Genomic DNA, 127,873 nt, shown 5'->3' with positions numbered 1-127,873 from the left:
TTACATCATTATGCTTAACTTTTAGATTGTGAACAACCACATTAAACCATCCCATCCTTCCGTAACACCATTGAGCATATGCTCAGAATGTGCTCAAGTGTAGCAAGGTTGAGGCCTCCTCTGGACTCATTTTAACAGGTCCGTCCAGATGCTTTGAGGCTGGAGCACCTCTCCTGTGGAGACAGGCTGAGAGGGCTGGGCTTGTTCAGCCTGGAGAAGGGAAGGCTCCAGGGAGACCTGAGAGCAGCTTCCAGTGCATGAAAGGGGCCGACAGGAAAGATGGAGAGGGACTTTCAACAAGGGCAGGTAGGGACAGGTGAAGAGGGAATGGCTTTAAACTGACAGAGGGGAGACTTGCATTAGACATTGCGAAGAAGTTCTTCACTGTGAGGGTGGTCAGGCATTGTTTCATGGGTGGCTGCCCCATCCCTGGCAGTGTTCAAGGCCAGGCTGGACGGGGCTTTAAGCAACCTGGTCTAGTGGAAGGTGTCCCTCCCCTTGCCAGAAGGGCTGGAATTGTGTTGTATTTAAGGTCCTTTCCAACCAAAACTATTTGTGATTTTATGATATGATGTGTCACAACACATTCCCAAATTCAAGGTAAGTTATTCAAAGTAAGTTGTCTCCTTTCCTGAAAGCCAGTGTGTTCCCCACAGCGATGATGCTAACACGTCCTGCACACACTCAGCTTCTCTATGCCACTGGTTACAAGGCAGCAGCCTGACAGCCATGGGGTGGTTTACTTGCTGAAGGCTGCCGTGCTCAGGGCATCTTTGCCACAGCCAGGGTAATTCTGCAGCTGTTTCTGTCCATCCACCATCATTATGTTACTTTATAAAAAGACCCATGAAGTCACCAGTAGTTTAGTCTCCCATGGAATCATTTTCAAAGAAATGAGCTGGAAGTCTGCTCATTGAAATGAAAGCTATTTAACAAATAAAGCTTTCCTCCCCATTGCTCCCTTATTGTCAAGAACAAAATGCATCAAGAAGCTTAAGTCATTTTTGACAGATAAGTGAGACAATGTGGAAAGATGTATGCAAGAGGCTAAGTAAGACTGTACTTCATGTGCTTGGGGCGGGACTGGGAGACCTGAGGGGCAGCTACAACCCTTTTGTCATGGGGCTGAGTGGCAGGACCATGGCTTACCTGTACATAAAACTAGAGTTAAGGGCTTGTTTTGATCCTGATGGCATGACACCTAGAGCTGAAAATGCTGTGTAATGTAAGGGTGAAGAAAATAAATAATTTCCAGGGGGCTGAATTTCAGTTTTATATTTTTTTCTTTCCTGGTGGTTTCTTTTCCTCCTATCCTTAGTGCGAGTTACTCGGGTAAGATCGCCATTTATGTCACTGGGGGAGAGTCAGTGGGAGGACTTCAGTTTGCAGAAGTTTGTTGTGATTTCCTGCAGATTACACCATTGAGGGTGTTGCTCTTGGGATAGAGTGGCATAATGCCAAATGAGTTAAGGGATATTATTTGTGATGGTGTCGCTCCTTATGACAATTAAGTGTCACTTTATTGAGTTCAGTAATGAAGTAGTTATCTTACTGCCTAGTGCTGCTGCAGAGCCAAGCAATAGGAGCACCGGCAGATTCTTTAGGGCTGGTTAGTGCTGTTAATAATAGTCCAGAGAAGAATTTCTCATGGTGGCTGTTGTGTTAATGACCTTTGTGTTGTGTTAATGACCTTTCATGGAGCATTCTGCCACTGGGAACTGCTTCTGCAAAATATTACTGGCCGCAAGCAGTGAGTAGTCTTAATATTTTATGGACTACTGCAGATTGTATTTCAGGATATGAGAGATCATTTCAGCAATGTAAGTTAGGAATGTGAAGCATGTTGCAATCTTCCCCCCTCATTTTCCAGTTGGAGGTGTTAGTAACCTTTTGTATAAATGTCTTCCATTTAAATGAGCAGAGTAAAAGAAATTTTAAAAAATGGCTCTCGGACACAGGTTAGTTTGCTAAAACACTGAATTTAGACCTGTGTGCTTTAGTCCACTACTTAGTCAGCATTCTTCAGATCAAGAAGACTACAAAAATGTGAATTGTATATCGATGGGAAGATTTGGTCATTATGGTATTTCTCAAGTATACTCATTGAGCTTTGATCTAAATCTTGACCTTCTTTTATTCTTTTATACATATTCTTCTCTTATATATATTCTTCCCTTCTTGGAAGAAAATATGTCCTAGGTGGAAAAAAGGCATGGGGGCATAAGTAGTAAATATTGGATGTATCCTCTCTGTTCTCACATAGGGCATTAACATCTTTCAGTAATATGGGTGCAATTGTTGTTGAACTGAAAAAGCAACAGAGGTGATTTCAAAATTAAGGGACTGATCATGGGTTTTGCAGAAGGCAAAGAATGTGTTCAGCCCTGTTGCTTCTTCCCAAGTGATTTGTGACAGAGAATGCTTTTAAGTTATAGCTGTGTTTATCTTCCCATTTATTGGTGGCTGCTGGGGCGATGTGGAAAGTCGGCGATGCTGTTCCAAGCCACATGAAACTTTCCTGCTGCCAAGCTTTGTAAGAAATAATAGACTTACTTATGAAATGATCTGAATGTGGACTGGGATATAAATGAACCTGGACCTATGTTTTCTTAATAAATTGTTTTAGCTCAGTTCCATTAAAAACCACAACAACTGTGCCTCTAAATTCACTGTAAGGCTCTGCTGAGTTCAGTGAGAAGTTGGGAGAAGAATTCATGTACACTGAAACTGATAAGTAAATTTGAAAAGTCAAAGGGAAATTAAATTGGCATGTTGTAACAAAACTGGACCATGTCGTAACAGCCAGCAGCATTTTGACTTCTGCAGCAGGACAATTCTTTTGTCCCACCAAGAAGCAATTATATTTCTTCCTTCAGCATAAGTGCAACAATGACCCAGCTTAGGGATTGAAATGAAAAAGATCCATCAATGCTAACAAGCAGTAGACACTGAAGAGATGTGATGGAGTGTAGTCCTCATGCTGCCATTCTTGTCCCAGGTGCTTTAAATGGGAGAGGCATTACTTGCTGATCACGTACCTACGTAACTTCAGAGGATCTCTATCCCTGCAGAGTATACCTGTCTGCCACTGCACTATTTTCCCTCTGCAACTGTTCACTGTGTGTCTGTGGTTCTAAATTATAGATCAGTCTGCTTCTAAGATAACATCTGTAACGCCTCTTGTAGTTGCTGTAAGCTAATGATTTGCAATGGTAGTAATAATAATAAAAAAGTTTGTCAAAAGAGAACAGATCTGTGTTATCTTTATTACATAGTACTAAGGCAGAGGCCTGCCCAAAGGGTCAAGTGTTAGAGATAGGATGAGAACTGAAATTCTGGCTACCAGTCATGGCTTTTTGCTGGCATTTACAGCTGATATTTGTACATCTGTTCTAAAAATATGGAAGTTTATCTTACAAATAAAAGAAAGAAGAAAATATTTGAAAAGAACCTTTCCTTCCTTTCTTAGGTTATACTAACTTAAATTAATATTCAGAAATCTGATGAATAAAATCTGAGTTGGTTTTACATTCCTGAGGAACTATTCCTTTCGTGTATCTTCTTTCTGCTCAGTACCTATTTGAAAAGCCTTGTTGCTGTCTTGGGAACATTAGTAGGAGAGATAAATTAGGCTGTTTGACATCATCTTGTTGATAAATGTTTTCTTTTAAGACTCCTAAAGGACCTAAGTAAAGAACAGTGGAGGCTGTGACAGATACTGTTATGTCAAGAGATCTACCCTTCATGCCAATGACCAGAGTCAGCTGGGAAAAACAAAACCCAAACCAAGGTTGTTGCTGACTTTTAATTACATATAAACATCTTGTGGCAATGTACGGTATCTTTTACGCTGTGATGTTTGTCTCTTCAGTGTTGTATTTATTTTTTTAATATACTAATTTTGAAGTTTCTACAACTAGTTGGAGAGTTCAGTTGAGATGCATTTGTTCATCTAATTTCTCTTTGCTTCATGATATCTCATAATGAAAAAAATTAAGAAATATTTGGTGGCATCTTCATGTTCTTTTCAGTTTGGTTTTGTGGTTTGTTTTTGTTTTTTTTTGCTTTGAATCCTCTTTTGATTCAATGTTTTAAATATCCCCATGGGAGATTTCCATGATCAGGCAAAGAAAGTAAATGTTCTGTGTGAGAACAAAAGCTGATATATGATTTTGAGGAGATATATTTGCATCAAGCAAATACAATATCAGTGTATATATGTTTCCTTGTGAGCTCAAATAATAAGCTATCTGAAGACATATGGGTTGGTGATTTTGAATGCTGCTTGAATGTGTGTTACCTAAATGTAAGATGATGAGGGAAGAGAAGCACCTTGGTGGGTTTTTTTTCTAATGCTGTTCTATGCTAAAAACTTCAGTCTTATATCCAAAGAACATCAAGCACTGGGTTAACATTTATTTGGATTTTGTTTTGCAGCTTGGACATGTCAGAGAAAGCAGCGATTGCAATCTCACAAGGAGAGTGAGGAGGGATAGTAAACAGAACCTTGTCATGTAGACAGATCTCCTAACTAAACAATTTGGTCAGTGAGATGACAGTTTCTTCTCTGTCCAAAAACATCAGGAAGCACAAAATGAATTTCACACCAATATTCCTTTCTCTCCTCCTCTTCCAGCAAAGTCTTTTTGACTCGTGGCGGTGTACTAAGTGGTTGGTTTACGTACCATACAGTTATGGGCTTGTGCTGCTACTCACCCTGCATTAATCTGTCAGTATCAAAAAATAAACATGAAAACAAGACACTGTAGATGACTTGCTCATGGAGTTTTGATTGCATTGCCTCTAAGTATATTATTTGTTATGATCTAATGTTTTCTATCAATACTTTAAGAAAGAGGATAAGCGGCAGTAAAAGGTGAAGTTCATCTTGTTAGAACATGTGTCCTTTCCTAAAAAACCCCTCACATTTGTATGGTACTTCCATTCAAAAAGATAATGTTTGCAAATATTTGTCTCAGTGGTGTAAAAAAATGACCTTATTACTTTTACAAAGACATAAGCATTCATTCCAGCACTTTCGATTCCAGAGAACAGGATCAAGGGAAGGTGTTTTTTTCAGTTTGCAGTTTGCATCTTTTTTAATTTTTTTTTTTTTTTGATTTGCAGTGAGTTGATTATTCAGCTCTTAATGAACTAGGGGACCATTCATCATTAGATACTGACTTGCCTCCTGTGTTCAGGAATCCTCAGAAAACAGTGAGTCTGTGATACGGTCATACTCGGGTTCTTAAATGCAGCTTTGGGTCGTTGTGACATGGACACAGTGGCTCAGGCTCAGTGGATCATTGGAGCTGTAGATGCCTTTATAGCCTCTGCACAGCAACTAACAGTTCACTGTCTACCATGCATGGACTGTGGGCGTTACTCAATGTAACTTGACATTTCTGAGGATTAGCCACAATTTAAATAGTTAAATTCCCTGTCAGATGGACATTTTCATTCCTAAGCCAAGACGCAATCAGTGACAATGCATGTGCTCCTAGCCTGTCTTCATGCAGAAGAAAAAAGCTTGGCTCAATGTACTGTCATACTGTAGAAATCTGTCCTGGGGAAATACACACATATGTATATATAATTCTGAGGCAGTCAGTTGCATCTGTCAAACCAAACCCTTCATGTTTTTTGTTTAAAAAAATTTCCCCATTTGCCACAATGCTTCTATGCTTCAGCACAAAATTTTCCCACCCCCACTGCAGAGGTCCTGTGCAGCGGCTCCTCACAGTTGAGCCATCCTGTAGGTAAGCTGTTCCAATAGGTCAGCCTGGCTGACTCTTGCTGTGGATGCTCACTCTGCCCCAGATGAAGTCCTTCTAGAACAGCCTCTGTTCTCATAGGCACCTCTGTCAACAACACATCTAAATCATACTCATCTTGGAGGCCTTGATCAGATTTTGGTCAGGCTTCCACTCATGCTTCACACACCTCATGGCTTCATGTGCTAATAAATCTTCTTAGTTTCAAAACAAGAACACAAGAGAGATGTTTGCATGTGTCTGCAGCATAGACTGCACATGAATTTTTTAAAGCATAGAAATGCATTGTTACATACTCCACATTTCATATCATCATCTGTCAATTTTACACCTGCAGTTTATGAAGAGAAAGCTTAGTTGGACCATTAAAAATGCACAAGTTCAACTTCTGTAAGCTCTTCCTTGAATAGAGCTGAAGTTCTTGTGATATGGCTTTTGTGTACTTCTAAGATGATATGCCATTCTTACCACATGATTATTAGCAGCAAGAAAAATAAGGCAAATACTGAGAAATCAAGACCTTTAGGCCTAGGAAAGCATGCAGTTTCCTTTGCTTGCACACTCAAAACCAAGTCTTAGTTACTAGGCTGCATGACAGTTGCAGAATTTGCAGAGATGTATGGCAGGTGCAGATATTTCTTAGCTCAAATTCTCACCTATGTGCAAAATCTTCCCTGTGAGGGTGGTGAGGCCCTGGCACAGGTTGCTCAGAGATGCTGTGGCTGCTGCATCCCTGGCAGTGCTCAAGGCTAGGCTGGATGGGGCTTTGAGCAACCTGATCTAGTTGAAGTTGTCCCTGCCTATGGAAGGGGTGTTGGAACTGGAGGATCTTTAAGGTCCCTTCCAACCCAAACCATTCTAGCATTCTATGATTCAATCAACGTTGCCAACTTAAATGCCACACAGATTCAGTACTCAGCTCCTTACCCCAGATACTTTTAACACTTGCAAACCCACTGAGACTCCCTAAATTGGGAGAATGCCCCCTTAGCTATTTCAGTCCTGCTACTGATTGGTACCTTTGCACCTGACTTCATCATCAAGTCCGCTTGGGATCCATAAGCCAGGTATAGTCAAGCCTGTACAGGGTCTGAATATGATAAATGTTGGTTTTTTTTTAAATACAAGGTAATGGTCTGCTACAGTGTTCATGCAGGCATTAAACTGTGCTGGCATTGGTAGCACACATACTTGTGCCTTGATGTGATTACCACAGTTTGTAATAGGTGATGGTTCATCTCTACCTGCTTAGGAAGACACAATAAATACTGGATAACAACAAGCCCTTGCAAGAACAGCACAGTGAGGGAAAACCCTTACCTAACTCCCCTTTTCACTCCCTTTTTCATTATTAGTGGAGTTTTTATGACTCACATTTTCTACACCTGTTTCTCGTCATTTGGATCCCTGGAGTGCAAATACAAATATAGCTTGTGCGCCTCCTGACAGAGGCTGGTAAGAGCTTATCTAACAAGAAATACTTTATTTTTAGGGCTCTGAAGCTTGTGTTGTGCTCTTCAGTTAAAACTTTCCTCCCAGACTAAACAGCTTTCATGTTTAAGGCTTCTTGGTTGTTACCGCTTTTTTCTGTCTTGCAGGTTGTATATATACATTGTACATTTCACACCTTATAGTCTACAGTGCATTTTTAGATTTCTGATGGAGACTGCACTCTAAAGGGAAGTTTTGGACACACAATTAACTTCAGTGAGAGCCTCATTAATGCTCAAAAAAATACAAGATTGTTTTCTAATTTCTTATTTTCTTTTCCTGTGCAAAATCTTGTAGGCAGAAAGGAAATGGCAAAAACAATGAGATGTAACTTACTAATGGGAGCTAAAAAATGACACAATGACACAAATATGTATGAAAATGCCTTTTTTCAATTATACAATGCTTGTTAAGTGCGGGTGATCTATGATTACCTCAGGAGGTTAAATATAGTACCCATGGTGTCAGGAAGCTTATTCACCCAAAGGGCAAGACACAGAGAAGCCTGTGTAATTTTCAGTAAAACAGAGGCAAGGATGGATAAAAGTCTCTTGAATCTTGAAGTTGTCTTCAAGAGGTAATTGGAGGCTTGCAGTTCAGTGATATGTACTAGCTGGGTTTCATGATGTGGGATGTGGCCTTGGCTTATTAAAATTCTTCTAAATTCTACCTTGGGATCTAGAGAGGGATGCACTATAAAAGAAATGTAAGGGAAATAGTGACCAAGCCAATACACAAATGTCACTAGCTAGCAGGGAGGGTGGGGAAAGCTAGAATTTCTGTCTTTTGGGACAACTGGGTTACAGAGTGGCTGTCCAATGGTCCTTGCTCCTCTACTGATCAGGCTCAAGGATTAGTTTATGTATTTTTCATAGCTGAAAGACTCCTTCCCTAAACAAGCCAAAGGCAGTTCTAGAAAAACAACCAAAACAAAACCACATGAGTTTTTGTATGTGAATGCTGTGTGGGTTGGGAGAATGAGTATTTGTAGGCTGTTATTTTGTAGTTCTAGTATTATATACCTTCTAAACAAATCTAGAGAAGGTCATGCGTTATTTCCTTCCTTTCCCCCTGGCCCAAGTGGTTACTCTTTGGTAGAGTAGGACTGAGCATATTTAATATTTTAAAAAGTTAAGTACAGAAAAATATTTTCTCCTTTAAAATTTTGGGCCATTTGGATGCAAAACAACATCTTCCTCTACCTTAGTCACCTCGCAGCATTCTGTCTTTTTAGTTCAAAACCAGTGAGTGCATGCATATTTATGTATTGCGGATAAAACAGTCTGGTCTGGTGTGCTAACCTGTACCAGAACCAGGCTGTCGCCTACAGCAGAATTTTCCTAATGCCTTTAAAACATTTGTCTCCCAGAAAATCGAATTGGTATTCCTAGAGTATTCCATCAGAGTGACTTGAAATGCAAGTCACAGACACGAATTTTCATAATAAAGCAATTTTAAAAGATATGAAGGGAATATTAACCACTAGTACTCCATTCCTCATGCATATTCTACTTCAGCATGCAATACTTGCTGATTTTTTTATGAATATGTAACACTGACATCTTAATTGTCCAGATAAAGTGAATGATATGAAATGAGACAATGAGCATAATAGTTTATTTCCACAGTGAAGACCAGTGTATGTCTATACATATGTAAAGACTGGTGTGCATGTGTTTAGGTATTATATATAAATATACAAGTAACATATGTAGACAGCTGTGGTAAGGGTCCATTTATTGGTATGTGTTGCATGTATACAAAAGCACTTAAGGAGGTGAACACCAAAGTTTCACCAATAAAAATCAATTGTGGACTTGAGTAGAAATCACAGTATATGTAGTGGATTGTTTTGGTTTTGGGGGGTTTCTTTTTCAGTTTTAAACAAAACTGAAACTAGCAGTGGTAGTTTTGTGAGAGTTGCTCTCAGAGATTTGGAGCTGAAAGAGCATATGTAAGAACTGAAAGATTTGCTAGCAGCTGTAGGTGACCTAAGAGCACTCTCCTACCTTCTTCATGTTCTGATGTCAGGGCATAAATCTTATGTTTGTCCAACCTTTCATTTAGGCAATAATACCTTTGGTTCTTAAACCCCTTCTGTAATTTTGATGGTTTATTCCATGCTTCATTTCCAGCCCTGAACTGCAGCCCTGGCTGCTGCTAAAGATCTGCCATGTTTCACACCAAAGACATCTGCATTTCAATAGCAGAAAAAATGGTATTTGCATTTTGCATGTAATTTTGGCCTTCTTTAGTATCTTTCTAAATAAGATGTACCAAATGGCACTATAAAAGAGTCTAAAGGGGATGCTATAGTAACCTAGAAGTTGCGGAGTGTATCAGTAAGGGAGCGATTATTTTCAGAAACTTGCAAGAAAAACTTGTAGAGAAAATTGCATCCTGTTTGAAAATGCTTGCTGGTTTTGCCAGAATAACCATCAGGAGAGAGGAATACAAGCTTCTGTTGATAGAGTAATTTAAATCAGGTAGTTGGAATGAGGCATAACAACATTCAATACTGTAGCACTAACCATGGGGGAATGCCACTTATAGGAAGAGCAATGTAAAGTACAACTGTTGAGTCTGAAAAAGAGGCCATGAACCCAGAATCAAGGGGGATAGTGAGTCACTGGCCATGGCACTAACTTTGGCATTAACTGATATTTGAGCTGGAAATTATAATAATGAATTGCATTTTTAATAAAAAAAATGTGGCCATTCACTACATAAAGGTTTGTCATCACTTATGTAGATGTCACATTATGCATCTAATCAATTGAAAGCAGTACTTGGAGAAAAAATGACTTTGTTATTACTGGAATGCACACACATGAGATCTGGATCACAGAGCAGAAGGTTAAGCTGGCATTGCTCTTGTAAGACTCCATTAATATGCTATATTCACTTCTGAACATCTTCAGAAGAAGGTGCTACGAAACTGAAGGACTTTTAAATAAACAGAAATAAGTTTAAAAGGGAACGATTGCCTAGTGAAGCAAAATGTTAAGTAATTGCAAGCATATAGATTGCCTGAAAAGAAAAAGGGAAGGATCTACAGCTCTGTGTCTGTGCAAAGTATAAAATTCTTGGCAGTAGTGAATGAGATATGATATTTCATCTGGATATAAATATTAACTTGTAGAAAGTGTTTGGGAACAAGAAGATGTCTCTCAAGGTCTCCTCACAGTCATTTACTGAATTATGTGACATAGTACATGAAAAGAGATTATTGTTGATACTGGCTTTTAAATGGACCTTCTTGAAGAACTAAAGCCAATCCTATAATGTGAGACAACTAGATGGCCTAAGAGGTCACTTCTGTTATCATTACTGTGATTCTACTCCATCCATGATATAATTCTTGACCTTCTGAAATACTTTGTGCATTGGAGTTCCTCCCTTGTTACTTACTCTGTTTATCATGTATTCTTAGTCTTTCTTCACCAGGCATATTGAATGTTAATGGCGTTCCTTGAAAGTTTTTTCTTTGCAAGTAGTCAGTTTTCACATGTTCCTGCGTCCATGTGTTCAGCGATGTAACATTTCATAAGAAGCGATAACACTATTGACACACGATTTCAACTTCACTTCTAGTTAAGTTGATAAAGCACTTCAGGTATACTTAAGGGATGAAATTAAGGACAGACTGATACTAAAAATTTCATTTGAAGTCTAGACTCCTCTCTCTCTGAAGTTCAGAGATTCTTGAATTCAGGTATTTTTGATTCAGGTGCAATATATGAATGAAATTATCTCTGTTAATTCAAATTAATTATTATTATCAATGCTGAAAGAAGAAAATGTGCATGGTTTTCCATTACAGTGCTCCCTTGGATTTGCCTAGGGATCCATTTCAGAGGAGATGTGGGGAAGTGCAGTCAAGCTCTGGTGTGTTTTGGGTTTCCTCGGGAGCACAGAAGTGCCCAGCTCCTTTTTCCTTCATGTTGCTGAGAACAGGTGGCCTCCTCTGGGGTCACCAAGTATATTTAGGGCTGAAACTTGAGCAGACTGGAGCCAGATTGGCTGTGCTATTCACATACGTAATTAGGAGCTGATGCTCTATCAGGCTTGCTCTTGCCCAGTGCTGCTCAGGAGGGAGGACTGGAGAGGCTTTGCTCCTAAGGATATTTACTAGATGTTGCTGGTAAGAACATTTTAATCACACTTCACTTGTTTTCCTTAGAACAGGATCTTGAGCTGTTTACCAGTTCTGTAGTTTTTTGGGTATAGTCGTCGTGCCATGCCCATAGAAGTCAGATTTTCTGTCTGGATGTCTAGTAGCAAATTGCAGTAAGAGGAAAGGACCCAAAACTGTGTTTTGGAAGTATAACTGGAGGTTACAGTAGTGACTGTATAGATTGTATCCTTATATGCAATTCTGCTTCTTGGGTTTATTCATAAACTTTGGCCTACTTGTTCATACAACATACCACTTTCTGAGTTATTCTTCATGTATTTTAATAGTTAAGAATCTGGTTTAACTATTTTTTTTTTTTTGTTGGTAATTTTTCTCAACACATTGAAACTAAAAAGGGACAGTATTTTAGGTTCCTATATTTAACCTGATTACTAGACTTCACTTGCCCCAGAAGGAATTGCAGTTTAGCCAGCTAAACAAAACCACCCTGTCATTTGGTAGTATTAGCTTACACGGCAAATATCTTTGGACTCAGGAACAGCTGTTCCAAAGCCTCATCCCCTACCAGCATTAGAAACAGATCTGTACTCTCTGGTGGAAAATTGTAGCTTTGACTCACAGCAAAATCGCTGTGTTAATTAATTTGTTTAAAGGTTTTGACAGTCATCTGTACTTTGTAGTTTAGCCAACTGTATGGATTTCCACATTTTCCAGGTCTGAAGAAACAGAGAGAAAAAAGTCACAAGAGCTAAACAAAAGAATAACCCAGACCATCTATGTAGGATAATGCTGGGAAGACAAAAAATGTCTCATTAACCTATGGTCCCCTAAAATATTTACAAACTTTTTCCATATTATGCTTTTACTTATGAATTAATATAGTAGAATATATAGATAAAGCTCCCATTCAAACAGGAGCTTGAATAATGTCATGAAATAGTATAAAATAGTCACAGGAAAATTCTTCAAATAATCTTACTGTAATAAACCCAAACCAGACTTCAAGAATTCTCTTCCTCTGTTTTTTAATTTCTTTTATGGTTTAACTGAATTCCAATATTGGTGTTACAACTATTAGAATAAAGTATTTGTCCAAAAATTGTAACATATTAGTATATTTGCAATTTAATCCAATGCTTTCCCACAACAGTCAAAGTAATGCCAGATCTCAACTTTATCTCTGTTGTTCAAGTTCTTTCACTAAGTAGCCAACAACATTGTAATAATCTGACTAGTTCCTAACCATGACCTCAGGCATTTTATGAACTTTGCTAGTTCATCATATTTTCAGTCTTGGGCTAATGCTGTTTTCATACTTTCATTTGCTGCATGACTAGTGAGTGGGGGAGAGACAGAAGAATACCCTCAAAATGGAGGAAGAAGAATATGAGGAAGTTGTGGAGGTAAGAAGAAAATCTGAGAGTAGAAATATTTGTTTTCTGCCTTGTGAATGAATATATTAATCACTTTAATGAGACACTGCTCTGAGCATAGATGGTTGCTTGCTGTTTGCTCTCTGAAGAATAGGGTATGATTAGATATCTATTAAATGATTTAATAAGTAAACAACAACAGCAACAACAAAGTTGCTCTCAGTGGAGCAAAGTCTCCCTGGTTCCTGTCATAGCTGTTCTGTTTAAATAAGGATTGTGACCAACCCACACCTACATTGCAAGCTTTTGTAATTACTCTTCTATGTAATTATAGATGCAGTGGGCCATCTCTTTTCCCTTCTAGCTTGCCCTCTGTCAACCAATCCATGCTATAGAGGATGACTTTGGAAGCCACTTTCTAGCCTCACCTCTGCGCCCACTGAAATGAAGAAATGCAGCAGTTTTATGCCACCATTAACCAATATAACCTTGGAAGCCACAGAGATGGAGCTAGATTTAAACCTGTAGATGTCTGTGGAGTTGCATCAGGGACTGATTTGCCAATAGGGCATTTAAACTAACAGTTTCATGTATATAATGGACTGTTAATTTCAGGCCATGTGACAGCGTTGAGTCCTGACTGCAGATTTTGTACATTTCACGTACTGAATGCAGTCAAGTCAAATGGTTTACCAGTTAAATTAGTTTAATGTGTTTTGGAAAATAAGCATTACTCTTCATAAAGTCCATTTTAAAGACCTAGCTACAAAGATACCAGTCCTTCATTAAGTTTCCTATTACCATGTTACTTGCAATTGCCTTTATGCTTCCCGTGTTTATTTGTTGCTGCTGGAATTATGGTATGTTGGGCTTTTTGTCTACACAGCTCTGTTTCATTCTTTGGTTTTACTTTTTAATCACCACCTTCCTGTAACCACATCCCTAGGGCACACTGAGATAGTACTGCTTTAGTAGCTTCCCTTGAGATAGTCATAGCGAAAAGTTATGGAAAACAGAACAATAGCATCTGGTACAATTTTAAGGCAGCGTCAGCCTTCCCAAAGTTTTCTTAGCTAGAATTACACTTCTGTATGAACCGCCTATTTTAAACCAGTAGGTGTACTATCAGAAATTAATCTTCCAAAAGAGTAGAAAATTGTTGCTGAATAATTAGTGGCTGAGAAAACGTTGAGACTTTAAAGACACTACTTTCCATCTCTCTGGAGTTATTAGGCTGCACTGAACACTGTAGGTATATGTGGTGTGCAACGCCCCACAGTGAATGACACAAACCTTTGCGGCTGAGTTACTCGAGGCTTTGTGAAAAGTGGGTCAAACACGGTGTAGGGCCAGCGAACAGTAATTGCCTCAAAACAACCCTTGAAAGGTTGAAACCAAGCTTGAAAAGTATCGACTACTTACGTGATCCTAACGTCGAGGTACAGTTAATGTGATTTTTTGTTTTAGGGCTTAATTCAAAGGGGGTTTTGTTCCCCCAGTTTTGGTATGTGACCCTGAGCAAACCACTGTTGAGTAGATCGTCAAAGATAAAATCTCCATTTTACGCTTTCTCCTTTCTGGAAGCCAGCGGCAAGACAAGCACCTTCCGACTAAACCAGCTGCTGCTTACGAGAGCGGCCGCCGCAAGTGGATTCCTGTTCATTAGGCAGCGAGGGGCGCCGCGGCTCCCCTCAGCGGCGGGACGACGCCATCGTGAGGCCGCCATGTGCTGTGTGGCCGCGGCTTGCGGCGAGCGGGGCGGCAGCGAGTGCCGTGATTGCGCCGCTGCTGCTCTCCGAGCTGACTCTGGCTCCTTCGGCTCCCGGTCGCTGCGGGGCACGGCAAGCTGCCAGCGGGGAGCGAACCCCACAGAGGAACAAGACACAGCCCTTGTTGCCGCTCCGGGGAAGATGTGTTCTGGTCGGGTCAGCTGCACTGCCGGTCCCAGGAGGAAGGGGTGAGCGTGCTTGCACCGAAATGGAAGTGAGGAAGAGTTTGTTGGTAGCACTTTCATGAAAAGCAAGAGGCAGAGCCACACGTGGCAAGGACGGAGTGCCAGTTGGAGACGGTGGTTAAATGGGTGATGGATGGTGGCCATCAGAATGGACAAAGCAGGAAGCTCATGTTTTGTGGCAACAGGAGGAAGGTTCGTGCTCCACGTGAAGATCTGCCACTTCAGAGTAGATGTAGCACCCTGGGAACTTCTTTAGGCAGCTGGAGAAAGGCTCATAGGCACAGCTCTTGTGTTTAAGGGTGGCTTTAACCACTGCAGGTTCCCCTGGAAGGGCCTGTGGCTGGGCATGAGCAACCTAGAGGATTCTGGGAAAGTACTGTGAAGATGAATTCCTTAGTGCAGTTGATTAATGAACTAGGAGAGATGCTCTGCTGGACATGCTGTTCACAAACAGGGAAGAACTGGTGGAAGATGCAAAGGTCAAGGGCAGCCAAGGCCACAGCGACCATGAGACTGTGCAGTTGAAGATTCAGAGAGTGAGCAAGATAAACAGAATTACAAGGAACAGACAAAATGCTGAGGTACTTGAAGCCTGTTTTGCCTCAGGTTTGATAAGGCTTGTCCTATGGTCTTCCACGTCTTTGACCTTCCTAGCAGAGATATGGGAATGAAGTAGTAGCCACAGCAGAGGAAGACAGTTAGGGCTGACAACATGGGGATGTACACAGCTCAATGGGACCAGAGGACATGAATCCATGGGTGCTGAAGGAATGGGCTGGTGACATTGCAAGGCTGCTATCATCTTTGAAAGCTCTTAGTCATGCAAGAATGTCTCTGCTGACTGGAAAAAGATGTCATACCCATCTTCAAGAAAGTCAAGAAAGAAGATCCAGGGGATTACAGGCTGGTCAACCTCACATCAGACCTTGGGAAGGCTATGGAGCAAATACTTTTAGAAGCTATTTCTAAACACATGAAAGACATGAAGGTCATGGGGAGCAGTGAACATTGATTTATCAAAGGCACATCATGGGTGACCAAACTCATTGCTTTTTATAATGAGTTCACTGCTGTTACGGAGAAGGGGAGACCAGTGGATGTTGCACAATTTGACTACTTTAGGAGGTTTCCTGAAACAGTCTCCTGTAGTCTTCTTATCACCAAATTTCTGAGATGTGGAATGGGCAAGTGATCAATAAATTGGGTGGAAAATTGGCTGAGCTGCTGAGCTCAGAATTGTGATCAGTACTACAAAGTCTAGCTAGTAGTACAAAGTCCAGCAGCCACTAATTACTGGTGTTCTTCAAGGATCTGTAGGCAGGAAAAACTCTGAGGACAGCATTAGAGAGATAAACCTACCACAGTCCTCTCAGTGTATTACAAAGGACTTGGAAACTCCTGGGGTTTTGCATGCTAATTGTTTCTTTTAATGCAGTCATCATTGTCTTCCCTCTTGTAGTTAAAATAGTGATCCTTTATTAATTACTTGGAAGGAATGTATGGAAAAAATCCAATCATTAATGAAAAAAAAAACAACAAACAGATGTTCAGAATTACCAGCGATGCAAATGTGACCACATAGGTACCTATGAACTACAGTCCTGTTTCCCCAGAAGTGTGTTTTTAAAACAGCTTAACAGAAGCTACAATTTGCTATTCTGATCATCTGACCTAACAATGATTTTTTTTTCCCCCTCTTTTTAATAGTATTACATTGAAGAGACAACTATTGAAGAGGGTGAGCCATATGAGGTAAAGGTTCCTGTAATGTTGGATGTGGTTTATATATGCATGAAATTACAAAGTAATGCTAAATTTTGCATTCCATGGACTAATTTTTCATATTAAATACACAAATATCAGTGAACAGTTGCTTCTTAAAACTTTATTTCCCTTTCAAGACTGTTGTGGGATGATCTGGAGGACTCCTAGCTCGTTGAGTATCCTATCTGCCACTCATTGGTTTCCGTTAGCGGGAGCTGTGGCTATGTCCATCAGAAAAGGACTGTCCTGATTTCTGTCCCACCCTGTGTCTTCCATTTGCTTCTGCCCAGTTTGCAGAAGAGCTAACAAAATGAAGCAACAGATTGTGTTAATAATAGGAAACACAGGCAGCTAGGTTATTTGGGTAACATATTGACAAAATCCAATCTTTAATGTTAAAAAAGAACAGAATTATCAAGGGCAGAGTTAATTTTCTTCCTGGTAGCTGGTACAGTGCTGTGTTTTGGCTTTAGTCTGAGAACAATGCTGATAACACACCAATGCTTCAGTTGTTGCTAAGTAGCATTTACCCTGTTCAAAGACTTTCCAGTCTCTCATGTTCTGCCAGTGAGGAGGGGCACAAGAAGCTGGGAGGAAGCAGAGACAGGACACCTGGCCCAAACTAGCCAAAGGCGTATTGCATACCACAGCATGTAATGCCCAGTATAGAAACTGGGGGGAGTTACCTGGAAGGGACTGATTGCTGCTCGGGTCAGGCTGGGTATCGGTCAGTGGGTGGTGAGCGATTGTGTTGTGCATCACTGGTGTTTAGTGGGAGTTTTTGTTGGTTTTCTCTGTTGTTTTGTTGTTGTTGCTGTTGGTTTTGTTTTTTCTTTGCAGTGTTTTTTTTTTTCTTTTGTTTTATCTCCCTTTCTGTTATTCCCATCATTAGTATTAGTATTATATTGTACTTGATTTTAGGTATTAAACTGTTCTCATCTCAACCTGTGGGTTTTACATTCTTCCAGTCATCCTCCCCGTCCTACCTGGGGAGGGAAGAAGCTGGGGAGTGAGCGAGCGGCTGCATGGAACTGAGTTACTGGCAGTGTGTAAACTATGACAGATACTTAGAAATATATTACAGCTTTTTATAACACATAGCTTCACGTTTTGTTATGTGTATAGAACAAAGGCAGCAGGAGCCCCACTCTTCCGGTGCCTCTGGAGAATTACATGAATTTGATACAGAGACCAGTCAGTCAGTTAATTCCTTGTGTTTTTTTTTAGGTTGGGTGATGTGTAGTCAGCATACTTTGCCCAACAGGAAAAGTGTCTCTGATTTTCTGTCTTGCAGGTGGTTCCTGGAGCATCCTGAGAACTGAGCATCCTTTTACTAGCTAGGGGAGATGAAAAATGCTTTTCTTATTAAACTTTTATAGCTGTAAAGCAAGTAATTGTGTTTTTCTTTATTCCCAGGTGGTCACTGAGATCACTGAGACTGTTAGTACAGACTTCACAGGTCCTAAAACTACTACCTATACTGTTGAACGTGAAAAATCTGTTGAACATGACAAATCTGTTGAACATGAAAAATCTGTTGAAGATGCAGCACCTCCAGTCAGAAAGAAGACAATACGGACAAAAGTGGACCCATCTAAGTTTTTGACACCTTACCTGCAACACAGTAATAAAATGAAGGACCTGTTCAGTGAAGTAAGTTGTCCCATGTCTTTTATTTTTGAGGAACACCAACTTTAAAAATATTTAATGGGGATTATTGCAAACCTTCATGATACTATTTTGTCTCCTGTACTTTGTTTCATCATGTGTATAAATGTTACTTGCCTGAAGTGGGAAATTTCCTTCTCTGAGTTAGCCCATCTTGCCTGTTTCCTGCTTAAGTGCATTAGGTAATCATTAAGCACAAGAAATGGCTAAAGATTGGCAGAGATGTCAGTTAATAGGACTCCTGCACTCTCTGACTTGGATATTTGAGTGAATGATGATAACAATGACTAGTGTCTATTGAACAGCAAACCTCATTGAATATACTACTCAATGTATATTCTCAATATATAGAGAAATATACTATTATATACTATACTATAAATATATGATTATATATGTACTATTTGATACTATATTTCTCTATCCCTCTACCTATATCCAAGAAAAATCCTTGTGCACAGTATATAGGAATGATAACAAGCCTAAATTTCTGGTACAGGATACCAAAGTCCAGTTGACTAATACTGTATGATGTCTTTACAATGTTGTGAAGAGTGGAAAACGACTACTGTGGGCTGATGTAGATGGTGTCAGATCCCTTTTCCTAAATTTTAATGTATGTTACCTACCATCGTTTGCTGTTAAAGGATTATGTGAGATCATAGATCTAGGACTTCTACCTTCACCCACATATTTTCTGTATCTTTGGTCACTGAACCAAATAACTGTAAATTTATCAATACTAAGCTCCCGAGGAGAATATAATCAGAGGTGATCTAAACCATTTCTAAATTTAGAAATTGATATTTTGCTGTTGTGGATGTAAGATGAAAGAAAGTCAGTTGGCTAAAATAAGCATAACTCTGCAAATGTGATTGTGTAATGCTAATTGGTATTATTAAATAATCTGCCCCAAATTCCTATACTAACCAGGTAAATAAGTCAGTAATTGCTGCACACATTTCTTCCAGGGCTTCAGGATATGTCTTAGTTACATTTGTCAATATTTTCTTTCAGAACAAGTATAAAGAAAAATTCAGAAAAGAAAGAGGAAAGCCATATGCTTCCACAGTTGATACTCCAGAAATTCGGAGAATAAAGAAAGTGCAAGACCAGCTCAGTGAGGTAGGTAACAATTGTGTAAGAAAAAATGTTAGTGAGTATTAAAGAAGCAAATTAAGTCACAATTTTAAATGTTAGATAAGAAGCGATACATTTTTGTTGACATTGCAATAAGGCAGTCTGAATGTTTAGCAGAAACTTTATCAGATTTCAAGAGCAAGGAATACAGAGTATATGACAAGTTTGAGTTCTGTGATGTGGGTTGGAATTTAGGCCTTTCAGGAAGGGAGATGTGATGTTTCATTTCTAGCTGAATAATAACCCTGCTCCATTGTGCCTAAAGGGGTTTAAAATTTTCTGTTTGGAAGTTACAGGCATGGGAGATGATGGGAATGTCTGTATCACAGAATTTGAAGATTCCACACCCAATGTCCTGCAGTAATCATGAATGATGTGCCTGGTGAATTTTTGTTGAGGTTAAGTTGTGCGCTGGGTAAATAACCCTAGAATTTTGTTTTGAAAACATGTAAATGTTTTTTCATAAAGCAACTGAAAGTCACTTCCCTAAACCGATACTGAAAAATGCAGCAGCTCTAGTTTACCTTTCAACAATACACCTTGCAGCCTGGGAAACTGAAATCCACCTACAGAGGCTTCTTTCTTTGTACAGTAAATGGGGGGAGCTGAGTCCCTGGGAATGGGAACTCCTAAAGCTGAGAGGGTAGTCACCTAACCCAGTCAGTCTTCAGAAGAGTATGAATTAAATTCTACTCCACTCCTGACTTAGGATATATTGAGGAATGTGATGCAGCATTCCAGATGCTAACGCTGCAGAGCCTGCTGTCAAGCCGAAGTGATATAACTGCATTAGGGTGATTTTGTGCCCAAGTTGCTGGTTTGGCATGGTAATGTGGCTGTGTTGGTTTTGGCACTGTAGCTAGTGTTTACATAGTAATGGACTTTGAAATTGAGATATACTGCATAGCATGGGGATGTCTGTATTTCATTATACAGGGTGGAAGTACTCTTAGAACAAACTCTGTGATTACAGAAGGGCACTACCTCTAACTTGGTTTCACATCTCTTGAAACTTTCTCAATGTTGCATTTCTTTGTCAGTCAATTCACAAAATCCATTTGTTTCCGTGAGCTTAATTTTGAAGAAACAACTAGTTCTAAATGCTTTCCTGAATTCATGTTTTGGGTTTTTACAATAGTAAGTGTCAAAATGTTAATATTCTGCTTTTTTTTTTAAAAAGTGTCAGTTTTTGCTTTAAGAATAAATGCATTTGGTTGTGCATTAACCTAGGTTAAATACCGCATGGCTGGTGAAGTTGCTAAAACTATTTGCCATGTTGATGAAAAGGCCATGGATATAGAACATGCAAAGAAGGTGTCACAGCAAGTGAGCAAGGTAAGCGAGTTCTGATTTCTGATTTTCTGAAAGGGTGTGAACCTTAGTGGATTGTGAGGTTACTGATATGAATAAAGTTTTGAGCTCAGGGCACTAAAGAAATGTTTATAGAACAATTTAGAAGCACAGGGAGAGATAGCAGAGAAGCTGATAATGCAAGTATAGATATAATATTAAATGTTTCCAGTTGATGTCTTCAGGCATCACTGGTTTGAAACTTTCACTTTGAAAAAAAGATGTTTAGAGCAGGTAGTTTATTCACTAAAGTAAATATTTTTTCCTAATGATAGAATAACCGATGTGCTGATCTTTCTTTCCAGGTATTATACAAACAGAACTGGGAGGAGAATAAGGACAAGTACCTGCTTCCCCCTGATGCTCCAGAACTTGTGAATGCAATAAAAAACACAGCAATGTTCAGCAAGGTAAGTAAAAAATATGCCAGGCCTAGGCAGCTGAAGGGCAAGAAGCATTCCCAGTCAGAGATTAGTTCATAATAAGTATTCTGGCATTTTTCTGGTTTTTAGAAACTCTATACTGAAGACTGGGAAGGAGACAAAACATTATTCTATCCATACAATGACAGTCCAGAGCTCAGGAGGGTGGCTCAGGCTCAGAAGACTCTGAGTGATGTACGTATTAAAGCCTGGTTGACACTTGGGTGACTGCTACGGCGTAACTTGGTAGACTTGGTGGGTGACTTGGGCTAAATATAAACTTCATAATGGAACAGAAAACAAAAATGTGTAGGTGTGCACTGATAGTTCTGATAGCAGTGCTATTTCAATAGAAAAATATGTATTCTATATTAGAGTATAAATCTGTTGGCAATTTGGTGTTGGATTATGAATTAATGGAATAATTAATCATTGAAGATTTTCTGAGGTAATCCATAAGAAGACTTTTGAGTATCTTTCAAAAGTGTGGACAAACTCTCAGGTTTGGCTGTGAGCCCAGTTCATTGTTATGGGTCTACAAATCTGTCTCTGTCAAGAAAAGTCAGGAATTCATGAGTCTATGTGATTTGCTGATGCTTGGATACATAGAACTCTTTAACCGAGGATCTCGGGTCTCAAAGATTTTGGTGAATTTTGCAGATGTTTGCAAGTTCACTATTCCGTGTTTATCAGAAACAGAGTAATATACCTGAAAACTTTTCCAGGGAACCGATTCTTTTCCATTGTCCCTTCTCAAAAGGCTTCTCAATAGTCTTCCAGAATACACTGATTGAAAGAGCTTGTGCTGCAGTGGCTGTGGACAGAAGTGCTTTCGTTAATGGTGGTGTTAGCGAAGTCAAGAGTATATGTCCTGATGCTTAGTTACTGTTTACTTCTTTCATATTTTCAGATTGTCTACAAAAAAGGGCATGATGAACGAAAATCTAAATATACTCCTCTGCCAGATCCACCTGATGTTGAACAAGCCAAGAAAGTGACAAGGCAGCTGAGTGATGTGAGTAGAATGCAGTGCTCTTCTTTCTCACTTTTGGAATTAGAGAGGCAAAAAGGTACCTAGAGACAGGGAAAGCAAAAGAAAAGACCAGAGCTCACGTGCGAAGACCCCACTAAGTTGCATAATCTTGTAAATAGGATTTTAACTCAGTTCAGAATTCAGCTATTATGAAGAAGCCATGCATGATTTTATTGCTGTATGTTGAAAGTGATTTGCTGTTTAAGATTAGAGAGTTAAAGTATTCACTTATGGTTTCAAAACCACTAAGAAAATATTGTAGTGAACCCATCTGGAAGGTGAAGAAATTTCATTTAGAAAAAATTTCTTTAGTCTTATTCTTCCATAGCTTAAAAGCTAAATTGTCATCAAAAAAATTTCTAGAAGTGTGAAAAGCAAGATCATTATTGTAATTCTTTGAAATGAATAAAATAGTAAGCTATATAGGTATCTCCAAAATAATAAAATGTAGAATTTTTAAAGGTTATTTTTGGCATATATGGTCTTTATCAATGTGGTAACAATCAAAAAGGCACTGGAGAAATTGTATTTTTTATGATAAGCAGCTGTGGCTGAAAATGTGTTTGGAAAACTGAGTCAAAACAGGAGCTGTCTGTAAACAGTTGCTGCTTGATTTCCGTCTGTTTGAATCTAGTCTAATAGAAATCACATACATCAGGCAATTCGTATGTTAAAGAGTTTGCTTACAACAAGTTTCAGCAGCAGTAACAATGAATTCTGGTTTAACCATGGGCAATACTATGCCCCAGTGTTATGTGACCAATGAGAAAACTGAACTAAGTGACTATATTAGTGATATCTCATAGAGAGATTTTCTATTAATAACTGTCCTCTATAAGAGGGGACTTATTTCACCTATTTATCCTTTTTTTTGGTCAGGCAAGGTACTAAGTGAAATAACTGAATATTGAAGTGAATAGGCCAGATCATATTTAAGGTGCTTTTAACAATAACTGATAAAGTGATTGTAAGGCAGATATAAAATGTGAAGCAACTTTAAAAAGAAGACTTTTAAAAACAAATCTGTCAAGTGAAAATTGAACTGTATCTTAGGCATTAATTTTTATTTTTTTTGGTGGTAGATTATTTACCATGAGGACTATAAAAACAAGATCAAAGGCAAATGGACTCAAACTCCATGCTATGATGTTGCAATTGCAAAAATGAACGCAGAAAATCTAAGCATGGTAAGTGAATTCTTCAGAAAATCTTGACGTGAACAGCTTTATCCGCTGTTTATGTTAACCTAGAAAATACTCATGACTTTTGCCTGCTCCATTCATAGCATTTCTCTTTTCCTAAATAAGCAACTTCATGGATGTCTGATTTATAATGTAAGTGCATTGTTATCTGCTCATCTCTGTTCCTAACAGAGAAAATACCAAGAAGACTTTGAAAACATGAAAGACCAAATCTACTTTATGCAGACTGAAACTCCAGAATACGAAGCTAATAAGCGAGTTTCAAACAACGTCAGTAAGGTATGTCATCTGTTTAGCTTGAGCGTAAAGCTGAAGTCAGGCCAGTTTGTGCTGAAACTGTTTTGTCAGTGTCAGAAAGTATTTTCTTACAAGCAAAACAGGTATTCTTGTGTGCTTTCCCTCAGGAAGCTCCTAGGCATGCTTAAGGTCTTCCACAATAGTACCCATGAAATAGAATTTTCTTCCAGTGAAGTAGAATTTGCTTCATTATTTGTTCTAATGATGTTATGTGCCTAACTTTTAGCTGGAACAAATTCATACTGTTAACCAAGACCAACTTAAGCTAGCTGAATTTGGCTCAGAATTTTAATATTTATTCATCCTTGCTCAGTGTATTTCAGTGACATTGTGCTTTATTCAAAGTACAAAATTTGGCTTCTGCATTTTTTGCAATAGTATATGCATCAGCAAAGACAATCTTATGTCATTACTTGTAAAAATATGACTATTCTGAGATGTCAGCTGATATTTGAAAAATTACAATGTCTGGAGAGGTGCTTAGAGGTGGGGACATCTACTGAATAGCTTTCACTTATGTTGTGACCCTGCCTCACATCTTATCATCCATGCCCTCCTGTGATCTGAGTACCTTTCATGGTCCTTTGCCATCATGAATCATATGTCAAAAACCAGGGGAAATTTTCCTGAAAACTTCAACATAGTACAGGTTTGTGAGCATTTGGCTTTTATTACTGATTTTTAAAACCTCACCCTTTTTACTTTTTAAAGGTAAAATACAGAGCAGACTATGAAAAGAACAAAGCTATTGCAGATTATAACGTGCTTCCTGCTACAGAGAACCCATTGCTGAAGCAATTAAAAGCTGCAGGAAATGCGCTGAGTGATGTAAGTATTATCAAAGTACAGCTGGATGATTTTTAGTCATGTACAATAAGTCTTCATTTCTTCACAAGGCTTCTCCTTTAGATCTCTTGGTATTTCTAGTTTTCTACATCAATATTTATCATGAAATCCCACCCAAAAGGGCAGTATAGGTAAGGAGTAATTTCTTCGAAGCAGAATGGAACAATAGCTGTAACATGTTTTGGGGATAGCTAATTATTGAATAGTTCACTTAGATCTCTATGGAAAACAAATCACTAAATGACAGCTCTTCCCTTACTGTTTTAAGGAGCTTCAACTGATGGCAATAATGATAAAATATCTGGTACCTATCTATAATATTGTATTCTGGTTACTCACTGTAATGGCCTTCTCTGTCTCTTCCTGCCGTTTGCATCTGTGTGGAAGTAGACTGCTTATTTCTAAGTGTCAGAAGTTCAAAACCCCTTACTTAGTCAGGCCTTTCTGTCTTCTATTACAGGCCTAATAGTAATCAAAAAAAGGTGTTTTAAAAAATCATTGGGAAAAAGTGCCATCTGTTTTTTAGTTTTCTGGGAAAGCTTTTCTTTGCAATAATTTCACTCTTTTGTAATTTTTAATGTGTTGTGAGTGAGTTGCAGTGAAATATACTTCACTATCTGACATTGTTTTCTTCTGCAGAAATTATACAAAGAAGCCTATGAACAATCAAAAGGAACCAGCATTAATTACTGTGACACACCAAAGTTCCAGACTGATAGTGTTCTGAAGAATTTTAGTGACGTAAGCATTTGATTTATGTTGTGTTGTTCAGTACTGGCACTCCTGATATTACTTTTGTTTATCAGCTCTTGACTATTCTGTGATTCTATGATTTTTCCAGGTAAAATACAAAGATGCATATCAAAAAAATATTTTAGGACACTATGTGGGCAGCTTTGAGGACCCACATCAGATACACTGCATGAAAGTTGAAGCTATGAAGAGCGATGTAAGTGTGGCTGTCATTCTGTTTTCACCACCATGTTGTCATGTCAGAGAAAGCTCATGACATACAGAAGTAAGTGGCTTCTTACTGAATGTTGATTTTATTCCTAGAAAAATTACAAAGCAGAGTATGAAGAGGAAAAGACAAGATGCTACTTCCCTCAGACCATAACTCAGGAGTATGAAGCAATTAAGAAGTTAGAGCAGTGTAAGGATGTAAGTACGGCATAGTAGTGGTTATCAAGTAGCCAACTACATGCAGAGTATCTGTGCCTCGGGCACTCAGAAACTTACAGAGCGATTCTTCTTAATTTTGATGATTTTTAATTTAGTCTTATTAGCACATATGACTTGTAAAAACCATGTTCAGCTGTATTTTAGAGCCTTTTCTGACATCTAGTGATCAAGACAGATACAGCATAATCTTTTTTTTTCTAACAAGTAAAACCATAAAATTGGAGTAGTACCAAACTGAATTAGTGATCCTCAGGATTTACCTGCTGAAGTCAATGTATTTTTCCATTAATACATTAAAGGTACTTTATTAATACCAATTTTATTTACTTTGTCAATACTTGGAAAATGCTTTATATATTTGTATATAATATACTAAAATGAATAGGCTATAATATTTATAATGTATTATCATTTATGCCATACATTATAATATTTATATAGCTATTGAAATATTTTATATTAATACTTTAAAAAATTATTTGCTCTTTGATCATGTTAAAAAGTAACATGAGAACCATTGTGCAGGACAGTGCTTATCTGCATGCATGCCACAACTATCCTAAGTAATGCAAGATTGGTATGTCTTATAAGATAGTTTTGCTTATTTGCATTTTCTGTAAATATGTTTATTATATTCCTTCAGCACACCTACAAAAAGCATCCTGATCAAACCAAGTTTACTCAAGTGACTGACTCTCCAGTACAGAAGCAGGCAGAGATCAATAGCAAACAGCTGAGTGATGTAAGTAATCTTAGGAAATATGTTGCTGCACTCTGACATTATCAGTTTCTGCACTCTTGACTACCTTTACTTTATCATCCAGTTTTAAGAGAACTCCTGAAATGAATGCGTAGGTGAATGTGTGCACATACACACACACGCACAAGCACAAAAACGTTCATGGGTAGTTGCAGTTATGTTCCAGTGGGAGATCAGCTGGAAATCAGGTTTTTTTTCAGTTTTTCAGTTGGCTGTTCATGTCAGTTTTTAGTATGTATGTCTGTAACTTCGTGTCTGTCATTCTCAATGTGTTCACACCAGTTAAGTCAGTGGGGTTTATACCACTTGGCAAGGACTAGGATTTCATCTGTGTGTCTTTGTGAGTGAGTAACATGAGATCCTAGAATCATAGAATCATAGAACAGTTCTTTAAGCTGTATCACTCTGCATTATTAAGCATTTGCAATCTCTAAATATTGTGTTGCTGAATTTCTGTCATTGTTTTTCTTTGTAGATAATATATAAATCCAAAGGTGAAGAAATTATTCATAAGTACCACCTCCCTCCAGATGTGCCCCAGTTTATACAGGCTAAAGTTAATGCCTACAATATTAGTGATGTGAGTATATTTTGAATCTAAAGTTATTAATTCGATTTACAAGATATAGTTTCTGTTAGCTAGTAGCTGCTTATTAAAAATTCACCTTTTCTCCTAGAACTATTACAAAATGGGATTGGAAGAATTAAAATCAAAGGGATATGATCTAAAAAGTGATGCTATTCCTATCCAAGCTGCCAAGGCTGCTAGGCAGGCTGTCAGTGATGTAAGTATATCCTTCCTGAAGGAACTGCTTAACTCACAAGAGTTTATACTTAAACAGAATTTGCAATTCTGTTTATTAAGGACACATAGGATAACTTCTTTATTGCTTTTTTTGGGCCTGTTATTGGATGTATTTAACACAGTAATATTTTCATGGTGTTTCGTTGTTTCAATACATATTTGTATAATTACATTTAGAAAAGGCTTTTACATTATCTAATTCTCGTGAATAAGTAGGCTTTTGCGCTCCAGTATGGTTAAGGTAAATCATGACAAGTAGGTCAGTAATGACAGCTCTATGAGCAATGGACCCCTGAATTCTCCCTGTCATGAACTATAGGCTGAATCATAAATTAGATGGAAGACTCTAGGTCATCACTGGATTTTTGGTAGATTTTTGGGGATGGTCTTGCAGAGGTCCCTTAGTGTTTTAGACTTCTCTCTCTTATAATCAGTACAAGTGAGACAGTACTACTTTGAAAGCTAGCTGATTTGTTTGTCACTGAATTTTAAAGAGATACATGCCTGGATTTATTAAGATGTGTGGTATACTCTTTGTAGAAAACAAAGGGTAGCCTTTGCTTTTAATTACTTATTGCTAAGTTACTTAGATGATATTTTCCTTGTTCTGTTATATTCTAACAGGTTAACTATAAAAAAGCCTATGAACTTACCAAGGGTAAACTTGTTGGCTTCAGGAGCATCCAAGATGACCCCAAACTCGTTCATTCTATGAAGGTAGCCAAGATGCAGTCTGAGCGAGAGTACAAGAAGGATTATGAGAAGACAAAAACTAAGTACAACATTCCATTGGATATGGTCAATGTTGTTGGTGCCAAGAAGGCTCAAGAGATTGCCAGCAACACTAATTACAAGAACCTCTTCCACCATTATACTTACTTACCAGATGCAATGAATGTGGAGCTTTCCAAGAATATGATGGAGATTCAGAGTGATGTAAGTAAAGCCTCATGTGAACAGAATTTTTTTGAGATGCCTTAAGCAAAAACTGTGAAGACTCAGGAGAGGTCCCTGAATTGTTTTTCATACTTCCTAACTTTTAAAACATTGTTTTCACTCCTTTATTAGAATGTGTACAAAGCTGATTATAATAACTGGATGAAAGGCATTGGTTGGGTCCCCATTGGATCACTAGAAGTAGAAAAAGCTAAAAAAGCTGGAGATGCCTTGAATGAAAAGAAATACCGCCAGCATCCGGACACCATTAAATTTACAAGTGTGGTGGACTCTCCAGTAATGGTCCAAGCCAAACAGAATTCAGTTCAACTCAATGATGTAAGTAGAGAAAGAAATGGGTGTTAAGGTAAAGATATTGTAAAGATGTATCTACTGAAAAGCTGGGAATTGTCTGTAAAATATTTTAAAGTATTGTTAGCCTGAAAGTGTTGCCCTGTGTTGTCATTGTTTTGTGCTCTGATTTGCCTGGGAATAAGGTCTGTATAGGTCTGTAAATCTCTCTGAAATCATGTGGCTTTTTAAGTTCACATGGGTTGATTCCGCCCATTTGTATTCTAAGTACATTTGAAATACATTTTATTTAAGAAATGTGAAATTTCCAGGTTGTTTATTCATGTTTTACCACCTGCAATAATAAATTAACTACATAATGTTCGACAAATCATAGTATGTCAATCACTATAACCAGGAAGCTTTGTTTTGTGTTACTCTTTATTATCCTGTTCTTTCATAAATGTGGCTTTATGTCCATTAAAGGCCTTAATTTTATTGAGTAAAGACTGCATGAAGCTTTTAGGATGCATTCCTCAGTAAGATTAACAACTCTGTGTGAAAAGTGCAGGCTCAATCTTTATGAAATAGGTGGCAATGTACATCTATTTGCAAAATTAAACATAAACCCTCAGTTAATTTACAGTAACCTAAACAAGGAAAGGATTTATTTCTGTATCATATATTTTACAGAAACTATATAGATCTTCTGGAGAGGAAGTTAAACATAAATATACTCTAAGCCCGGATATTCCACAGTTTATCCAAGCTAGATACAATGCAGCTAATATCAGTGATGTAAGTGACTTCTTTACAACATTTTTTACGCATCATTAATGAATTTTTGAGTAATATGTTAGAGATTGCAGGTTCCTTTCACAGATAAGCAGTTCTGTATAGTCAACTTCTATCAGTGTAATTTTTCATTCTTTGTGTTACTTGGATTTCCAACCAGATATCATTTAATTAATGTAATTAATAGATAAATCTGTTCTTATAAATGAGGACCAAGGGTTGTATATGATCCCCACCGCACCTGCTTCCAAAGAATTACCTGGAGTAGCTTAGGAATAGCTTTGACTTGCATATAGGTCATGTGATTGCTAAATTCTCTGGAATAATACGGATTTTCTTTTTTAGGCTTATTATAAACAAGGCTACCATGATCTAATAGCTAAAGGGAACAAGGTTTCTCTTGATGCTATTCCAATTACTCTAGCCAAGGCTTCGAGAAACATTGCTAGTGATGTAAGTATCTACTCCAGGTATGCTATCCTACATTTAGTAGAACGTTGCCCCTTCCAGGCTGTCTGGTAGACCTCATGTGTTGCACAAGTCTCAACTAGAGTCAGCATTATGAGAAGGCGATTCTTAGTCTTTCCCAAAGGCCTAGTTTGCACAGAACTTATTTTATGCTCATCTTGTTTGCTTTAGATAGGCAAATGCTTTTATACTGTGTTTCTTAACCTGCTTGACACAGGAGAAATTAAATCGGTAGTTCTTGCAATCATTCTATGACAAATTTCCAGAAACACACTGCGTTGGCACCTATTTACAGACAACAACATGTGTTCAGGGTGCTTTTGGTTGTACAGTGGAGCATGGCTTATGCATGAATTGGAGGGCCATGTAGTACAAATTGTGTAAGGTGGGATATGTACTATTGGTTTTGTATAACTAGAGGCAGCTCTCCAGTCATATGCCATTTGTTTGCTTTTGCTTTCAAATGACTGAGAAGGATTGTCTCAATTATTCTGATATTTTTCATACACCTTTCTGCACAGGAATGCTTAGGAAATGTTTTCCCTTACTTAAAAGAAAAGCTAATACTGAATGATCTTATAGTGGTGCACATAACCTGTAGTGTACAGGCTTAGATGGTGCAGCAAGAAAAGCTCGTGTTTGTGCCAATTAGGAGAGTTTATCCTTCTGAGCTGCTTGCAGCTGCTTTTTCCAATAAGAGCTTTTCTTTTGCGTTAGCATGGACATAAGTAGCCATACAACTCTCTTTCCTCTGTTTCTAGTATAAATATAAAGAATCATATGAGAAGGCTAAAGGAAAACAGGTTGGTTTCAGAAGCCTGCAAGATGACCCTAAGCTTGTTCACTACATGAATGTAGCAAAGATTCAGTCTGAACGCGAGTACAAGAAAGACTATGAGAAGACCAAGACTAACTATCATGCAACTCCTGACATGTACAGTATCCAGGCGGCTAAACAGTCTCAGGACGTAGCTTCTAATGCTCATTACAAAAAACTGATCCATCACTACACTTACCTGCCAGATGCCATGGATGTTGAGCTTGCGAAGAACATGATGCAAATTCAGAGTGATGTAAGTATTTCATTGATAGCAATTTCATGGATGTTTTCCTGCATACTGTGAAGATAAAATATGAGTTTATATTCCATTGAAATTGCCATTACTGTATTGGAATGGTCTGTTTTTCTTATGTCTTGGAGAAGATGTAAGTTTTATCAGCTGGTGGCATTTAGAAATAACCAAATTGCAGGTGTGTTGTTCTTATCAACAGGGTTTTGATGTTGGCATATCAGTATAGAGCTGAATTCTGGAATGCTGAATTCAAGCTAACTCCCCCCCCCCCCCCCCCCCCCCCGAAACTTTATTTTGCAACTAACTAATGTAATTTTGTTTTATTCCTTAAGACTTCTTTTAAGTTGTCTTGCTTTTTTATTACAGGAGATAGATAGGGTAGTGTAGGGGGTCTATTGTTAATCACTTAAGATGAAGGAGTGGACAAAATGGAGCTATTGATATTGTTGGAAATACGTGCTGGAGATCTCTAGTATAGGAGATACCTCTTAGGAGCTTCTTGGTCCTCGCAGATAGTTTCAGATGGTTGACTGGGCATACGTAGTTGCACTCCGCACCTCCGTATATACTGCAGAATTTGACTCTGTGGATCTCTGTGGAGGACCACTCATTTTAGAGTTAGAACATGGAATAGTCTTAAGAAAAGAGTGTACACAATAGCCTTGCATTCAGAACTTTGTCTGAATGTTTATATGGGATAACCTTCTGCATATTTTGTAGCCATGATAAATTTTTCACTTGCAGTCTGTGGACTCTCCATAATTTACTGTAGGAGGAACTATAAGAAAAAAACCAAAAATTGAGACTGTGGAATCTCTGTACAAGGCCAGGTCTCATAGAGTCTGCTGAAACACAGAACAAATTAAACAGTCACTATATCGTAGTTTAGAAGTTACTAAGAATTGAAGGTTGGTGAAATTTTTCACATAGGTAAAAGAAAAGGATGGTTAGTAAATACTGGGTTCATGAATCATGAATCAAAAATACACTTGTTTTTCTTCTTTATAAAATTAGAGAAGCATAAAAAGAGCGTGCTGTTCCCTTCAGGAATTTATAAATATTTCCTGCTCATGTAGAATATGCTAGCTGGGCTATGTGATTATTGCTTTAAACAGAATTATTACAGTTCTGTGGGAAAATCTTGATCCATGTTGGTTTTTTCTCCTTCAGAATGCGTACAAACAAGATTATAACAGCTGGTTCAAGGGTATTGGCTGGAGTCCTCTTGGTTCTCTGGATGTTGAAAAAGCTAAAAAGGCTGGGGAGGCATTAAATGAAAAGAAATACCGTCAGCACCCAGACACCATCAAATTTACAAGTATACCAGATTCAATGCCAATGGTTTTAGCTCAGCACAACACGAAGCAGCTGAGTGATGTAAGGAATTTTTCGTTATTAATGCAATATAGTGATTTTAATTTTTGCCATATTTATGATTTCTGTGTTACTGTTTGACATTCCATCCAAAAAAAAGAAGTTAAATTTTAAAAATGGTAAAAATAGTAAGATTGCCATTTGTTGGTAAGAATGAAGCATTGTTACCTTGTCTCTATTTGTTAACACTAATATTACCTGCTTTCCAAGAAGTATTTGTTTATTTTTCCTTGCAGGTAACATACAAACAAGAAGGTGAAAAACTGAAACACAAATATACACTGGATCCTGATGTTCCTCAGTTTATTCAAGCCAGAGTTAATGCCTACAATTTGAGTGATGTAAGCATACAGCCAATAATCTGATCAATAATATATTGATTTGTAATTTACTTAATAGAAGAAATAACTTTGTGATACGATACTGAATATAGAAATGCACAATCTCTGAATTCAGCTAAACTCTTATTTCTAGAAGACAGTGAGTTTTGTGCTGGTAAAGTAAATTTTGAAACTGACTGAGCATTCATGAACATAAACACATTGTAACGTTTTATTGCCAAAATACTTGGGTAGACTGAATGAGAAAATTACTCAGATTCCTGTAGGTTTGGAGATTTATGTAATCTACTTTTGTATGAAATACACCACAGAGGCAAGCAGTGCAAGTTCTCTTTATGTTGCTACCTCCTTCTGAGCTTTCAAAGGAAATTAACTCATCCTGTGTCAAGATAATAATGCCTTTTTTCTGCTGTTCAGCTACTAATCTGTCTCCTTTTCATCACTTCTTCCATCCATCCAACACCACAGGGATCTCCATTATTAGTATCAAATTTATTCCCTTTGTGATATTAAGTGTTATGGTGACATTATCAGGCCTCCAAGAACCTGGTAAAATCTCCTTTAATAGCCTTGAAATACTAATAGTCTGTCCAGATATTAACTGCTAACAAAAAACCAGACAGACTGCTTTCTTCAGTTTGTTAAGATCACAAGGCCTGATTTTTAAGCTAACAGGAAAAAAATTCTGAAGGTTTAGTCAAATAAGAAAGGGTTTGCTTTCAAAGCAAGGGCAAAAATGCCTTACAATAGGGTTATTCAGCATAAAAATTGCAGGAAACGCTTACAGAGTTAGTGGTTTGTCTACGTGTGTTAAACTGATTGTCTTGAAGGACTCTCCCGTCTTTGTATCAATGCATTTATCAGAATATAGCTGTAGTTTCTGTGCAGGTCAACATTTTTCCTTACAATTGCACAGACTAAACTGAGTATTTTGATTCCCATAACTATAATAAAAATATGGGCTTAAACAGCTGTGTTAAAATTGTTACTTGTACCTTTGCGAACTCATACTGTTTTTTCCCCATAAGGCTAACTACAAAGCAGACTGGAAAAAGACCATAGCAAAAGGATATGATCTGAAACCAGATGCCATTCCTATCATTGCTGCTAAGGCTTCTCGGAATATTGCAAGTGATGTAAGTATAATTCACATGAAGTGAAATAAATGCATCTACTGTGTTACAGCTTTCTGTAACATAGCATGCTATAGAATATATGCTGTATATGTATAATGGTATAGAGACAGTTAACCCTGAGAACTGGAACTCTTATGATACTTCAAAATAAGAAGTAAATTCAGATGTTTACATGAATGTCTGAAAAAACCTCTTGCTTTGGAAATGCATCATAATGTGTGTGAGTGCTGGTGAGGTGGGGCTGGTTGTTTTATGTGCTTCATGTATTCACCAGCTTATTTGGAATTTCCTTTGTTATAATTTACCTGAGCTGTATTCTTAATTGCTGGAGACCTGTATTTCTACTTGACTGGCATTCATGAGTAGTACAGAAATGTGGCTGTGTTCATGCAGCTACATTAATTGGCAATAGTAAAACTTGGTGTGCCATCCGACACAAGCTGTGAAAGGGGATTTGGAACACAGAAATAAATTTACTAACTTTAAAATGGCTAGAATGACTTCCATTTCCCATTTAAAAACTACCTCCCTCCAGTAGCTGAATATAGGGACATCTAATTGTCTGGTAGTCTTAGGCTTTTTAATCATGAAAAGATGAACATTCCTGGGAGTTAGAAGTGTATGGCAGTAAAATATAATGTGGCGGAGGCAATGTCGAGGGAGGGCATGTAACTGCATATCTAGGTTTAGGTCTGTACCAGCAGTCAAAAAAGCAGAAAAATCTAGCAATCCTGTTCTATTTTTTTCCTGAAAAAGTTTATTAAGAATGAATGGCAATTGTTAAAATGCTGAGTATCACAGTATTAAAATTATCAAAAGCATGTTTTGTCTTTCTGAAGTGGGTGAAGGCTTTCTTTTCTTTTGTCTCTAGTACAAGTACAAGGAATCATATGAGAAAGGTAAAGGCAAACAGGTTGGATACCGTAGCCTGCAGGATGATCCTAAACTTGTTCATTACATGAATGTGGCCAAAATGCAATCAGATCGTGAATATAAAAAGGATTATGAAGTCACCAAGACCAAATATCATACTCCATTGGATATGTTCAGTGTGACGGCTGCCAAGAAAGCCCAGGAAGTGATTACAAATACTGGCTATAAGCAGCCAATTCACAATTATACACTCTTGCCTGATTCTGTGAATCTGGAGCTATCAAGAAATGTGATGCAGATTCAGAGTGATGTATGTAATAATTAATCTCATTTTTTTTTCTTCTCGTAATGACTGTGTTATACTGTTGATGTTTTAAGGGTAAAAATTTAACTGTATTGGATTAACAGTAGACTGAGATGTAAATATCTGGTCTGGAACCCTGTGTTTTCAAAAATTACCAGAATTATGTATAGCTGATAAGGGACTTCACTAGCAAGTAACAACTTCCTGTGTTATATCTCTACATATTTGACTAATGAACGTGTTTTTCTAATTAATGTTTTTTGTAGTTGAATTTGAATTTGTTGTTACTGTGATTATTATTTGTGTTGTCTGATTGTACGTTATATATAGTCTAAATTCTGACTATATTTTATTCAAGTTTTCAAAAAATGTGCATTATGTACATTTGTATTATATCTCGGGATTTGAGATTATTTTATTTTGTTCACTTTTCCTTTCTGCTTTTGTCCTCCCACAGATGCATATGCCACTTACGATAAAGATTCCTAAAATAGCTTTGTAGTTTCCATAGTTTCCATTAAGTTCTGTGACTCATTTCCTGTTTTTTTTTTTTCTTTTTCCCTGTAGTGTAACTTCAGGCACTGCTTCTTTACCCAGAAATATTTAGTTTAATCTGCTTTATTTAACAGTCCTCTGACAAATTTAAAGTTCTTCAAAATGTTAGTAATCTGATTGGAAGTGTTCTTCAGATTCTAAGTATTGTTTGGAGAGGATCATGTGCATGTTCCCATTGACCAACAGACAGAGGATCCAAGCTTTAGACACTGTTCTTTTCGAATACAGAAATTTGCATCTCAATTTTTTTATTTCCCCGTTGTATTTTTACCTGACCTTACTGTGTTGGCTGAGCTTGCTTGGCTGTCTCAGATGTTTGCAAGCAGAGAAGTGTATTATATGAGGACAAATTTTGCCCTGTATACACATGCTGTGAAAGTATGTAGTCTTTCTCTCAGACTCTGATACTCTCCTTGTTAATCCTAACTCTGCAGTTCAGGTACAGGTTTTTGTTGCAGTATTTTTGTACCTTTATCTGTTCTGAAGTATGATTAAGTAGGAATGGTGTCTACTCAAGATTGTGCAGAACAAGGCAATTAAGAGAAGTTGTTGAAACAATTTCTCTAAATCAATTCTACTATTCACCAACAAACAAGAGTGTCAGTTAAGAAAAATATTTTATTTTTGATAGAATTTTGTATTTATGACTCAAAATTTGTTTTAAGGTCTGTGCATTTGGTTTGTAGTGAGAGTTCTACACGCTGGTTTAGTGAAAAGAATTTCTGTGCATAGTTGTTAATGTATGCTAAGAATATGGAAACCAGTAACAGTTATAACAGGCTTGTCTAAATTTTCCTGAAAAAATGAATAACCAGGAGAAGTTTTAAGGCCTTACCTGTGTTTATTTATGTAGGCATTCTAATTTTCCTTGTCTCACTGTGGTCTTCTTTGTCTATTTTTTAAAAGAATGTTTACAAATCAGACTTTAATAACTGGTTGAGAGGAGTTGGCTGGGTACCAATTCAGTCACTGGATGTAGAAAAGGCCAAAAAAGCTACAGAGATTCTCAGTGAGAAGAAGTACCGCCAGCACCCAGACAAGCTGAAGTACTCCATTACAATGGATGCCATGGAGCAAGTGCTAGCTAAGCAAAATGCCAAGACCATGAATAAGGTGAGAATTTGTGCAGGTGATCATGAGTCGGAGGTTGGGTCGTTGTCTTGCAAAATTGTGGAGCTGGTGCATTCCCACAGAAGTCACTAGATTTCAATGAGTACAATGATTTGCTTCATTAAGACTGGCCACTAAGAGATGCTGGAAGCCTCAGACTATTCGTAATTAAGGGGTTTTATTTTCTGTTTAAAAAGATTAAAAAATTCTCTTCTGTGTATGTGAGTAAAGATGTCTTCTCCAGATTTATAGTGCTTTGGTAGCCTTCATTCTTTTTCTGCAGGAAGTAGTATTCAGAATCAGTGAGTTGAAAAACCTCTGGAATTCTTTTAGTTATGTACAACTTGCCTTGAAAAGTGGAGTTCTTTAAATTTACCCCACGTTGCCTGTGACACCACTGATCCCACATTCCATGTTTGCTGTGGAAAGGGGGTGTGTAGAAAAAAAACAAAATTATGCTTTGCATTAAAGCGGGGAAAATGCAGACAGAAATATTCCATTTAAATATTTAACAGTTCTGAAAACATACTTTGCAAATTTCTCAAATAGAGTACTAACCGAAGAGGAGGAATATAATATTGCCACTCAGCTGTTGTATTTGTGAAGATTATTTATAGTGCTTATGACACTAAAATGTTATTTATTGCAAATGAACATAACAACAGAAAGCTCTTATTTTATGAGTGCAATGCTTTTTCAGTGCTAAATATTACTTTTTAATTGCAGAGACTCTACACTGATAAATGGAATCAAGAGAAGACCAGCATTCATGTTATGCCAGATACTCCAGAAATTCTGCAGTCTAGGGTGAACCAGATCACAATGAGTAATGTGAGTTGCCATGCTCACATGGGCTTTCAGTGTCTCTTGCAAAAATTCGTGTCATTTTTATGTGTTTTAAGTTTATGTCTAAGCTTCAGTACTTCTGCCTTCATAATAGAGAACATATTTTCCTTTACTTTTTAAATTAGAAACTTTACAAAGCTGGGTGGGAGGAAGACAAGAAGAAAGGTTATGACTTGCAGCCAGATGCCATTCCAATAAAAGCAGCCAAAGCCTCCAGAGACATTGCAAGTGATGTAAGTTTGATTGCATGATACTCCTCAGAGTAACTACAAAGACAGTAAGAGAGCATTTTCAAGGTGTTCTGTTATGCACAAATGATTTTTTTCAAACATCTTGAGTTGTTTATATTTCAGCTGTATGCCTGATGGTATAAATGTTTGCAGTATTTGCTCTCCAGTGGAAAAATGTTGCATTGTGCTTTTTTGCTCTTTGTTCAGCAAGCTGCTGAGCTCCATGTGCCTGTGCCATGGGCTGTTACGTAAGGCTATGTTTAAATGACAAAACCTGAGATCTTGTCATGACCCCCCCCCCAGATACTTTCTTGTTTTCAGGGATATGATTGAGCTTAATAGCACATTTTTAAAGATTTAATTTTTTGCTGTTCTTCCTCTTTCCTGCTGTCAGTATAAATACAAACTAGCCTATGAAAAAGCAAAAGGAAAGCATATTGGATTCCGCAGCCTTGAAGACGACCCCAAGTTGGTGCACTTCATGCAGGTCGCTAAGATGCAGTCTGATCGTGAATACAAAAAAGACTATGAGAAAGCAAAGACTAATTTCCATACTCCAGTTGACATGTTCAGTGTTGTGGCAGCCAAAAAAGCACAGGAAGTGGCTACAAATGTAAACTACAAAAACTTGATTCATACCTACAGTGTTCTGCCTGATGCTATGAGTCTTGAATTAGCCAAAACCATGATGCAGATACAGAGTGATGTAAGTGAGAGATTCTTCACCCTTTGCATTATGAATACAATAATGCATGGTTTATGAAAGCATATTGTAAGATAAATAGTACTATTTTCCTAGTGAAATTAGTTATGTACTAAAATGTAGCAAATGGAACAAAACCTTCAGCAGTGATAGCCATTGTATTTTTGTAAGACTTGAAGTATTAAATTACACCTATTGCTAAAGAATTTGGGCGCAGAAACAAATAATTTTATGTATTAAGTGAAATGGATATTTATTGCTTACATGTCCTGTTGGATCTCCAGGAGCAATATTTGTGTGCAGGCCAAGACAGAAAAAGCTTCTTTTTTTGTTAACAGTTTTATACTGTACTTCCAATAAGATCTTTTCAGAAGAAGGGGAAACCACCTAAATAGCCATATTCTCAGATTTTTCTGGGATTTTCAACCTCTATAGAGGAGGGCGTTTTTTCTTGGTAGAGTGGTTCAAGATGATCTCCTTCTTCAATGGGACTTGAGTATGTAATCTCATGTGAGCAATCTATATACATCATAAGGAGGATCTGCACATTGTATAAAAGGCAGAGTAGTAAAATACAGACACCACTAACAAATGTGTTTCTGAATAAACCTTGAATACACCTTGATACTGTGCTTCTTTTTAGAATAAGTGCATTAAAAATCTAACATTCATTAAACACAGAAATAAGTGTCATGATTTGCAAACTTTTTTGTAAATCTGATTCTTTTCTTTTTCTGCCTCCAGAACCAATACCGAGCAGAATATGATGAAAGTATGAAGGGTGTTGGATGGGTACCACTGGGCTCCCTGGAAGCTGAAAAGAATAAGAAAGCAATGGAAATTCTTAGTGAAAAGAAGTATCGCCAGCATCCAGACAAGCTGAAGTATTCTGTTCCTCTAGATTCCATGAACATGGCCTTAGCTTTAAATAATGCTAAAATTATGAATGAGGTAAGAAAGCATTAATAGAAATTCATTTAAGTTTGCAGAAGTAAGAAACAAACTATACCTGATGTAATAGTCAATCCTACTATGTGCACCCCTTCAGTAATTGTCAATTTTGGCAGCTAATGAATATGCTTGACTGTAATTGTATTTCATCTTAATAGACCTTTGATATACCTGAAATCAAAGTGTGACCCTAGTATTTCTAAGAAATACATGCAAAGACAGAGCAGGGTGTGTGTGTGTGTGTGTCATTTTATTAATGAAGTTTGCCCAAGATAACTGATTTTAGCCTTTTCTTGGGGTTAAAAATACTGGAGTGAGCCCTTTCAGAAACAAGGTTTAAGCTTTTGAACGTATAGTCCATTTCATCTGATGCCTGTTACATTAATATGAAATTACTACATGATATGAATGCTGTTATAATGGGATATTTATTTTCTAGCTCTCCTGCTGAACTGATGTAATCTGCTGGTGTTCCTTAGAAATATCTAGGCTTCACGTGTGTTGTAGTTACAGAGACCATCAGAATCTTATGTGTACTTTCGTTAGCTCTGTTTCCTCTAAGAAAAGCTTTATTGCCTCTCTCAACTAACACTTACTTTCTTGGAGATAAACTAGTAATCTTCCACCTGTAACTTATTTTTTTTCTTATACCTTCTGGCTTGGCTTTTAGCCATGGGTTGACCCCGGTAGGCAGCTAAGCACCACGTAGCCACTTGCTCACTTCCTCCCTTAGAGCGGGATGGGAAAAAGGAAGGGCAGAGTAAAAGTAAAAAAAAACCCTTGTGGGTCAAGGTAATAATTGTTTAATAAGCAAAGGAGAAGTGGAAGAAGATAGAAAACAAGTGATGCAAAAGCAGCCGCTTGCCACCTCCCACAGGAAGGCTGATGTCCAGCCAGTTCCCAAGCAAAACCCTCTCTGCCCCTTTTTATTTGCTGAGCATAACATTATGTGGCGTGGCATGCCTCTTTGGTTAGCTGGGTTCATCTACCTGGTTATATCCCCTCCCAACCTCTTGCACATCCCCAGTGTGTTCACTGTGGGGGCACAGAGGAGCAGTGAAGGCCTTGATACTATGCACACACTGTTCAGCAAAAGCTGAAACATTGGTGTGTTACCAGCGTTATTTTAGTTGCAAATCTAAAATAAAGCATGGTTAGAGCTGCTGTGAAGAGGATTAACTCCATTCCATCCAGACCCAGTATGTTCTGAAACCTGTTGTTTTCTGCTGTTCAATGTGCTTGAATACACTGCTGGACAAAAGAGAAGCAATAAAATAATCTAGCAAAACTGAAAATTGAAATGAATTATTTGAATAAAAACTGAAATAAAAATTCTTTTATTTCAGCCTCACACAATGAACTTCGTAAGAGCTATTCCTGATATACACTGCTTTTAATTGCTAAAATAAAAAGACAAATGCTCCTACAATGTTAGTAGTTGCATCATTGTAAAGAGAGATTTTATTTCAAATAGGAAATATTCTTTTAAACTGTTTCATGTAGTTTTTATATGTTGACATTTTAAATTTTTTTTTTTATTCTTCCAGCACAAGTACAAACAAGCATGGGAAGAAGACAAAAGGAAAGTTCACATCACACCAGATGTTCCACAGATTGCTTTGGCAAAAGTTAATGCATTTAATCTAAGTGATGTGAGTACTGTTCTTTATTTTTAAAATTTTTTTTTAATAAGGAATAAGTGAGAAGACAGCATACGACAGTATCCCTCATTCTCACTTTGAAAACTTGTAGTAATTTCACAAAGGGTGATTCATTTTCCTTTTCCCACTTTCCCCCAAATTAAATACTGAAATTTAACCCATAGTATATGTAGTTAGGTTATGAAGTGTTTAGGTAGGTCATTAAAATAGAATAGTTACTGACAAAATAGTAAGAGTAGAATTTGAGTACTGTCCGTGTTTGTTACTGTAGTTATTGTATTATTTCCCTGTGCCCAATGTTCTGTACAGGATTCAAAATTCTTACAAATTGAACCTATTCTTTCAGTCATAGATGGTATTTGAGAATTTTTTGGTAGCCAGTTGTTAAGGCTGTGTATGCTAAATAGAATAGTGTTTGTAATTGTGCACATCTTCAGTGTGCATAGAAATAGACATATTTATGTTGTTTTTTTAAAGGTGGCATCCTTATATGTGTAAACTATTCACCAATATCTTCACACATGGAAAACTAATGCAATTTCTTGCTCTTTTATTATATGGTATTGCCACTGATTATAGTTCAGTCCATCTGCATTGACGTATGAATACTAGGTTTGGTGTTAATTTTGAGTGGATATTTGTAGCTCTGTCCCTTGAGTGCCTTAAAGAACTGTTCAAGGAATGTTAAATATAGGAATAGTCTGTGTTTCATGTTATTGTATTAAATTACTAGAGCTTTATTTAAGTGATTGTGGTATGTTTTGCCATTTTAAAGGATGTTTCTTTTCTTTTTTTCCACAGAAAATGTACAGACTTTCTTTTGAAGAATCTAGGAAAAAAGGATATGACCTTAGAGCTGATGCTATCCCTATTAAAGCTGCCAAAGCTTCTAGGGATATTGCTAGTGATGTAAGTTCTTGAAAGAAAACTCTCATCCATTTCAGATGTTGTAAAGCATTCATTTCTTGACACAATTCAATTTTATATGCCAAATATATGAAATGTTTTTATTTTTTTGCTTGTAAATAGTTCTGAAATATACAATATACATTCTAATACATTTTCTAGAAGGGTTAAAGAACAATTTCTTAATTAGAAAGGTAAGGAGATGTATGAGGTATTTCCAGGGAAAAACAATAAGGCAGTTTATTCCTCAGTGTGATGGTTCTTGAATAGTATATAAATGTATGTCTTGTAGTTTAGACAGAATGATCAAAGTTTGTTCTTAGAAATACTCAAAAAGAACAGATACAGACTAAAATTATGTTTACTGCTGTGGTACAGTTATCTTTATTCCTTTGGTGAAAGTCTCATAACATTTCTTGGTGCAGAGAATACCAGTTTCTGGAATCCTTTGTGTATTCCTTTGTGTGTCCTTTGTGTACTACTTTGTGTATCCTTTGTGTATTCCTTTGTGTATCAGTGATGAGGGGCTTGCTGTGGCAGGACAAATCCAGCCTGAGAGGAGCGTGAAGACATTTTATTTAGCCCACCATTTTTATTTTTTTTTTTACAACCAAGCCAACACCTCTGTCTGCTTTGTGACGGTTTTTTAATAATGTAAAAATTAATCTAAGTTTTGGGGATTTTTCATCACATGGTAGATATTGTGTATTAAACAAGCAAAGTAGAATTAAAGTCTCTGTCTCTGTTCTCTTTACAGTACAAATACAAATTAGGTTATGAGCAAGACAAGGGAAAACTTGTAGGCTTCCGCAGCCTTCAGGACGATCCCAAACTTGTCCATTACATGCAAGTAGCTAAGATGCAGTCGGATCGCGAGTACAAGAAAGGTTATGAGGCGAGCAAGACACATTACCATACGCCTTCTGATACGCTCAGCATTGTAGCAGCTAAGGAGGCACAAGATCGCATAACCAATACTAACTACAAACGACTGATTCACAAATATATGCTGCTACCAGATGCAATGAGTTTAGAACTGTACAGAAACATGAATCAGATACAAAGTGATGTAAGTTTCTCCTTTGTCTTTCTTTCGTTCATGGTTGTGACCTTTTTTCCCTGCTTTTTTCATTACGGCTGTGTTTTTAAAGCAACAGATTATTTTATATGAGCCATTTGTATATTGTAAACTTTCCTTTTATATTCTGTTTGGCAGAACGAGTACAAGCAGGAATATAATGAGTACTTCAAGGGTATTGGTTGGAGTCCTGCTGGCTCCCTCGATGTGGAGAAATCTAAGAAAGCCATGGAAATTGCAAGTGATCAGAAATACCGCCAGCATCCCAGCATGTTCCACTTTACAAAACAGAACGATTCCATGGACATGGTCCTTGCAAAGCAGAATGCAAATATAATGAACAAAGTGAGTATCTAAGGGGAAAATTAGGCAGACATTCACATCTAATCCATTTCAAGAAACAGTTGTCTCTGTTACAGCCTTTATGTAGCAGTGTTTCCCTGGGCTGGGAAAAGCAACTGTCACAGGTTCCCTTCTTTTTTTTTTTTTTTGCTTTCCCTTGATAAATTACTCAGTTACTGATAGATAACATTGGTTAAATAAATCTTCCCTCATTTTTCTCATTGCTACCTCTCCAACCTCTGTTCTTCTCATTCCCGTATTACTGGCCCTGAAAATCTTGATAGCTGGACTTAATTAGAAGCAAGGCTGGATCCTAATCCAGGTGATCCTGGATTGGGTCATTATGTACTAAAATAAATCTGAGTCATTACCTTCATCTTTTTACCCATCCATATCCAAAGTGCACAGATGGAAAGGTGAAAACCCCAAAGGAGCCATGCTTTGTCATGTATTTTGACATACCTGATGTTACTTTTTTCAATAGCATGCTTATACTGAAGCGTGGGAGAAGGATAAAATTCAGGTTCATGTGATGCCAGATACGCCAGATATTCTACAGGCAAAACAGAACAAAGCGAACTACAGTCAGGTAGGGGTTTTCGATACTTCCTATTACATTTTTAATTAATATCTACTTTATTCAAATTTAAAGGTGTCTCCCATTTCAAAATAAGTAATTAATTTGTGTTAAATTAGAAAAAATGGAGTGGATGATTTAGGACAGAGGCAAGAATTTTTACATGAGTAGTATTTTCAGAGTAGCAATAATACCATCTTCAGCCTAGCAAAGTAGCAGCCTAAATTACATTTTATTGTATGGAAAAGATAAATTCCTATTTTGAAATCTGGATATGAATGATCCATACTCTATGCTTGCCATAGAAATCAATTATGTTAAAAATTTCTTACTAAAAAATGAGAATTTTATTGTGTATATGTTTAACACCTTGGAAAAAGGAATACATGCAGTGATTCTAACTTTTCTGTCAGCTTTCAAATATAAGAAAGTAACAATTGTGCTGGTATAAAATACTTAGATTTTGCTTTGCATGATTGCATAGAGGCAAAATTTTGACTTGCAACTGCTGGTACTTAAAAACAACCACGCACAAACTTATCTGACTATTAAATGGCTATATTACAGCCTTATTAGTTACAATTTTGTTCAGCCAGCTGAAAAGTTTTCAGTTATCCTGGATGTATATATTTCAAATTCCCCGCATATGTTTCAAATCTTCTGGATAAGACATAGTAGGAAGCTGCTGTAGTAAAGAAAAAACTATTTAGTCACTAGCCTAAGACTTGGAAGACTTGCATTCCTTGCTTATTCTCAGTTTCTGTTCTGCAGCCTAAGAGGTGATCAGAATTCAGTATTATGGCTCATTAGCGGATCTAAATAGAAGGTGACTTACATATTAATGAGGCTTTTAAATTAATACTGGTTTAAATTTTAGAAACTCTACAGGCTTGGCTGGGAGCAGATGATAAAGAAAGGCTATGACCTCACACCTGAAGCCATTTCAGTGAAAACTGCCAAAGCTTCAAGGGACATTGCAAGTGATGTAAGCAGTATTTCTAATTTAATATGACAGACACTTTATCTAGTTGCTTAACCTACAGAGTTGCACTAGATTGAGATACACCTCTTTGCTAAGGTGTGGCCTGGAGTAAAAAGCAAAATTGCTGGCAAAACTCTTTCCTGATCTGTTCTTGTCAGTGGAAAAAATTTAAGAAGGGTTGCTCTGGCATCTTGACAATACCAAAGATTGTGGTCTACCCATGGAGTGGCTAGTCATACAAGGTTAGCAGTTGTCTGCTCTTCTGGGTGTTGCATTCTGAAAGCAGCAGCAAATTTAGTCCAGTTAGCTGATCTCAGTGCCTATACTGAGAAATCCCTTTTAAAACTCTGAAATAGATGTGGTGACACACATTGCTGTTACATAACTTGGTATGAATATAAGTCCTGCATTTATGGAAGAGATTTTATCAATCATTAGGAAATGTTTCCAGTGATTAAGCATCTGCAGTTTTCATTGCTGATTATTGTATTCATCAGAATAGTTCAATATGTTGGCCTTTGGGAGTTCTGAAGAGTATGACTATATGAATTAAATGGCACAGGAGACCATTCTTGTAGCCATGCACTCTTCCTCTCCAGGGACTGTCTTCCTTCCAAGGGACAGTGTTCACTGACACCAAACGATGCACATTAATCAAGGGACTACTAAAAATTTACATGAGAAGCCATAACAGGTTGCTCATTTCATTTCTAATGAGAAACATTGAACTGAGATAATATATTTATGTTTTGCTTATATATTTTACCATTGTCTGTTTCTTACTGTAATTTCAATAATGCAATCTTTGTCATTTTAGTACAAGTACAAAGAAGGTTACCGCAAGCAGCAGGGACATCACATTGGATTCCGCAGCTTACAGGATGATCCTAAGATGCTGTGGTCTATGCAAGTTGCTAAGATGCAGAGTGAGAGGGAATACAAGAAAGATTTTGAAAAGTGGAAGACAAAGTTTAATATGCCCGTGGATATGCTCGGCTTCCTTCTGGCTAAGAAATGTCAGGAATTGGTTAGTGATGTAGACTACAAAAGAGTGCTACACCGCTGGACTTGTCTGCCAGACCAGATTGATGTCGAGCAGGCAAAGAGGGTCTATGAACTACAGAGTGATGTAAGCTTCCTCTGAATTAAATTAATTTTTTTATAGGATATGTACTACTTATTGAAAAATATTTTTAATAACTAGTTAGTGATGCCCATGTAGATCAGATTGCAGCTAAAATGCCAGTTTCACCGCTTAGCACGTTTTGCACAGTACAAACCACACTGCCACAGGGACCCCTACCACTAGACCGGGATGCTCAAAGCACCATCCAACCTGACCTCAAACACTTCCAGGCACAGGTAATCCAGTACCTGTACCCGTGCCTCCCCACCCTCACAGGGAAGAATTTCTTCCTAATATGTAATCTAAATTTCTCCTCTCTCAGCTTAAAGACATTCTCCCTGTAAACTGTTGAAAAGAAATAAACAACTGGCTGTAGTTGTGTATGGCAGGGGGAAAGCAACAGAATCAAATATATTCCTCTGAAGGGCCATCAGTGGTCAAAGGCATGCCAGGTGTGCAGAGGCAAATGGTACGAAGAGTGTTAGGTGATGAGGTGTAAGGCTTCCCTGATGGCTCTGCCAGCTGGAGATGGCCAAGTGTGGCAGTTGGTTCCCAGGGAGATGAGGAGGATGGAGGTGGAAGGTATGTGGATGGCTTGGCACTAGCTCTTGCTGCTGTAGGTGTGGGAAGGCAGGCTGTGTGGATCTCAGCTTAATGGGAGTCCCTTTTCTGGTGGCAAGTGGTTTACCCGGGGAATGTGTTTTGGTCGGCAGAGCTTCCCTTGGCAGGAGGAGTGGTTGCATGGTGTAAGGAGGATGCTGAGCAGCTTTGTTGTCCTTGCCTGTCCTTTCAGAATGTGTACAAGTCTGACCTTACATGGCTGAGGGGCATTGGCTGGTCCCCGATTGGTTCGCTGGACGAGGAGAAGAATAAGAGGGCGAGCCTCATCCTGAGTGACAAGAAGTATCGGCAACACCCAGACACCATCAAATTCACGAGTCTTCCCGACTCAATGCCCATGGTTCTGGCAAAGCACAACTCTGAAATCATGAACCAGGTGAGCTTTGCTTGTGTTTTCAGCCTGAGGGGAGTAGGTGCATGGCCCAAGATGCTGTGTTCTCTCCTTCCGAGGCCTGGGTTTCTTAATGGGGATATTGCCTCTTCTTGCATGGGGTCTTTGTTTTTGTTGTTTGTGATCAAAATCTCTTATGTGTTATTGGGCGCAGGGTAAAAAAGAAAAAGGGTGTATTTTTAGAACGTTTTGGGACAAGAAGAGGTGTTCCTGAGGCATTGCAAAGTGGAGTATCCTGGCTTCAGTTCCTTGATCCAGTTTGCTGTTTGCGTTTGTTGCCTTGTGCTAGCTTGGCCTTCTTTCACGTTGGACTTGTTCTTTTCAGCGTGCGTACACGTCAGCCTGGGAGAAAGATAAAACCAGCATTCACATTATGCCGGATACACCTGGTATTTTGCTGGCCCAGCAGAACAAAGTGAACTACAGTGAGGTAGGTGGCTGAGCTGGGGTTAAGCGTCCATCCCTGGACGCTGCTGTGGCCTGGGAAGCAGTGTTGTTTGAGGGGAGTGGTTGTTTCTGTTCCAGAAACTGTACCGACTTGCGATGGAGGAAGATAAGAAAAAGGGCTATGACATGCGGGCAGATGCCATTCCTATCACATCTGCTAAAGCTTCCAGAGACATTGCAAGTGATGTAAGTACAGCGGAGCCCCTGTCGGCCCCCCCTTTCAGAGAGTTTCCGGGTGCTCGTAATTGAATGCAGGGCTTCTGACCTGAGCCAAATATGGCCAAAACAGCTCTTACGTGTCATAACCAGTCAGCCAGTCCATAAGTACTTTGATTCTGGAGGGTCCGCATGTAGCTGGCCCTGCATGTTGTCGGTGTGCAGTGTCGTTAGGGAATTTGCAGATGGTGTGGGGAGAGTATGTGTGCGATCTGTGCGATGGACGTAATCCAAAGCAATGTCCCTGCGGGGCTTGTGGCAGCATCACCTTGAGCATTCGGGCTGGACTTGTGACATGTGTTTCTGCCGCCAGTATGGCGGGTCTGTATGCCCTGACATTACAGCAATGCAGTTGAGATGGACAACTGGATCGAAAAATCAAGCCAGATTTTGTGTAATGACTGGGCAGTTATCTTTTCTGTCCAGGGGTGGGTGGAGTCACTGGAGGCCAGTCATTGCAGTGCCAGAGATTATCTTTTCAGGTCTCAGCTCTGCAAGATCCGAATTTAATCTCTCATGTGATATTCAGTAGTTAAAGGCTCCTTTGTTGACTGGAAGGAAATGAGTTTGATCTCTTCAGAGTCTTCCGTGAGATTTCACTGAGAGGCAAGGGAAAGAGTGTTTTGTCACTTGTTACTTTCTTGTCACTTCCCACTCAGTGGCTGTAAACCTGCACCTCAGTGCACACACTGGGCTGGGAGGATAAGACTCCTGAGCACTGGGCAGGAGAGCCTGGAGCAGTGCAGTATGCCAGCTGCTATGGGCTGTTCTGGGTGAGTACCAGTAGGACTGTGCAGATGGAGGCCCAGGTTGCCTGCTGGAGCAGTCTAGTGGTTTTCCCTGACTTTTGCATCCCAGCTGCTGAGCAGGCCTCTCAGTGGCCTGACTGGGGATGTTTTAGCTTGTGTGCAGAGCCTGTCTTTTGGTATGCAGACCTCCTGGTTCCCGAGCTAGCTGTGTTGCAGTTCTTGTCTGGGCTCCATGCACCTCCTGTGTCCCAGTGTAGACATGGCACGGGATGGAAGTGTGTAGGACACAGTCAGGCTATGAGGCACTTAGTCGCCTCTTCAGGTGGTGATCTTACCAGACACCATTAGAAAAGTGCATGCTCAGAGGTGCTGCTACAGAACAGTGTCAGAAGGGAGAAGAGCTGTCCTAAAACTGACTGAGCTTCTTCAATCCTGCAGTACAAGTACAAGGAAGGCTATCGCAAGCAGCTTGGCCACCATATTGGAGCCCGTAACATAGAGGATGATCCAAAGATGATGTGGTCGATGCACGTAGCCAAGATCCAGAGCGACAGGGAGTACAAGAAAGCCTTTGAGAAGACAAAGACACACTTCAGTAGCCCAGTGGATATGCTGGGAATCGTATTGGCCAAGAAATGTCAGGAGCTGGTCAGTGATGTTGATTACAAGCACCCTCTGCATCGGTGGACCTGTCTGCCGGACCAGAATGACGTTGTGCAAGCCAGGAAAGTGTACGACCTCCAGAGTGATGTAAGTTGTTCCTTGCTGTCCATGTGAAAACCAGGAAACAACTTTGGTCAGTAGTATTCCTTTGTTAGAGTAGGTCCAGATGGAGAGCGTAAGTGTATGCTTCTTCTGTGGGACTGAGCCTGTGTGGTGTAGGTAAATTCTTGCTGAGTCCTAGAATGGTTTGGGGTTGGAAGGGACCTCAATGATCTCCACTTCCCACGACTTCTACAGTACGAACCGGTCTTCCACTAGACCCGGTTGCTTAAAGCCCTGAATACTTGCAGGCACTGGGCATCCAGATGTTCTCCTGGCACCCTGTGGCAGTGCTCACCACCCTCACAAGGAAGAACTTCTTCCTAATACCTAATCTTAGTCTCTCCTCCGACAGTTTAGTGCCATTCCCCCTGTATTTCTATTGAAAAGAAACGTACAGTTTCAGCCTTTCTCTTCCGGGTCTCATTAGTTTCTGATTTGACAGTTCAGGAGAGATCGCAGCAGTCGAGCTTTATTTTTGCTGAGATTTGTCAGGAATGGCCAGTGCTGGTGTTAGTGTGTGGTCATACGTGATGGTCACAGAAGAGCCCTGTCTTGCCTTGAGCATTCTGGGGGAGGGTTGTTGCAGGTGTCTGTAGTTGTGTATGGCAGGGGGAGGGCAACAGAGTCAAATGTTTTCCTCTGCAGGACTCTCAGTGGTCAAAGGCATGCCAGGTGTGCAGAGGCAAATGGTACGAAGAGTGTTAGGTGATGAGGTGTAAGGCTTCTCTGATGGCTCTGCCAGCTGGAGATGGCCAAGTGTGGCAGTTGGTTCCCAGGGAGATGAGGAGGATGGAGGTGGAAGGTATGTGGATGGCTTGGCACTAGCTCTTGCTGCTGTAGGTGTGGGAAGGCAGGCTGTGTGGATCTCAGCTTAATGGGAGTCCCTTTTCTGGTGGCAAGTGGTTTACCCGGGGAATGTGTTTTGGTCGGCAGAGCTTCCCATGGCAGGAGGAGTGGTTGCATGGCGTAAGGAGGATGCTGAGCAGCTTTGTTGTCCTTGCCTGTCCTTTCAGAATGTGTACAAGTCTGACCTTACATGGCTGAGGGGCATTGGCTGGTCCCCGATTGGTTCGCTGGACGAGGAGAAGAATAAGAGGGCGAGCCTCATCCTGAGTGACAAGAAGTATCGGCAACACCCAGACACCATCAAATTCACGAGCCTTCCCGACTCAATGCCCATGGTTCTGGCAAAGCACAACTCTGAAATCATGAACCAGGTGAGCTTTGCTTGTGTTTTCAGCCTGAGGGGAGTAGGTGCATGGCCCAAGATGCTGTGTTCTCTCCTTCCGAGGCCTGGGTTTCTTAATGGGGATATTGCCTCTTCTTGCATGGGGTCTTTGTTTTTGTTGTTTGTGATCAAAATCTCTTATGTGTTATTGGGCGCAGGGTAAAAAAGAAAAAGGGTGTATTTTTAGAACGTTTTGGGACAAGAAGAGGTGTTCCTGAGGCATTGCAAAGTGGAGTATCCTGGCTTCAGTTCCTTGATCCAGTTTGCTGTTTGAGTTTGTTGCCCTGTGCTAGCTTGGCCTTCTTTCACGTTGGACTTGTTCTTTTCAGCGTGCGTACACGTCAGCCTGGGAGAAAGATAAAACCAGCATTCACATTATGCCGGATACACCTGGTATTTTGCTGGCCCAGCAGAACAAAGTGAACTACAGTGAGGTAGGTGGCTGAGCTGGGGTTAAGCATCCATCCCTGGACGCTGCTGTGGCCTGGGAAGCAGTGTTGTTTGAGGGGAGTGGTTGTTTCTGTTCCAGAAACTGTACCGACTTGCGATGGAGGAAGATAAGAAAAAGGGCTATGACATGCGGGCAGATGCCATTCCTATCACATCTGCTAAAGCTTCCAGAGACATTGCAAGTGATGTAAGTACAGCGGAGCCTCTGTTGGCCCCGCTTTCAAAGAGTTTCCGGGTGCTTGTAATTGAATGCAGGGCTTCTAACCTGAGCCAAATGGACCCAACTTACATGTCATAACCAGTCAGCCAGTCCATAAGTATTTTGATTCTGGAGGGTCCGCATGTAGATGGCCCTGCATGTTGTCGGTGTGCAGTGTCGTTAGGGTATTTGCAGATGGTGTGGGGAGAGTATGTGTGCGATCTGTGTGATGGACGTAATCCAAAGCAATGTCCCTGCGGGGCTTGTGGCAGCATCACCTTGAGCATTCAGGGTGGATTTGTGAGGAGGAGTCCGGCCCTCACTGTGAGCACCCTGCATGCCCCTGGTAGTAGAGACAGCTGAACTGCACAATGGTAGCAAAAAACCCCAACCTATTTTTAGTGTAGAAAATAAAGGCAGGGTAAAATAAAACATTTTTTCTGTTATTTTTATTTATTAATATAAATATTTCTTTAATTTAACTACTGTCTACACTTAATCTTCCTATTCTGTCTTTATGTTCCTCATTTTTTATCTCCTAAATAGATATAATTGTAGTTTATTTGGCTGCTATCTTGGGGGTTACTAATTGATATTTCCTTGGAGTTTACTCATTGAGATTTGTGGCTCTTGTATTGCTGCCATTATGTTAAGACCTTTTTTACTCCCTGATCCTGAGTAGTATCTCCTAATTTACAGGCATGGAATGTCTGGAAAATGTGGAAGGCATATGAGGCAGATAATGTTATAAGAATCCTTTTGAAGCTGCACTCTGCAGTCCATCATCTTAATACTTTCTTGCTTTTCACTGTCTGTGGTTTCAGATGCTAACCTGTAGAGAGTTTGAGGTTTAGGGGCTGCTATGGAGAGAAAGAAAACTTATCTAAAAGTCATTGAACTCCTTTTTGCTATAGTACAAGTACAAGGAAGGCTATCGCAAGCAGCTTGGCCACCATATTGGAGCCCGTAACATAGAGGATGATCCAAAGATGATGTGGTCGATGCACGTAGCCAAGATCCAGAGCGACAGGGAGTACAAGAAAGCCTTTGAGAAGACAAAGACACACTTCAGTAGCCCAGTGGATATGCTGGGAATCGTGTTGGCCAAGAAATGTCAGGAGCTGGTCAGTGATGTTGATTACAAGCACCCTCTGCATCGGTGGACCTGTCTGCCGGACCAGAATGACGTTGTGCAAGCCAGGAAAGTGTACGACCTCCAGAGTGATGTAAGTTGTTCCTTGCTGTCCATGTGAAAACCAGGAAACAACTTTGGTCAGTAGTATTCCTTTGTTGGAGTAGGTCCAGATGGAGAGCGTAAGCGTATGCTTCTTCTGTGGGACTGAGCCTGTGTGGTGTAGGTAAATTCTTGCTGAGTCCTAGAATGGTTTGGGGTTGGAAGGGACCTCAATGATCTCCACTTCCCACGACTTCTACAGTACGAACCGGTCTTCCACTAGACCCGGTTGCTTAAAGCCCTGAATACTTGCAGGCACTGGGCATCCAGATGTTCTCCTGGCACCCTGTGGCAGTGCTCACCACCCTCACAAGGAAGAACTTCTTCCTAATACCTAATCTTAGTCTCTCCTCCAACAGTTTAGTGCCATTCCCCCTGTATTTCTATTGAAAAGAAACGTACAGTTTCAGCCTTTCTCTTCCGGGTCTCATTAGTTTCTGATTTGACAGTTCAGGAGAGATCGCAGCAGTCGAGCTTTATTTTTGCTGAGATTTGTCAGGAATGGCCAGTGCTGGTGTTAGTGTGTGGTCATACGTGATGGTCACAGAAGAGCCCTGTCTTGCCTTGAGCATTCTGGGGGAGGGTTGTTGCAGGTGTCTGTAGTTGTGTATGGCAGGGGGAGGGCAACAGAGTCAAATGTTTTCCTCTGCAGGACTCTCAGTGGTCAAAGGCATGCCAGGTGTGCAGAGGCAAATGGTACGAAGAGTGTTAGGTGATGAGGTGTAAGGCTTCTCTGATGGCTCTGCCAGCTGGAGATGGCCAAGTGTGGCAGTTGGTTCCCAGGGAGATGAGGAGGATGGAGGTGGAAGGTATGTGGATGGCTTGGCACTAGCTCTTGCTGCTGTAGGTGTGGGAAGGCAGGCTGTGTGGATCTCAGCTTAATGGGAGTCCCTTTTCTGGTGGCAAGTGGTTTACCCGGGGAATGTGTTTTGGTCGGCAGAGCTTCCCTTGGCAGGAGGAATGGTTGCATGGTGTAAGGAGGATGCTGAGCAGCTTTGTCGTCCTTGCCTGTCCTTTCAGAATGTGTACAAGTCTGACCTTACATGGCTGAGGGGCATTGGCTGGTCCCCGATTGGTTCGCTGGACGAGGAGAAGAATAAGAGGGCGAGCCTCATCCTGAGTGACAAGAAGTATCGGCAACACCCAGACACCATCAAATTCACGAGTCTTCCCGACTCAATGCCCATGGTTCTGGCAAAGCACAACTCTGAAATCATGAACCAGGTGAGCTTTGCTTGTGTTTTCAGCCTGAGGGGAGTAGGTGCATGGCCCAAGATGCTGTGTTCTCTCCTTCCGAGGCCTGGGTTTCTTAATGGGGATATTGCCTCTTCTTGCATGGGGTCTTTGTTTTTGTTGTTTGTGATCAAATTCTCTTATGTGTTATTGGGCGCAGGGTAAAAAAGAAAATGGTGTAGTTTTAGAATGTTTTGGGACAAGAAGAGGTGTTCCTGAGGCATTGCAAAGTGGAGTCCCCTGGCTTCAGTTCCTTGATCCAGTTTGCTGTTTGAGTTTGTTGCCCTGTGCTAGCTTGGCCTTCTTTCACGTTGGACTTGTTCTTTTCAGCGTGCGTACACGTCAGCCTGGGAGAAAGATAAAACCAGCATTCACATTATGCCGGATACACCTGGTATTTTGCTGGCCCAGCAGAACAAAGTGAACTACAGTGAGGTAGGTGGCTGAGCTGGGGTTAAGCATCCATCCCTGGACACAGCCGTGGCCTGGGAAGCAGTGTTGTTTGAGGGGAGTGGTTGTTTCTGTTCCAGAAACTGTACCGACTTGCGATGGAGGAAGATAAGAAAAAGGGCTATGACATGCGGGCAGATGCCATTCCTATCACATCTGCTAAAGCTTCCAGAGACATTGCAAGTGATGTAAGTACAGCGGAGCCTTTATCGGCCCACCTTTTGAAGGGTTTCCAGGTGCTCGTAATTGAATGCAGGGCTTCTAACCTCTGTCATGAAATGAAAACTAATCTAAATCTCTCTGAACACTTTTTTGTCTGTAGTACAAGTACAAGGAAGGCTATCGGAAGCAGCTTGGCCACCATATTGGAGCCCGTAACATAGAGGATGATCCAAAGATGATGTGGTCGATGCACGTAGCCAAGATCCAGAGTGACAGGGAGTACAAGAAAGCCTTTGAGAAGACAAAGACACACTTCAGTAGCCCAGTGGACATGCTGGGAATCGTGTTGGCCAAGAAATGTCAGGGGCTGGTCAGTGACATTGATTACCGCCACTATCTGCATCAGTGGATCTGTCTACCAGACCAGAATGATGTTATCCATGCTAGGCAAGCCTATGATCTACAGAGTGATGTGAGTACTCAGTGATAAGTATTGGAGTTCTAAATTGTATGTCATTTTTTTGTTTTCTAAAATATGGAAGCTGCTTGAAGTGTCTGTGTCACAGAATGGGTGTTTTTTTTTCACATTATGTTTTTTTATGTTTTTCTTTTCCATTCCTTGCATGGTCATTGGATTTTTAGGGCTGATTGAATCTCTGTGTGAGTAGCAGTATGTGTGAGTATTAGGGCAGTTTCTAAAGAGCTTATTAGTTAGCTGAACACTAGATCTATCTGCATATACTCCTTTGTAATAGTCAGTCTATGCAGAGTTAACAGTATATAAATAGGAAATTGCCTAGGTTTTTTTATTATTATTATTTTAAATTTCAGCCTCTTTATTGGAAGGAATTACTTTGTTCTGTCTTGGAGAAGGTGTTTTACATTATGAGCTGTTGTTTTAAGTGGGTGACTATGCATTTCTTGTGAACAAATATTACAGGAAAAGTTTCTGCTGACTTCCAGGGTTTTGTTATAATCTATTGCTCTTTGACCATTCTCCAGCATGTTTCTGGGTGAAAAATACCTCTTGAAGACAGATATGTGCCTTCGTCACATATTACACATATGGGTTCTCAGTCTAGCTTCCTAACAAAGATGGTTTTGCAGATTGAAGTAGGAGGAAGACAACATATAGAAAGTAATTAGTTGCATGGTATATGTAAAATGTTTAACTGGCAATATTAATGAGACAGCTGTATTTGTATTTGGTGGTAGAACTGCTACAAGTCTGACCTTCAGTGGTTACGAGGCATTGGTTGGGTCCCAATTGGTTCCCTGGAAGTTGAAAAAGCCAAAAAGGCAGGAGAGATCCTGAGTGATAAAGTATACCGTCAGCCTCCAGACACAATTAAGTTTACGAGCATCCCTGATTCTGTACCAATGGTCTTAGCCAAGCAGAATGCAGAGACAATGAATAAGGTGAGTGTCGATTCGATTAGGTAACCCATCAGCAGTCCCTGCGTAAACTCTAGACAGGACTAGGAATACAAATGTGTGATTGCTGTATCAGATTACTGTGCAGCAAGGCTTTGAAAGTGTAAGTTACATTTTTGGTAATTGTCAGGTAACTTATTTTCAGTAAGTGCTAATTAAACAATATCTTTTGAATTACCGATTTAAATTTGAATTATCAACTGTGAAGTTTCCACATACTATACTGTGTATCTAGTAATATGTTACCTAACTTTAATCTAATTTTTAATATATTGATTTGTTTAATAAATCTAGATTTATTAAATAAATAAATACTTAATAAAGTACTTGTGTTAGGTCAGTCTTTAAAGCATTCCTATTTTAAACAATTCAGTGTAGTACTTAATGTAAGAGTTTTCTTAATCTGTGGCCTTGATCTCAACCCTGTTTATGTCAATGAAACTATTTCCTCTTCCAAGCATGGCTTGTCCTTAGCATTTAGATCTCTGTGTGTCTGATGAGTATTCTGTGCCTTTTCTTCTAAACACTGTTTTTTGAACAGAATTTTTTCTCCGTTACTAATTCTCTAGATACTTAATATACAGGTTACAGAATGAATATAAAATCTCATTGCTATATAAGGAATAAGGTGGGGTTTTGTTTTGGGTTTTTTTGTTTTTTTTTAGGCTTTGAGTACAGGTCTTTAATTCTTCTTGTGTTTTAGGAGGTCTCCAAGTAGTCACCATTGTTCTTCCCCTTTAACATACATTATTTCTGCTGCAGCGTTTATATACTGAGGCCTGGGATAAAGACAAGATACAAATCCATGTAATGCCTGACACACCTGAAATCATACTGGCAAAACAGAACATGCAAAACTACAGTGTGGTGAGTGTGTGAGCTCTCCAAATGTAACTGGTCTATTTAATGGCTGGGTCATTAGTGTTCTGATAAACCTTGTATTGATGGTACCATCAATTTCTTTAAGAAACCCCCAATATTTATCCTCAAAATCGTGACTTTAAAAACACAATTTTGATATTTATACAGTAGTGCATACATACAACAGTGAGCAGTATTGACAAAAAATTCCATGGGAAGCTGTGTGTCTCCAGTGAATTTCTGGGAGTCGTTTCTGTCAGTGTGCATACTGTTAGGAAGGTACAAAATTAATTTCACCCTTGGAAATACCAAAAATGTGATTTTCAGCACAGTTCTGAAGAGCAGTAATCCCAATGTTTGGTGTTAGTTTAGGCAAATAAATTCACGTCAGTAAGAAGTGGTTTAAAAAGTAAGTTTTACTTCACTTTATAGAACAATAGTTTATCTGTAAATTGTAGTCCATGTTGTTTAAAGTAGTAAAAGAAAAAAAAAATTGTTAGCAAATGTATTTAGCAAAGTTTTTACTTTGTTATGAATTTGTATCACCTACTGATCTGGGGCTTTGAGTTGAGAAAGTCAGATAAAGCTATGTTGGAATAAATCCTAACACAATTTTAAAAATCTACTCGCAAACAGTTTGTTTTGCATAGAATGCAATATATGGAATGAACTTACATAAATCTCACTGTTTAATTCTTCACCTAGAAACTCTACAAGCAGGCCATGGAAGAAGACAAAAAGAAAGGCTACGACTTGAGAAGTGATGCTATCCCCATCCAAGCTGCCAAAGCATCCAGGCAAATTGCCAGTGATGTAAGAAACTACTGTTTTGTTTTTTTGTGTGATGATATTTGATCTCTGCAACCTGAAACATATATCTGGAATCTGAAAAAAGCATTTCAATTAAACTGTGATCCCAAATGATAAGATTTTGGGAAGCAAATTATTATATATGTTTAAAGATTTTATTGTAAAAAGTTTGAGAAGTTATAAGGAGAATATAGTGCCTCTCATCAATTTTATAGCTCATAACTGTATCCTTAATTAAATCTTAAGAACATGTATGTTATTATATTTGATAAAGATCAAATGTTTAATAAGAGGTTTATTTCTCACTAATGTGAGTGAGCAGTTTTTTTATCAAAAAGCTTACTTAAAAATCTCTAGGGTTCTAACTCAAATCTCAAAAATTTAATGTGAGAATTGATATTATTAGCCCCAGAATTGCTTTGACAGTTTGGGTTGTTTTGACTTTGGCTATGGAGTAATCTTAAGAGTTTATTATTAGAAATATTTAATATGAGTAACTGATATTAGTAGGTAATGCAGAAATATACTATCTTGATTTATATTTCAGTACAAGTACAAGGAAGGCTATCGCAAGCAGCTTGGCCACCATATTGGAGCCCGTAACATAGAGGATGATCCAAAGATGGTGTGGTCAATGCACGTAGCCAAGATCCAGAGTGACAGGGAGTACAAGAAAGCCTTTGAGAAGACAAAGACACACTTCAGTAGCCCAGTGGACATGCTGGGAATTGTGTTAGCCAAGAAATGCCAGGGGCTGGTCAGTGACATTGATTACCGCCACTATCTGCATCAGTGGATCTGTCTACCAGACCAGAATGATGTTATCCATGCTAGGCAAGCCTATGATCTGCAGAGTGATGTAAGCTTTTTTTGATTTCATTTCTGTTGAGGAATGTATTTGATATTTTACATAGGTGGATCACATATCACTGTGGTAGAATGACATTTTCAAGATTAAATTTCATTGCTAATTTGAAACTTCTGTCTCCAATAGGATATTTTAACTAACTGATATTTAAATTCTTTAATTCCATAATTTGGGCTTTTTATCATCTGCCATTCTGTGAAATTTGGATAATGGTATCACTCTTAATGTATATGTGTGTAGTTATTTTTCCTAAAATTTTCTCTAGGATTTTGAATATATTTGAATTAAAAGTTGATAGTGAGGTTGCTTAACTGTGAAAAGGTGCACTATGTAAATTTCATTACGATTATTAGAATAACCTATGTATATTTTTGGTAATAGAACTGCTACAAGTCTGACCTTCAGTGGTTACGAGGCATTGGTTGGGTCCCAATTGGTTCTCCAGAAGTTGAGAAAGCCAAAAAGGCGGCAGAGATCCTGAGTGATAAAGTATACCGTCAGCCGCCGGACACAATTAAGTTTACGAGCATCCCTGATTCTGTACCAATGGTCTTAGCCAAGCAGAATGCAGAGACATTGAATAAGGTGAGTGTCGATTCGATTAGGTAACATGTCAGTAGTCCCTGCCTCACCTCTGGGTGCAGGACTAGAAATATAATGATCACAGGTAATGCTGAAGTTAAGAAATCATGTATTTTCAAGTAGTGTGTTCTGTTTATTTCAGTAAAAACTATCAAGACTTGTAATTGAAGCCTCAACTTTATAATATTCTGCATATTACATTTTAATCTTTTCTTTGACATGTCTCTGCAGTGAGCAGTAATAATACTTCAGTTTACTCATTCTTAAGTAATTGGCAGTTTTCTAAATGTTGTTGAATTTCCTCAGATAAATCTCTTTTTAATAATGGTATCTCTACCTGATCAAATACCTAACTGTTTATTCATGCTACTTTTTCTATAATTTTACCTAGTGTGCTCTGTGATTTACCTGACTAAAGAGATATTGACTTGTTTTGGAATGCAATCTTAATCACTTCCTTTATTCTTTCTTAGCATTTGTACACTGAAGCATGGAATAAAGATAAGACTATGATTCACGTCATGCCTGACACACCAGAAATCCTGCTAGCTAAACAAAACCAGATAAACTACAGTCAGGTAAGTAAAACTGAAGAGTTGTCAGAAATCCTTTTATTCTGTCAAGTACAATTTTGTCATCTCTGAGTTTGATTAATATTATAATACTGTTGTCTAGTTTCACAAATTGCCAGCTCCACTGTTAGAATTGTTCTTTCACTAAAATGCTGGTGTCTAATTAGGCTTTTGAAATATATTACCTGCTATAAATGAGAAATCATTTCTATAGCAAGGTATGGAAATAAATAATTTAACTTACAGAATATTCCTTGCTTTGCCTTCCCTAAATTACTTAACATTTCCAGGCATTTACAATACAATTACAAAATCTGCATATTTTTATTTTCTAGAGAAGATAGAGCTGTTTTCAAATGTTTAAGTTGCCTGAACATTGACGGTATTGTTTAAGCACTTAATTTGTTTTATTACACATATGTGCTTAACTGAAGTGTGATTTTGGTTTTGAAAGGAAAATTTGAATATTTTTCTCACAGAAAATGTACAGACTAGCTTTAGAGGAGTCGAAGAAGAAGGGTCATGATTTGCGTTTTGATGCCATTCCTATTCAATCTGCCAAAGCATCCAGAGAGATTGCCAGTGACGTAAGCATGTTTTTTAATCATGTCTATATGGATTTGGTAATGGAAAAGAATCATTTGTTTGCTACTGTAATACCTTAGCTTTATAGAATAAATAAAATGGAAATCCAGTGATTCTACTGCATGCTTTTAGTGCATGAAAGGAATGGGTAGCCATTTACGCATGAGGTATATATTGCAATAATAAATAATTGTGAGGATTATTTCTATGCCCCCTGTGATAGTTCCATTGATGTCCATGGATATTGAAATGAGATGATCAATAAGGTGTACGAGTCTATGCTAGTATTAGTCAAATTAATTTCTGATTAAAAATAGGAAATACTTTAAAATCTGTCCCCAAACCAGATATATTAGTAAATAAATTCTAAATAAATCTTATAAATTGCTGTCTTTTCCTCAGGGAAAAATATTACACTTCTGTTGAAATGTAATATTGAAATTCAAGATTGCTATGACAGGTTTTGCTTCTGGAATGAGGAAGCATCACTAACGGATGATAACAGTTTTTTGTGATCCTTGTTTTTTCTATCAAGATTGATACTTAAACTGTTAGTATTAACTACCTAAGACTATCTTCACTGGGGTTTTGTAATAAGCTTTTAAATAAGTTAATCTTTACATTTTAATCGTAATAGTTAAAGAATGTGGAATATCAACCTTGTTAATATGTGACATGAAATGTTAAGTTGAAGTGTGATATAGTTATGTAAAAAATCAGAGATAATGATATGTGTAATAAAAATAATTTTTATGTTAAAATTAATAAAACAGTAGCAGAACCTAAATAATATTTTTCTCTAAACAAAATACTAATGATTATATTAAACTGTGAATTATTTATTAATATATAATTATACCATGTGAATATGAACTCAATTTCAGTACAAGTACAAGGAAGGCTATCGCAAGCAGCTTGGCCACCATATTGGAGCCCGTAACATAGAGGATGATCCAAAGATGATGTGGTCGATGCACGTAGCCAAGATCCAGAGTGACAGGGAGTACAAGAAAGCCTTTGAGAAGACAAAGACACACTTCAGTAGCCCAGTGGACATGCTGGGAATTGTGTTAGCCAAGAAATGCCAGGGGCTGGTCAGTGACATTGATTACCGCCACTATCTGCATCAGTGGATCTGTCTACCAGATCAGAATGATGTTATCCATGCTAAGAAAGCCTATGATCTACAGAGTGATGTGAGTAAATTTTTACATTTGTAAGTCATAATTACATATACAGGGTTTTGTACAATGTAATTTTAAAACATATATAATATGCTTGTGGCACTTGCATGAGACATGTTGATAGAAATGAAATGTTTACTATATCAGATCATTAAATTTGTTTAATTTTTAATCCTATTTTTTCAGTCCTTAGCCTGAGGTGTAAATTGTGTTTAACTCTGATATTTGTAGAGTTCTTAATAACTCATTTCTTTTTGTTATTTAATAATTATTTCACTAAATTTTCAGAAATAACACTTGTTTTCAAAACCATATCCTGCTGCTATGTGGAAATACACACAACTGTTTATATAGACTCAGATCTGCTTATTTGCAATTATTTTACTATTTGAGCAAAGTTGCACATATATAACTTTTGAACTTTCGAATTTTTTCAGGCGGTTTACAAATCAGACCTGGAATGGCTAAGAGGTATTGGATGGGTTCCTATTGGTTCCATGGAAGTTGAAAAGGCCAAGAAAGCTGGAGAAATCCTGAGTGAAAGGAAGTATCGTCAGCCAGCAGACCAAATTAAATTTACTAGTGTGACAGATTCTCTGGCCATGGTCTTAGCCAAGCAAAACGCTGAGATAATGAACAAGGTGAGCTTGGGGTTTTTTGTTTGGTTGTTTTTTGGTCAAAAATCACTACTGTTAGTAGCTAGTAGAACTTATTCATTAGGTGAAAAATACAAAGTGCAAAGTAAGACTAAACACTTTCATTGTGGACTTAGAGAAAATAAATGTCTGAATTCAGCCTTTGCATGGAAAGACTCTTGGCTCTCTCTAAACTGAACATGTAGTAAGAATGTCCAGAAAAAAGTCCCCTAAATCACATATTTTTCAAGGGTAATTCTAATTTTTTTTTGTGAATTTCTTTTTCACATCAGCTGAAATCCTGGTTTTAAATGTTTGTTTAGTATCTTTCTTCTATTTTGTTAATGCTACTTCACTATACAAAGCTTATCTCTGACAGAACAGGCAAAATTTTTTTGCAGTTCTTAGACAATAGTGTGAAATCTGCAGAAATAGTGTTTCAGCAAGGTATTGGATGTACTCTACAGTACATCCAGAGCTGGCAGTGCCATGACCATGTTGTAAGATAGGATGTAGCAGAATATTGTGGCTTTTACCGCAACTGCTATAATGATGTATTGTATCATGACCAAATGTCATACCGCATCATGAGCAACTTATGAGGAAATAGCTTATGTACTCTGGAAGTGAAGCTTCTGCAATTTGTCTTAGACCTAGAAGGTGAAAGTCGCAAAATACCTACTCCTCTTTAATAAGAAACATCAATCAGACAACTCGTACAGGTAGGGCAGAATAACAAATATAGTTTTCCTCCAGCAGTTTCCCAGCAATCCTAAATCAATCAGTTGTTGTGCCAATTTAACCTAAGATATAACAATGAAGGACAAAATTTTCTTGAGTTGTTCAGTGGGAAACTTTGCTATGTCGGGATTTAAAGCTTACTTGAACTACTGCTCACAGTTTGTAAAATACGTTCTTTGATGAATGTAATAGTTTGCTTATATATATATATATCATATTCTGCTTCAAGGTTACTTTTCTTTTGTATTATGGATATACTTTTGATAGCTACTGCTTTCAAATTTGCAGTCTTTCCATTATACCATATGTAAAGAAACTTTCTAAAGGAATGCGGTTTTCTCTCTCCTAGCGTTTATACACAGAAGCTTGGGATGCAGACAAAACTTCAATTCATGTGATGCCTGACACACCATCAATTTTGCTAGCGAAGGCCAATGCAGCTAATGTTAGCCATGTAAGAGCATTTAAACATATACTAAACTAATGGAAATTCAGAAATTAAGTAAGCATTTATTCAACAATAAAGATATTTTAACATATTCATTCCTAAAAATTAAAAAAAAAAAATGTGAAATTTAGAAGTTCCATCGTTCAGAATATTGATAAGCCTTTTCTGTCTCCTTTTGCATAGAAACTTTATATACAAGCCTGGGAAGATGCCAAAAAGAAGGGTTATGACATGAGAGCTGATGCAATTCCATTCCGAAGTGCAAAGGCCTCAAGAGATATCGCGAGTGACGTATGTTCTTCCTTTAAATTTATTTTCAGTTATCTTGAGAAACAAGAATGAAGTAATAAGCTTTGTACAACATAAAAACCCATGGTATATCAGGTTCATCCTGAAAGCCTACGGACAAAGGATTAAATTCAGAAAGAAAATTGACAACAGTTTTCAAAAGGAAGATAGAATTATAAATCCTGACATTAAGCAGATATTGGAAAGTAATAAAATACGATAACAATAACCAGAAGGTGTAAAGGAAAAATATATTAGGCATCTCTAAACTCTAAATGAGTATATTTCATAACAACAAAATATATTTGTGATTAGTAGCAATGTGAAATTATGGGAAATTCACCCCAATTTCACTATTTGTTTTAATACTTCTTTTTGATTCCTTAGTACAAGTACAAAGAAACATACGAGAAGCAGAAAGGCCACTACATTGGGTGCAAAACTGCCCAGGAGGATCCCAAACTGTCGTGGGCTGCGCGTGCTATGCAGCTGCAGAATGACCGAATTTACAGGAAGGCGTACCATGATTCAAAGTCCCAGGTCCACATACCAGTCGATGCAATGTCAGTGCAGGCAGCCAAGGATTGCCAGACGCTAGTCAGTGATATTGACTATCGTCAGTACCTTCACCAGTGGACGTGTCTGCCTGACCAGAATGATGTGATCCATGCCAGGAAGGCTTATGATCTACAGAGCGATGTGAGTGAGAATAATTGTAGGAAAACTTTATGGCAGGTGTGTGAGGCTTTGCTTATTTGTGACTGTGCAAATATACTTTCAAATGCACATTAATGAGCCTGCAGTCAGCCCTGGTATGTTTATTTTAATTTGTCTATATGGTCCTTTCCAAATCAGTCATGGTTTCAGCTTGAGGAACAGAAATAATCCAGGCAGTTTGTAAGGTGACCATATTTTTCTGGTACAATGTTTTCTTTCAGACTACTTGCAGATAATACCACTGGTATGTATGTAGCAAACATACATACTTTTAAAAGACCAGTACTTTCCTTGCTGTGCAAATCTGGGGTTTAGCTGTGTGTGGGAAACACATAGTACACCACCATTTCAGTGCCTGCTTGCTGTGTAACTTCATGAGGAGGAAATTGGGGAAAACCTTTTACAAAATCTCTCTGCACATAGAGTTGTCCCTGCAATGTCAGTAAACCTTGGTTTCTTTGTAGAATGTATACAAGTCAGATCTGGAATGGCTGCGGGGCATTGGCTGGTTGACAGAAGGTTCTGTGGATGTGGTGAAAGCAAAGAAAGCCCAGGAACTCCTGAATGAGAGGTTATACCGCACACGTCCGGATGAGATGAAATTCACCAGCATTACTGACTCACCAGACATTGTCCAGGCTAAGATCAATGCTTTGCAGATCAGTGACGTAAGCTTACCTTTCACTTGCCTTTCACTTATCTTTCATTTATGTGATGACATTTCTTTTCTTTGTGGTGGAGACTAGAATTTGTTCTATGGGAATGACTAATTGGAAAATACTGCAAATCAGAATTACCAAGTAATTCCTATGGGAGGGATTCTTCAATGTTCAGACCATAGTGAAATGTCATTACGCTTTTCTCCTTAGCGTCTGTATCGTGAAAACTGGGATAGAGATAAAACGCAGGTTTCCATACCTTCTGATACTCCTGTAATGCTGCAGTCCAAAGTCAACGCTCTCAACATCAGCAATGTAAGAGAATAAAATTATTCTGCATGTGAAGAATTAGTAGATTATGACAATTAAATTTCCAGATTAGCTTTTAAGAAAAGGCATTGCTACAGGTCTTGACTGTTTGTAACAAGGTTGATTAATTTTATTTGCAGAAACATTACCAGAAGGCCTGGGATGAGGCCAAGGCAAAAAGTTATGACCTGAGAGCTGATGCCATTCCCATCAAACACGCCAAGGCTTCCAGAGACATTGCTAGTGAGGTACAGTCTTCTCTTAATGTTGTAGCTATGCCTGTCTTTCTGTGTCCATCTCAACTGACTGAAGTTCAGCTCAAAGGATTTACAGCTTAGAAGCTGAAAGCCTTTGTGAGTCATGTTGGGGTGAGCAATGTGTGACTGCTTATGTTCTTTCTGCATGTCTAGTACAAGTACAAAGAAACACATGAGAAGCAGAAAGGCCACTACATTGGGTGCAAAACTGCCCAGGAGGATCCCAAACTGTCATGGGCTGCGCGTGCTATGCAGCTGCAGAATGACCGAATTTACAGGAAGGCGTACCATGATTCAAAGTCCCAGGTCCACATACCAGTCGATGCAATGTCAGTGCAGGCAGCCAAGGATTGCCAGACGCTAGTCAGTGATATTGACTATCGTCAGTACCTTCACCAGTGGACGTGTCTGCCTGACCAGAATGATGTTATCCATGCCAGGAAGGCTTATGATCTACAGAGCGATGTGAGTATGTCCATGGATGTGTTAGTAATTGCTGTTGATATTTGTTATATTACCATCTGATTTTGATGGTTTGATACTACAGTCTCCAAGGATATATCTTCCGAATTTTATTTTTTTAATTTTTTCATGTCAGTGCTATTATCTGCTCTTTTTCATAATTTTAAAAGTATATGTCTAAATTGTATCGAAGCTTTACTTGGCATCTGTTACACACACTGTAACAGCAATCTGAAGAGGATGAAGTATTTGTCTCTCTTATTTTGATGGAATAACATCTGTTTGTCTCTTTGGAATCACATGTCTTTTTTTACTCCTCTTTATCTGAGTCGACTTGGAAATTTTTTTAGTTTCAAGAAACCTGTGTAAGATAGCAGGTAAGATCTTTAAGTGGCTAATTTCAAAACAGGAGGAGTCAGTACAGCTAATGTCCTGGCTTGGCTGCTTATTAGGCAACATAGGTCTCTCTTCTTCTGTTTCAATTACGAGTTTCAAAAGTGAGATTCATGTTCCTTGCTGAAAGATTTTTTCAATTAATACTGAAATAATAGTGCCTGATATCACTTCGGGAATTACACTGTTTAGCTCTAGTCCCCATTAACTCTGTAACATTATTTTTCCTCCTTTTTGTTGAATTTTCCTGGTGGGCAGCTTGTGGGTTTTTTTGACTTGGAAGTTGTTGAAATGACTAGAGGAATAAATGTTTTGGAGGGGATCAGAAGTCTTTTTTTAAGACCTTAGTACTCATCATCATTAATGGCACCTGGTTCTGTTATGTTGTTTCCTCTCTATTTAACTTCACCAGGTTTAGAATGTGTTGTTTAAGAAACAAGCTACTTAAAAGCTAGTTCCCAAGTTGTATTTTACTTATGACACTGAAAACGCAATGTTTTCCTTTTTTGACTGCATCTGATACAGGCTGTCTATAAGTCAGACCTGGAGTGGCTCCGTGGAATTGGCTGGTTGCCTAATGACTCTCCAGTTGTTAAGAGAGTGAAGCATGCCCAGGATCTTCTGAGTGATAATGTCTATCGTACACCTATTGAAAGCCTGAAATATACCAGTGTTGTTGATTCTCCAGATGTTCTTCTCGCTAAAGCAAATGCCGAACAAGTCAGCATTGTACGTTGCAATGTTTTTAAAGTTGTTTCGAAGCTATAAACAGTTAAAGAGAAATCTTGCTGCTAAAACGTAAAATTGATCAGTAGTATTGTAAGTCAAGTTTAACACATTTCCAGACATTTTATTTTTTAGAGATGATAATTTGGGGGGGGATTTATGGGATTTTGTTATTGACAAGTGAAATTCCATAATTACAATATCAGAAAATGGACTATTTTAACAGCCAAAATACAAAGAAGCCTGGGAAAAGGACAAGACTATGATCCATATTATGGCAGACACACCTGAAATCAACCTAGCCAAGACTAATGCTGTTAATTATAGTAAGGTATGCTTACCATTCTGTTTTCTACATTTCTAGAGTAGCATGTGTATCCTGTGAATTTTAACATTCTAAGATGTTGCTTACAAAGTTGAAGATTAAGTCACATGAATCTCATTGAAGTCATACAGAGCTTGCAAAATTCCCTTCCCTCTGATGGCTGTTCTTAAAGTAATGAGACATTTTAACATAAATGCTTGCATTGCATGCAGCTGTTAAAAAATTATTAATTTCATTTACCACTGAGGTAATATTTTCTGGAAATGGATGAGAGCCCGAAGTATATAAATATTTTCTAAACTTTTACAAACACCCTTCTATGCAGTATAGGTTGCAAAAGTTGTGTTGCAGGCACCGTATATGTGTGAAAGGCAGTAAGATTTACATCAGTATTTATGACTGAGAGCAGAAATAATGCACAAAAAATAGTTACAATATTTCAGCAAATGAATAGCAGTAAACTATGTGTTTCTTTAATGGCAAATGCCAGAATATTTAGCATATATGGGATATTTTGCTGTCTTTTCAGAAACTGTATAAAGAAGCTTGGGATGAGGTGAAGACAAATTATGATTTGAGAGCAGATGCAATCCCAATCAAGGCAGCCAAAGCTTCTAGAGAAATTGCTAGTGATGTAAGTGCTAGCAAAGACATCTAACGTTTCACATCCTTTAAGAGCTTTTTTATGATACCAGTAAGTAATGGTGATCTTTGCTCTTTACCCAGTATAAATACAAACTGGATCATGAGAAGCAGAAAGGACATTATGTTGGAGTTCCAAATGCAGAAGCAGATTCGAAAATGCAGTTTGCCCTTGGCATAGGCAAAGTTCAGAGTGAACTGGAATACAAGAGACACTTTGCCAAATGGAAGACACAGTGCCACCTACCAGTAGACATGCTATCTATTGTATCAGCTAAACAGGGTCAGTCTTTGGTCAGTGATGTTGATTACCGTCAATACTTGCATCAGTGGATCTGTCTTCCAGATCAAAATGACGTCGTACAGGCTAGGAAGGCCTATGATCTTCAGAGTGATGTAAGTGAAAACTTAGCTTAAATTATCACTGTATTGTCTCTTCTTAGTCTGCTTCAGCTCTAAGTAGCAGGGACCTTCTGCCGAATTCAATGAATTGACTTTGCTGTTTATTAGGAATGCAAAGTATATGCCACTGTTATTTATTGCCAAGTCTGAAGTGTAATAAATTCAGATATGGTGCTCATATTAGAATTACTGCTGCCCTTTTAGCCAGTAGAAGTGCTATTATTTATTAATCTTGCTGGATTGTAGCTAACAAGGTGGACCCTCTTTGTTTTGCCAGGCTGTTTACAAATCTGATTTAGAATGGCTACGGGGAATTGGGTGGTTGCCAAATGATTCACTTGGAATCAACCATGTCAAATATGCTGGAGATCTCTTGAATGAGGTAACACATTGTTTTTCAAAACTGAAATTTTCTTGGGGGCATTTGCAATTTAAAGAACTGTTAATGGTTAAATGCTTTTTATTTAAAAAAAAAAAAAAGGTACAACTGGAGCATTTCCACAGCATTAATTGTGCATGGAGAGTTTTTCTTTCCATATAAACTTTGTCTTGTCTATGTATTCAGAATTGCTTTCTTAGCTATTCCTGTGTAATCTGATTTGTGATCTTTTCTCTTGTATAGAAAAAGTACCGTACGAAACCTGAAACTCTTTCCTTTACTCCAGTGGCGGACCGAGTTGATTATATCACAGCAAAGAATAGTGGTGAAATTCGTAGTGACGTAAGTTTTGCCAGCATTTTTCTGGGCTGTTAAACTGGTCTGCATATTTAAATGGTAGGATTTTATCTTTAAAAGGATATTTAAAAAATGCTAAAAAATCCTGGGAATTCTGTGAATATATGACATAAAGATGAATAGGTCTTCACAAGCTCATCTCCATCACTTATTGTAGGGAAGAAGCTCCTTAAGCAGAATAACATCTTTCCTACACATTTTGAAAAGCCAGTGCTAGTTCTGCAACCAGTTTCTTATAGAATTATAGAATAGTTAGGGTTGGAAAGGACCTTAAGATCATCTAGTTCCAACCCCCCACCCATGGGCAGGGACACCTCACACTAAATCATGCCACCCAAGGCTTCATCCAGCCTGGCCTTGAGCATGCCAGGGATGGAGCATTCACAATCTCCCTGGGCAACCTATTCCAGTGCCTCACCACCCTTACAGTAAAGAATTTCTTGCTTATATGCAATCTAAACTTCCCCTGTTTAAGTTTGAACCCATTACCCCTTGTTCTGTCACTACAGTGCCTGATGAAGAGTCCCTCCCCAGCATCCCTATAGGCCCCCTTCAGATACTGGAAGGCTGCTATGAGGTCTCCACACAGCCTTCTCTTCTCCAGGCTGAACAGCCCCAACTTTCTCAGCCTATCTTCATATGGGAGGTACTCCAGTCCCCTGATCATCCTCATGGCCCTCCTCTGGACTTGTTCCAACAGTTCTATGTCCTTTTTATGTTGAGGACACCAGAACTGCACACAATACTCCAGGTGAGGTCTCAGGAGAGCAGAGTAGAGGGGCAGGATCACCTTCTTCGACCTGCTGGTCACGCTCCTTTTGATGCAGCCCAGGATACGGTTGGCTTTCTGGGCTGCAAGCACACACTGAAGCCGGCTCATGTTCATTTTCTCATTGCCCAACACCCCCAAGTCCTTCTCTGCAGGGCTGCTCTGAATCTCTTCTTTGCCCAACCTGCAGCTGTGCCTGGGATTGCTCCAACCCAGGTGTAGGACCTTACACTTGTCATGGTTAAACTTCATAAGGTTGGCATCAGCCCACCTCACAAGCCTGTCGAGGTCCCTCTGGATGGCATTCTTCTTTCAGTCTTGGCTAATATCATTTATTGTCACTGACAACATGAACATAAATAGCCACTTGCACTCTGGCAACCATAATCACAGAATTACATCATGGTTTGAGTTGGAAGGGACCTTAAAGATCATCGAGTTCCAACCCCCTGCCAGAGGTAGGGGCACCTTCCATTATACCAGGTTGCTCAAAGCCCCATCCATCCTGATCTTGAACACTGTCAGGGATGGGGCAGCCACAGCTTCTCTGGGCAACCTGTGCCAGTGCTTCACCACCCTCTCAGTAAGGAAATTCTTCCTCATATCTGATTGAAATCTACTCTTTTTCACTTTAAAGCCGTTCCCCTTTCTGCTGTCACTACATGCCCTTGTAAATATTGGACTTTTTATCTTTTATTCATGACAGTTTCTGCATGCAGTAGCTTTGGACAAGAGCATAATCACTGAATCACAGAATCATTAGGGTTGGAAGGGACCTCTGAGATCATTTGATTCAACCCCCCTGTAAAGGCAGGGCCACCTGGAGCATGTTACACAGGAGCATGTCCAGGTGGTTTTGAATGCCTCCAGAGAAAGCGTCACCAGGGCAGAGTATCACCTCCCTCAACCTGCTGGCCACACTCTTCCTAGTACACCCTAGGCACTCCTAGGTGCAAGGGCGCACTGCTGGCTCACAGTCAACTTACCATCTACCAGGTCCTTCTCAGCTGAACTGTGTTCAAGAAGGTCAGCCCCCAACCTGTACTGGTGCTTGGGGTTCTTCCTCCCCACATGCAGTACCATACACTTGCCCTTGTTGAACCTCATTAGGTTTCTCTCTGCCCAGTTCAGCCTATCAAGGTCCCACTTTGCTTAATTCTTCTCACTTTTGCTGGTATACATGTACAAAACTGATGTGCTTTCAGCTTGCCATTCTTTACATGTTTTTGGAGGCTAGTCTGTGAGGAGCTGGTCTGTGAACATGAAGTGACAAGCCCCATTTTAGTTCACTGGTAAAAGGTTGGCAATAACCGTGATACGTTTGAATAGAATGACATACTGCCATGCAACCACATACACACATTCAGGCATGTCCTGTGCTTGGAAACATGACTTGATGTAGATATCTGTGGTTGAGACGTGCTAGAATGCTACATTTACGGAGAGATCATGCTGACTAAAGGGATTTGCTCTTAAGAAGTTTAAAACCTATTGCCCTGGTTCAGATATTTCTTGCTTGGTTATTGGCCATACATCCCTGTAGACCAAACAAGTAACATAACTTCTGAAGATACCCTGTCCACCCAGCTGCCTTGGAACATATTTTCAAAATTATCCCTGAGAAATTTTGTTATTTCTTCTCTTGTACAATTTTCTTTTTAAAAACCCACATATTTGTATGTATATTTAACGTGTCATGTCTAACAGCTTTGAAAATTCGGGGTTTTATACACTATTTCATGCATAAAATACGGGTCTTGGTGTTACGTTTTCACAGTTCTGATGTGATGATGCTGCAAGGCAGTAATTTCTTTCTCTTTTCTAGATTAAATACCACAAAGCATGGAATGAGGTCAAGTCAAATTATACTCTAACAGATACACCACAACTAGATATGGCCCGAGAAGCAGCCAGAATTCTTAATCAGGTACGTGATCACTCCCTGACAGTTTCTACTCACATTAATAATTCTTGTGAGGAATTTAGAAAACTTGCTTTATTAAAAATATCCTAAAGGAAGGATTTGTTATCCTTGTACTTCAATAAAGGTTACATACATATGGTAATAATTATCATGGTAGTAGTGTTGAATTCCTCCTTTTATTTTCCACAGAATTTATACAAGGAAAACTGGGAGAAAGAAAAAGCCACTGGTTACCTCTTACCTCCGGACACTGTGCAAATCTGTCATGCCAAACACTCAAATGATGTCCAAAGTGAGGTAATAATTTTTCTCATTAGGAACGCAACTGCTTGGAAGTCTGGAAACGCTGAAAGGCCTTGCAAATTTAGCAACAGACATAGAAAGCTTTCCCTTAGGGGTAACATACAGTAGACTTTTCATGACCCAAAAAGTCCACTGTCCTCCAGATAATTCAGTCATCTTTGTTATTATGGGTTTTACAGACATCAGTGCTGAAAGATCAGGTTCTCCTTTCTACTTTCACTTTCTCCAGAAATGGTCCTTTCAAAATCAACATTTTAGATCAATAGTTCAATTAGTTCAATAATTGAAGTGGTATTATTATTTTTACCTATAGCTCTGATTTCACTGATTGGCTGGAGGTTTCCTCCTTGAACAGCTATAAGATGGTATGCACATTACCTTTTAAACTTTTTCGTAATGAATATTGCAATTATTACATGACTCAGTTTGAATAAACATTTTATCAAAACAGTGAGTTATAAATAACTCAAACACCCACTCTTCAGACACTCTCAAATAATTAGTTACAAAATGAGGCTAAATCCACTAAATAACTATTAGTAAACATTTTCTAACAAATCATTCCTCTTGTGCTGAAAATACTGTTTATGAGAAATGGCAGCATATTTGTCTAGAAAACTCCATGTGTTTGTCATGGAGGACTATACAAAATAACTTTACTGTTTGTTTTGTAGTTTTATCTGGTCATATACTGAAAACCTAAGACTGCAGTTCACAACTCCCTGTCTCATCTGTTCTTTGTGTTGACAAAACCATAGCTGTTTACATGTTAAAAACAGAGCAGATATAATCAGTGCTGATTTTATACATATTTCTCCTCTCTTCCATCAGCTTAAATACAAAGCTGAATATGTCAAACAAAAAGGTCACTATGTGGGAGTTGCCAGCATGAGAGATGATCCGAAACTGGTGTGGTTTGAGCATGCGGGCGAGATCCAGAATGACAGACTGTACAAATCAGAATATCACAAGACAAAATCCAAAATTCACCTCCCTCCGGATATGGTTTCAGTTGTAGCAGCAAAGGAATGTCAGACCTTGGTCAGCGATATTGACTACCGCCAGTACCTGCATGAATGGACATGCCATCCTGACCAGAATGACTGTATTCAGGCAAGGAAGGCCTATGATCTCCAAAGTGATGTAAGTGATACCACATACATATGTAATTTCCACTTAGTTTGGTCTAACTCTATTGCCCATATTATAGAATCCTAGAATCATAGCATGGCTAGGGTTGGAAAGGACCTTAAGATCGTCTAGTTCCAACCCCCCTGCCATGGGGCAGGGATGCCTCACAATAGGCCGTGTCCCCCAAGGCTCTGTCCATCCTGGTCTTGAACGCTGCCAGGGATGGAGCATTTACCACTTCTTTGGGCAACCTGTTCCAGTGACTCACCAACCTCACAGTAAAGAACTTCATAAGAATGGACATGTCACCCTGAATTAAATAATTTCTTTTCTTTTGTACTGTCTTTTATCATTCAGAATATTTATAAGTCTGATTTGGAATGGCTTCGTGGCTGTGGTTGGATTCCTCTGGATTCGGTGGAGCACAAGAAAGTTAAGAATGCACAAGAACTGATAAATAAGGTAAAAGAAAATATTTCAGCAGTTACGCAATTAGCTCTTTTTCATGCTCAGTGTTTAAGAAAATATTTCATCTCTTTGCAGAGAGCATATACAAAAGAAGCCCTTGATAACTTTTCCAATTATACCAGTGTGGTTGACACTCCCGACATTGTTTTGGCGAAGATGAACTCCGTCAATCAGAGTGATGTATGTACTTTTTTTTTTTAATAGAAACTGTTATATTACTAGAATTAGTAGATGACTGAATTGCTTTTGTTAAGCTGTACTGTTTATGCATGTACTTACATATGCGTGTGTATACATATGGATGCTTTATTAATAATAGACTTCTACTGCGGTAAATAAGTTTAATAAGAAGTGATATAAACGAACAACATGGTATAGCCAAAATAATTCAGCATTTTTCTGTTGAAGAATATAGCAGGCCTCTTATTTAGAGTTTACAGGTTTTTCATATAGTAGTTTAAAATTGAGTCCTGTTCTTGGTGAACAGCACTTAGTTGTACAGTACTAGTGGAGTTCTGGTGTTGCTACTGAGCTGTATTGCTGATCAGCCAGTTGAATTTTGTTACAATACTGTGTGGATTTTGTGGTGTGATGTACTGATGGCATTTAACTGTGTACTATAGTAGTTGGAACTACAAACATTACTGAAAATACGATAACAGAAAATTAATGTCTACTGCCAAGAAATGACACATCGGGATAATTTATTTCTCCCATGGAATTAACATTGTGTTTGTCATCTTTTTTAGATAAAATACAAAGAAACGTTTAACCTTGAGAAAGGCCAGTATATTGGGTCTGATGATACTCCTGTGCTGAACCATGCCAAAGACATGTCCTTGCTGTACAGTGATGTAAGATTCTATAAATATCTAACTAAGCTTTAATTTGTTTTGAAATGAACAGAATGTGAGGTGGACTTCAGAAAACTGTTCATTTTTGTCATTAGTCTACTGTGAAAGTTATTTAATCTCTTTTTTATTCATTTTTTCTCAGTTTAGATCATTGGGATAAGGCTAATTTCTTTCCTTATTGAACTGATCTCAAAGCACTGCTGTTGGGTGTTTGGAAGCAGTAATAGCAGTAGTAGAGTGTGTGACAGCAGTTTATAATTCATCCAATGATATATTCTGAGACTACTAATGAAATTTACATTTTCTTTTCTAAGAAAGAAAAACTGTAGATTGTTTACATTCATAAGTTAATTTTTATTGGAAATCTCTATTTTTTAAAAATGTGGCTACTCATTCATAGGAGTAGGTGCTTCATAAGTTAGTCTGAAAGTAAATATATTTAATTTTTTTTTTAAATATGATGTATTAGAAAAGTGCCACTGACACGGTTAATGCTTTTAAAATATACAGTGGTTACTGGAAGATTTTTCACCATATTGAAGAGGTATCTATAAAATTACCAATGTCTGTTCTATGCTGCACTTTTAAACAAGAGTTCGTACCTACATGTTGGATACTTGTATTACTCTGAGGAGAAATGCTGAACTCCAAATATAGTAAAGAAAGTGGATATCATCTTAAATTTGTGCTCAAGTACTTTCCTGAATCGGAACACTAATTCTGTTTGCCTTAGTCACACTGAATATGTATTCAAAATTAACATTTCTCATTTACTTTACTGGGACAATTCAGTGACTATAAATTATATTCCATGTGTGTATAAATGGCAACGTCAGGTTTCTTTGAAGGTAATAATGGATTTTTACCCAAAACGTCTATTTGTTTTTGGTTTTGTTTTTGTCTAGAAACGTTATAAAAATGCTTGGGAGATTAGCAAGCCCATTGGTTATTCTTTGGATGAGAAATATATTCCACTTGTTGGAGCAAAGCATGCAAACTACATAAATAGTGAGGTTAGTATAAATTCTCCTTTCTTTTCCTTTATTTTCCATGTACATTGTTAGAATGAACTTTAAAATTTCCACATGGATATTTTGCAGCTTAAATATAAGGAAATACATGAGAAGCTGAAAGGCCATTACCTGGCTGGGAAGGAGATTGAGGATTTCCCCAGTGTCATTCATTCACTAGCATTCCAGAAAATGAGGAGCGCGGTAAGGAGAGAATTAGCCTCACTGTATTATTTTCCCATTTTCTTTATTTTAGCATGACATCTTTAATTATAAGTAATACAATACTTAATAACATCATTAAAAGTTTTTTCAACATGTTTATGTTTCCTGCATGGTTATTTTGTTACATGGGTTGAATAATTGAACTTGAAATTATTCAGGAGGTTAAGAAGAGATTTGTTTAGCTATTAGACATATTAGAATAAATAAAATAAAAAAAACGTTTTTTCTATTTCAGTTAAGGAATCTGAACAGTAAGAAACAGTATATGACTTGGGATTCTTTTGCTTTACATATCTATATTAAAGAAGTGTTGATTTTTAATTGAAATGGGAATATAAGAACTGGAAAAGTGAAACACACATTTGGTGTTTTCTTACCCTGGCACATACAACATATCATGCAGGGCATAAAGTCAGTATAATCCCAAATATTCTGCCTTCATTTGGACAAGGAGATTTAACTAGATTACAAACATGTTTTGTAGCATGTGACTTTTTTTAATCTTGAATTCATGTTAATTTTTTCACCAGCTGTTAAATCTGTAAGTGAATAAGATCGTTCTTGTCTTTCTAGAATATCATCAGAATAAATGGTTATTAATTTATGATTTCATTCTGTTGAATCCCGTGGGTGTTTAACTACTAAATATAGAAAGCATGCCTCGGATTATGCCATGACCTGTAACCTGTTAGAGTCAAAATTGTGCAGAAAACCACTATTCTCTCTTCTTGCCTTTTCCCCAATCTTTCCTTTTTAGTTGGCCTACAGAAAGAATTATGAAGACACCAAAACAAATGTCCATATTCCAAGTGACATGATGAATCATGTGCTAGCTAAGAAGTGCCAGTATATCCTCAGTGATCTCGAATACAAAACTTACTTCCATCAGTGGAATTGTTCACCTGAAGAAAATGATGTTATTCAAGCCAAAAGAGCCCAGGAAATTTTGAGTGATGTATGTGTTTAATTTATTTGTTTGATATTTTAGTAGCCTTTCATGTATTTTTTGCATGGTATTTAAATATAAAATACTTTAAAATGTCTTCCATGGTGTACAAATAGGAAATTAATAACCGTGGTCTTAGATTGCTTGGTAGCATAGTACCAAAAATTAATGTTTTTACAGGGTTTGAGGGGGACATTTTACTGGTCTGATTATTTATTACTCATTTGTAAACTGGGAAAAAAAAAAAAACAAAAGTTAACATTATGAAACCTTCTCAAAGTCACTGCTATCAACACTTTATCTCTCTTTGACTGTATGAGATTGTATAGCAAGCTTAGAGTCTGGTCCATGCACGTTGGTACAGTCAGAATGTTGCTGTATTGCAGTGATCATTAAGTATTGTAATTGGGATTGTTGTGATTTGCACATGGGCCAGGACAGCATCCGTAATCCTTCTGGATCCAGTGGGTCTGGAAAAGACTTTATTCATTTGGCTTGTTTTGGTGCACAGGGTCTGAGCTGAGTGGCACAATAAATCAACACTTCTTCGTGTTACACAGCCAACAGTATCTCAGCTTGGGCCAGCCAACCTTCCTAATAAAATGCGATGATGTGTTGCTTAGCCCATTGCTGTGCTGCATTATTTGGTTTAATATCCTTTGCAAATCCTGTGGTTAAAAATCATTCCGTCAAACTGAGAGATAGGCCAGTCTTCTCTGTGCTCACATTTAAGCTTCCAAATAGATTGGAATTACTGAGGGAGCCTGGTTCAGATTCAGTGCTAACCTTCAGCAGTTTGAACAAGTGGAAGATACTGAATATAGAGAAGAAAAACAAATACTACTGCCTCCAAGCAGAAGGCAGATTTCTTCCTAACTTAACGGTCTGTTTTCTTCCATACAGGTGGTGTATAAAGATGACTTAAACTGGCTGAAGGGACTTGGGTGTTATGTCTGGGATACTCCACAAATCCTGCAGGCTAAAAAATCATATGACCTCCAGAGCCAAGTAAGCTTGTTTTCCTCAAAAGTAAATATTTATAAGATTTTTTTCCTTCCATTTGTGATTCACTGGGACTGACACCTGTCTTAGCCCAGAGCAGAATGGAGTAATTTCTATTACATCAGAATATTTTTTACAAACTATTATAATACACTCTTTCAGTTTTATCTGTAAAGACATGATCTCTTGTGTTACTGAAGGAGAAGAAAACAGGAGAATGGAAGGACAGCAAGATTGTGGGTTGTAACAGTGAGAAAATAACATTTTGTCTTTCCGTGTGCCATTGCGTGCACAAGATACCTCAGTGAGACATTTATGTTGGGAAAATGGTGTCTCTTGACTTGCTGATTGCACCTTTAGCCTACTAGATGCTATACAGTGATGTGCAATTTTCATTATTCCTTAGTTCATATTGGCTATAAGGTATTTCTTCTCTATGGTCTGTCACTGTTGAAGTTGGTCTTAACTGGGCCAGAATCTTGGGTTTCAGTTGTCCAGAACTGATTTTAAAGGAAGCTGAAAGGGAAATTCCTGGTCATTTTCAGCATTAATGTTTTGTTTTGTTTTATTTCCTTAGATAAAATACACAGCTGCAGGAAAAGAGAATTTTCAGAACTTTGGAGTTGTTACTGACACACCTCTCTATGTGACTGCAGTGCAGAGTGCTATAAATGCCAGTGATGTGAGTCTCCCCACTTTTTCTACTCAGGCTTTCCCCGTGCTCCTTCTGAGGATTGAAACAATTAAATCTGTCTTTCGTCTTACAGGTGAAATACAAAGAAGATTTCCACAAGACTAAGGACAAGTATACAACTGTGACTGAAACAGTAGATTCTGAAAGAGTTAATAATTTGAAAAATCTCTTTAGCAATGTAAGAGTTTCTATTTATTTATTCATTTCTTTCTTAAGGTGCTATTATGTGGGATTTTTGTTTATTTTGTTCATTCAATCTGTTTGAAGATAAAAGTCCAAACATGAAATTTATCAAAGCTAGTGGTAGCCCTCTGCATTTCTTGAATGTGTAGAGAAGCTGTATTTCAGGCAGAGGACATATTTTTTAACTATAGTTCCAGTCTTGTCAAAATAGAATCATTAATAAATGGATTACCTGAAGAAAATTCCACCTGAACAAAATTCAGACCTTGTATGAGAAGGGTCATGAATAGTTAGAAAGCATTTTTGTCATCCTTTTTGTGCACTGTCAAGATTAAACTAGTGCACAGCCTCTTGATAGTAATAGTTACAGTGTATATATAAAAACTGAAGTGGTTTTGATTTCTATGGTTTGTTGGTTGTTACTCAGGAGAAGAATTTTTCCACTCACAGATACTTTCTATTTCCCCACAGAATCTCTACAAGAAAGCTTGGGAAATAGTGAAAGCAACTAGCTATGCAATGCCCTCTGATGCTGTATCCCTAGCACGTGCAAAAGAACTGAAGCATAATGCTAGTATTGTAAGTGAATAAAATTCTTTATGCCTTGCAAATACTATAGGTTATCATTAAAAAAAAAGCCAAAAAACCAAACCAAATCATACCTTCTATTTTTGATTTAGATATAGCATGTAACTGTAAATAATCAGTTTTCTGTGCTAATTGTTTACCCTAAAAGTTAGTCATTTGCTTCTTTTCTTAGAAAATAATGCCATATTTTATAGTAATAGAAATGTTTTCTTGAATTTTTTTTTTATAATTTAAATTCCATAATCATCCAGGTCAGAAAAACACCAAAAGTCTTTAAGTCATGCTTTACCAAGTATAGAAGGACATAATCTTTTGCTTTACTGAGCTGAGGTTCATGAGTGATCACTCTATTCATGAATCTTTAAATGAAACAGCTGGAACAATAAATTAGTAGCTTATTCTGCATCTATTTATTTTTAAAATCTTCTAGTCAGCTTTTGTTATTTTTGCAACATGATAGTTACATGCTTTCTTTGCCATTTAAAATAAAATTAAAAACCAAGATCCTGCTTTAAAGGCTTTCTCTGCTTGTTGGACTTAACTAAATATTTTGCTTAGTGGTAAATTTTGTTTCAAAAATACAGTAGACTCATTGGAGTGGGTTGTCACCTTTATTTGCATCTGCTTAGGTAAAATACCGGGAAGAATATGACAAGTTTAAAGCACTGTACACGTTACCCAGGGGTGTTGAGGATGATCCCAATACAGCAAGGTGCCTTAGAGTTGGAAAGCTTAATATTGATGTAAGTGTTGTTTTCTGATGTGTCTTTTCCTGACAAAACCATACTTATCTCAGAAGAGGCTACTCAAAGAATCCACGTGCCTTCATTCAGATACCACATTTCCAGATGCATTTGACAGTGTTCAGTATTTGCTGAATTCTGTCTTAAATTTACGAATATCTTTTCAAGCCGGTGTCTCAACTGTTAAATTTCCTGCATGGATAAACCTTTAGTGTGACAGTTTATGTATAAAATGCAGCACTACATGGTCTGCCTCCTTTTAACATGTGTGTGCAATGAATATTTGATAAAGCATTGTGAAATGGTTAAGATACTGTGAATTATTTTTAGAGTACGCACAATGTTAATTTTGGTCATAGCCGTAGCGTGATTGCTCTCCCACTAACATTCCGTGAAAATAATAATTTTCAAATTTATCAGCACTTAATACTGCAGATTATTTGTCAGCATTATTAATGTACTGGTTTAACTCTGCAGCGTCTGTACAAGGAAGTCTATGAAAAGACTAAAGCCAAAATCCACATTATTCCAGACATGGTAGACATAATTTCTGCTAAGGATGCACAGAAGAAAATCAGTGAAGTCGATTACCGCACACATCTCCACGACTGGATCTGTCTACCAGATCTTCAAATCAATTCCCATGTTCGGAGAGTAACAGATCAAGTCAGTGATGTAAGTTCACAAATCATATGTTTGTGGCTCACTTTTAAAAGAGATTCTTGCATTTATACTCTCTTGGAGGGAATGACTTAGCAGAAACTTAGTTGGAGTACTCTGAAGTTGCCACTTGAATCTGTTACATTATGCACTGCTAAACAGCATCTGTATCATGTTTTTGTAACACCTAAGTGCATAGTTGGTGTGGCTTAATATGCATAATTTCAGTGTTGTCAGTGTAGGCATTGGGTCATAACATTGCAGTTCTACAGGTTCAGCCATCCCTGTCTGTAAATTGTTCTTTATTGTTTAGTTGCATAAGGTGTGGAAACTTTGGAACTTTGAGAAAATCCTGGTGGTGTGACGCTTCCATGCGCTTGCCTTGCATAGGTCAGCGCTGTATATCAGCAGTGATCTATCAGTAAATCATTGCCCAGTAGGATATGCAAGTATGATTTTTAATAATTATAGGGTTTTGTTTATTGGCCAAATTGAAGAAATGAAGAAAAATTATTTAAATTCCAAATGAAATTGTTTTGATTTTCTCAAACAAACGAAAGTAAAAATACTGGATGTTTTACTTGCCATCTTTTGACAGTTGTGTTTTGGACTGATTTAGCAATAAGAGATTAGATCTTAGTGGAAGTCTTACAGACCGTTGCTTTGCTCTGATACCGTAGGTGATATACAAGGATGATCTTAACTGGCTGAAGGGTATTGGCTGCTTTGTTTGGGATACTCCGGAAATTCTCCATGCCAAACATGCCTATGATCTTCGCAGTGATGTGAGTGGATACACTGGTTTTACTTCTAGGTTTTTTCACTGCACTGTATTAAAAGGATGAAGTAGCTTTATTCTGCCCCATATATAGTCTGGAAAATGTTCTCTATCCTTGTCTACTGATCTATTCATTAAATAAACATCAATGGTTATTTAAATCTTACTGCTGTAGAAGTATGTATTGTCAGCATACATCTCATTCAAGAAGGAATATATTTTAATACTTCTCAGAAAAGGTGAAATAAAAAAGAAGTACTGTTTTGAGTACAGCTTAAAATATTAATACTTCATTCAGAACCCTTGAAGTAAAGCAGAAGTGATGAAATTTTTAATTTTTTTTTTTAAATGTCTTTTGATGTTGATTTTATGATTTTTTTCTTTTCCCCTCCTCTCAAGATCTTAGGACACATCCTTAGTTTATGATTAAGCCATTTGAATGGGAGAATAACTATTCTGGGTTTTGAGAATGTATGTCCTTTCCCAAACCCTGTATCAGAAGTGTGTTGGATATTTGTCACATGGTACATATGCCCATTCTATGAATGAATATTGACATTTTCTAGTATCCCTTGATAAAACTTTTCTGCTGTTCTTATCCGGTGAGGTGCCATGTTCATTTATTCAGCCAGAATTTCAATACACTTTCTCTTTAAATGCTGGTTCACTAATAGAATAGTTCATTCATAAAATAAATAGCAAATATAACAAATATAATAATATATTACATTCCATTAGCAATGACTAGCCATACTAATTAAAGCTCTTGAATTTCTCTTTGCAGATTAAGTACAAATCTAAGGCAGAAAAGATGAAGAATGACTACACTGTGATCACAGACACTCCTGTCTATGTCCAGAATGTTCTCAGTGGCTTGAATTTAAGTGAAGTAAGTCTTTGTATCACCCTTCAACCCCAATATTGTGTATGCCATTACCTCACAAGTTCTAGAAATGGGATTTTTATCCCATTTTTTAAATAATTTAATTTTAATAATTTAATCATTGTTGGTTATATATAACTCATTGCCTATGCCTTTATTCAGATATGAGAACACAATCACTAAAATCATTAATTGCCTGAATCAAAAAAACTAATCCATTTTTTTAGGAGAAATTCCTGTATGTGTGCAAACAATACATGCTGAGAGAATATATCACAGTTAGGACTCTCCTCTAATTGCTTTTTCTTTTTTCTCAGGCTGTTTATCGTAGTGAATATCTGCACAACGTTAAAGGCAAAATGATTCCCACTGATAAAACAGTAGATTTGGAGCGGGCGTATCATGCAAACAAAATACAGAGTGAAGTAAGTATAAAACTTTTGGGTCCACAGGGTTTCTGATACCCAAAATGAAAATTCTTTGAAAGTTAATGCCTGTCTTCAGCTTTTCAGATAAAGAAGCTAGATTTCATTGGTCTAAATGAAAGTGGGGAAATGTCCTCATTTAAGCTACAAGTGTGTGTTATAATGCAGACATGGGGGAAATCACTTGCCAGTTGCAATGACAAGATTTCCTATGCAGCCAATGAATGGTTGTCACAAACTCTCTCTCTTCTGTTGCAGAATTTGTATCGCTGGGCTGGTGTGAATGCTCTGCCCACTGGATACAGCCTTCCCACAGACACCCCCAGCTTTCAGCATGCTAAACATGTCCAATACATTGGAAGTGATGTAAGTCATGTACTAAGCCCTTCCACAACATGGATTGCAAGGGAATATTTGATGCCTGTCATCTATGAGCACACAACTGTGACACTTATTTCTCAGATATGAGACTGCTTTTCAGAGAGCAGCAAGAGTAGGGTAGTTTCATGTGGATGCCTGAGCCAGGAACTGAAGGTGACCATGGCATAGGCAATGACCTCATCAGCTGGGGAGAGGTCCCACTATACCTGAATGGGGTGAGCAGATCAGGGTGCTGGTAACACATTGCATCAGCAGTTTCAGACAAGGGGAGGAACCAGGTCTAAGGTCCACCCTTGGTTCCAGTCAGGAGCTTTGGGAAACAGGGCAAACATTGGAGACAAGCTACCTACTGCATAGGTCCAAGGTAAATCCAAGAGACAGGGCTAGGACCAAGTTACTGGCAACTTAGGACCAATAATATTTGCCTTAGCAGAATTTAAATGTTACCAAACCCCATAATTACCTGAAGTAATTACTATCAAAATACAAATTTTCTCAAGCAGATGCAAATATCTTATTAGATGTAAGAGAAATTTAAAACATTATTAATCTTGGGCTGCATGATAAAAATGATGATGTGTATTTAACTCTGATATAGCTATATCTCACTTGCTTATCTCTAAGTCTGACTCTTTATCCTGCACAAATTCCTAGCAAAACTGCACTGTAAGTAGAATCATGATCAAATTTAGTTTCTGTATGTTTTGTTCCTTTTTCCACTTTATAGTTGAAATATAAAGAAGCCTATGAACACATGAAAGCTAAAGGCTATACTCTGGGTCCTAAAGATGTTGGGTTTGAAAATGTGAAGAAAGTGAATCAAGTAATTAATGAGGTATGGTAAATATGTTTATTTGCTTATGTTGCATTTGTAGTGACCAAAATATGAGTAAGGAGAGTTGTAGGATCCCTGTTCTTCGAGGCTTTTAAGAGCTGTGTAGGCAACTATCCATCAAGAAGGGTAAGGGATCATTGATCCCGGCTTGGAGTCAGGCTGTATGGGTTTTTAAGGTATTTTATAGCTCTAACTTTACATAATTACGTAAAACTGTTACCACAATATAAAATCAGTTGCAGCCTTATTTTATTAACTGATCTGCTGCTACTTAATTAAAGTTGCATAGAAATTATTATATCTGTATAACACTGGGTCTCGATAGTTCTAGATTTTTATGTATATGTACTCAGTTCTTTGATCATTGGCTTTAATAGGATGAAAATTAAACATCAGAGAATTAAAGTGTCAGATTCTCTGCGTATTAGACATGCTGCTATCTAAAAACAATTGTGGAAAATCTGCCTGTTAGGAAATAGTATGCTTGCTCCCTTTCCTCTAGTAGTTATGCAATACCCAGCAAAAACTCCTTCCCTTATAAAGAAGGTCTGCTCTGCCAAAGTGCTTGCCATTTTAAGTTTTTAAAATGTAGAATGCTGTCTTTTTTGATACAGAGGTTGTATCGGGCAACATACCACAAGTACAAGGATAAGATTCATACCACTCCAGACACGCCAGAAATCCGTCAAGTCAGAGCAACACAGGAAGCTGTCAGTGATGTATGTATCTTTCTAACATAACCAGAAGAGATTTAGAATATTCAGCATGACCAAACATGAAATGCTGTTTTTCCTTTGTCTTTCAGCTGATCTACAAGTCAGATTTCTTTAAGATGCAGGGACACTTGATTTCCTTGCCATACACTCCTCAGGTGTTGCACTGCCGCTACGTTGGGGACATCACAAGTGATGTAAGCAACATCTTTTAAGATACCTGCTATTTGAATGCAGCACACCTAATGCTTTTATACTGAGAGTGGAATTTGTCTTCTATCATTTGTATTCTGTTCTGTAATCGATAAATGCTTTGTCACTGTGTTTAGAGACTGATTAAGGAAATTATCCCAAAAGTTAACTTTGGAGTTTTCTTTTTGTAATTGCCTCAGAATAAATACAAAGAAGATCTGAAGTGGTTGAAGGGCTTGGGCTGCTTCCTGTATGATACTCCTGATATGGTCCGTGCTCGTCAGCTGCGTAAGCTTTGGGTAAGGTTTTATTTCTGAGAACCATGTATAACAACAGTTGATTTATTTACACGCATGCTATGTACTTCCAGGAAGTTAAGTACATGAAAATGAGTAAAGGCTTATGACAGAATTTCCTACCATAAAGCTAATTAGTTATTTCAAAGCACTGTTAGGTTACCCTGTAAGATTTTCTTTACTACCAAGAATAATAAAAGCTTCCTAAGTAATAGTGTTGTTTTTTTTCCAGTCCAATTATATATACACTGATACTGCAAAGAAGATGTGGGCTAAATGCAACTTAGTATTGGATACTCCTGGATACAGAGCTGTTCAGGAACTAAAAACTCATTTGAGTGAAGTAAGTTCTGTATTCTTTTTGCACATCTTTGTTAGCTATAATTAAGCTTCGCCCCTCCCACTGTTTTTTTGTTAGGTGTTATAATTGCAAAGCTGTGATTGTTCAGCTGCTGAATGACCATATGCAACAAGAAATAATGCACGGACCTATCTCTTTCCAGCTTGTTTATAGAGCTGCAGGCAAGGAGCTGAAGACAAAATACACTTCCATCCTTGATACACCTGACTTCTTGAGAGCCAAGCAAGGACAGAAAATACAGAGCCAGGTGAAAAATTTGTTCTGATTTAAAAAAAACAAACAACAAACCAAACCAAAACAGTCAGGGTATCCCTCTTAATATACTGTTAAAGTACAGCAAAATCTTTCCAGGCCATTTCAAAGCCATGTAGAATTACTAGAAAGGACATCTATAATGACCGTTGCTCATTGTTATGTGGCTATGAATTTTTGTGTTGACCATGTCTCTATAATGGACATGTTCAGCTTTGTTTATGTGAAATAGAGCACTGAACTCTGGTTCAAATTCTCTAATCCTCTGACTTCATTAAAGGCATAAATATTTTTATTGATCTGCCTTTATTCATCATATTTTTTTTCATTCATGTTCTAGCTCGTTATCTGAATTCCTGGCTGCAAATATTGTGGAATTTTTAAAGTTGTAGAACAAAATGAATATACTCATGAGAGAAAAGCAGACCTTATGGATGCTTTTATTTAAACCTAGGCCTGCATGTAGGGCAGAGAGGTCATTAATGTCACATGTATCTGACTTCTTGGTTTGTAAATATGTTACTGGCAGTTACATAGCATCAAGAGTACTGCTAGAGAAAGGTGAATTGAGATAGCATGGAAAAGGAAAGGGCACAATATTTTTTCCTGGAATAAATTGTGTGGTCATGTACACATTGTGAATTTACAGGCATTTTTCAGAGAGATAAGGTAAAACTTAGCTAAAATGTAATATTTTTTTCTTTGTTTTTGTTTTTTTCTTGCTGCAGTACTTGTATGTGGAACTTGCCACAAAAGAGAGACCCCATCATCATGCTGATGGTCAGACACCAGCCTTTACGCATGCTAGGAATATAAAGGACATGGTCAGTGAGGTAAGATATCTGGATTTGTTTTTGTTTGGTACCACTATGCTCAACTGTTTGAAAGTTCTATTTCTAATTTCAAGGCTTAAATCTGTTTATCCTTCATTTAGTTTTCTGTCTCTTATGCTTAAATTCCACATTTCTTTTTTAAGTTGTGGTAAGACATTACTCTTTTTAAATATGTTTTAGTATTTTATAAGATACCTGCTTGTAAGTGCTTTTTCGCAGAATCTGAGGTACATTGGCTGCAAGACCAGGAAGACCTAGAAAGAGCTGACCCACTAAGCTTGTTTCCCAGAGTTTTGACAGAAACTCTTTGCAAGAGTAACTTTGTGCACCCAGTGTAGCACCCCTGCGTGTTACTGTAACATCAGATTAGGAAATGCTTCTAATATTAAAGGTATATCTTTTTCCTTTTGCTGTCTTCCTTAGAAAAAGTATAAAACCCAGTATGAGAAGATGAAGGACAAATACACGCCTGTTCCTGACACACCAGTCTTGATCAGAGCCAAGAGAGCATACCTGAATGCCAGTGATGTACGTAGTCCACGAACACTTCCACTGCTGTTTGGTTTTGTTTTTTTTTCTTTACAAAAAGCACAGAAAAAAGATCAAAGGGGAACAATTATGCAGAGCATAGGCTATCTCACTGTGTGTCATCAACTAGGTCACCCCATTTGCATGTACATTTCCATTTGATATTACAGAGATTATTATATTTTTACTTGATGTCACTGAAATGCTTTTTTGTCATTTATTGTAGTTATTTTTCATTTTCTATTGCACTGCAGTGTGGTTTACAAAAAGAAGGAATATATTTAAAGTAATACACATAAAATCTCTGAATAGTGCAGACTGGATTGAAATGATTGATGCTGGAGCTAGGATAGAATGTCTTTTGTCAGGTATTTTCCTCTCAGATTTGTGTTAGAAGTAAAGTTGCACATCACTGAGAGTGTGCTCTTTTTTAAATTTAGAAAAATGATCTGCACGTTAGGTTACTAAGGTGAAATTGATCTTTCCTTCAAACGTGTAGTAATGGTCTGTGATTTAAGGCAATAGCTAAATGTACTCAACTCGTTCATGAGGTCTTTGCTATGTATTTCAGGCTACATGCTGTATTCTGAAAGCGTATGTGCTAGGCTGGTGTTTTGTTCTAGTGATAAGTCTTACTGCTCTCTTAAGAATGATTTTTAAATAATGCACAGGAGCATCCCAGTTCTTTTGCACGCCTGAATTTCTCCTCCAAGTCTTTCTCCAAACTGGGATACATAGCAAAGTAGGTTTTTTATGCCAAAAGTGGCACTTTTGCTGTTCTTGAGAATAGTCCTGTGATACATGGATAATTTTTTTCTTGGTCTTCAGTCTGAAAATGAAATGCATGAAGTGTTGCTTTAGATTTACTGACTCTTTTTTCCTCAAATTTTCACCATAAATCTTGTTCAAATTAAAATTGATAGTAGGCAATTGGAGCTTCTTAACAATATAATGTATTATTTTCTATGTCATTTTTCTTAACAGTTGCGATACAAAGAAACCTTTGAGAATACTAAGGGCAAATACCACACAGTGAAAGATGCTTTGAATATAGTCTATCATCGAAAGGTCACCGATGATATTAGCAGCGTATGTATCCAACATTCTCATTCCTAATTAGTGTTTGTCATTTAATAACCTAGAATATGCCAGGTGTGGCAAATAATTATAAAATATGGTCAGCATTGTTAATACTGACTTCTTTCTTTCCTTGAAATGTGTACTTGATTGCCTTTGATATTACAAAGGTGAATGTAAGTTAATCTCATTTCCACTGGTTTAGTTCTGCTGTTTTAGAAAAAGAATTGTCTTGAAACTGCATGGTCTGGAGTGCTCTCTCCACAAATCATTTTTCCTTCATTCTTCAATTTTCTTTGTAGGTGAAATATAAGGAAAATTACATGAGCCAGTTAGGAATTTGGAGATCGATCCCAGACCGACCAGAGCACTTCCATCATCGCATAGTCACGGATGCTATTAGTGATGTGAGTTCACTTACTTCTCAGATGAGAATTGTTGAAAGTTATAAGCAGGTTCCCAAAATGAAAGCCAACTCTTATTTCTTAAGAAAGAGAAGGGAGCTGAAATTTTTTAAATGATTCACAGTTTCACCAGGTGGATCTGTGAAATGAAGTAGCAAATCAGATGGCCCATCTGCTTTTGAAATTACCAGAATAGTCTTAATGCATTTCATTTGTGTTTGCGTAGATTTATTAACCCTTTAACAATTGTACACATCTGTGCATACACAATAACTCTTTAATTGTACAAGAACAAATGTTTTTTAATTCGCACAGGAACTCCAGTAGCTAATGATAGGTTAGGAATGTGAATAATCTGAGTCCATCAGAAAAGTATGAGTAACTGTAATGTATTTTACAATGAAATAATTATGGATGTAGCTCTGTTTGCTGCACCTTGTGTTGAGGTGCCATTTCAGCATTGTTCAGCTATAACTTAGTGCCGCTTAAAACTGAATAATTTTATTTCTTTTCTAAAGGTTAAGTACAAGGAAGACTTATCATGGCTCAGAGGCATTGGCTGTTATGCATGGGATACTCCAAGTTTTGCTCTGGCAGAGCAGAATAAGGTGCTCTACAGTGGGGTAAGTAAACAAAGTCCAAATTGTTACTAAATGTTTTGTGATGTTTGCTTATATTGTAGATACAATTTTTCACAGGAGAATCCACTTTTGACCTAGATGTTGATATGTTGTATTTATGATAGAACTTAATATATAGCATCAATAATTTCAGCAAATGAAAACAGTAGGAAAGAAAACAGAGGCAAAATGATCTTTTACTTACCCCCTCTGTTCTTTGCAAGGCTATCAGTTCCACAGTAATTTTTCTAGTGATTCTAAGTCTAGCTTTAAAATTATGAAGACCTGGCATTCCCATTGCTTTCTTGATGTAATAGTTCCATTCTGCAAAATACTACAGTTACAACTAATTTTTGTTTGTAGATATGTAAAACGCACTTATGCGATAATTCTGCCATAGTTTTGCTGCAGGTTGTTTCTAAGTTGTACATTTTCATTGCTTTTCCCTTCTTTGGATTAACATTGGAATGGGTTTTTGTGTGTGTTTTTTTTGTTTTTCTTCCAGTGTAAGTACAAGGAGATGTTTGAGAAGACTAAGTCTCATTTTAAGTATGTAGCTGATTCTCCAATTAATGAGCATTTTAAATATGCAACTCAGTTGAGGGATATGGTAAGTGTTGAAGATTCCCATAAAGTCTCATACTGACATAGGAAGTGGGTATATGTCAATACCAAGCTAAAGGTTGATATTCCTTATGAAATTTTATATAAAATATATTCAGGTTTAAGGCTGTTTTAAGGTCAGACTAAATCCATGAAAGACAAGGTTGTTCTTAGTGTCTGTCTGAGTGTTAGGACTGGGCAGGTTTACAGTCCCTAAAAACTGAAATCCTAACCCCTGTTCCATTAATTTATCATTGCAAAGAAACTTCTCCTTTGCTGACAGGTAAATAAATGGTAATGTAAATAATGCTGCTTGCCTAGTAACACTGATTGTCATGTGAAAAAGGTGTGGAGAGAATTACAACTTCTTTTCTGAAACACTGGAAAAAAAAGAACTTCATTAGTGTTGGGAAGGTAATATGCCTGAAGTTACCACATCTCTCATTTCAGATATTTTGTGTTGAATTCTCCCACTCTACTACTTACTTTTGCTTACTTTTCTCCTGCAGTGCTAAAGAAACAATGAACACAACATAGTAGCAAAAGGGGTTAATTAATGCCCCTGTGTTTAAAATCAGCAATGGAGTTTCTAGGAGTATTGTGGTACTCCCACAGGACGAAGTCTATTGAAAAGCATGGTGTTCTAGATGAATTCTCATCAGCTTGGTGTTGGCATACCATACTGATACTTTTCATTGAAGTAGTGTATAATTAGACTCTCGCATCTTGAGATGTGATCTTGATACGTTATTCTTTTTCACCAAATATTGTGTTAAATTGTTTACCGGTCAGTGAATGCATTACGGTATACCTGTTCTAGGTCAGAAAAACTGTTTCACAACAGATACCATTCCAGTACCATTGCTATAATTTCATACTCAATTTGATAAGCAGTGAACTGGAGTTTCATATGGAAGATTATTAGTATTCAGTTTTTCCTTATTTGCTCTACCAAACAATAAGAAAACTTAATATGAAAAACATAAATAAGTAAAATTTTAGCAATGGGGGGCTCCATAAATTGAGAGGAACTTACCTTAATGTCTTCTGTTATGTAGTGATGTTTTTTGTGATGAGGGATTACAGGTTTTTCTTACAAAACGTCTGATGATAGTATAAGATTGTATTTTACTCTTTTATCTCGTTGTGTTCTCTTTGTACTCAAATCAAGAATCTAGTTCTATACAGGGTTGCTTCTGCAATTATTTTTCCTGGAAAAGTAAGTCATAAAATGGCTTATTGAAGAGTAGCAGAGTTAGAATATCGGTATCCTTAAACTGTAGATGAGGTCTTCCAGTGGAAATAGAGAAATGCATGTACTATTTGCAGATATTTCCTCTTTTTGTTGTTGGGTTGGTTTGTTTGTTTTATGTACATATATATATTTCTCTTTTGGATATGAACTTCAATTGCAGCCTTTAAACAGTTCATATAAAGAGATTTCAATGGATAGAACTGTAATCTCTTTGGGTCTTCACTTCTGATTTCTTACAACATATTATATTATTCTGAGCAGATGTTATATAAAGCTGCCTATGAGAAGCTCAAGGATAAGTACAGTGTTATTGTGGATGATCCTAAGAACCTCCTGGCCAAGTGGGCGACTACATTGAGCAGTCAGGTACTGTAGGAGCACTAGCCAGTGCTACCGTAATGTGCTGAGTTCACTCACAGCTGTTCTGTGTGGTATGTCTATGGCTAGCAGTATCATAGGTTTCACCTGTGATGTTGTGATGTTTTAGTTCATTTGAACAGACAATCTTTCTTTGCTACCCAAAAAGAATTAGTACTTTTTGAGTGAGCTGATTTCTACCGTATGTACTTTGATATGTTGTGCATCAATTGACGTCAGGAATGTAATGCCTCTTAAAGTCATTGGAGAGGTTTTAAAAAACAAATACACTATCATGCATCTATTTTTTATTACGTCTCTTTTAATAAGTTTTACAAGCATTATCTTCTTACTCATATCTAGATGAAGCAACAGTGACATATTTGGCTTTTGAGTGCCCTCACATTAATCTAAAATTTATTCTTTTCTCCCCAAAATAACTTTTGTAATTTCCTTAATGGTATAGTATGCAAATCTTATAATATATACTCTTGACATTAATTACATAGATGTAACCTGTATGCACATCTGTAGTACATACATATATACAGAACCTTGCCTAACTCTTTCCACTCTCGAGGTGTCTGGGATCTAGAGCTTTGTTGCTGTTCATGGTGTTCACAAGTCTCTCTTGTGCTTCATTGCTGTTTGCACTCTGCCTGACCTGCATGTTCATCTGGATTGATTTCATGTGTTGTTTGTATGTAATTATATACAGTTTTATGTTTTTTCTGTCACAGTCCTGTTTCAAAAGCATGGTTTTATTTTTTGATGCAAGATAGAGCATGAAAGTTCTTTATTAAAAATGTGTTCTACCATCTTCCACCTGCCATCAGGCTGTCTATGGTGTATTTCCGTTCTCGCTGTACAGTTTGTTCTCACTGAATTCTGTGAAAACAGGCTTAGAGTCCTGAGTAGCGCAAGATGATATTTAAGAATGACATTATCAAGACAAAAATCCTCTTACCGAAGCCTTTAAAATATCCTAGCATTATGATATATTCAGTGAATGTTTTTATCTTCTGTTTTGTAAGATGTTTTACATTTCTCCTCATTATAATTAATATTTTTAAATGAGATATTGTCCAGTTAATAATTTTAAAAATCAGTGGTCTGCTGAGATTGCTTTTTTAGCTCAATCCTGGAGATACAGAATAGAAGTGAAGCAGCTTGAAATAAACATAAAATTAATCACGTGAATAGATAAGCAGCCTCTTAAGGAAAAAAGGGGGTTGCAAAGTTTCAGTTATTGTGCATATTCAGCTTTCATTGGCTTTGGTGGAAGGATTTTGCAATTTTTTGTATTAATATAAATGTATCTCCTGAAGATGTTTTGTCTTGGTTTGTGTGGTTAACATACAATCTTTCCCCATCACCAGGTTCAATACAAAAAGGACTATGAAAAGAAGAAAGACAAGTACACTATCGTTGTAGATACTCCAGAACACTTAAGGACTACAAAAGTCAACAAACAGATTAGTGATGTAAGTGTAGTCCCTCTCAAGCATACCTCCTTCTCTCATACCTTTGAAGAGGGATAATTAACAAGATGGCATTTACAGTAGTCCATTATCAGATGTTTCTTCTCTTAATTTTTTTCAATCTTGATGCAAAGACTGTCAACAAATAATATAATCTATAATTAATGTCTTCAGATTATCTATAAATTGGAATACAACAAAGCGAAGCCAAGAGGCTATACTACAATCCATGATACACCTATGTTACTGCATGTGCGCAAGGTGAAGGACAGAATAAGTGATGTAAGTAAGTCATCTGTGTCGGTGGTGTCAAAAAGACATAATTAACTTTTTACTTTGATCTGAAATGTTTATAACTCATAAGTAACAATGTAATTAAAAAAATAGCTTCTTGTTAGAGTGTAGTTAATTTTATTTTCATGAAAGCTGTCTATGCATTCAATGCTTTTTCAAAATACACAGCAGAATATGAAAGTATTCAGGAAGTTTTTCATGTAACGTTCTTTGGTGAATCTTGAAACATTTTTGGTGGGGTAGAACAGTTCTCACTAGTAATAAAAGCCATGGGCCAGAGCTGGTATCTAATTAAAGCATGAATTCAGGGAGTTTGTTTTTAGGTTTTCTTCCTCTATTGGCCAGTGGCTTTTGTGGAGCCTTGTATAAGGTTCTTAATACATTACTGTGTTTATTAATTTCTTCTATGGATACTATGGATATGTAAGGTAAATATTCTGATCTAAAATAAATATGTGTTTTGATTATGGGGCAGTGGAAGGCTAAGAAGAGAGAGAAAGGAAGATGAAGTGGAGAGAATATCACAGGATTTGGGAGTCCTGGTCCTAAATCCTCCTGCTACCCAGGCTTTCTCTCTGACATTTGTGGTGTTGTTTCTCGGATATCCGTAAATAAAATGAGGATACTAGCAATTCTGTAACTCAAAATAGTACCACAACAATATATACTACAATAAGCGTGAAAGTTATTCACATGCTACATGGATGATCTATATGAGTCAATCTAGGAGGAAAAAATAACATATTGTCCAGCTACTAAGGTGGATCAATAAGAGACAAAGGTGTCCAAAAGTGATCTGTGAATTGACATACATTTTTTCTGTTCCAAACTGAATGCTGAATTTGATATTCTATACAGGAGTTTTCAAAAAAGCAGTGATTGCACCTATCAGAAGATAAGTTTTTTAAAGCATTTCTGTTAGGTGCCAAAAACTAGAAAAGGGCAGAATTACTGTTCATGTGCAGGTTTTGCCAAATCTGTGTGCTTCATAGTGAGTTATACCTGCTACAGTTTCTATTAAGAGAGAACTGCAGCTGAAGAGGACCCTTCTTTCATGCAAATGGTTCATACTAAATTGTATTATTATAATTCTTTTTTCTTTTGTTAGGATTTTATCTTGTCATGAGCAGTTTTTAATATTATGTTTTTCATATTCGGATGCTTTTCTTGTTTATGATATTATGTCTGTGAACATTTTTTGTTTGTCTTTTTTTAGCTGAAATACAAAGAAATGTATGAGAGGAATAAATCTCACTGCAATGTCGTAGCAGATTCAGTTCATATTAAGACTCCCAGGCATGCTTACAAGCTAAACAGCAATGTGAGTTCAGCTTTATTAATACTTTAATTTTATTTTGGGTAGTTTTTGATACTGGCAACGGAGACCATTAGAAATTATTTTCAGTTCTATTGAATTTTTTTGAGCTTGGACATTGCTTCTAATTCTTACGCTGCTTGAATAAAATACATTTTATTTTATTTCATGCTAAAGGGTGCACTCATTCAAGTTGTTCCTTGAGGTCACTTGAGGTCTTTGTATGTCACACATCTATTGTTCTCCTGACAGACTTAACTGTCCCAGAAATTCTCTGTGATCTTGTTTTGTAGACTAAGTAAGCTCTTCATGGGAAGCTCTCCAATGTTTTCCATTATTGATGGCCCAACATCCACTTCAGTAGGCAAGGAACTGAAAACACTAGCTTTCTTCAAAGTCTTGACATCTTTTCAGTCATTCATATTCCTTTCTTAACTTCACAGTGGAAACCTGGAGTAAATGGACTCCCCCTAGATTGTAAATGATTCAGAGGAAAGCCTTAGTTTGATGTAGATGCATTTTCTTACCTCTTCTCTCTTTAACTGGTACAGACTGAAAGAGAATTTGCATGTATATGAATGTCATGTGTAAGTACACAACTTCCAATTAACTTCCTTTTTTCTTGTTGTTTCACTATAAACAGCTGGATTATAAAAAGAAATATGAAGCAGCCAAGGCTCATTGGCACTGGATTGCTGATAGGCCTGACTTTGTTCAAGCAGCCAAGTCGTCTCTGCAACAGAGTGATGTAAGAACATCAGAACAAACTGAATACTCCCTTTCTCCACATTTCTCATGTTCCTAATAATAATAATAAAAGTAGAAGATTTGAGACTCTGCTTTATATTTTATTTTTTCTTCCTGCAGTATGAGTACAAACTGGACCGGGAAATCCTAAAGGGTTGTAAACTCTCCGTCACAGATGATAAAAACACAGTATTGGCCTTAAATAATGCCATCTTGGCGAGTGATGTAAGTACTTGAAACACTCTGATTTTTGTTCTACTAGAACTTTACTTACTCTCTGAACTACTTTATTGGAAAGATGATTGGATTAAGAATGAAGCTTTGAGAAGTTGTTTTTAGTCTCACTTCATTATTTGATTTAACTTATTTCATTAACAATTTGGCAAAATCTGAAAAAATTTGGTCCTGTAAATGTCACTGGCCTAGTTCATGGGTTAAATAAGTACTCTAAGTTAGCATTGCCTGAACACCCTAGACCTCTGGCATATCTCTGCATTCCTGTTATTTAAATGCAAATACTGTGAAGAAAACAAGAAAAGCTGCACGTGTAACTTATGCATAACACAAAGTATCTGTAATAATTCCTAACAATATATGAACAGTCAATATTCAGTATATTAATATTAATAAAATTCTAAGAGAGCTATAGGAATATATAGACTGGAATGAATTTATCCTGGCAAACATCAAAATATGGGATTTTCTTCAAATTTTTGCACTAACAAGCAGGCACAAGTATCAGAATTTCTTTTTCAATTACCAGAAGACAAAATGCACATTGCTTAAAATACCTTTTCTTCTCACTAGATAAAATACAAAGAGAAGCACAACAAAGCTCGAGGGTCATACCTTGTGGTTCCAGATACACCTCAGATCCTCCTGGCTAAGAATGTCAGCTCTCTTGTATCTGAGGTAAAATACCAGGGAGTTATTTGTTCATATTAAGTATATCCTTTTAATATGGGGGGCAGGAGAGCAGGACTTGCAACGTTGTGGGTTTTTTTTACCTATTTTTATTCTGTGCTTTCAGAACAAATACAAAGAACACAGCAAGAAGCAACTTCCACATGGGTCTTACACAACCCTGCCAGAGACACGAGACACTGCTCATGTGAAAGAGGTGACCAAGAATGTCAGTGAGGTAAGTAACTACTGTGATAGCAATTTGTGGTGAGATTATTACCTGCTGCCTGTAAATGATTAGACACTTGCATGGTTTAGTATGCATGCAGTACATTCAGAGTCTCATCATAAAATGCCAAGGAGTCAGAAAAGATGAATTCTGACTAGAATGAGACTTTAACTTTAGAGCTAAATACATTTATTGGGTTTCTCTTGAAATACTCTGGAGAAAAGTAGTGGGTTGGAGTGCTAGTGGGTGCCCTTCATTCAGATCATATTTTTCATAGGACTGAATTTAAGTACAAATCATTATCTCCAAATAGCAAGCTTTTGTAATCTAAAGTGCAAATTATGACCAACATAAAAGAAGCTGAGGACCATACATTTTGAGACTTGAGGAGGCTGTATTTTGTCTATCTTAACAATTTCAGTGTGTTTATTTCCAAGTTTTAGTAGCATTTGCCTCCATGTGAAATTAAAAAAATCATACCTGACTCTTATTATTCTTAACAGACAAACTATAAAAAGAAGTTTGTGAAGGAGAAAGGCAAATCTAATTATTCTGTCATGCTGGAGCCTCCTGAAGTGAAACATGCCATGGAAGTTGCTAAAAAACAGAGTACAGTAAGTTTGTCTTGTCTTTTCATAAATTAAGTAGCACGTGTAAGAAAATTTAGTCAACATCAGCTGGCAAATCTGAAGTTCACATACTCCTGATTTCCTTCCAGCCTCCACGTTCAGGTGTAATTTTGACAGATAATGGTGCAACTATTTACAAATCTAAAATTGCACTGAAATAAAGGATTTCTTCTCAAATCATATTTCTACTTAATCACATGGTAGTATTTAAAACAATCAAGTGCAAATCACATCTGATTTTTTTTTTATTCCTTCAGACAGAATTGTGTATGCTTAAGTCTTTGTTTCTAGGCAGCTTGTGAAAAAGTTTCCAAAATCCATTCCTTGTGAAATTATTTAAAAATAAACAAACCACAAACATACAAACCCCATGCACTTCACTAGCAACATTGCTGTGTCCTTAATAGACATATTCTTCATGAGCAAGCCTCAGTAATTTTCTTTCCTTTTTCTATCTTCAACGGATTAGATTGAATACAAGAAAGATGCCAAGTCAAAGCTCCACTATACACCTATTGCAGATCGACCAGATATTAAGAAAGCAACTCAGGCTGCCAAGTTAATTAGTGATGTAAGTGTTTTTTAAGTCTTCTGTATAATTTCTTATCAGTAATTTTACTGCTAAAACCAGTGTCAGTGAAACAATTAAAAGGGAAAGTCATCAAGACTAAACTATACTTTTTTTCTTTGTTAGATTGAATATAAAAAGCGTGGAGAAGCTGGCATTGGTGTAAGCATGCTAGGACGTCCAGATATTGAACTGGCAAAGGAGGTGTCCAAGCTAACTAGCCAGGTAATAATAAAAAGTTAGTTAAACTTTGAAGCAATGAGAGAACTGTGACATGCTATTAGTTTACAGAGTAATGGTAATATTATAGATGAAATTATTTCTAAGTTAGGGAATAAAGGAATATTTCAAAGGGAATAAGTTAAACAAAAAAATTAAATTCCAATACAAAGTATTTCTTTGTTAAATAAACTTTTCTACTGACTTAGTAAATGCCAGTAGTAGAGTTATAGAATCTCCTTAAAATGATGCTGTGACGAGGTCTTTTAAATACTAAGGCTGAAGTGTTAGCCATGTTATCTTTGATTTTTAGTTTTTCTGTTTATTGGCTTTAAAAGAATCAGCCTTTTCCCTAACTCTTAATATCCATCCTTTATGAGATGGACATTAACCCTCATTCCTTTTACTTTGTGCCTTTAAAAGAATCTTCTAGCTTCTGAAGTTAATATGTTACGTTAACAGGAGCTTGCTCACTTCTATACAATGGTCACGTTCTCCAGGCAGTCCAAAGTACATGCTTGTAATTTCTTGTGACAATTTTTTCTGCCAGGACTTCAGTTCAACTTTGTTCTTTCTCAACCCTTCATGTTTTAATCCTGTAGTTGTTTGCATTTCTGATCTTGCTTTCTTGCTACACATTATAGGCAGAATACCTCAAACGACATATGAGAGGGCATGGAGCTGCATCTTATGATACCCCATGGATGAGAACCTTTAAGAAAGCTAATATGCTAAGTAGTCATGTAAGATCATTTTAAATGACAGATCTGGGACTGCCGTTTTTATGCATCTGTCTCTTGCTTGCATATTATCTTACAGTTCCAACTTGTTAAAGGGTTTATGATGCACCAGTTGAATGGATCTTTTTGCGTCAAAGGTGTTGAATGTAGCAGAACTCGTGAGACTGCTTGGTTAGGTTTAACCTTTTGGTTTTCCCTCTGGAATGTTGGATGGTGAATAGGAATTCTGTGGGTGAGGAATTTGCCTGTTTCAGAAACACCACAGGAAGCTTGAGACGTTATTATGCCCTTTGTAATTGTTTAGGAACTTCCAGTAATTTTAATGGAATTTTCTGATGCACTTACGCAATGTTAAAACTCACCTTTTTCACCCTCAAAACCACTAAAACCAGACTTATAAGCTTGAGCTGGTTTTCCTGAAACTGTGCAAAAAATGGAAATATATGTGTATGAAAATCCCAACCAGTGGTGCTGGTAATTTCCAGTAACTAGTCATAACATATGCATAAGATTCACACTAGAACTTCATTTTGACTATTCAGACTTCAAGTGTCTATTTAAACTATTCTGTTCACATTATGTTGGACATGGCATAATTAAAGCATAGTGTATGAATCAGCTCCATGGCCTCTGAGAAGTGTACCCTGTAGTGATTTTGGGGCACATAGTTTCTTATATTTCTTGCCATGACAAAACCTTTGGAAAATAGAAAAATAGTGGCTGCATAGCAGTTTTTAAAGTGGCAACAGATAGGTCTGTGCCTTTTCAGTTTTACACATATATTTCCAAATGAAAAGAAAGGGAGATTATGTTTTTTCCATGTCTAGCCAAGACTGTTGCATGTAACTGTCGCATGTTTGAATGTCAGCCACTCTGTGTATCAGGATAAGCAAGAATCTTTTCAGTAGAACCAACGATTCTTAAGCTGAACATTTGAACTACAAGAAAAAGAAGAAAGTATGTATATTCCCATTCGGTGATAATGAGGTCTTACTTTTCCATACTTCTGTTCCACTAGCTGGTTCTCCTCTTAGTCTTATAAGTGTGCTTTGCTGAGATCATTTTGGTTCTCAGAGAAATTAACTATTGTAGGGGCAGTAAGGGAGCAAAGAAAAATTGGAGCAATCTTTTTTTTTTCTTTGAAGCATTTCTTCTGATAAACTTCTCTTAATATAAAGGATTATGTCCGGTTTGTTTGTCTTGTTTGCCATTTTTTAGTTGGATTCAGTTGGACCTATCTGGCATGCTTGCTTTTAATTTTGCAGAATAATTGTTTCTTCTGGGCTTAAAGAAAGCGAACTCTTTGGCATGATGGTCTGATCTTGATAATATGTTGCATAGCTTGCAAAACCTAACAGATTCAAGTATACTTCTGCTTGGTTTTATTTTTTCTGAGGTCAGAACCAATACTAATTCCTTTCAGAATATTAGTATTATTTGTTTTGTTACAGCAGCTGTATAATTTCTGGATTTGGCTATTTCACTATGAGTTTTATCTGAATGTGGCATATTTTGTAAAGCAAAACCACAAAAGTAGTATCCACCATGAGCTATATGGTGCTATATGAACAAGAATATGACAATGAATTCAAAGTGTAAAGTGTGATTGTGGAACATGATTTAATTCTGCAATCATATTTCTTTTTTAACTAATACAGAATTATCTGTTTATCTTTCTGTAATTGTCATTACATCCAGTAAATCATGAGTCATCTCTTCAACTTCCTTACCAGTTCTTCAATATTTTATTTCTTTATTTATTTTACTTGGAGTTTCTCTTGCACTCTTCAGTAGCTCTTCTGAAAAAAAATTATGCATCTCTGATACCAAAAAAAAAAAAAAAGCAAGCAATAAACCCAAATTATTCCTATTGGAACCATCCCTTTTCTAGGTTTACAAGCAATAGTGAGGAATTAGCATTTATCTGCAACTGCAGCAGTGGAATGGCACAAGTCATGATGGAAGAAGAACTTGCCCTCATTTAAGTCATTAGCAAAACTCTCATTCCTACCAACATTTCTGTGCCTCCAGCTGGATTATCATGGTTTACATCACTATGCTTTCCCTTAGTGATGTTAATGTGGTTTGGAAGTGTTACTAACCCTCTTGCATAACCTAGTTCCTAGTAATTAATTGTATCGCTATTCTGTTTGTGATAATTAGCATCCTTCTTCATCTCTGATTTATGGAGAACACGCTATGTGCATAACATATATAAATGTATTTGATATATTGCCACTTTCAGTGCTTGTATGTCTTGAGGTAGTTTTTAAAGCTGTCATTTCTCCAAGAAGGACATAAAAATACTTTTGAATACTCTTTAAATTATTTTTATAGTCTTTAAATTCTTTTAATACTCTTCAAGAGTCAGCTCTTGCCTCTTTGTGAAATAAGGGTATCTTTATCTATGCACAGTTTCATCAAGTGAAGTATTCTTCATCTCCAGAATTTAGCTGTATTTTGTCTCCATAAATCTCTTGACTACATCCGTGATTTTTACCATGAGGAGATGTAAGCTGTGCACTGAATGAAAAATTGCAAGTGGTATGTTGTAAATAGGGATGTAGATTTCTTTCCATGTCAAGTCATCTTTAAAATAGCCTTTATTCCAGTGGATATCTTCAAGTTGCTACAGTTTTGTTCTTCTGCTTACTATCAGTACTGAAGTAGGGACTCTGCCTTCTGCAGCCGACGTGAGCACTCAAGATCAATTGTAATATCTGTTTGTTTTTAATTTAGGTGAAATACAAGGAGAATTTTTCCAAAGAGATGGGTAAAAAGCCAAAGTATGATTTAAAGGAGGCTAAAATCTACAAGACCATGAAAGATGCTCACAACTTGGCTAGTGAGGTATGTTTACTTATGCTTTTCCCATAGGGAAATTAAAAGTTTCAGATTTTTTTAACGAAGACCTCCTTTATGTTCTTAATGCATCCAACATCACCAGTTTTACTAGCAGTTGTCTTTTCTGATGATGTTTGTCCTTTCTTACCGGCAGGTGAAATACAAGGCAGATTTAAAGAAACTTCATAAGCCTGTCACTGACATGTCTGAATCGCTGATCATGAACCATGTCCTGAGTACAAGCCAGCTCGCCAGTGCTGTAAGCTCGTTAACTAATCCCAGACTTGTTTGTTTTTTCCATTACTGTTGATTCTATTCTGAAATGATCTCTGCTAAATACTTCTGTAACAGTTACTCCCTCTGCTATTGTTCATGGGATGTCACCTGGTAGTGATCTCTTCCTCTACTTTCTAATGATTATTTCCTGTTAACTAGCAATTTTGCCCCATTTGTCCTCTGGGAAGTCAAATCTTTACCAGCTGCGGAACTGCTAATATTTTAAATCCTCTTTATTACATTTTAACTGATTGCATTACACTAACAAATACCATCTTCTTCTCTTTTTTTCTGATTTTTTTTGTCTTATTTACTGCTTGCTATATTTAATTTTTTAATTTTTGTCTATTTTTTTCATTTCGTATTTATGCTTAACATCCCCCTGGTGTAGACGTACAGAATCATGCCTAACAAAATACTCAATAATTTTACTGAGAAAAGTAAAAAAATCATTATTGCCTAATGCAGCTTTTTCATGTATCCACTCTGTTTTCTTTTTTTCTTTTCTTTTTTTTCTTTAATTCTGGTTTTGAAAAAATCTTTGTTTCAATCAAAATGGTCAAAAAAAAGTAACTGTTTACCTACATCTTTAGAAGTTTTATCTGATACTGGGAATTAAACTTCTTGCTTTTGTTTTACTTTTTGCATTTCTAATTTCTCTTGATGTTCCATTGAAGTGTTGCTTTGATTGGACCTAACAAATAAATTTGCTGGGGGATAATTTTTTTTGTTATTGAGATGATTTTTGACACCTTCCCCTCAGTACCAGTACAAGAAGCAATATGAGAAGAGTAAGGGTCACTACCTTGTGGTGCCAGATAATCTTGAACAGGTTCATCTAAGGGAGGCATCAGAACTACAGAGCCACGTAAGTTGGTCAGCTGTTTCTCATTAACCCTACTCACTGAGTATCAGTCTCCATCACTGAAGTTGTCCTAGCAAATTCTCCAAAATGTAATAACCTCTCTGCCTACCCGCTTTATGAGCACTGCACACCTGAGTAAACACATCAATGAGAAATATTTGCACATTTGCAAGTTTAGAAAAAACAAAATATCTGAATGATACCTTCATTCTAGAGTAGATCTCAGAGTTACTTATGACTGTTGTATATGCATCTTTTTACACAGTAAAATATATTAATTTGGGTGATTTTGTCTGTAAAAAAATGACTTGGTAATCACAGAAAATGGAAATTGAAAGAAGTAGGGTTGTTGCTGACAGTATATTTTCAACTGCTTTATCCATTCTAGCCTCATTCTGCATCCAAAATCGCTTTAACCAAAACAATAGCTACAACTGCTATTAAATGTGTCCAACATTTTTCCCCTCTGGAATACAGCAAATGGTGGATTATTCCAGAGGAATTCATACTCTGATTTGGTCTCTATTCCTCTTTATTCCAGGTTCTATTCCAGGTATTTATTGACTGTAAAGCAAAGAGACAAATTACTGCTAGAATGCAAAGGGCCATAGTTACTCTTCTGCTGCATGGCGTGGAAGAACAAAAACCTTACATAGCAAAGGACTATAAGGAAATGGTTGTGAATAGGTTTGTAGTTAAAGTCACTACTTGTTGCTCCAGTTTGAGATCAGGATGTATCTCAGCCAAAGACATAGCATAAGCTCATGCAGGAGTCTGAAGATTGATGCCCTAGAGGCTGATAACTGTAAATTGAAGCAAGAATATCTTCATCCTTGTGAACATTTTAGTTAGCAAGTCACTAAACTACATCTTTTCATTCCTGCTGCTGACAATCCAGCAATCTGTATAATACTTGGTTGTTTACACAGCAATCTATATAATACCTAACATGTAACTGGCTGAACTCAGCCAGGGCCATGAGCAGTCTGAGTGCTTGCAAGTTAGATTTTTATAGCTACCTGTCTTCTTGAAATCTGAGCTAACACTGCTTATTCTCTACAACAAAAGTCAGTAGAATTTTAGGCCACACATGTTGCTGCAAGCCTGACCTTTGTTTTTTACATTTTATTGACAATAATACAGATTTCAATATTAAACATTAATCTTTTCATAGAATCATAGAATCACAGAGTCACAGAATGGTTTGGGTTAGAAGGGACAATAAATATCATCTAGTTTCAACCCCCGTGCCACAGGGCAGGTTCCATCTTTCCACTAGAGCAAGTTGCTCAAAGCCCTGTCCAGCCTAGCCTTGAACATTTCCAGGGATGGCACAGCTCCTCTGGGCAACCTGTGCCAGAGCCTCACCACCCTCACAGTGAAGAACTTCTTCCTACTATCTAATTTAAATCTACCCTCTTTCAGTTTAAAGCCATTTACCACGGATCTGTTGACTATAGTAGAAACATACTAGTTGATAAGTTGGTTCTTTAATTGAGGGTAATATTTTTATTTTCTTCTCAGGTGAAATACAGAGAAAAGTATGAGAAGGAAAAAGGAAAACCTATGTTGGACTTTGAAACACCAACATACCTTACTGCAAAGGAATCTCAGCTCATGCAGAGTGAGGTATGGTTAAAATCAATACTGACAGACTAAAAAACTTTTTTTTTTTTTTTCTGGGTTAAACTTTTACAGTGACTTAGGCAATTATCCTTGCATCTTGTGCATGCTGATAAACTGAAAAAATATAGCTGTATCACATTTCTTTATATTGGTTAAGAAATACTACATTCAAAATCCATGAAGCTTTCCCATGTCATGCTGAAGTATCATCTGTAATTTTTCATCAAGAAGCTGTCAGTAAATGAAGCTTAAGCAAGTCTTCGAGTCTTTAGAAGAAATGTAATATGAAATTCATTTCACTTAAAATATGCAACAAGAGTATGTGTGTCAGTTATCATCATAGTCCACAGAAAGTACCCTGGTTATTTTTTTCACCTTAGAACTCTGTCTTTGAGAAACCTATTTATTTCGTCTTTGTTTCTGGCGTCATAGTGTTCTTCACTGACTTGTAATTCTATTTCCTCAAGCAGTTCTTTTCTGTTTGTAATCTTGTTCTGTGACAGATGAAGGCTTGCACATGCTGAGAAACAGTTGTATACAGCCAAAAGTCATTATGTTTGAGTGTTTCCATTGAACATTTTCTTGGCATGTACAACTAAGTAGAAAAAGATTAAAAAAAAAAGCAGGGTCAGGTCATATTTCCATTGAAAGTCATGAGATGGTTCATTGGCTTTAGTAGAAACAGGATTTATTGCTCTACATGCCCACGGCATTGACTGTGACATTAATACAAAACCACTGCTCCATCCTCCCAGTAGTTTTTTGTGTAACTAAAAATAATATAAGAAATATTTGCAATTTGGGATTTTGTGTGGTTTTTTTGTTTTGGCTTTTTTTTACTCTCATTAGAAAGAATATAAGAAGGACTTTGAAGAGAACATTAAGGGCAGAAACCTTACTGGCTTGGAGGTTACACCATCCTTATTACACGTCAAATACGCAACCAAAATAGCAAGCGAGGTAGCAGTTATTCTGTGCTTCTTTCCTCTGTCAAGTTAAATAATTCCACTAAGCAGTTCTTCACTGCTTTCTTTTTCCTAACCATTCACATTAAGCATGATTCCATATATTTTGTGATCTAATTTGTTACTGTTCAGTAACTGTATTTGTATTTGCTGCATCCTTTCTGGCATACATCAGTCTAACTGTTACATGGTGGGGTGTATATGTGTGTGCGCCTTTGCAATTTATCTTAAACAATAATTACCACACTCTATTCTGTTGTAGTAGTTGTTATATAACCCTATGGGATATTCTTTTTTGTTTCAAAAAAATTTTTTTTCATTTGAAATTTTTGGTGGTTTTGTTTTTGTTTGTTGAAATTTTTTTTGCAACAAAGTTGTGGAATACAGAACTCTTTTTAGTCTGGTTTTGCAGTTTTCATGTTCTTTCTTCTGCAGAAAGAGTACAGGAAGGATCTGGAGGAAGGTGTCAAAGGCAAAGGACTAACCTCTTTAGAAGAGACTCCAGACATGCTAAGAGCAAAGAATGCAACTCAAATCCTGAACGAGGTATTCCAAAAGCTATTTAGAAAATAATGAATGGATGTAATAACCTCCAACTGACAAACGCTTATGGCTGTGTAACACCAGTATGAACTTTATAACTCCCTAGAAACTCTTGGGGAAAAAAAAAAGAAAAAGTATGTGGTTGACTAAGGATAAAGCTGTGAGCCTGAACTTTTACGTGAGCTTTTTTTAGCTTTGTAGTTCCTATCAGGAATATAGGTGGGAAATAGGTGCTGTGATCGATTGTCAAGGGATGGACAAAGCCAGCACTGTGATGCAGCAGGGCTAAGCATAAGAATCAGAGGTATCAGTTTGTCAGTTGTGTAAACTTAAGCATCTTGGGTCAGGAGCACTTAACCAAGGATTAGAAACTAAGGACCAGGGCTGTGGAAACAAGAAGCAAAAGTGAGAGATCAGAAAAGGACTACAGTGACAGAACCAGACTGGCATGCTCCTGCTTTGGGAGGTATGCTGTGCAGGAAAGAGCTATTTTTTATCATGCTTTATGCTTGATGAGCATGTCAGAAACACCAGCCATTCTCATGAGCTCTTCCCCCTGCCCAGGATTGATGCCCAGTTGGCAGCTGTTGGGCTGATGGCTGAGGCAGTCTTCCCCACTTTGACACAGAAAGGTGGCCAGCAGTCAGGATGCAAACCTAACAGCTGCTTTATTTGTATGGTGGACTGGTATAATAAGTATTTCAGGGTGATTGCCTTCATGGGATAAGACTAGTTCATATTTTAGGAGCCTTATCATCATCAGCAGCCTGAAAGGTGAAAAAAAGTAACTTTTTAGTGTTACTTCTGATTTTGCTTCTTAACAAAATACTTTGAAGACAAACATCCTTACAACAGCATTTTGTACTCAGTAGTGCAGAGGTTTTGAGTTATTCAAGGAGCCTGTATTTTGTTACCAGAATATTACAGATGTATTCAGCTAAATTCAGCAGAGTTGGCATAGAGAGATATGAATCGTAGAATTATAGAATACTACGCTGGAAGGGACCTCAAAGATCATCTAGTCCAACCTTTCTAGGCAACTTGACCTAGACTAGATGTCTCAGCACCCTGTCCAGTATGAATTATACAATATACAATATGAATTGTACAATATAAATCTTTTAGACCTTACTGGAAGATCTGTTTGGGAAGGGTGGCTGCTACAGCACTGAGTTTTTAAGGAGGGTATCCATTCCAAAGGGCCCCAAATGTCACAGAGAATCCTGGCACCTTGCATTTTTTTCGACATGCTCAGTTTGAAACATCTGGGACCACTCTTCACTGCTACATGCATTTCATACACTGCTCGTTCTCTGTTGCTTCTCCTCTGTTCAAGTTACAGTTTTGCATGAATTGCTGATCACCTAAAGGAAATCACACTTTGAGATTACTGGTGTTGGAAGAGTGACCTTAATACAGCTGGCCTGTAGTGTGCGCCATTTACTGCTGAAGTGGGGCTGTTTGTTCTTAAGATTTAAGTCATAAAGTAGACACTTTAGTGACATCATTTATGTGTTTAATTGTGAGTTTATATTAGTAGTATTCTTGGTTTTTGTGTGGCCATTAAACTAGCTGAGGTGCTAAAGGTATTTGGTTCGTATTGACAAGGTATCTCTTTACTGTCTTTATCTGCAGAAAGAGTACAAAAAAGCTTTGGAATTAGAAATCAGAGGGAAAGGTCTGACAGAACTGGCTTTGGAGACACCAGATTTTGTGAGAGCAAAGAATGCCACTGACATTGCCAGCCAGGTCTGTGTGAATACCGCATGTATCATATCTGATGACTTTTTTAAAGGAAAATTTATTAACAGTTTTTTTCTGATTAAGCCAAATGAAAATTGTTGTCAAAATATGATAAAGGCACCTAAATGTGAGCTTTCCCCAACAGATCAAGTACAAACAGTTGGCAGAAATGGAGAAAGCCAACTACACCAGTGTTGTCGATACTCCGGAGATTATTCATGCCCAGCAGGTCAAGAACCTTTCAAGCCAGGTATCTTGAATGAAGCAATTTAATCATTGTTCATGTGGGAACCTTGAGGGGATACTAATTTGGAGCACTTGAATGACTACCTGTCCCGATGTTCAGGAGATGCACCAGAAAACAGATTTCTCTAGAGCTGTGATGTGACATCTCTTACTCTAGAATTCCATTTTGATAATGAAAATAATTTATTTTAATACTGTATAAAAGGAAACAATAATTTATATTGCTTTTGCAATACCAAAGCTAATTTGGTTCTAAGTAGATTTAGCTTAGTTTTCATACTCCTTAGTAACTTAATGTTTAAAATAAATCTTACACAGAGGCATAATCTGAATTTGTATCAGACACAGAAGTACTCACTTTTCCATAAAGATGGACATTATGCAACAATAAGTAATGCCAGATTGTTTATTACTATTTTTGTATTAATGGAATGTATTTTGTATTTACCATCAGAAAAAGTATAAAGAAGATGCAGAAAAGAGCATGCCTTACTATGTGCCTGTAGCAGACACACCAGAAATACAGAGAGTCCGTGAGAATCAGAAGAACTTCAGCACAGTATGTATATAAATAAAAAAACCACTGTTACTGTCAAATCGTGAAAAATCTGTTTTTTTCTTTTCATTTAATCAGGTCCCGATATCACTCTGTAATCCCAACTAGGCTGCTTCCTATTTTCAGGAATCTTCAATCAGAGGGTCTGTTGTGTATGCAGCACCCCACATATGCATTACAAAGGGAACCGAAATGATGCTGTTAACAGTTTTGAAGAAAACTTTCTTCTGCAGCCTCTGACAATTCCTTTGCAAGTGATAAGAGAATTATGCTTACAGAACTTGTCCTTTGTTGTCAGTCGGGCTACTTCCAAGACTGTGGTCAGTAATAGAACTCCACAACCTGAGTTGAAATCTTTGATTTGCATTGTTGAGACAGTCTGGCGCCTTTCAAAATTTTTCAGTTAAGGATCTGCTACTGCTAATTTAAATGAGAATACCTTTAACTGTAGTACCACTAATGGTGGTGTTAAAATGACCTTATGAGGTGTACCTTTTTTTCCTCATCTTCAAAGAAAACTCTGTAAGTAAATTTTTAAGGCATGGAGTCAACATTTGACATTTTATTTTAACTTTTTCAACAGCTTCAGTACCAGTGGGACCTACAGAACAGTAAAGGAAAAGTTACAGTTGTACAAGACACACCAGAAATGCTGCGTGTGAAAGAAAACCAGAAGAATTTCAGCTCGGTATAGTTACCTTCTGTTTTCAGTTCTCATTGCAAAAAATACAGTTTAATGTACTTAATAAATTAACCATTTGGGGCTCTTATCTTACAGGTGTTTAAGTTCTTGATCAGCTTGAATGCTTATAAGAACTTTTTCAAACAAAACTAATCATATTTTAAGTAGATTTAGCTGGCATTTGCTACCCCTTTTTAACTACTGTTTTTTGTAGAGTGCCCTGATTGCGCATATTCACATATTCACAGCTGTGATATAGTTAGTCAATCCTGTATTTAAATTGATGTTACTAGTATCCACCTTTCTTTTGTCCTGTTACCATGTGAGTACTGTATTGTTGTGTGGCAGTTGCCTTCTTTCAGTGATAAGTGAGCTGTCTGCCTGGCCTGTTTTACATTTCATGTGTTACCATGAAGTGCTTGAAGTCTTCTGTATTGTTTTGCCACTAGCTCCATTAGCATAGTGAATAACTAAGTGGAAGACATTTGTGTAAAACATACTAAAGCAAATTAGAAAAGGAAAAAAATAGAGCAAATACTAGTCTCCAGTCCTAAAATTAGCCTGCAAATATTTTGATACTCTACTTGAAAATGCACTACAAATATAAATGCTCAGCCCCTTTTTGCACAAAGGGCAGTTGTATAGTAAGACAGTCTTCAGATATGTAGTAAGGCAGTAACTAAAGATGAGGCTCCAAGTTGGCTTTAATGGTCTGCACTGTTGTGTTCAAATCACTGTCATGAGCCTGTATTCATGTGCTATTAGAAAGAATGTTGTGTTTTGTACGCTTAACCTTGTTGTCTTCATTCTAAATATTAAGATTTTATATAAAGAAGATATTGGAACTGGAACTACTATTGAAAAGACACCAGAGATGCAGAGAGTTAAACGAACCCAGGATGCAATCAGCTCGGTACAAAGAATTGATTTTTAATACTCTACCAGTGCTAATTCAACTTGAAATAATATATTCCCCCCTCCCCCCCCCTTATTTCTTTAAATGTTGCTAACAGTGGTTTGGCAATAATCCATCCAGCTAAGGGATACTTTCTAAAAGTTTTTCCCTATTCTTGTTACTTAAACAGTAATCTTTCTGATAATTAACATTTAATTTGTTACTTACAATTCATTTCTAAAACTTGAAAGCTCTTGGCATGGTTTTAATCTCATCCCAAACATAGTATATTTAGCACAGAATCAAATAATTATTTAGGGTTGAAGTGACTCTTAAGATTGTCTACTCAAAACCCTTCAAGCAGAATCAGCTAGGGAAGGTTGTCTGGGACCACGTCCATTTGAGTTTTGACTATCTCAAAGGATGAAGACTCCACAACCTCTCTGGGCAACCTGTTCCAGTGACTGACCACCCTCCCAGTAAAGAAGTGTTTTCCTGTGTCCAGACTGAATTTTCCATTTTTTAATTTGTGCCTATTACCTCTTGTCCTGTCACTGAACACTTCCAGGAAAAGTAGCTCTCTCTTCTTCATTTCTTCTCACTAGGTATTTCATAGAATCACCACAGAATGGTTTGGGCTGCAAGTGATCTTAAAGATCATCTAGTTCCAACCCCCCTGCATAGGCAGGAATACCTTCCACTAGACCATGTTGCTCAAAGCCTTGTCCAACCTGGCCTCGAACAATGCCAGGGATGGGTCAGGCACAGCTTTTCTGGGCAGCCTGTGCCAGTGCCTCACCACCTGCATAGAAAAGAGCTTCTTCCTAAGATCTAATCTAAATCTACCCTTTTTCAGTTTAAAGCCATTCCCCCTTGTCCTATCCCTACATGCCCTTGTAATGTGTAGTGTTATACACATTGATAATTTCCCCCTGCACATACTCTTCTTCAGGCTGAAGAGTCCCAGCCCTCTAGGCCTCTTCCCATATCAAAGATGCTCCTGTCTCTTACTCATCTTTGTAGTTCCATGCTGCACTTGCTCCATTAAGTCTTTCTTGTACTGGCAAACCCAGAACTGGAGACAGAATTCCAGATGTGGCCTCACCATTGCTGAGTAAAGGGGAAGGATCCGCTCGGTTAACCTGCTGGCAGTGCCTGTCTTAATGCAGCCAGGGATGATGTTGGCCTTTGCCAAGAGGGTACATTGATGGCTCATGGTCAGCTAGTTGTCTGCCAGGTTCCCAAGGTCCTTCTCTGCAGATGTGCTTCCCAGGCAGTTAGCCCTCAGCATGTACCCCAGCCTGGGGCTATTCCTCCCCCATTGCAGGACTTTGCATTTCCCCCCACTGAACGTCACAAGATGCCTCTCAGCTCATTTCTCCAGCCTGTTGAAGTCCCTCTGGGTGGCACCACAACCCTTGGATGCATCAGCCAATCCTCACAGCTTGGTGTCATTTTCAAACTTGCTGAGGGTGCACTCTGGGCATTCAGGTCTCTCGTGAGGATGTTAAACAGTATTGGCCCCAGTACTGACCCGGGGTACACCATTGGTGACTTGCCTACGACTGGCCCTTGAGCCACTGGTCAAAATGCTCTGGACCTGGCTGTTCAGGCTGTTTGCACTTACTTGTAACCCATTCATTGTTAGCTTGTGTGTGAAGATGCTAGGCAAACAGTGTCAAGAGCCTTACTAAAGCATGTCTTGGAAAACTTTCATACTCTGTAAAAAATTGTAGCACACTACAGTTGGAATAATTGTATGTATTTTCTTTCAAAACTTGTAAATCTTTTTCATGTTTTTTTGAATGCTCAGTATAAAAGATACTAACATTTCAGCCAATTTGCTTCATGCTAAAGTTCTTGTGAAATATTTATTTTTTTTTTTTTGTTATGCTGAAGTAGAAATGCACTGCAGTTGTTAAAATCTTGTATGATGACTCTTGCTTTTGTTGAAGGTGGAAAGACCAAATGGTATCAGGTGCAAAGTTATTTACACCTGGTGTTAGAAAACTCTTTTAGTGAAAAGCTCTTCACAGTGACATCTTGTCAACAGCTAACATTGCCTTCTGACACATGGCTTGTAAAGACGATGGGAAGCCGCACTGCTCATCGTAAAGCCAAGGAGATCTTTTAAGTTCTCAGTCTTTATGAGATCAGTACAATGCTCTTCATATATCCACATGTGCATTTAGGTGCTCTTTTCAATGCCATTATGCTAAAATTTTCAGAAATTATTTTAAATTTTTAATATCACAGTTTTTTGGAACTCTGTGTAAGAAATCTTGAAATGGTTCAGTTGGTTTGGATCAGGGGGGTGGTTCTTGCTGAAATGAAGCTCCTGGGAGACAGATACCCAAATTTTAAGCTTCGGTTGAAAAATTCTGCCTCAAACAAGTTGCTGCTTTTTTACGCTAGTGGTTGTTAAAGTGCTTTGTAGAGGTGTGGCAGAGTTACCTATTAGGTAACTGGAATAGAAGGTTCCTTGATTATTTTGTTCTATCGAAATACATTTAGTACCTGAGATCTGAAGGAGTTTAAGTGTAAAAGACTTAAGTTTCTGTATTCATGTAACTTGTTATGCATACACGTGTCAGCTGTCCTTTAATCTAAATCCTTTTACCTTTCTCTAATGTCTTTGCCTTCGCAGGTTAAATACAAGGAGAGTATTGGGAAAGGAACTCCAATTCCTGATCTTCCAGAAGTGAAGCGTGTCAAGGAGACACAGAAGCACATCAGTTCGGTAATAGCCGATATTTTCTATTAACCTATATACTCGGAGAGCTCAAGCTCCAGCCTTTGGTGGTGTTTGTGGGTATTTTTTGCTGAAAAAAGAACAGCTCTCTTAAATCCCTATATTCAGCAGCAGATAGTTTAAATATATGAATTTTTGCAGGAATCATTACAATCAGCCATTTCCTGTATTACTTTTCTGACCTTTTCTAAACACAGAACTAGAAACAAAAAATACCAAGATGTCTTACAATTAGTCTGAAAAAATGGATCAGCCTGACAGAACTTTGTGGAAAAAATAATGGGAACCTTTTTTGTAGTCACAAAACCCTAGTGACCGTTGTAAGTGAAAGCAGTACTGGCTCTTCCCTTACCTAGGGGAGTGTGGATTTGAAAGCACAACATGCTTCCCTCATTTGGCACCATGGCTGCTTTACTTTGATCTCTGCATACAGAATTGAGTCAGGATATGGTCTTGCAATTATTGGTACTTTCTGCACAATGTTTTTTTCAAAAGATTCTTCATTTTTTGAACCTTTTACATATTTTTTTTTCTCATGCTGTGATTGATTTATTTTTGTATTTTTTCATTGTTTCAATCATAGCGAACAGTGTTCTTCTGAGTTTTTTTCTTTTTGGTTTTGGTTTTTGTTAACCTTTTTTTTTAGCACTGCCTATGTGACTCTTAATGAAAAATGCACTTTTTTTTAATCAAACAATTACAAAACAAAGCTAATAATATGACAGCTAAAACTGTATTGTTTTTTCTTACTAGAGACCTAGACTGAAGTAAAATAGTACTGTTTGAAACAAACAGTCACAAAAAGCAAAAAGAAATAGAGCCCACTACAGAGTATTTTTGTATTAAACATGTCTATAAAAGGTTGAACTATTTGTTAACACCATAAAAATAGCTTCCATTAGTGCTGACTGCCTGAAAAGTAATACTGTTACATTTCCTAAACTAAGATGGAAGGAAGAGCCTACCTACCTTTCATGCCAGGTTAGCGGAAGATTTAAACTTTTGTCCTACTGAAATGAAGTATTCCATTGACTTCAGTGGGTTCAGGCATTGAACACAGACATTAAGTTCTTTGCTGAGCTCACACAGCAGACATTAATTTCTTTGCTGAGCTGTTGGCTGTGCTTATAAAGATGTACACTGAGTAAAATAAATTGTGCATATATTTATGTATAATCGCAGATTATTATTTACCTGTAAACCAGGTAAATTATCTGTCCAAATATACTGTAGTTGTTATGGCAGGAATGTGATCTTCTCACCTTGCTGGGTGCTTGTGTTCTGCAGGTGTTGTACAAAGAGGACCTAGGGACAGGTATCCCAACACCTGTCACTCCAGAAATAGAGAGAGTCAAACGCAATCAAGAACACATTAGCTCGGTATTTAAAAAAATCATAACAGCTTATTTTTGCATAACACCCTAACATATAATCTGTTTTTCTTCAGTGGGTTGGAATCTCACCCTTCTTCCGTCTTTTCCTTGGCAACATTTTTAACTCCTTTATATTCCACCTGTTTGTGTTTGAACTTTTTTTGATGATTTACAACTTTACATGTTTCTTTTAAGAACCAACCTGGAAGTAGCTGTGAAGTTAACATGGTGTTTTTCTCCATGTTTGGTTTTCTTAACTCTTTATCTTCTACTGTCTGTAGTCATATATAGAATAATCAACCATCAGCCTCTTCCTTAATATTTGCCTCTAGAGCAAGTGTGAATTAACGAAGAAGTGACCCTAATGCTAAACATAACTCACAAAATAGATTTAATGGGTTTGCCTATGTAGAGTGTTTTGGGGGGTTTGTTTGTTTTTTTTCTTGTTTTTGTGGAAACTTTCTTGTACCTCACAGGTGTTATACAAAGAGGGCTTAGGGACTGGCATCCCAACATCGGTTACTCCAGAGATGGAGAGAGTCAAACGTAATCAAGAGAACATTAGCTCGGTATTGCTCAATAAAACAAACCCTACCATTTCCAATGCAAATCAAGTCCCTTTAACTCCTCCATATTACGTTTTTGTTTCAATTATTTGTTGAACTTTGAACAACCTTTTTTTTAATCAAATCACTAAACCTCTGTCAGTATCCTTATATTTTTTCACTCAATCTAACTTAGTGGTCATTAGATTGTACCAGCTGTGAGATCCTAACCTTGTTTACTTAAAGCAGTTAAGCAGTACCTTATTTTTCTTCCCAGTGAAATAGTAGTAGTCTGAGTGATATCATTCTCCTCTTCAATAACAAAGTCAATCCTTCTAACAGTCTTCAGACTCCCCACACTGGGTGCACTGCAAACGAAAAATGAACTCTTAACCCTTCCTGAAGCAAAGCAATCTAATGTAACTTGTGTGTGCTGTCTCTTTTCCTGGTTTTGCTGGGGTGGGTGCTTTAAGTATTCTACAGGTCTTTGTAAGAAAACCTGGGTGGCATCATCATATCACTGCAGTATGAAAAAAAGAAGGCTAAAGTTGCATATATAAGAAAAGACTACCGTAGTAATGAATTCTGTCCAAACTGTTTCTACTCCTAACACATTCCAGTCAAATGACCATTATGTCATTATTTTGTTCTGTATTTGTTTCAATTAGAGTGACTTGCAAGTCAGTTTGACTCACTGTGACCCAATTCAGTCATGACAGATAGGAAATTCAGTCCTGACTTGAAATTAATAGGAGAGTTCAGACAAGCCACTGTTGTTAAATGTTTTGCTGCGTTAATTGTCTCTGAGGTCGTGGCAGCTCTCTGTTATGCTGGTGAGCTTATTTAGAAGTCTTAGAGGCAAAGCTGCTTATGCCAGATCTTTTGTTTGAGTAAAAAACCTCCTTTGCAAGTGAGTTTTCAGGTAACAGAAAACTCTTGCAGTTCTTGCTGGCATTCCTTGTGTGCCCCCAAGTGAGATGACAGCAAACTTCACAGTAATATTAGCAGATTATTTTCATTGAGGTTTTTTGCTAGCCTTTGAACAGGGCTGACAAAGCTCTATTTTTCATATTTTGAAGTTTCACTATGTTAAATTACTTGTCTTCTCTCTCTGTCCTCCCTGTCCTCCTCTTTCCTTTTCCCTTTCCTTTCCTTTCCTTTCCTTTCCTTTCCTTTCCTTTCCTTTCCTTTCCTTTCCTTTCCTTTCCTTTCCTTTCCTTTTCCTTTTCCTTTTCCTTTTCGGTTGTGTTTTTTTTGTTTTACTTTTTAACGCTCCCTGTTGTGGCACAGGTGTTGTACAAAGAGGGGCTGGGCATTGGAACCCCAGTACCTGTCACTCCTGAGATGGAAAGGGTCAAACGCAACCAAGAAAACTTTAGCTCGGTATTTTTTTCCTCATTTAAGAAAAAAAAAGTTCCCTGTAACTATTTAACACTTGTGGATTTTCTGCTTCCTCCAATTAACCTATAAACATAGAAACATCCCCTTTCTGCTGTTATATATTTTAGTCATTGTATTTTATATACTTATTTTTTTAAATATTTTTGTTATAACACTTGATGCTTCATGTCCTTTAGTTTCTTTTTGGTGAAGCTTAAGGCATTTTGCATTTTTAAAAAACACTGGGGTTTTTATTTGCTTAATTCCATTCCTCTAATGCTTTCTTATTCTGTGGAAGCATATCTAAGGATTAGGATACAGGTTTCTAGCTATGAGAAGACTTCCTCTAAATTTACCATACTTGCTAACTGGTTTATACTTCCTAATTTTTCCTGCTTTCTGGTATATTTAGTTGGCACAAAAAGGATGTGTGTTACCTCCGTCAAGTACAGTTGGGATTTTTTGGACTTAACTTTATTTGAACTCCCATGTTACCCTGCAGGTGTTGTACAAAGAGGATCTGGGGACAGGAACCCCAACACCTGTCACTCCTGAGATTGAGAGAGCCAAACGCAATCAAGAGAACTTTAGCTCGATATTTTTTTTAATTTGAAAAGCAGCATTTTCCCTTTTAATCTATTTGCAAATAATTTTAACACACACACACACAAAAAAACCCTCTTGTATTTCCCTGTAATCAATTTACACAAGAAAGAATACCCTGTTCCCTGTGTTTTGACATTTTTTTTCCTCTGTAGTTGTTACTTTGTTTTGATTGGATCATCTTACTAATAACTTTTAGATTCCATTTCCCCATCTTCCTTTTTACTCTGAACATATTTATTTCTCTTTAATATCTGCTTTTGCTTTTGTTAATCACTTCAATCCTTGGTTGTTGGGTTTTTCCCCACCCTGGTTTTACTGCATATAAAAACTAAACTATTTATTGCCTGATACAAATCAGTGGACATGACCTCGGGATAACAGTGCTCTGACACATGACAGTGTAACCTGCGCTGATGTTTATGGAACTGGTAAATGAAATGAAATTGATGTCTTTATTCCTTCTGCATTGTATTTGATGCCGCCTTTTCTTGAGTCTTTCATGTTGTTGCACAGAGAGAGTGGCCCAAATCTGCAGCTGCTGTAAACCGCTCTAGATTTGTTGGGACCACAGGTTTGCAGGGTAAAAAAAATGAGTTAGTAACATTAGCCTGTTTGTCTGGGTGACAAAAGTGTCATGTGTGATAGGAGAGCAGTAGCAATTACGATTTCTAAGGTACTATTTTCACACGTATACCTTTATTATGATCATGTCTCTGTATCCTTCCTGTAATATGCAAGCTAGATTCTGTGATGATAAACTCTGGATGACGAGTACTGTTTCACTCAGGGAATGGATGACTTTTTGTTGAAGGGTGGGTGCATGTGTGTACAGAAAAGCTTCTAGGAAGGTGGACTACGACCTAGTTTTCCAATGGCTCAAGTACAGTCAGGAAAAGTTTTGCCTCACTGCTGGGGAAGAGATGATAATATACTTCATTATCATTTATATAAGACTTCAGTCTTCTAATTATTCACCAGTTTTAAATGTCCACCTTGAGAAGCACTTCAGTCAGGAAGGTATTCTAGCATTCTAGAAGTCATACTGATTTATCAGTGTGTAACTCTGTCTTCAGAGTTTTAAACTAGTTTATTATTTTTATGGATCTTTTTAATCCCTGTATTTATTCTGGGCATCTCAGAAAAGCATCTCTCATGTTCTGCGTGTTCTCTCAGCAAACAGAGTGGTACTGTGGTTTGCTTGTTCCTTTTTCTTTTCTTTAATGCAGCCATGTTGCCCTGCAGGTGTTGTACAAAGAGGATCTGGGGACAGGAACCCCAACACCTGTCACTCCTGAGATTGAAAGAGTCAAACGCAATCAAGAACACATTAGCTCGGTATTTTTCAATTTGAAAAGCAGAAAATTCCCTTTTAATCTATTTAAAAATAATTTTAACACACCAAAAAATTTTTTTTCTTTCTCCTATAATCAACTTACACCAAAAATAATATCTGGTCCCTTTGAGATCTTTTTTTCCTCCGTAATTGTTACTTACATCTTTCTTGTTCCTCTTTTTTATGACATCCTCTTAATAACTTTTAATTCTACCTTTCCTTTCAGCTTGATTATAATTTTTTTTCTTCTTAAAAATACACGGTTTTCCTTTTCTTAATCACAACAATCCTTACTTTTGTTTCGTGTGATGCTGTTTTGGTTCTTTTTCCCTGATTTTACTTACTTTCTATATGAGAACTAAATAGTTCTGTGCCCGATACAAATCCATGGCTGTGACCTCAGTATAACAGTGCTCTAATACACACGTAGCGTCACCTGCTGTGATGTTTATGGAATGAGTAAATGAAAGAGAATTGATTTCTTTGTTCCTTTTGTGTTGCATTTGATAACTTCTTCCTTTAGGAGGTCTTTACTGGTCTACTGTTACACAGACAGTTTTTCTGTATAGCTCCTGAGAAGCAAAGAGAGAAGGTATTCTAGGTTCCGCCCAAAAGGCATTGTGGAGTGTTAGCATTTAGCTGTATAGTGTTGGAAAGCATTTTAATTTTTCTCTTTTATTCCGAGCTTTGGCTAGGAGCAACTTTGAAAAACATTCAGTTGGTTTTCTCACAAGCTGCGTGTTATTGTCGTTTGCTTGTTCCTCTTTTTGTTTTTTAATACAGCCGTGTTACTCCACAGGTGTTGTACAAAGAGGATCTTGGGACAGGAACCCCAATACCTGTCACTCCTGAGCTTGAGAGAGTCAAACGCAATCAAGAACACATTAGCTCGGTATTTTGTGGAGGAAAAATAGATTCCCTTTAACTCCACTTAAATGGAACTTCTTAACATTTATTAAAAATGAACAATTCCACTCCTTACTTCCATTTAATCAACTCATAAAACATCCTTTCTTCTTCCCTATATTTTCCAATGTTACTGACTTACCACTTCATCATATATGTGATTATTTACATTATCCTAAGTATTTTTAACCATTTTGCTCCCTCTTCCAACTTTTTCTTTTATATGTGTTTTTTTGTTTGTTTGTTTGTTTTCTTAAATCCCATAATTTTCCTTTTTTAATGCTGTTATAGATGGAAGGGGGTGGTGGTGTGTGTCTGACTTTCTGGCAGGTTTCAGTGGTGGCTAAAAGCCGTCCTCCGCCATGAAAATGTGTTTGATGTTAGAGGCTTTTGTGTTGGATTTATGGCATCTGCTAGGATAAAACCATAGATCTTTTTGCCTCCAGACCCTCAAGGTGCAATCCAGCCTTCATTGCTTTCAGGGGTAGCTTTGGAGCGCATTAGAGCAGACTGAGCTACCACAGATTCAAATATTTGACTTCATGTTGGATGTAATTATTATTGAGTTGTGATTATGTTCTTGGATGCTTCTTGTTGCTACACAGGTGTTGTACAAAGAGAGCGTGGGGACTGGGACCCCCACTCCTATCACTCCAGAGATGGAGAGGGTCAAACGCAATCAAGAAATCTGTAGCTCGGTACTTTGCTAAGAAAAAAGAAGTTCCCTTTAACTCTATTTAAAAGAACATTTTAACAGTTTTAATAAATGGACGCTGTAACGCTAGTTCCAAAATAATGTCAGCCATAGCTCTAAAGCAGCTTACAGAAGTGCTTACTTCTTACTCACATCTTGTGTGGTTTACAGTGGTGACTTTAACTTGGTAAGAGTTTTTATTGTTTTCCAAGAGTGGTTTTAATATCCTGTTCTAATCCTAAAATCACTTAACAAACTCCACTCATTTTCTCTGCAGTGCTGACATTCTTTTAAAAAGAAAAATTGTAATTTACATGTTCATGGAATCCTCAACACGTCCATATGGTATTTTTGTGGTCTCATTTATGCAGTACTTATACAAGTGTGTGTATATATATACTTACATACGTATATGAGTGATCTTATGTTAAAAAGCCAGTATGCCAAACCCTACTTCTCTAGCAAAATACTGCTAAGTACCTTCTTTAAAAATATATGCACTGCGTAGGTCCTGAGAAAATAAATACAAGAAAAATATGCCTTGGGCTTGAATTTTTTTCTATGCATAGCTTTTTATTTATTGTTGCTTTCTTTGGCTCCTTTCTTATGTCTCATAGGTGTTGTATAAAGAGAACATAGGGAAAGCAACCCCAACACCTGTCACTCCCGAGATGGAAAGAGTTAAACGCAATCAAGAAATCATTAGCTCGGTATTTTTAACAGGAAACCAGTTCCTTAGGATGTGAATGACGTGTTTAATATTGTAACTGCAGCATTTAGTAAGCTGTGCTTTCTAACTTCAGAAGACAAATCTGTCGTGTAGCATAAACCTCCTACCTTCTGTGCTTACAAACAAGTGATACCTTCTTTTTAATCATGTCTTCTATTTAACACTGTCTGAAGCAGGATTTTACTAGAACTACGTTTGCCTTTTTTTTTTTTATGGATATAATCTATGTGCAAATTTTTTTAACCCTTTCTTACTACAAGTAGGCAGTGTTGACTCCGTGCAGGGTCCACTTCTGCATTCAAGTGGATTGATGGCAAAGCTCCCATTGCTTCTTTTGGGAGAAGCATTATGCCCCAAGCCTAACCCTTTCTAAGTGTAATGATTCAAAAGCCATGTTGTATGTTGGTTTGGTCTTGTTTTAGTTTTTGGGTTTGGGTGGTGGTTTGTTTTTTTTTGTGATGGTACCTTTTAAATCACATTTGGATACTCCCTTGTATCCTGTAGGTTTTGTACAAAGAAAATGTGGGGAAAGTGACCCCAACACCAATCACTCCAGAGATGGAGAGAGTGAAACGGAACCAAGAAATCATTAGCTCGGTACCTTAAAAATAGATATATTTCTTTTTTTATCTTCATGCTTATATCTTAATAAAGTAACACGCTAACTTTCTACTGAAGATTGATTCTAATTTAAAAGATAGGTATAGTTCTTTCTGCCATTTAATTGCTCCTCTCCTAAAACAAAATTACTTTAGTGTTAACAGTTTGATCCATAAATTTAGGCCTTTTCTGCAACACAGTTTATGTACCTGTGGGCTCTATCCAGACAATATTAGAAGCTTAGCAGCCTTTGTTGAAGATACTCAGGTTGATCTGTCTATGCACAGTGTTTGAGCTTTCATTGGCTTCTCACGGATATTTGACTTCAGCAAATACAGACTAACAGGAAACCAATACTCCACCCTAAAACCCCCATGTCTCGGAGCCATGTGAGACTGCATTGCTCTGACATGTGACTTGGGATGCCTTGACCAGAATGACACAAAAGGAACAAGGCTGTTAACTGTTCTGGGTGGTGTATCAGCAAGGGCTTTTAGGTGGCCTCGTGGCTGGGGGAGATAGGTAAGTGTAATTGTGCAGCAATACCAGACACCCATCCTCAACACCCTTCTGTATTTGGCTGCCCAATGTAAGTGTGACCACAACTCCCTCCCAAAAGGTCACAGATTGCTTCACACACAGGCAAAACATCAGATAAAGCATTTCTTCACTAGTTCTCTAGGTCCATGGGCAGCTTCCCCAGGCCGTTGTCAAAGTTATAGCTGGATAGAGCCTGTCTTTGTTAACCAAAAAAATAACAAGCTTTCCTTTTACAGTTTATTTTTCTTACCCTTCTTTACAGCAGTAGATGTTTGCCTTTTGTGCAGTGCTGTGTATCATAATCAGTTGTGACTTCTTTTGAAATTTGATAACAAAGTAATAATTTGTGTTCAAATCCTTTTGATTGGGGGGGTGTGTGTGTGCAGGGTTAAGATACTGGATACATCTTCTGTATCCCACAGGTGTTGTACAAAGAAAACCTGGGGAGAGCAACCCCCACCCCTCTGACTCCAGAGATGGAGAGAGTCAAACGCAATCAAGAACACATTAGCTCGGTATTGTCTGAAAGATGTAAAAAAGGATATGATAGAGCATTTTTTTTCTAAATAACTTAAGTCTGCCTGGTTTTAACCAACCCTCTAGTTTTCTTCCCTCAAACATAGAAAGTAATTTCTTAAAAGTATAGTATTTAAGCAATTTTTTTGTGAATTAACTTTTTAATACTATTTTCCCTATGACCCTTTTATTTTTTTCTGTCACAATGAATGGTGTTTACTCTAAACCCAATAATGTTACAGCTTTTAATTTGTACATTTGTGACTTTGAGTTACTTTGTGCTCTGTAGGTTGTATACAAAGAAGGCTTAGGGAAGGCAACCCCCACTCCGGTTACTCCAGAGATGGAGAGAGTCAAACGCAATCAAGAACAGATTAGCTCGGTATTGAAAGAAGATAGACAAGCACCTTATATTAAAAATAACCACTCTGAACAAAACCTCCACTTCTAACTTAGCCTTATTTTCTCAGTTTTCCTTACTTTCGCCTATTTTTCCCTTTGGTTTTTACCTTTTGCTCTAGCAAATAACTTTTTTAGATGCTTTATTTCCCAAGATCTTTTCTATCCCTGCAGTGATGAGTATGCTTAATCAATAACACCATTTACAGAATGAGCTATGACTTACTCCAGTCTGATTTGTGGACACCTTTTTGCACACTGTAGGTTTTGTACAAGGAACATCTGGCAAAAGGAACTCCAACACCGATGACTCCAGAGATGGAGAGAGCTAAACGCAATCAGGAAAACATCAGCTCGGTACGTTCTATTCAGTCAATACATGACAATATTTTTAAAAGTAACATTTCAATCCTTGAAATCCTTACTCAGATGAACAATGCAGATGTTAACGTGACTACCTAGCTACCTAGTTTGGAAGTATGAAGTAACCATACTAAAATAAAATCATTTAATGCTTGCTTTTTACCTTCCACAGCAGCTGAGCAAGTCTTTCTGTGTGATTAGCTGCTTTAGTTTGGAGGGTATTTTTAAACAACAGTTGAATTTCAAATAACATATATTAGCTTCAAGTCTTGCAAGTATGTTCTGGTTTTACTGTCTTACACTGCATGGCATATAAAACGATTGCTCTTCAGTAACAGTATGCTATGTTAGATTGCTGATGTTCTGTATTAACACATGATCAATCTGGAAATGGCCTTTAGGCCCTGTTTTACTAACCTGTTACTCCAGAGGCAAATCCTGAAATACCCCATTGTAAATGTTTATATACATAAGATCATAGGATCTTAGGTTTGGGTTGGAAAGAACCTTAAAGACCATATAGTTCCAATCCCCTGCCATGGGCAGGGACACCTTTCACTAGACCTGGTTGCTCAAAGCTCCATCCAGCCTGGCCTTTAATTTTGTCATGGCTTGATAAATCCAGTAATAAAGTATCTGCAGATGTGTAAAGAAGTATGATGTGACTGTTGTAACAAAAAAAAAGAAACCCTACAAACCCAGTAAAAATTATGGCATATCAGTGAAAAATGCAGGTCTAATTACGTTGTATGTTCCACACTGGTAACTGCCAGTGAGGTGCAGGTCAAATATATGAAAATAGTACCTGGACCACTATTACTGCATTATTACCTCTACCTGTTCTTACAAGGTTAAAAAGACAAGGCTCTTTTAATAAAAAAAAACAGGAATGTTTGGCATCAAGGCCAGAGCTGTCCATATCTCATATAGTTATGAAGAATAATTTTGTTTTGCATTCTAATGTTATTCACCAGTATAGATCCTGCTGCTTTCCCCTGCCCCTTCTTTGTGAGGTTGCTTCAGTACAGCTCATTCCTCATGACGCAGTAGTTTGGTGCCTTGTTCTCACTTCCTTTTTCTCATTTGGCAGGTTCTTTATTCAGACAGTTTCCGAAAACAAGTACAAGGCAAAGCTGCATATGTACTGGATACACCTGAGATGCGGCGGGTGCGAGAGACCCAGAAAAACATCTCTACAGTAAGACCATTTATAGATGTATTTCTAACTTGGCAGGTGATGTAAATAAGAACATAACCTTGTTGCTGAGACATTCTGGGGTTGGCAGCCTGAGCACAATGTACATATACCAAGCCTAGTTACCCAAGTAGATTAAGTGCTAAAGAGTGACTGCAGGAGAGGGGTGTTTGGGGTTAGGCTCTCTCATTGTTCCTGGATTGGAGAAAACAGAAGTTCTAAATAGCAGTGCACCTCTCTACTAGAAATTTACCTGAGGTGAGCAGGAATAAAAACTACTCATCTAAGCTACAGAGAACAGACACTTCATTTTAAATTGCAGGTGAAATACCATGAAGAGTTTGAGAAAAGCAAAGGTAGTTTCACACCTGTAGTTACTGACCCCATTACAGAACGCGTGAAGAAGAACATGCAGGACTTCAGTGACATTAGCTACAGGGGCATCCAACGGCGAGTAGTGGAAATGGAGCGAAAGCGCGTGGACCAGGATCAAGAGACTCTCACAGGTAAGCAGAACCTAGGTTTTATAACAATTCAGGTACTTCATTTACACAAAACACAAGCTGACCGGGATGAGTTGTAGCATTTAAGATTAGCCGCACCAAATCAAGCTTATCATTATCAGTCCATTGCAAAAATAGCAACTGTAAATCGTCTGTCATCTGCCTGTCCCATTCTGCCCAAATTTATTAACATAATGCTGGATTTACATCTCTTACGTTTTTAGTTTCCATCACCATGCATACTAGAGAAATACCTCACTGATGTAGATTATGTAATAAATAAATTAAGAATAATCTGTGCTATAGGTTTGAGACTTATGATGACATATACTGCTTGCCCTTTTCTGATATGCTTTTACTCCTTTTCGGGACAGATGTGCTGCTCAAGTTCTGAAAGCTGCTTGAGCTACAGCATCTCCTCAGAAGATGCCCTTTTTCTTGCAGGTCTTCGTGTGTGGCGCACTAATCCCGGGTCAGTCTTTGACTATGACCCAGCAGAAGACAATATTCAGTCCAGAAGCTTACATATGATCTCTGGTTTGTTCCATAGGCTGTAGTACTGTTTGTGCAAAATAGGTTTTGTACTTGTGCAAATCCAACCAAGTAAAGCCGACAGCTTGGGGACACTAAAGTACAGGTTCACGCTCCACCTGTGCAAGAATGCAAGTGTAGTGTTGTGTGCTGACTTAAACAGAGACAAGATTTCAAATGTTATAGAGGGACACAGTTCTTGTGAGAATTAATGTTAACTAGAGGAAAAATTGTCTATGGCTCCTCCTCACCAGTATACATATATTTGTGCTAGCTCCATGAATGCAGCTAGCTGTTTAATTATAGCTCATTTCTCAAAAACTATGTTAATCTTATATATAAGTGATCTAACACAGGCATGGAGAGGGGTGTTCGATCCACAGATAGCATGATGCAGTGGCTTACCTGTAACGTGCGCTTCCTTTTTAAAAAACTAAAAATACTGTTCCTCAGTTACCTTTTTGGTTTGTTTAAGCTCCTTTCTTGCTAATTATTTGAAGTGCATCCTGAATGATAGAAACCACAGTCTTCGACATGGCTCAGCTCTGTCAACTGATAAGGAAAGCATGGGATAATTGAAATAATTCTGGAAGCAGCTACCACTAAAGGGAAGGAAGTGGGAGAAAGGAAAAAAAAACCTGAATATTAACAAGGACATAACTGTGCTTTTCTGAGTAGAACTTCAGCATGTTGCCCATAGACTTTTAGAATGGCAAATACCACTGAGTAACCATAAAAATACTGTGATTAACTCACATGCTCTTTTCCATGAACTTTGTACAATACACTAACCAATCCTGCTTAGCGTGTGGGCCTGTGTCAGTTTTCTACTCTAAGCACAACTTTGGCAGCAACAGTGGAGAGCTTTAGGTATTTTTACAGAATATGCGTGTGTGTATATACAAAGTAACCTATGTATATGTTTGTGTGTGCATGCATGTACATATTTATATCCACATGTATTTTTACATGTGCATCTCCTTACAAAACGAAGATGTAAATTGGTTCCCCCTGCTTCCTCCTTGCAGTCCAAGCCCAGCGCCGAAGCCGGGAGCACTCCCGCTCTGCCAGTGCCTTGAGCCTCAGTGGTGGCGATGAGAAGTCTGAACCCTCAGATGGTGTGGATCAACATTTATCCTACTACAGCAGTGGGGGCCTCTTTGCCACTACAACAGGTAGGAGGAGAACAAACTTGCTACGTACTTACTGCCCTATGGGGACACATAGTATCCAGGCCATCTGGTGGGGAAATGCTGGACATTGGCTCATGTTGAGTAATCCCTTTAGCCAGGAAATAGCACCTAAGTACACATGCAAAATGTGGAGCTATGGAAACAACCAACAGCTGCAAAACTGTGTTTCAGATTTGACCCACCTAATGACCCACCCATGGTCTTTATTCAGAGCAACTCTGACCTTATTGCCAACTGTGTAATAAACAATACAAACTGTATTTTCCTTTTGTAGTGGGCTACAAGCACACTAAAACCATAGAGTTGCCGCAACAACGGTCATCGTCAGTTGCTACCCAGCAAACGACAGTATCATCCGTTCCCTCTCACCCATCTACTGCTGGGGTAAGTAACACCGTTCGGTTGTATTAAGACACACATTCCCGGCTTACTGCAGAAGTTCATACAAGTACCTGCCAAAAGCGCACAGCCCCGGAGGTCTTCAAGAGCTGATGGCGTATTCTCCACATCATGCCTCAGACCATGCTTCCAAGACCAAGTTGGCCACAGCCTACTCACTGGGCTGAAGCTTGGTACAAACCCCAGTGAAGGTGTGAAGTCATTGGAGTGGGATAGACCCTCCCCTGTTCTTGAAAACTTTAACACTTCTTCCTACACTTGAGATTGAGTCTTGGAGAAGCTACATGAAGATAGGTATAGCATTGTCTCCCCACAAGATCTGCTGGGAGGCAATAACTTAAAAGTTATGGCTGGAGCTACCTGAAGCCAATAGCTGCTCAAATACACTACAGACATGTTCAGCCTCAGTGTTGCCAAAACACAAAGGCTGTAACCCAAGGTACTGTGAGACCTGGGTAATTAAGGTATTTATTTAGCTATTAAGAAGAAATGTTTTGTGATCTGAAGACAGGAGATTTTGGCCAGGCAGATGCTGCCATCAGAAATACTGTTAAGAGTACTGAAATAAGTTGAAGCATAACTTGCCCTTAGCCTGCTTTTACATTTTTCTCACCAACAATGTCCATCAGTGCTGACAGCAGGACTATAAACATGTCTCCTTTTTTTGCCCTCTTTTCTGCCCCCTTTCTTACACCTGACAGAAGACCTACCGGGCCATGTATGACTATATGGCAGCTGATTCTGATGAAGTTTCCTTCAAAGATGGTGACACAATTGTAAATGTACAATCCATTGATGAAGGCTGGATGTATGGCACCGTCCAGAGAACAGGCAAGACTGGCATGCTGCCAGCCAACTACGTAGAAGCTGTCTAAACCCAACCGTATCTTCCCATAAAGCGCATCAGCATGGTATGGACTCACCGGCTCTGCTCAAGTCAAGAGCCTTAGGAAAGGGTTTGTAAAGCTTTCTCCAAAGTGCCTTAATGTCTTCCATGTTGATAGCGCCTTATGAACTGTGGGGGGGGAAAAAGTAACTGCAGCGCAAAATACTCTTGAAACATCCTTCCAAAACGTATTTGAAAATTACCTGTAAGCACACTACCAGGCACTGCTCAGAACAGTATTTCTTCCAATGCCAAAAAACCCCACAACTACATTTCTAAAATATTGCCTGGATCTTTCAAGCACCACACACCATCATGCATTTAACTATGCCAGAACACAATCCAGCTCAGTGTCTCCAAATTTTTCCACACGTACTTATGACTAAGATTACCAAATATTACTTTATTCATTCTCTATAGAGAGAGTATTTTCTTGAGCTAGTCTAAAATGTTTGAATTTGTTCACTTCTTTTCCATATAAGCAATATTTAAGCTTAGTATCTCAAACCAACATTTATCTGGGGTTTGGGGGATAACCAAACCCCAACCTGAAAGCCTCTCCTTCTGCTTGCTGAGCTCTTGTGCATGTGATTTTCATGCAACTGTTCTGGGGTCAAAAGCTGTTATTACCTGTAAATTAGTGCCTAAATAAAGCTAACATTTCTGCAGTGTGCGTGCTTTATTCACTCATGCTGTAGAGTGGGAATCAATCTCACAGCAAACTGGCTTTGTTCAGAAAACTATTAAAGGAAGGAACCCAGGAGGCGGTGGAGGATACAACAGCCACAAGAAACTGAGGGTCTCTGGATGAAGCCAGACAAGTTGTATCGTATCGTATCTGAACACCATGGTTATTGGCTTCCTCTACTGAAGCAGCTGGTGCCAGCTGGTTGCCAAGAAAGAAGGAAGTAAGAAATCACTGTATACTGTGTCCAGGATAGACTAAAGATTAAGAACAGGTCAGCAGTGGAAGGAACTGCAACATGAACTCTGAGGAATTCAGAGTTCAAAGGGAATTCATGGCATGTCATGGTATACACAGCCAACTTGAAAGGGAAACGTCCTTCCTCGATGTGGGATTCAGGACTGCTGCCAATGCTGAAGGAAGTTTGTTAGTTAAACAAAGATGTTT

At 37.8% G+C, this 127,873-nt stretch overlaps 1 protein-coding gene across 18 annotated transcripts; it reads left to right on the top strand.

Annotated features, from left to right (window-relative positions):
- The first annotated feature begins 11,276 nt into the window (after nt 1–11,276).
- NEB (nebulin) lies at nt 11,277–127,409 on the top strand. Of its 18 annotated transcripts, XM_062637749.1 has the most exons (144): nt 11,284–11,409; nt 12,741–12,806; nt 16,438–16,482; nt 17,911–18,147; nt 19,180–19,287; nt 20,533–20,637; nt 20,958–21,062; nt 21,165–21,269; nt 21,985–22,089; nt 23,190–23,294; nt 23,481–23,588; nt 24,318–24,434; nt 25,092–25,193; nt 25,294–25,401; nt 25,509–25,613; nt 26,278–26,376; nt 26,870–26,974; nt 27,072–27,179; nt 27,824–28,135; nt 28,268–28,474; nt 29,120–29,224; nt 29,567–29,674; nt 30,451–30,762; nt 31,933–32,139; nt 32,373–32,477; nt 33,506–33,613; nt 34,485–34,796; nt 36,252–36,458; nt 37,182–37,286; nt 37,427–37,534; nt 37,926–38,237; nt 38,979–39,185; nt 40,733–40,837; nt 41,648–41,755; nt 42,510–42,821; nt 42,969–43,175; nt 43,657–43,761; nt 44,627–44,734; nt 45,549–45,860; nt 46,651–46,854; nt 47,195–47,299; nt 47,395–47,502; nt 48,720–49,031; nt 50,060–50,263; nt 50,604–50,708; nt 50,804–50,911; nt 51,838–52,149; nt 53,178–53,381; nt 53,721–53,825; nt 53,921–54,028; nt 54,163–54,474; nt 55,218–55,421; nt 56,199–56,303; nt 57,003–57,110; nt 57,655–57,966; nt 58,357–58,560; nt 59,031–59,135; nt 59,609–59,716; nt 60,599–60,910; nt 61,336–61,539; nt 62,624–62,728; nt 62,906–63,013; nt 63,398–63,709; nt 64,192–64,395; nt 64,597–64,701; nt 64,836–64,943; nt 65,106–65,417; nt 66,333–66,536; nt 66,760–66,864; nt 67,388–67,492; nt 67,585–67,896; nt 68,180–68,284; nt 68,525–68,623; nt 71,233–71,334; nt 71,521–71,628; nt 72,466–72,777; nt 73,123–73,227; nt 73,309–73,413; nt 73,983–74,087; nt 74,993–75,100; nt 75,188–75,301; nt 76,080–76,277; nt 77,172–77,276; nt 77,848–77,952; nt 78,038–78,142; nt 78,619–78,726; nt 79,365–79,478; nt 79,956–80,153; nt 80,819–80,923; nt 81,701–81,805; nt 82,117–82,224; nt 82,483–82,590; nt 83,333–83,440; nt 84,055–84,159; nt 84,246–84,350; nt 84,546–84,644; nt 84,874–84,984; nt 85,145–85,249; nt 85,983–86,087; nt 86,511–86,615; nt 87,600–87,704; nt 87,995–88,099; nt 88,615–88,719; nt 89,222–89,326; nt 90,836–90,940; nt 92,311–92,415; nt 92,587–92,694; nt 93,923–94,027; nt 94,665–94,769; nt 94,889–94,993; nt 95,576–95,680; nt 95,799–95,909; nt 96,404–96,514; nt 96,999–97,100; nt 97,224–97,322; nt 97,961–98,059; nt 100,796–100,906; nt 101,055–101,159; nt 101,940–102,044; nt 103,566–103,670; nt 104,517–104,627; nt 105,068–105,178; nt 106,811–106,924; nt 107,064–107,168; nt 107,619–107,723; nt 108,304–108,408; nt 109,223–109,315; nt 111,945–112,037; nt 113,337–113,429; nt 113,899–113,991; nt 117,196–117,288; nt 118,086–118,178; nt 118,798–118,890; nt 119,504–119,596; nt 120,121–120,213; nt 121,179–121,271; nt 121,562–121,654; nt 121,936–122,028; nt 123,125–123,232; nt 123,552–123,735; nt 124,177–124,269; nt 125,292–125,438; nt 125,731–125,840; nt 126,557–127,409. In XM_062637749.1, the coding sequence occupies exons 2-144, from the start codon at nt 12,774–12,776 to the stop codon at nt 126,728–126,730; spliced, it is 19,755 nt and encodes a 6,584-aa protein (XP_062493733.1). In that variant the 5' UTR covers nt 11,284–11,409; nt 12,741–12,773; the 3' UTR covers nt 126,731–127,409. The 18 variants fall into 18 exon arrangements, with proteins under 18 accessions (XP_062493748.1, XP_062493747.1, XP_062493749.1 ...); XM_062637751.1 differs by lacking the exon at nt 97,961–98,059; XM_062637750.1 differs by lacking the exon at nt 113,899–113,991.
- Nucleotides 127,410–127,873: the final 464 nt, after the last annotated feature.

The sequence above is a fragment of the Pezoporus occidentalis genome, unplaced genomic scaffold, assembly GCF_034315485.1.
Source record: "Pezoporus occidentalis ecotype Australia unplaced genomic scaffold, CSIRO_AGI_Poc_V1 ctg54, whole genome shotgun sequence".
NCBI classification, from domain to species: domain Eukaryota; kingdom Metazoa; phylum Chordata; class Aves; order Psittaciformes; family Psittacidae; genus Pezoporus; species Pezoporus occidentalis.
The sequence above is the reverse complement of the archived record's forward strand: the minus strand, read 5'-3'. Positions and strand labels throughout refer to the sequence as shown.

What these genes read in the sequence shown, in the direction of transcription:
- NEB (XM_062637749.1), top strand. Translation starts at nt 12,774, where the DNA reads ATGGAGGAAGAAGAATATGAGGAAGTTGTGGAG. An exon ending in TCCAATACATTGGAAGTGAT is followed by an intron (nt 82,591 to 83,332) that starts GTAAGTCATGTA and finishes TCCACTTTATAG; the next exon opens with TTGAAATATAAAGAAGCCTA. An exon ending in CCTCTTTGCCACTACAACAG is followed by an intron (nt 125,439 to 125,730) that starts GTAGGAGGAGAA and finishes TTCCTTTTGTAG; the next exon opens with TGGGCTACAAGCACACTAAA.